Source organism: Dasypus novemcinctus, chromosome 15 (genome assembly GCF_030445035.2).
Source record: "Dasypus novemcinctus isolate mDasNov1 chromosome 15, mDasNov1.1.hap2, whole genome shotgun sequence".
NCBI lineage: Eukaryota > Metazoa > Chordata > Mammalia > Cingulata > Dasypodidae > Dasypus > Dasypus novemcinctus.
Genome location: NC_080687.1, coordinates 109205645 through 109349823, shown reverse-complemented (window position 1 = coordinate 109349823; position 144179 = coordinate 109205645). Strand labels below are relative to the sequence as shown.

The 144179-nt window shown below is 40.7% G+C and overlaps 2 long non-coding RNA genes and 2 pseudogenes across 2 annotated transcripts; 3 read left to right on the top strand and 1 right to left on the bottom strand.

Annotated features, from left to right (window-relative positions):
* Window positions 1-26648: 26648 nt before the first annotated feature.
* Window positions 26649-97475, bottom strand: LOC139436562 (uncharacterized). The gene is made up of 3 exons (XR_011645898.1): window positions 97417-97475; window positions 27169-27230; window positions 26649-26698 (listed from the first exon to the last, which is right to left on the bottom strand). It is a non-coding gene; the product is annotated as an uncharacterized lncRNA (long non-coding RNA).
* A 177-nt stretch (window positions 97476-97652) lies between these two features.
* LOC131273553 (uncharacterized) lies at window positions 97653-117169 on the top strand. Its single transcript, XR_009180803.2, has 3 exons — window positions 97653-97784; window positions 112382-112448; window positions 116501-117169. It is a non-coding gene; the product is annotated as an uncharacterized lncRNA (long non-coding RNA).
* A 1988-nt stretch (window positions 117170-119157) lies between these two features.
* LOC131273552 (large ribosomal subunit protein uL24 pseudogene) lies at window positions 119158-119595 on the top strand (annotated as a pseudogene).
* A 24483-nt stretch (window positions 119596-144078) lies between these two features.
* On the top strand, window positions 144079-144176 carry LOC131273579 (U6 spliceosomal RNA; annotated as a pseudogene).
* Window positions 144177-144179: the final 3 nt, after the last annotated feature.

Genomic DNA, 144179 nt, shown 5'->3' with positions numbered 1-144179 from the left:
TTCCCTTTAGACTTCTCTTCTAGACTCCTACATCTTTCTATTCTTTTGTGGACTGGTGGTATTTCAGACCTTCTGTATAGCTGTCATCCAGGGACTTTCTTTTGCTGCTCTCCCCTTTTGAAACCCCATTTCCTATACTTGTATTTTGCTTTTTCTTTTGATTTCCCCTCAAGTATACTGGTGCAAAAATCTTCCAGTAGCTTCCTGAGAAAGAGTGCATGGGAGGTAAATCTTTTGAGATTTCCTTGTCTGAAAATATTTTTGATCCTCTCTCACAATTGATAAATACTCTGTTATGGTAGAGAATCCTAGATTGGTTATAATTTTCTATTAGGATTTTGAAGGCATATTTCACTGTTTTTAGCTTCCAGTGATTAAGAAGTCCAGTGCCATTCTGATTTCCTCATTCTTCTTATATGTGTCATTTTTTTCTCTTGACACTTGAAGATTTTTCTTTTCATCCCTGATATTTTGAAATTTGCAATTGAAGTATTGTTATAGACCAGTGATATTGACCAGACTCAGACTTTGAATAAAGTTCCAGTTGATGGCTTTATTAGCTGTGTGGTGACTGTCTCATCCTACGCAGAGGAGAGAGCAGCCCCAAGTCTCAGGGAAGGGGTGGCTTTATAGCCTTTTAGGAAGGGGTGCGTTTGCAAGCAAGCAGGCACAGAAGTGGAACACTGCAGTTAGCTGAAGATAGCGTATCTATTGTTTTCTTTTTTTAAAAGCCCCTTCTTGTGAGCATCCCCATATTATTTATTGACCCTTTCCTTGGGGACAGTCCTAAGTTATTTATTGGCACTCTCCTTGGTGGCAGCCCTAAGTTATTTATTGGCACTCTCCTTGGAGACAGCCCTAAGTTACTTATTTATCTGAAGGCACTTGAAATTCCTGTTTCCTAATGTAGTTCTATTCCTATTTTCCCAATGTGGCCTTACCGTTACAGTATCTTACTATGTATCTTTCCATTCATTGTTCATGGCCCTTGGTGGGCCCTTTCAATTCAGACTCAGGCCTTCAGTTCTGAGCAACGTCATTGGCTATATTTTTAAAATATTTTCTCCTCCATTTCTTCTTTCTTTTTGGCAGATTGGATTCTTGGACCCCAAACCTCTAATTTTCTAAACATTTCTCTCCTTTTTACTCATTTTATTGAAAAGACACTTTCTTTTTTTCCTTGTTTCTATTTTCTTGGTGCTTTCTTCATCTTTATTTTCCAGTCATTCTTTTGGAGTTTTCAGTTTTGGAAAATAATTTTTCCCCATTTTTTTAAAATTAAGGTGAGTTTGCACAAAGTAAAATCCACCCTTTTAAATATACAGCTCTGTGAGTTTTGGCAAATGTCATCAGTCATGTAACCACCACCATAATCAAAATATAAAGCAGTTCCATCACCCTCTTTTGTAGCTAACTTCCATATTCTGTCAACCACTCATCTTTTTTCTGTATTTCCTTTGCAAGACTGTTACATAAATGAAATCATGCAGTAATATAATCTTGTGAGTATGACCTCTTTTACTTAGCATAATGCATTTAAAATTCATCCACATTGTTGCATGTTTAATAGCTCAATCATTTGTCTTGCCAAATGGCATTCCATTATATAAATGTTTCATGGTATATTCATATACCCATTGCACAGATTAGGGAATTGGGTTGTTTCCGATTTTAGGCAATTATGAACAAAGATGTTACACATATTTCTGTATAGGTTTTTGTGTGAACATAGGTTTCATTTTATTTGGATAAATACTTAGAAGTGGGCTTCCCCAGTCATATGATAAGTATATCTGTACTTTATAAGAAATTTTATTTTCTAAACTAACTTTATCAGTTTGCATCACTGCCAGCAGTGTTTCATATTTCCAGTTGCCTTACATCCTTACCAGTGCTTGGTATTGTTGGGCTGTTAGTTTGTTTGTTTGATTGTTTGCCATTCTCATAGGTGTATAATGGTATCTAATTTGCATTTCCATATTGAGCATCTTTTCATGTGCTTATTTGCCACCTGTATCTCTTCTTCAGTAAAGTGTCTTTTCAAAATTTTGTGATTTTTTTCTTTTTATTATTTACTGAGCTTTTTTTTTAGTTTCCAAAACAATTAAAATACATGCTTTATTTACCACTATGTACTTATTATTAATTTTAAAGATATTTAGGCTACATATATGTTCCATGAAAAAATATAGAGGATTCCCATACGCCCTGCTCCCCAAACCTAACATTTTCCCACATTAACAACATCCTTCGTTAGTGTCTACATTCACTGCAATTGATGAACACTTTTTGGAGCATTGCCACTAAGTGTGGATTAATGTTTTCATTGTCGTTTACATTCTCTCCCACTCAATTCTGTAGGTTATGGTAAGATATATAATGACCTTTATCTGTCATTGCAGTGTCACTCAGGACAATTCTCAAGTCCCCAAAATGCACCCATATGACACCTGTTTTTCCTTCTCTCTGCCCTCAGAACCTCCAGTGGCCACTGCCTCCACATCAACGATATAATTTCTTCCATTGTTCGAATCACAATAAGTCTATAGTAGAACACCAGTTAGTCTACTTTAGTCCGTAGTTCATCCCCCAATCCTGAAGATTCTGGAATGGTGATGCCTCTACCTCTAATTGAGAGGAGACTATGATCCCTTAGGGCTGATGGATAGGACTCTCTTGCTTACAACTGTAGACTCTCTTGGTTCCTTGGTGTGGTGGTTGTCCATCACCACCTCCTTTTTAGTTGTCCTGGGTGAGACCAATGAACTGGAGAGTAGGTGTTCCAACTCCGTTAAAATTCAGGGCAGAGCTGGCACAGGGACAACCCAAAGATTTAATTGTCTTAGATGTACACCTATCAACTCTAGTACTAATTATAGGTTCAAATAGAAGGGCAGAAGAGCCATGTGTAGGGAAACCACAACTGAGTGAAACTCTGTCACACAGGGGAGCATAGCACTGCCTATAGTATCTAGATGTCTCCAGAGTCCCTGGGAGCCCTGCTCTTTGGGGTAGTATTTTCCTTGGCAGTCAATGAGATCCTGCTGAGACGTGCATAAATGTAACCTCTGGAATGACCTCCCAACTCACTTTGAAGTCTCTTAGCCATATAAGCCATATATTGAGTTTTGAAAGTCCTTTATAAATTCCAGATGCCAATTGTTGAAAATATTTTCTCTGAGTCTGTGACTTATCTTTTCATTCTCTTAACATTGTCTTTTAAAGAGTTTATTAATTTTAAGAATTATTAATTTTAATGGTTCAGTTCATTTAATTTTTCATGGATCGTGCTTTTGGTGTTATATCTCTAGGAAATTTTTGCCCAATCCCAAGTTACAGATTTCTTCCATTGCTGTGAGCCTTCTTCCCTTCATGCACCATGTTGGGCACCAGTTGCTGCAATCAGCTCAGTGATAGGTTGGCTTGAAGGGAGGGCAATACAGAACTAAAGAAATAAAGGACAGAGAGAAAGACACGAGAGGCGATAAAGATGGGACCGGGACACTCACAGCTTCTGGAACTGAGAGCCTCGACCCTAGTTTCTGCATCATCTTTATTAGTAACTCCAAAGCAGCTGTTCTTCATCAGTATGGCAAAGTTCATCAGTATGGGGACAAGTGCAACAAATAGGGAATAGGTAAGGCAGCTTCCCACAACAGTCATGTTTTCTTCTAGAATTGTTATACTTTAAAAATTTACATATAGGTCTACAATCCATTTGATTTCATTTTGTTTTGGTACAAGTTATGAGTCAGGGTTCATTTATTTTACAGATTGATCTCTACTTAACCCAGCACCATTAATTGATTTTGATTTCCTTTCTCTATTGGATTGCTTTTGCACCTTTGTGCAAAATAAATTTTTTTGTTTAAATATGAAACCCACAATATATTTATATATTTATTTATTTTTGAAAATTGTCTCTTCCTTTGATCTATTCTTTTTCCAGTAGCAAGTCTGAAAACCAGATAGTATGAAAAAAACTGTCTTACTTTTTCAAAATTGTTTCATATATGCATTTTAGAATCAGTTTGTCAATTTCTATAGGACAGCCTATGATTTTGTTAGGAATTGCATTGAATTTGTAAAAAGGTTTAAGGAGAATTGATATCTCAACAATACAGTCTTCCAATCCATGAACATGATATGTCTCTCCATTTATTTAGATCTTGGATTACTTTCATTAATGTTTTGAAATTTTCAGCATGCAGATCTTGGAACTATTTGGTCCGCTTTATACCTAAGTATTTCATGGTTTTTTGGGAGTTATTATAAACAATCCATTAAAATTTCAATTTCCAATTTTTTCATTGTTAGTATATCGAAGTATGATTGATTCTTGTTGGGTTTGGGGTAAGTCACCAAGAACTTACCAATAGTGAATACCAGGAGCCATGCTCTCTAATTCAAAGTTACCTCACTCACAGAACTCTCCACACAGAGCACTTGCGTTAAAGTGCTCTGTCTTGCTGACTGGTCATTTATTCCCTTTATGCTCTTTTTACCAAAGAGATTGAGAGAGGTTAATACTGACTGGGAAGGGAATCACTGGTATCAACCCTGGATCCTGAGTTTGCTACCTTGTAAGAGGAAGGTGTCCATTATGATGATAATATCATCGCTAGGTGGGAAAGGAACCTTGTAGCCTGGATAAAAGAAGCCCATGGGGAAAAATCTGTTTAATTCAGGAAAGAGGACTAAAACCAAAATACGTTGTAAAGTTTCTAGTTCATGCTGCAAAAACAGAAGCTTCTCAAAGTATGATGGCCATAGGCCAGTCACATTTCTGTGCCTGGCTTATCTGGTACTTCATATCATTGTCCAAATGCAGACCTTAGGTTCATCTGGAGTTCTTGCCCATGAAACACATTGCTTAGTTTAACGCTGATGAGGACAACAGAATGCCTTACCAGTAGGGATGGATTTTCCCATTCTTATAGGGGCATGACTAATTTATCTGAAATCTGGGATTTAGATATATCATACCTGTGCCTCACTGTATTATCTTACTTATCCTCAATAGTTGAAGAGTCCCAGCGTTTACATTCACCTATAAGGTGAAGCTACGAGCTTTTCTGCTTCCTTGCAGCTCTTGCAAATCAAGAATAATTCCTAAGATGGTACCAAAGATGAAAGTTCTCCTTTCAGTGAATCTTTTATATTGGATGTGGATGGTGCTGAATTGATGATTAGATGAAAAAAGGGCTGTCCCCATTGTATTCTATTGTTTTCAAAACAAGAATTAAGACCTTGAACTTAATTGGTGCTGCAACTTAACTTGCCCTTTATCCAACACAGGGCATATACCATGTACTGCTAATTTTCTCTGAGAACTCCCTAACTTTAAAGGTTTTCTTAATAATTTTTTGGCTTATGGACTTTGTGCTTGAAAGGAATAAGAAGTGAGAGCCTCCTTACAAATCTAGGAAGATATGAAAAAGTCTACAACCTATAACTTTTAAAATTTTATATAAATGTATATATTGCCCATTTAAATAATAAAGAGCACATAAAACTCAAATCAATGATGATGAAGATAGAGCTAAAATGGCTAACAAGTCAAATGTGATGGTGTTAATATAAATCTATACCTGTCTTAAGGGTCATAGAACTAAACATATAAATATATTAAATGAGTGTATGCAAAAATTGCTAAAGTCCGAACAAAGTTTGTAGTGTAGTTAAATGCATTGGATAATATGAATTTCTTGGTTTTGATAATGTACTATAGTTATGTAAGTTGTTACCTTGGGAGAAGTGAGGGTGAGGAGTGCACAAAAGCATTTTTGCAACATCTTGTAAGTCTATAATTATTTCAAAATTAAAAAATTTAAAAAGTAAGAAAAAATTTCCAAGAAACCAATGAAGTTTTCCATGCCTTTTTAGTAATAAAATTAAGTCAGTTTAATATGGCATAACTATATATTGTCAAATGAATCTAAATATATGTTTTTCAATATTGCTAGTGATAATAGCATCAAGCAGTGAGGAATCAGCCATTCCCACATGGGCCAATTTTTAAATGTGTATATAGGTACAGTGTTTCTGTAGTGCAAGTTTTCTATACACAGGAGAAGATTTAAAATGTATGTTCTTACAATTTGAAAAATCCATTTATAAGACTTTATATTATGAGACTAAAAAATGTTTTAAAATGGGGAGCAGATATAGCTCAAGTTGTTGAGCACCTGCTTCCCATGTATGAAGTTCTTTGTTCAATCCCTGGTACCTACTAAAAATAAAATGTGTTTTAAAATATATAGGCTAGGTTCCATTTTTTCTTTTAATTTTTCTTTGAATAACATATCTATGACCTATATTGCTCTCTCTAAACCACATTCACACTCATAATTCAGTGCTATTAATTACACTTACAATGTTCTGTATGTCTGTCAGGTCCAGCTTATTTATCATATTGTTCAAATTCTCTGTTTCCTTGTTGATCTTCTGATTGTGTTATCTCTTGGTGTGAGTGGCGTGTTGAAGTCTCCAATGATTATTGTAGAGACGTCTGTTTCTCCTTTCAGTTTTACCAGAGTTTGCCTAATGTATCTTGGGGCACCCTGGTTAAAGGAACAGATATTTATGACTGTTACTCCTTCCTGGTGGAGTGTTCCTTTTATTGCTATAGAATGGCTTTCTGTATCTCTTATCACTTTCTTGCATTTAAAGCCTGTTTTGTCTGACACCAGTATAGCTACTACTCCTCTTTTTTGGTTACTGTTTGGGTGAAATACCTTTTTCCAACATGTCACGCGCAGTCTGTTTGCATCCTCAGGTCTAAGGTGAGTCTCCTGTAGACAGCATATGAATGGCTCATGTTTTCTTATCCATTTCATCAGCCTGTGCCTTTTGATTGGGAAGTTTAATCCATTAACATTCAGTGTTATTATTGTAAAGGCATTACTTACTTCATCCATTTTATCCTTTGGCTTTCATATGTCATATCTTATTTTTGTCTATCTTTTAAACTTTTTGGTTACCCTTTCTGATAATCTTCACTTCTACTCTCTCCTCCAATCCTCTCTGTCTTCTCTTTATTGGTTGCAGAACTCCCTTTAGTGTTTCCTGCAGGGCTGGATACTTGTTTATGAACTTTCTTAGTTTCTGTTAATCTGTGAATATTTTAAGCTCACCATCATATATGAAAAACTGTTTTGCTGGATAAAGAATTCTTGGCTGGCAGTTTTTCTCTTTTAGTACCTTCATTATATCATATCACTGCCTTCTTTCCTCCATGGTCTCTGAAGAGAAATTCACACTAAGTCTTATTGGACAGCCTTTGTATGTGATGTTTTGCTTTTCCCTTGCTGCTTTCAGAATTTTTTCTTTATCTTTGGCATTTGGTATTCTGCATATTATGTTCTTGGGGTAGGTCTATTTGGGTCTATGCTAATCGGAGTATGCTATGCCTCCTGGGCATGTATATTCATGTCTTACATAAGACTTAGGAAATTTTCAGCTATTATTTCCTCAAATAATCTTTCTGCCCTTTTTCTATTCTTGTCTCCTTCTAGAACTCCCCTAACACGTATGTTGACTTCACGTTACCATTCAATTCTCTGAGCCCCTGATCAATTTTTTCGCATTGTTTTCTCTCTTTGTCCTTCTCTCTCTTGATTTTCAATTGTTCATTCCTCTACATTGCTGACTCTTCTTCCATGATTTCAAGCCTGCTGTTTTGTGTGCCTCTGCTGTATTATTAATCTCACTTATTGTGTCTCATTCCCATAAGCTCTGTTGTTTTTCTGTCTGAGATTTTAAATTTTTCTTTGTGCTCACTCAGTTTCTTCTTGTTTTAATATAATAAACTTTATTTGTAAAGAGCCTTTCCCTCTGGGCTCTCTCTCTCAGGCTCAGCTGCTCTGCTTCTTCTTTCTTTCACCTGGAGGCTGTGTAGAGCTTGTCTCTCAGGGTTTCCTGTATCAGTTTCATCTCTCTTCCCAAGGTCAGCAGTAATGTATTAGGTAAAATGGTTCCTCTCTCCCTGGGGCTGTAGCTGTTTGAGCCTTCTTCTTTCTGTCACATGGCAGGACATGTGTGTGTCTTCTTGTGTGTCTGTCTGTGTCAGTGCCCGTTTATATCAGACCCATCAAGGAGGCAGAGACTCAACCTGAGTCACACCTTACTGATGTGGCCAAATCAAAAAGCCCTCAAATGAATCTTAACAGGTAATCTAATCAAAGGCCTCTTAACTGAATTTAATATAATAAAGAGGCATCACACCCTGAGGAATAGATTAGTTTACAAACATAATCTTTCCTTTTTGGGATTCATAAATAATCTTAAACGCCACAGTAACTCTTAGTTACTATTAGGCTGAGTTTTAAATTTAGAAGAGTAAGGTTCATAGTTACATGCATTAATATTGAGAGCTTGACATATTGGTCAGTTTTCTTTTATTAGGCACTGCCTATGTGCTTGAGAGATTCTTGCCCCTCTATTTGAGAATAGAGCAGGAACCCCCAGGATTGGAGTTAATATTTTGTTGTTTGTTGTGTGTGTTTCCACCCACTGAGAAAATACCCTAGGACAAGATGAACACATTCATGTACCATAGAAGCATACTCCAGGTGCATCTTTTCCCACACATCCCCCGCCCAGACACCCTGCAATTGTGACCCTCCCCTGCCATATTTGCCAAAAGAACATTCCCACAATTGTATTTTAAACCCCAGTCTTCCACCTCTCCAGAGTTCACCTGTTCCTTCTTCCAGCCCTCCGGTTTCACGGATAGTCCAAACAACCCTCCCCACCCTGCTCACCCTCCTACGCTGGCCCCATCAACCCTACTCTTCTGTGCACCACCATTACCCCCATTCACTGCCAAACCACCCCCTTCCACCTTATTGTGGAATCTGTCCAGGTTGAGCATCAGCTCATCACTCTCTACTCCCTTTCTGTCTCCTGGTAACCTATCTTCCAGACTCTTATTTCTGTGAGTCTTTTCAAAATCCTTAGGTCATATCAGTGAGGCCATGCAATATTTGTGCTTTAATGACTGACTTACTTCACTCAACATAAGAACTTTGAGATTAATTCATGGAATTGAGTGTGCCAAAATATCATTCCTTCTAAAAGCTGAGTAACATTCCGTTGTATGTATATTCCACATTCTGCTTACCCATTCTTCTATTTATTTAGGTCTTTGATTTCCTTTAACAATGTTGTGTAGATTTCTATGTACAAGTCCTTTGCATCCTAAGTTAAGTTTATTCCTAGATATTTGAATCTTTTAATTGCTATTGTAAATGGAAATTTTTCTTGATTTCCTTCTCAGATTGCTCTTTTTTTTTGCATGTGGATCTTATGTCCTTCCATTTTACTGAATTTGTTTATCAAAAGCTGTAGAAGCTTTGTTGTAGTTTTTCAGGGCTTTCTACATATAGGATCATGTCATGTGCATGTTATCTACAAATAGTGAAAGTTTTACTTCCTCCTTTACGATTTGGATTCCTTTTATTCTTTTTCTTGCCTAAGTGTTTGAATGATGCTTCTAAGACGATGTTAAATAAGAGCAGTGACAATGGGCATCCTTGTCTTGTTCCAGATCTGAGGGGGAAAGCCTTTAGCATTTCACCATTGAGTATGATATCAGCTTTGGGTTTTTCATCTATACCTTTTATCATGTTGAGGAAGTTTCCTTCTATTCCTGTCTTTCAAAGTGTTTTTATCAAGAAAGAATGCTGTATCTTGTCAAATAATTTTTTCTGCACCAGTGGAGATGATCATATGATTTTTTTCTTTTGATCTGTTAATGTGGTATATTACACAGATTGATTTTCTTATGTTGAACCATCGCTGCATACCTTGATCATGGCGTATAATTCATTTGATGTGTTGTTGCACACAAGTAGGAGTATTTCATTGAGGGTTTTAGCATCTAAGTTGATTAGAGAGATTGGTCTGTAGTTTTCTTTTCTTGTGGCATCTTTATGTGACTTTGGTATTAGGGATGTTGGCATCATGGAATGAGTCAGGTAATGTTCCTCCATGTGGCAGTTTGAGATTATTTATGAATCCTTAAAAAGAAAGATTATGTTTGTAAACTGGCCTGCTGCTCTTCGTGTGATAGTCTTTGTACTTAATTCAAAGGTTTTAAGTTTATGTAATAAAATCAATTTAGGGCCTTTGATTTGACTCAAGGTTGAGAGTTCCCTTCCCCTTGGTGGGCTGATATAAATAGACACTACTCAAGAAGACACACAGATAAAGGGAGAGCTCCATGGGCATGACAGAGGAGAGAACTTTGATCCTGCAGCCCTGGGAAGAGGATGAGCCAATCACTTGATAGTTTGCACTTGAGCAGCTGAGAAAGCCCAGAAAGAAACAAGCCCTATGCCAGCCTGTAGTTAAAAGAGAGAAAGGTTGAACCCTCACAAGATAGCAACCATCTTGCTTCAACAAGACTTTGACTTGCTTCAACTGACTTTGGTGAGAAAGTAGTCTTGAGTTGGACTCTTTTGGGCCTTGTAGCTGTAGACTTTTATCCCAAATAAATACCCTTTATAAAAGCCAACAGATTTCTAATACCTTGCATCAGCATCCCTTTGGCTGATTAATACACTTCACTTCTATTTTTTGGAAGAGTTTATGCAGGATTGGTGTTAGTTCTTTCTGGGATGATTGGTAGAATTCACCTATGAAGGCATCTTGTCCTGGGCTCTCTTGGTTGGGAGGTTTTTAATGACTAATTTGATCTCACTAGTTGTGATTGTTGAGTTCATCTCTTTCTTTTTTGTTAATATAGGTTGCTTGTGCATTTCTGGAAATTTGTCCATTTCATCTAAGTTATCCATCTTGTTGGCATACAGTTTTTCAAAGTATACTCTCATGATATTCTTTATTTCTGTGGGATCAGTGGTGATATCTCCTCTCTTGTTTTTTATTTTATTAATATGTATCGTTCTTTTTTCTTTGTTAGTCTAGCTAAGGGCTAGTCAATTTTATTAATCTCAATTGAATGGCTTTTTGTTAATTCTAGTGGTTTTTTTTATTCTCAATTTCATTTAGTTCTGCTCTAATCTTTTATTTTTAAAGATTTCTTTCCTTCTTTCTCTCTCCTTCCCCCCCCAACCCCAGTTGTCTGTTCTCTGTGTCTGTTTGCTGCATAGTCTTGTCTGCTTCTGTTGTTGTCAGCAGCATGGGAATCTGTGCCTCTTTTTGTTGCATCATCTTGTTGTGTCAGCTCTCCGTGAGTGCAGCGCCATTCCTGGGCAGGCTGCACTTTCTTTCGCACTGGGTGGCTCTCCTTACGGGGCGCACTCCATGCATGTGGGGCTCCCCTATATGGGGGACACCCCTGCATGGCAGGGCATTCCTTGTGTGCATCAACACTGCACATGGGCCAGCTCCACACGGGTCAAGGAGGCCCGGGGTTTGAATCTCGGACCTCCCATGTGGTAGACGGATGCCCTAACCACTGGGCCAAGTCCGCCACCTGCTCTAATCTTTATTTCCTTCTTTATGCTTACTTTGGAACTAGTTTGTTGTTCTTTTTCTAGTTCCTCTATGTGTGCACTTATGTCTTTGATTTTAGCACTTTCTTCCTTTTTAAAATAGGTACTTATGGCTATTGATTTCCTTCTCAGCACTGCTGCAGATGCATCGCTTAAGTTTTGATATATGTTCTCATTTTCATTCATTTCAAGGTAGTTACTGATTTCTTTTGCAAATTCCTACTTGACCCATGGGTTATTTTAGAGTGTGTTTTTAGCTTAAATATATTTGTGCCTATTCTGGTTCTCTGCTGCTTATTAATTTTCAGCTTCATTCCATTGTGGTCAGAGAATTACTTAGTAAAATTTTAGTCTTTCCAAGTTCAGTGAGACTTGTTTTGTGACCTAGCATGTGGTTTATCCTGGAGAGTGATCCATGTGCAATCGAGAAGAATGTATATCCCACTGTATTTGGGTGTAATGTTCTGTATATGTCTGTTTGGTCTAGTTCCTGTAACATATTATTCAAGTTCTCTGTTTTTTTATTAGCCATCTGTTGAGATGTTCTGTCTAATGATGATAATGGTGCATTAACGTACCACACTGTGTTTAGAGGCATCTGTTTCCCCTCTTAGTTTTTCCATTGTTTGACTCATGTATTTTGGTGAACCCTGGTTACGTGCATAAATATTCATGATTGTTCTTTCTTCTTGATAGATTGCCCCTTTTATTAATATAAAGTACCCTTCTTTGTCTCTTACAGTACTTCTGCATTTAAGGTTTATTTTGTGTGATATTAGTATAGCTACTCTTGTCCTTTTTTGGTTATTGTTCACATGGAAAATCATTTGCCAACCTTCCACTTGCAATCTCCTGGACTCACAGGGTCTAAGGTGAGTTTCTTTTAGTCAGCATATAGATAGGTAGTATTTCTTTATCCATTCTGTCAATCTTTTTTTTTTTTAATAAAGGAAAGATTTATTTTGCTATAAAACAACATTTCTGGGATGGTGCACCATCTAAGAATCCTCAGGATTGGGTAATGAATGATGGACTAGAGTAGACCTACTGGTACTCTACTAGAGACTTATTGTGATTCCAACAATGGAAGAACTTTTATCATTGATGTGGAGGCAGTGGCCACGGGCAATCTGAGCAGAGGGAGAGAGTAATAGGTGTAATATGAGGGCAATCCTGGGACATGGGAACTGCCCTGGATGATGCTGCAATGACAGACACAGGCCATTATATATCTTGTCATAACATATACTATTGTGTGGGAGAGGAATTAAAACTATTATCTATGAGTAGTGCTCCAAAATGTGTCCACTGAGTGCAGTGAGTGTGCCACAATGATGGAGGAGGTTGCTGGTGTGAGGAATGGGGTGGGGGGGGTGGGAGGCACACAGGAACCTCTTGTATTCTTTATTTTTCTTTTGTTTTTTTGTCTTTATTTTTAATATTACATTAAAAATATGAGGTCCCCATATACCCTCCAACCCCCCATAACAACAACCTCCTCCTTCATCATCAGATACCCACCTCACTTGGCGAACACATCTCTGAGCACCACTGCACCTCATGGTCAATGGTCCACATCATAGCCCACACTCTCCCACAGTCCACCCAGTGGGCCATGGGAGGACACACAATGTCTGGGAACTGTCCCCACAGCAACACCCAGGACAACTCCAACCCCTGAAAATGCCCCCACACTCACATCTCCTCCCACTCTCCACACCCAGAAGCCACCATGGCCACTTTCTCCACACCAATGCCACATTCTCTTCAATTACTAATCACAATAGTTCATGAATAGAATATCAGCAAGATCACTCCAATCCATACTACATTCCTCCATCCTGTGGGCCTCAGAATGATTGTGTCCACTCCACATCTATATCAAGAGGGGTCTTAGATTCCACATGAATGCTGGATGCAATTCTCCTGCTTTCAGTTGTAGGCCCTCTTGCAATCTGTATCTTTTGATTGGAGAGTTTAATCCATTAATGTTCAATGTTACTACTGTCAAGGCAGTACTTACATCAGCCATTTTTTCTTCAGGTTTATATATGTCATATTTTGTTTTGATTTCTCTTTTTATCCTTTTAGTTACTCTTACCAATAATCCTTTTTACACTCTTCTCCACCTCTCTATCCTGTTTTTCTGTTTCTACCTGCAGAACTCTCTTTAGTATTTCTTGAAGGGGAGGACTCATGTTAACAAACTCTCTCAGTTTCTGTTGATCTATAAATATTTTGAACTCTCCCTCATTTTTGAATGCCAGCTTTGCTGGATACAGAATTCTTGGTTGGCAGTTTTTTCTCTTAGCACCGTACTGTATAATACCACTGCTTTCTCATCTCTGTGGTTTCAGATGAGAAATCAGCACTTAATCTTACCAAGCTTCCCTTATACGTGATGGATGTCTTTCCTCTTGCTGCTTTCATAATTCTCCCTTTGTCTTGAATGTTTGACAATTTGATAAGTATCTATCTTGGGGCAGACCTGTTAGGACATGTACTCTTTGGAGTGGGCTGCACTTTCTGGACATGTACATTGATGTCCTTCATAAGAGGAAAGTTTCAGCCATTACTTCCTCTAACACTCCTCCTGTCCCCTTTCTCTTCCTTCTCCCTCTGGGATGCCTATAATGCATATGTTTATGCATTTCATATTGTCATTCAATTCCTAAAATCTTACTATTTAAAAAAATTCTATCTGTGTGATTTCAGGTGTTCTAGTAGGTTGGTGCAAAAGTAATTGTGGTTTTGCATTGTTGGAATTTCCCATTTGATATTGGCATACATTCCTAAATAAAAGTGGTTATGTTATACCTCATTTTAATGTGCATTTCTCACTTTGTTTTTTTGCTAATGACTTATTACTTGTTATTTATTTTAGGCTATGAATATGATGTTAGACAAAAAGCAAATCTAAGCGATTTTCTTATTTGAGTCAAAATGGGTTGTAAAACAGCAGATATAACTCACAACATTTGGCCCAGGAACTTCTAACAAATGCACAGTGCAGTGGTGGTTCAAGAAGTTTTGAAAAGGAGACAAGAGCCTTGAAAATGAGGAGTGTAGTGGCCAGCCATCGGAAGTTGACAACAACCAATTGAGAGCAATCATTGAAGCCAATCCTCTTACAAGTACAGGAGAAGTTGCTGAAGAACTCAGTATTGATGATTTTATGGTCATTTGGCATTTGAAGCAAATTGGAAAGGTGAAAAAGCTCAATAAGTGGGTTCCTCATGAGCTGACTGAAAATTTAAAAAAATGCCATTTTGAAGTCTTCTCTGTTGTCTTCTCTTATTCTACACAACAACAGCAAACCATTTCTTGATTGGATTGTGACATGTGACAAAAAGTGGATTTTGTACAATAACTGGTGATGACCAGCTCAGTGGTTGTACCGAGAAGAAGCTCCAAAGCACTTCCCAAAGCCAGACTTCCACCACAAAAAGGTCATGGTCACTGGTGGTCTGCTGATGGTCTGGTCTACTACAGCTTTCTGAATCCCAGCAAAACCATTACATCTGAGAAGTGTTGCTCAGCAAATTGACGAGATGCACCAAAACTGCAATGCCTGCAGCTGATACTGGCCAACAGAAAGGGCCCAATTTTTCTCTATGACAACATCTGACCACATGTCACACAAGCAATGCTTCAAAAGTTGAACGAATTGGGCTACAAAGTTTTGCCTAATCTGCCATATTCACTTCACCTCTTGCCAACCTACTATACCACTTCTCAAGCATCTTGACAACTTTTTGCAGGGAAAATGCTTCCATAACCAACAGAATGCAGAAAATCCTTTCTAAGAGTTCTTTGAATCACAAAGCATGGATTTTTATGCTATAGGAATAAACAAACCCATTTCTCATTGGCAAAGATATGTTGATTATAATGGTTCCTATTTTGATTAACGAAGATGTGTTTGAGCCTAGTTAAAATATTTAAAATTCATGGCCTGAAACTGCAATTCCTCTTGCACCAGACTTCTTCAACATCACTAATTCTTTCTTCTGCCTCTTCAAATCTGCTGGTATGTGCTTCCTGGGTACTTTTATTTTCTTGCATAGTGCCTTTTATCACTAACAGATCTGTTCTCTTTATGTATGTTTACAATTTCTTCTATATGTATTCCCAGTGTCTTTTTTTTTTAAGATTTATTTTTTATTTATTTCTCCCCCCCCCCAGTTGTCTGTTGTCTGTGTCCATTCACTGTGTGTTCTCTTGTGTCTGCTTCTATTCTTGTCAGCAGTCTGGGAATCTGTGTTTCTTTTTGTTGTGTCATCTTGCTGCATCAGCTCTGTGTCTGTGTGGCACCACTCCTGGGCAGGCTGGACTTTCATACTGGGCGGCTCTCCTTATGGGGTGCACTCCTTGTGCATGAGGCTCCCCTACACGGGGGACACCCCTGAATGGCATGGCACACCTTGTACACATCAGCACGTGCATGGGCCAGCTCCACATGGGTCAAGGAGGTCCTGGGTTTGAACCCCCATATGGTAGGCAGATGCTCTATCCATTGAGCCAAGTCCGCTTCCCCCCAGTGTCTTCTTAATATCCTTTATCTCTTCCTTCACTTCATTAAGTTAATTCATATTTGTTTGGACATCATTGATTAGTTGTTCTGTGTTCTGCATCTTCTGCTTTTTAGTTCGTTCATTAGTCTGGGCCATGTCTTCTTTTTTAGTCTGGCTTGCAATTTTTTACTGGTGTCTAGACATCTCTTTAGCCTGATGGTCTTATTCAGTTGGTTAGTTTCTCTTTCTACTCTAGGGTTTTATTTTATTTGGTTTTGTGCTGTGGGACCTCTTTGACAATTGATTCTACTTATTCCATATCCTTGTAGTTGTGTTTCCCCAAAGAAATATTAAGACCATAAAAAAGGAAAGAAAGAAGAGAAAAAGAATCTTAAAAAGGATATAAAAGGAACCATAAAAGAGTCAGGGAAAAAGTAATGAGTGACAAATCATAAAAAATAAAAAGGAATAAGAATAAAAGAGATGGAAGAAAAAAATAATAAATGGGAAAAATAAAGACCAGGAAGATGAGAAGAAAGAAAATGAAGACCAAATAAGAGAAAGTAGGATGAAAGAAAAGCCAAGGAAGAGGGGAAAATGAAAGAAAGAAAAGCAATGAAGAAAATAAGGAGAAAAAAGAAAAAAACAAAGGGAAAAAAACAAAAACAAGAAACAGGTCTTTCTTTCAGGCTACTAGAAATCATTTCAGTCTGCCAGTGCTCACCAATCAATCACACTGTAGCCTGTCCTCTGCAAGTACCCATATGTAGAGAAAAAAATAAGGAAAGAAGAAAAACTAAATTAAAAAAACCCCTGCAGTCTGATTTCCCTCTCTTGACCCATACTTCCTCTCCCCCAGGGTGCCTGACAATCTGCTGGATCGCTCTCTGGCTCCCTTCTCTTCTGGGCTGTTTGGGCAACTGACAGCCCACTATCTTCCTCTCTCCACTCTCCTTTCCCTCAGGTTGATTTGGGCATCTGAAGCTCACCTGATTCCTCTTCCAGCTACCCTTTCACCCAGACTGTTGGGTGCCTTTCATCTCACCCCCACACTCACCCAGTTCCTCTTTCTCCCAGGGTGGATAGGTGTGACAGCCTGCCTGGTCAGCTACCCCTCCCCTCTTCCCAGAGTCCATTCAGAGTTGGCTGGCATCTTTCCTTTTTCCGGAACCAGCTAAGATCCAGTCTACCTGCCCTATCTCCCCTCCCCCAACTCCTCTCTCCCCCTGAGCTGGCTGGGTGCCAATCCCCACACCTGTTTGCCCTGCAGCTCCCCCACCTCGATAACCTGCTGGGCACTGGTATGTACTCTTGGTCACCTGGTGGCTTTCCTCACTCTCAGAGCTCCCTGAGCACTGACCTTCCAGCCAAATCCCTCCCTCAGCCTCCCTCTCCCTCTGAGATGGCTGGGTGCTGGCTTCCTGCTCTGTCTTCCCTCTCTCCTGGCCAGCTAGGTCTCACTTCACAGGCTGCCCTTTCCATTGCCCCTGTAGTCCTTTGGCCCACCTTCTGCCAGGTAATCCTGCCTGCCTTCCTGCATTTTCTGGAGGAATGCAGCTGCTGTTCCCTACTCTGCCATCTTGGATCTCCCCACTCGGTGTCTTCTTCTTCTTCTTTTTTAAAGATTTATTTATTTATTTATTTCTCTGCCCTTCCCCTCCCCCCAGTTGTCTGTTCTCTGTGTCTATTTGCTGTGTGTTCTTCTTTGTCTGCTTCTGTTGTCAGCGGCATGGGAATCTGTGTCTCTTTTTGTTGTGTCATCTTGCTGCATCAGCTCTCCCTGTGTGTGTGATGCCATTCCTGGGCAGGTTGCACTTTCTTTCGCACTGGGTGGCTCTCCTTACACGGTGCACTCCTTGCCCATGGGGCTCCCCTACACGGGGGACACCCCTGTGTGACATGGCACTCCTCGTGTGCATCAGCACTGCACGTGGGACAGCTCCACATGGGTCAAGGAGGCCCAGGGTTTGAACCGAAGACCTCCCATGTGGTAGATGGATGCCCTAACCACTGGGCCAAGTCCACTTCCCTCAGTGTCTTAATGTTTTTTATTTCTGTAGCCATGCTGTCCTTCCACTCAGTGATTTGATTTCAGGGGTTGTGTGAATCTCATTTATTAGCTGTTTTATATCCTGCGTCTCATCTGGAGCTTTGATTTGTCCTTTTCCTGAGTCATAACTTCCTTTTACTTTGTATGGCTAGTAATTTTTTCTAGATGTCTAGGCATCCGATTCTTTTTAAAATATATATATATATATATTTTTATTAAATTGTCTTTTTTAAAAGATACATAAATCACAAAAAATGTTACATTAAAAATATAAGAGGGTCCCACATACCTCCCTACTCCTCACACATCAACAGCCTTCCTCATCATTGTGGCACATTCATTGCTACATTTTGGAGCACTGCTGAACTGCGTGGATTATAGTTTACATTGTAGTTTACACTCTCCCAAGTCCATCCAGTGGATTATGGCAGGATACATAATGTCCAGCATCTGTCCCTGCAATATCATTTAGGACAACTCCAAGTCCCCAAAATAGGCATCTGATTCTGATGCTGTATTTATTCTGAAGTTAAGTTTCTCTCTTTTACCTAGGAATTTACTGCAAAGTAGCTGTGTGCTGCCACTGTTCTTTAACTCTTGGTTCAGCTTGTTCTAGATATTTAGGATTGCCTCTGTTTAACTGCTCAAACCAGGGCTTGAGGACCCAGTAATGGGGTGCAGGCCATTTTCCAAGGGCCTCTTTTATTTATTATTTTTCTTTTTTCATGCATTTTTGTGGTCTGGTCAGCAGGTGGCACTCTTTGCCAAATCACTCGACTCCAGGTGTTAGTGGGGAGTGCATTCAGAGTAATTCCTCAGATGGGTGGTCAGTGCAGAAGCATTGTCCTCAGAGCTGGCCAAGTCTCACAAACAAACTTTCTCAGAGGCTGTTCTTCACCCCTGGTTCCCTCTGCCTCCTCAGCAACCAATCCAAGGCAGTAAGAAGGATGTTTGAGAAGGCAAATTATCTTTAGCTCCCTGCCAGCTCTCAGTGCAAAGTGTTTCCATATTTAGCAGTTGTGAATAATGTTGCTATGAACCTTACTGTGCAAATGTCAGTTAGCATCCTTATTTTTAGTTCTTCTGAATATATTCCTAGTAACGGTACTGCTGGATCATACAGCAGTTCTATATTCAGCATCTTGAGGTATCACCTCCACTACTAGGGATATGAACTCATACATGAACAGGATCATCAAGAATCTTATTAATGAAGGGAATGCCAATGTGCTACCCCTTAAGGGTGGCCTTAATTCAATATGCATGGAGGCCTCATAAAGAGAGGAAGTGTAGACAAATTCATGAGCCAGAACAGGAGACAGGTATAGACATATGATTAAATGAATGGTTGAGTAAGGGTTTGCTGGCAAGCTGCCACCAGCTTCAGGGAACATATCACCAGGCTAATACCTAGACTTTACTTCTAACCACCTAAACTTGAGACAATCAATTACTGCGTATGTACCAAGTAGCCAGTGGTATTATCAGCCCAGGCAAACTACCTCAATCTAACTCCCCCTTTTCTAAGAGACCTAAATTGGTGGCAGCCAAGGTCACTCAACAGTGTTCACTGAACTCAGTAACAAAGGAAGGTACTTGGTTGAGCTTAAGTGGATTGGAGGTCAAAATTTGGTCCTGAACAGGGCTAGAGCCCTCTCCTCCAAATTAAGGTGTCTTGGGGAGCTATAATTGAGCAGTCTTAGGGATTATGTGGAAAGGGTTTCTAGTCCCTGAGGAGAGGTTCTCAGGACACCCTTCATTTGCCTGAACTTATTTTTACCTTCCAGTTCTTATCTCCACCTCCATGTTCACACACAAGTGAAGCCACCCCACTAAACTCTTCAGGAATGCTGAATTTCCTGTAGTGTCAAAGAGAAAGTTAAGAGTCATCTGAGGGAAGCAGACTTGGCCCAGCAGTTAGGGTGTCCATCTACCATATGGGAGGTCCGTGGTTTAAACCCCAGGCCTCCTTGACCTGTGTGGAGCTGGCCCATGGGCAGTGCTGATGCGCACAAGGAGTGCCGTGCCATGCAGGGGTGTCCCCCGCATAGGGGAGTCCCACGCACAAGGAGTGCACCCTGTAAGGAGAGCCACCCAGTGTGAAAGAAAGTGCAGGCTGCCCAGGAATGGCACCACATGCACACAGAGAGCTGACACAACAAGATGATGCAACAAAAAGAAACACAGATTCCTGTGCTGCTGACAACAGAAGCAACCAAAGAAGATGCAGCAAATAGACACAGATAATAGATGAGGGGGGGGGGAGAGAAATAAATAAATAAATCTTTAAAAAAAGTCATCTGAGTGCATGTCAACTTGTTTTCCTTTCCCTCCTCATCCTACCACTCCACACTAACATTTCTTTTTCCTCCTCTTCCTCTTTTTTTTTTTTTTTTTTTTTACATTTTGAATTCCTTCTGTGTATTCCCAGGAAAAAAAAACAATTGATATAAATATGCTCCTCCTCCTAAAAGAGTGAAGCCAACTCCAGGGAAGAGAATACACTTGCATTTCCAGAGTGACATGTGCAGGAAAAAACCTGTGAGGGGAGAGCCCAGCCTAGAAACAATTTTACAGGAGCCCCTCCATATAGTGTGGTTCAAGGCTTCTGCCTTCCAGCACAGCTGCTTGCCTGGGCAATTCAGAGTTACATGAGTTAATTCAAGATGCATGGTAGATTTGGAAATCTGTGCAAAGTTAAAATACAGTGGGTGAGGAAGTTGGGGAAATTTTTTGTTTTTTTTTATAAAGAGGGGGAAAGGGAAGTGCTACAAAGAAATGCTTACAAATAGAAGGAGAGGGGAGGCGATACAAGATGGAGTCTGAATACATGCACCATCATCATCTCTCCTGCAGAGGACCAGCTAAGCGGTGACGGAATCCTGCCAGAGTGGGTTGTTTCAGGAACCTACAAAGCAGGAGGTGTCTGGACATCAATCTAGAGATACTGCAACAAAATTAGGGCTTCCTCAGGGTAAAGCTGTGGGTTTCTAACACTGAACTAGGAAGCTGTGGAAAGGTAAATCCCTTCCCCCTATGGCTAAGGGCCTCAGCGCTCCCTGAGAACTACCAGTCACACAGCAGCATTCCCAAGCCCCATGTTCCCCAAACACATGAACCCCAAGCCTGTGTTTCCTGAACCCCTGCAACCCACATTTCACACTTACATACCCCAAGTCCACATCCTCCTGGGCCTCTTTTTCTCAAGCCCAGCCCTCCCAGAAATCCAGCATTGCCCTAGTCCTCTTGTCATGGACTAACTCCAAGAGTGGGAGGGTTTAGGTGGGAGGTACAGAGGGGTCCAAGGAGTGTAGGTTCAATTGTCTGATCCCCCATTTTATTGAGTTTGGAGGAGCATATTAGCTGACTTGGGGAGAGGCTAGGAAGAGAGGAGAGGCAAATTCATTGAGAGAGCCTAATTTACCTAAATGCCCTGGGGAGATAGCAAACTTGGTCTGAGAGAAGGTAGAGTCAAAAAATTAACTAGTCCCCCTGTAGCACACCTGAGAGGGACAGTAAGATGGGCTTTGCAGGCTTCCAATAGTATATTTAAGGTCCCTGGCAAGAGGTGAGTGCTCTCAAGAAATTAAGAGACATTATTTTCTGAGGTGAATTGGTTCACCAGGGGCCCATTTGAACGTCCTACTGGAACCCTCACACAGCCTTCATATTACCCTGGGGGAGAGGGAAGTGAGGAAGGAAAAATCGGGGAAGGTCAGACTCCTAAGCAGTTTATTCAATTGCAAAGAGGATTCCTGGTCTTTTTTTTTTTTTTTTTTTTTTTTTTGGTTTGTTTACTGTTTTTCTTCCTCTTTATCCCACCATGGCCCTTTTTTCTTTCTTTTTTTCTTCTTTTTTTCTTGTTTGCTTTTTCCCCCTTTTTCACTTTTATTCATTATCTTCTTTTTCTTTTTAATATTAGGTGTTGCAGGCAACACTTCTTATTTGCTGTGCTTCCTCATCCTCAATTTCCTCTTTTCTGTGTGTACTGACTTTGGCTACCAATGCTATTCCCTTTCCTTCACATCTTTCTATCCTCCACATTTATTGTTCCTCTTACATTCCACCTCTCTTTGGTTAGCCCTCAATATTTCTGACTTTTTATCTCTAATACCTCTATTCTGTTTTCTATCTTTTATTCACTCTTTATATTATTGTCCTTTCTTTTCTCTATCCCTCTCTCCTGACCACATTGGCCTTTTAACTCATACTATATTCCTTCCCATATTCAGTTTACGATCTCATTATAGGTATATCCATTCTCCTAGATCTCACATGGTTCTTTTGCGAACACTCACTATCAATACTACTATTATATTTTTCTTTTCTTACTCCTTTTGTTTTCTCTGATACAAATATTTTCCTTCAAGGGAACTTAGCCAACGACAAGGATAAACCCTGGCCCAAATACACAAAACTGTTCTGTCTCAGATCCCATCTCATTAGGCCACCCAGTACGCCCACACTTACCTGGAGACCTAGTTTGGGTAAAAGACTGGAAAAAGGAGCCCCTCCAGCCCACCTGGATGAGCCCACATACTGTTATCCTTGTAACCCCACTGCTCTTAAAGTTTCAGGTATTGCCCCTTGGATTCATCATACTAGCACTGAAAGGGCACACTTCAATAAAAAAAAAAAAAAAAAAGATGACTGGATAGCTTACCCTGTACCTGACTCTTCCTTGAAAATCCAGAGCCACCGAGAATCACCATCACCAAACTAGATGTACTCCTGTTCCCTGTGGTTCCTACTACTCTTTGGACTGCTCAGCTTCCTGTTTTAGACTGGAAGCTACACCTCCCAGAGACTGGAGTGTAGCTGAAAGGATACTAATCTTAGTGTACTCGAGTCTTGTAGGATGCTTTGCTATTTTAAGTTGTTTTTCTTCACTTGGCTTGGGGCCACTGCCAATGCCTACCCCCACTGTACTGGGTGCTACAAGGCCATAGCATCCACTGCTCTACAGAGGGTAAAGCAGCTCAAGAAAGAATGGTCTCCTGTGCCTGCCTTTAACTATCACACTTACATGCCAGCAAAATGTTACAATATCCAAACTTTTACCCTATGTTCAGAAAATGGGCAAAAGTTCTGGATGGGTGTAATGAAACACTGGGCCAACTGCAAAACCTGGGGTAAACCAGGGGAAACTGTAGGCTGGACCTACATGTCAGATACATGTCTGATGGGGGAGGAGTGCACAACCAAGCCCAGGAAAAAGTCCTAAAACAGGTCTGCACCAAACTCATCTGACTAGCCAAAGGTCCCAAATATCTATATCAGTGGGTGAACCTCAAAGGCCTCCACCAACTTACTCAGCTCATAGCCCCCATTCAGCAGGTGGAGCAGCCAGTCAACACCACTAATACCCTCCTCCTTAACGCTCACCTGGACACCAACATCTGTTGACTGTGCCTGCCCCTCTCGAGAAAAACCTTGTAGGCACCCCATCTACTCCAGGGTGGACCCCCAAACAAACCTTAGCTAAAATGAAAAATGAAGTTGCCCCTATTGGCCCCATGGCCCTCAACGTCCAGCTAGTTCTCTCAGAAGGCAATCAAAACTATATAATCTGCTATCTGGGTAAAAACTCTGATTTAACATCAGAATTGGTTGGGACAATCCCTGCAAACTTATGTACTGCCAGTAAAACCCTAGCAAACAACTTGACCCAGTGTAATCTCCCAGGATTGTTCTTCCTATGTAGGAGCACTGCATATAGATGCTTAGAAGCCAATTGGACAGGGAATTGCATCATGGTGTTCTTAATACCAAAAGTGTCAGTATATACTGAAAATAAGGTAGAACAAGCCCTAAACCTGCACCAAGAGTGGGCCAAACAAACGCTGCTTGCCACCACTCTTATAGGAGCAGGTATAGTTGCAGAAATAGGAACTGGACTGGGAGGATTAGGTTCTTCCTTCAACTTTTATTACAAACTCTCCTGAGAATTAAATGAGGACATAGAACAGGTTGCTGACTCCATAGTCTCCTTCCAGAGCCAAGTCAACTCACCAGCTACAGTAGCCCACAAAACAGGAGAGCCTTAGACCTATTAACAGCAGAAAAAGGAGGAACATGCATCTTCCTCAGGTAAAAATGCTGTTACTATGTCAACCAATCAGGAATAGTTTATACCAAAGTAAAAGAGCTAAGAAACCGGATTCAGAGAAGTAAAAGGGAACTAGATGAGACATGGAGCTGGAATCTCAGACAATGGTCTTCTTGGTTCCTGCCCCTAGCAGATCTCCTAATCACTTTACTCACATTAGTCACATTTGGCCCCTGCACAGTCAATGCCCTTATCAGGTTCTTTGAAACAACAGAAACCTAGAGAGCAACAGCAAGAGTTCTGGCCACAAGAAAATATAAACCACTTAGCATGAGTGATGCCCTATTAAAAAAAACTTGTAGGGGCATCAAAGGGGGGGAAATGTTGAGAAATAAAAAGCCTAACAAAGACTACAAAAATATCTAGCAGATCACTTCTGCCCCTGCTTCTGTAAATCAGCCTGTGAAAATATGGCCTTGCAGGAAAATATCAAATGAATGACCCCTGCCCCCTGCTTCTGTAAATCAGTCTGTGAAAACATGGCCTAGCAGGAGAATATCTAACAAGTAATTTCTGCCCCTGCATCTGTAAACCAGCCTTTAAAAGTGCAGCCTTGCACCTGCATTCTGCTTCTGTAACCCTGCCTGCAAAATTTTGCCTAGCAGTGCATTAGCCAATGAGCAAAAGTTATGCCGATCCCACCTGAAATCCTATATAAACCTATAGAAAATGAAAAATGGGGCTTAGAATTTGGAGATCGACTCTACTCTGGGCTCACATGTAATAAATCTGTTCCTCCATGTCTGAGGGCTGAATTTGGGTTTCTCTCTTATTCAGTACTCCTGACTTTGCTGCAACAAAACAATGAAACATCTTAAATGTCTAATTTGTGTTATTATGGAAAACATCTAAAAAATTAATTTGTGATGTAAAACACAAAGAAAAAATTAGATCAAGTTGATCATTATTGATGTTTGATAACCAGAAAATATAAAATAAAATAAAAGATAGGTAAAGGAAAGGTTTAGGGAAAATATGAAAAAGTTTCCTTATATTTTCTAACTAAGGCATCTGAAGTGATTAGAAACATAATCTACAAATATGTAAATACTAAAATATGCATAATGACACTGTCCCATAACTCCATCTGGCTGCAAGCATAGCCTAACCTCCAATAGCTTCTTTACACCTTCCAAAACCACCTTACACAGATCCATTTATGCTGTCTCTGCTTTTGTCATCACTTAATGAAATTTTAAATTCAAGTGGAGGACCGGATTATTGAATTTTGGGCACAATATTTTATCATATTTAACCAGTAAACTATTACTATAAAGGTCATCAAATATTGAAAATTAAAATATTGAAATCCTAACATTTAAAAGTAACTGTTCTTCTTCATATACTATTTTCCTTCTTGGCTTCCTTTTTTATTACGTGTGTATGTTCATCAAATGATCTGGCACTCTTTCTACACTGGCAATAAGCACTCATTCAGGAGAGTAGGCGTAGGTTGAGCATAGAGGTTCTCTAATCCAGGTGAACAATACACTTCGAAAAGACTGACACAGGCAAAAAAAGAATTTTGGGGGACAAAATAACCCAGAGAGATTTTAATTTCTTACCTGCTGCTGTATATGAAGCACATGGCTTGTCAGATTGGAGCATTTCATCGGCTCATGAAAATAATGTTATGAAATATACTAAAGTATCCCTCCAATTATAATTAGATTCCAGTCAGGTAATAAAGAGTGACCCAACTCTAACAGATGTTGACTTTCTTAAGTGTTGACACTGAACTCTTAGATCTATGGATGGCCAAAAGCATGGGAAATTTATAGTGAGATGCTTTGAGAAGGGCCCTGGGTTATGTTATACTGGCAGTATCTTGTAACAGTGGGCATTGGTTGGGTACTCTGCAGGCTTGCAAAATTTCAAACACATGAACAGATGCTAATTTTGTCTAATATTCCCATATATGTTGTGTAATATTCCCATGTCTGAGTTTTAAGTGCATGTTTACAAGTTTTAACATTCAGGCCACCTGCCTGGGTACACATCTTGGCTCTAAGTCATAGAAGCTAGTAACATTGTTGACAGTTGTCTCTGTGCCTCTGTTTTCCATCTGATGTGTGTATATAGTAAACACAGACACCACATATGGCTTGATCAGAATTCAGTGAGTTACTATAGTAAATTTTGCTATGGTCAGAAGGAAGTATTTTGTTGTCAGAGTTGACAGTGACAATTTTCCTGTGTAAACACAACACAGTCTAGTATGAAGAAATACAAGCACACTCACATATATATACTCAGATATACAATAACATGATGTAGACTTGTTCATTGACATCCCTTAACTCCAATTCAAACAAGTCCATACCATGAAGTGGAACGCAGTTGCTTCCAGGGACTGCAGAAATGTTCAAATTCTTACACTTGAGATCAGTTTCTCTCACCACACCCCAATTCTTACTCTCACATGGAATCAGGAATTACACCAGTTCTCCCCACTAAAACCATCAAGGAAAAACCAATGGGATTCATTTAGATTTCCATCCTTTTCTATCCTCAGCCTGTGAGAGATCCCCAAATACACACCTTTTTCTCTTGTTCTTGAGGCCACCTGTAATGAAAGAGAGGAGAACATATGAGGATCATATCATGCTGTATACTGTTTACACAGGTCTTTTGCTTCCTTAATTACTCTAGAAAATCAGATGAGAAACCATGATTGAGTCAAAGAACACAAAAGCAAGAGTAGAGGACACCATTTGAAAAGATGCACAATTTCCTACAAGTTATTTCTTTCTCTTCCTTTTGGTAGGCAATTCCAAAATTATTAATCCAAAGAGGAAAATTTGTCACTGAGGAAAAGGTCTTCTATCTTTGAGTCTCCCACCTGAAGCCACCAAAACTGAAGCCTCTCTGTCACCAGGTATCTGTTGGTTAGAGAGTCTACCCATGCCCACTACCCCCAATCAGACAGTACCTGAATTCTATTACCTACATAATCAGGTTTTCAAATCTGAACTTGATTGAAAAAGAAACCTAGAAAGCAACACATCAATTTCAAACAAAGAAAGGAAGCCTTACCTTGGTCTTATATGGATTCTACACATCTGCCCTGGAATTAGGAAGTTCCTCCAATGGATCACCTGTGGAAGATGGGAAGATACAGAGTAACTATCAGTATATTAGAGATGCACCTTGTGAATTACTCAGGTAACAATGCTTGACTCTTACAATGTGTTTCTATTTATGGATGTTTATCAAACAAAAATTGACCTACTGGGCTATCCACTGTGCAAATTTTATTTCTCTTTTATCTATATATATTATGTTTTCTCATTGTGGAAACTGCCTAAGTACTTGGTTATCTATCAATTGCTATGAGTTAATTGAACTAATTTTCTGAATATCACTGTGTATTGAAAGACTATTCACTGCACAGTGGAGAAAATGTCCTCTATTTTCCCAATACTTACCATTATGGAGGACAATGGATAGGTGAAAGCATTGATATATAACTATATAAAAATGGAAATTTTAGATTAACCCACAAGGATAAAAGCAAATGTGCATGTTGGTTCATAAATTGATATTTAGAAATTCAAGTTTTTATAGTTTTGGAAAACTAATTATGTGAATGGAAGGAACAGACCCCACATATACTGAGTTATATACACATTTCAAGATGAATAGAAGTTGAAAAGTATGTTAAAAACAAACTTTCAGACGTCTCATCATGTGAAATATCTCCCTTTTGATCACTACAATTCCAGATTTACTACATAATCTGAAATAAATAATTGACTAGATCCTTCCTTGGTAAAAAAAATATTATCAGAATAGACATGGCCATGAGGTAGAGAGTGAAAGATACAGAAAATCATAAGAAATACTAAATTTCTCTAAAGGGAGATTCATTTTAAGGCAATAAGCTTGACAGAAGGACCTAATATATATATTCAAGAGTAAGAGAAAAGTATAAAACACATATAAAAGTCTGTAGAGCAAATTGGAGAAGATGAACTAAAAAAAGAAAAGAATATTTTGTGAAAAAAAATAACCATATTTAGGGGGATTGGGTTAATTAAGTAGGTCAATGATCATATCTCTCAAGCAGCAATTGAGATTTCCCATCTCTGTGAACCATAGGAATGAATGTGGGAGCTTTTCCACCTGCTACCAACTTCAAATCTCACTGGGCACAGAGTGACTGTTAGAACCATGAGCCATATATGTATCATAAGATAACCATGCCAACTGGTCATAGCAGAATTTTCAGAGTGAATGTATTCTCCATATTGCGAGGTCCAACTGCTGCTCTGTGACCATTTTCCTTGCCACCAGCAATGAATGTGTACTACTGTTTTTCCACATCCTCTCCAATACTTGCTATTTTCAGTTTTGTTTTTTATAACAGTCATTCTAGTAGGTGTTAAATGGTATCTTATTTTGGTTTTGAGTAACATATCCTAATATTAATGATGGTGAACCTCTTTTCACCTGCTTTCTGGAAATTTATATGTCCTCTTTGAAGGACATATAAGTCTTTCTCCAATTTTTTAATTGGGTTGTTTTTCACTGCTTGTTGAGCTTTAGGGTTCTTTATAAATTCTAGATATAAAACCCTTATTGGATATATGGTTTACAAATATTTTCTATCCTGGAATTAGTTGACTTTTTGTCTTTGTGATAAAGTCATTTTAGGCACAAAAGTTTTAAAACTTGATGAGGTCTCATTCATCTATTTTCTGTTGCTATGTGTGCTTTTGGTATAAATTCTAAGAAACCATTTCCTAACACAAGATGGTGAAGGCCATCTTTATGTTTTCTTCTACAAGTTTAATGTTTCTAGCTCTTCTAAGACTTTATAGATTTTCAGTTAATTTGTGTATATGATATGAGATAGGGGTCTTCCATCACTCTTTTGCATATGGATATCCAGTTTTCCAGCATCATTATTGAGGCTATTCTTTCCACCATTGAGTGGACTTGCAAGACTTGTCAAAAATCAATATGACATACATGTGAGGATCTATTTCTGAAATCATGCAGTCCAATTGAAGAACCACATGCTCATAGGCATGTATTAGTTTAATTACTTGATCTTCTGAGATTCACAAAAGAACATCAAGCTCTTACAGATTTTAAGAGCACACAATTGCATGCCAACAAATTAGAAAACTAGATGGAATAGATACATTCCTAGAAACACATGAGCAACCTACAGTGACTCTAAAAAAGGTAGTCTCGACAGAGCAGTTACAAGTAAAGAGGTGAAATCCACATCAAAAACCTCCAATCAGAGAATGATTTGAAAAAGCTCTCCACAGAAGACAAGCATAGTAGGGCCAGAAGGACCTTGAAAAGATGCTCAACACCATTTACCTTTAGGAAAATGTGAATTGAAACCACAGTGAGATACCTTTTCACATCCACTAAAATGGTTGCTATTAAAAACAGAAAATAACATGTAGAGAGGATGAGGATAAATAGGAACACTCAAGGCCAGTGTCAATGTCAAATCGTGTAGTGGCTATGGAAGAGAGACTGGGGATTCCTGAGAGATCTAAGTATAGAACTACCATATGACCTGGCAATTCCACCACTAGATATATACCCTAAAGAAATGAAAGCAGGGTCATGAAAAGATGTTTGTACACCAGTGTTCATAAGGCCATTATCCAGAATTGTGAAAAGAGGGAAGGAACTCAAAGTATCAATCAACTAATGAATAGATAAGCAAAACATGGTATACACACATACACACACACACACACGCATACAGACATACAATGCAATATTATTTAGTCATAAAAAGGAGTGGAATTATCCCCATTATGCAAGCGTGGTTCCAAAAAAAGAAAATCTGTTAATATAATACACCATACTGGCAAAAAGAAGGGAACAAAATGATCCTCTCAATTTATGTGGAAAAGGCATGTGACAAAATCCTGTTTCTTTTCCTCATAAAATCACTTAGAAAAGTAAGAATAAAAGGAAATGCCCTCTACATGAGAATGAACACTGTGGCAGTTTGAAATAATCAATGGACCTCCCAAGTGTCATTATGTTTGTAAACCCCCGAAAGACATTATTTTGTAAATGGGCCTGTTCCTCTGAGTGTAACCCATGTTGATTGCCTTAGATTCACCACAGAGGTCTTTAACTAAATTACCTGTTAAGATTTGGAGTTGTCCTGAATGACACTGCAACGACAGATACAGACCATTATATATCCTGCCAAAACCTACAGAATTGTGTGGGAGAGAATATAACTTACAATGTAAACTCTAATCCATGTTTAGTGGCAATGCTCCAAAGTGTGTTCACCAATTGCAATGAATGTACCACACTAATGAAAGAAGTTCATGAGAGGAAAAGTGGGAGGGGTGGGGAGTCAGGCATATGGGAATCCCTTCTATTTTTTTTAAGAAACATTTTATGTAATCTTACGTATCTTTTAAAAATAAATAAAAATATATTTTTAAAACTTACCTGTGAAATGTGGGCTTTGATTCAACCAAGTCAGGAGGATGTGACTCATGTTTGAGTACCCACCCCCTTGATATAAAAGGACTCTTACTCAAGACAACACACAGGAAGAGAGAAGAAGACAAGGAAGAGAGAACTTTGTCTGTTCTGGAGCCCTGAGGAGAGATGAGTCATTTGCCTGGTTGTTTGCCCAGAGAGACAAGGCCTATGCCAGCATAAAGCTGAGATTGGAAGAAACTGGGCTGGCAGTCTTAAGAGGAAGAAAGAAGGAGGCAGAGAACACCCACCATCTTGTCTCAGCACATGGCAATTGACTTTGGTTGGAAAGCAGCCATGAGCTGGAATCGGTATGGCCTTATAAGTGTAAGTTTTTACCACAAATAATTACTCTTTATAAAAGCCAAAAGATTTTTGGTACTTTGCTTCAGCACCCCTTTAGCTGACTAATATAGGCATACAGGAAACAAACCACTGCAAACATCATACTGAATGGTGAAAGATCGAAAGCTTTCCTTCTAAGATCTGGAGCAAAACAAGGATGCCTGCTGTCATCACTGCTCTTCAGCATTGTACTGGACATTCTAGCTAGAGCAAGAAGAGAAGACAAATAAATAAAAGTTATCCATATTGGAAAGGAAGAAGTAACATTTTCACTATTTGCAAACCGCAAGATTCCATGTATAGAAAGCCTCATAAATCTACAACAAAGATACTAACTAGAGCAAGAAAGAAATTGAGCAAAGTGATGTCCTATGAGATAAACACCCACAAATCTGTAATATTTATGAACGATTGTAATGAGCGTTTCAAGGAGGAAATGAAGAAAAATATCCATTTCCAATTACAATTAAATCAAATATCTCAGAATAAATAGAGCTGCGGTTGTAAAGAATTTATGTATGGGAACTACAAAACTGTGCAAACAGAAATCGAAGACCTAAAAAAGGGAAAGCCATTGCATGCTCACGGATTGGAAGGCTAAATATTGCCAAGATATCAACTCTACCAAAAATGAATGATAGATTCAATGCAATCCCAATGAAAATTGCAAAAAACAGCTTTGCAGAAATGGAAGACAATCATCAAATTTATTTGGAAGGATATGCTATCCTGAAAAGTCACAACCATCATGAAAGACTGAGTTGGAGGATACACCTTTCTTGACTTGAAACTTATTACAAAGCAGCAGTGGTCATAAAAATATGGTCCTGGCATAAGAATAAATATATAGATCAATGGAATCAAAGTGAGAGTTCAGAAATTGACCTTCACTTTTATGGCCAAATGATTTTTCCCAAGGATGCCAGGTACCCTAAATAGGGAAATAATGGTCTCTTCAGAACTGGGCATCCATATGTAAAAGTATGATAGAAGACAACTATCTCATATCATACACAAAAATTAACTGAAATGTATAAAGACTTAAAAGAACTAGGAACAATGGACACAACCAATCCAATGTCCACATAGAAGAGGTGGCATTATATTGGGAAAAGTGGACATGGTGGACGATGGGTATGGGGAAGGGCAGGAAGAGATGAGAGGTGGGGGCGTATTTGGGACGTGGAGCTGCCCTGGATGGCGCCTCGGGGGTGATCACCGGACATTGTGGATCCTCACAGGGCTCACTGAATGGAATGGAGGAGAGTATGGGCCATGATGTGGACCATTGTCTTTGTGGTGCAGACTTGCCCAAAGATGTACTTACCAAATCCAATGGATGTGTCATGATGATGGGAACGAGTGTTGTTGGGGGGGGAGAGGGGGGGTGGGGGGGTGGGGTTGAATGGGACCTCACATATATATTTTTAATGTAATATTATTACAAAGTCAATAAAAATAAATAAATAAAAAGAAATAAAAAAAAATTAAAAAAAAAAAAGAACTAGGAACATAAACTTTGTAGAAGAAAACTTAAGAAGATCTTCAGAACCATGTGTTGGGCAATATTTAGTTTTGTTTTTTAAAAATATTTTTTTATTATTATCATTCTTATTTTAAATATACATAGACCACACAAATTGTTGCATTAAAAAAATAAAGGTTCCCATATACTGCATTCCACACACACACACACCCCACTCCTTCCAATCGACAACTCCTTTCATTAGGGCGGTACATTCATTGCATTTGAAGAGCACATTCTGGAGCATTGCTACACTGCATGGATTATAGTTTATTTTGTAGTTTGCACTCACTCCCAGTCCATTCCGTGGGTTATGGCAGGTTATATTATGCCTGCATCTGTCCCTGCAATATTATTGAGGGGAACTCCCATGTCCTGAAAATGCCCCAATATCACACCACTTTTCCCCCCGCCCCTACCTTTGGCAACTCCCATGGCCACTGTCTTCACATCAATGAAATAATTTAATTCTTCCAATGCTAGAGTCATGACAATTCTGTAGGAGAATACCAGTAAATCCATTTTATTTTTTTCCTGCATCCTGAGGACCCTGGGATGGCCATGTCCACTCCAACTTAAGTCAAAAGGGGGCTTAGATCCCACATGGCTGATGGATGGAATTCTCCTGCTTGCATTTGTAGACTCTCTTGGTTCCCTGGTGCAGTGGTTGACTATCCTCACCTCCCTGTTAGTTGACACGGGCAAGTCCAATGAACAGGAGAGTAGGTGTTGCAACTCTTCTGAGGCTCATGACCCAGCTGGCATATAGACAGTCCAGAGATTCAAGTCTCCTGAGCATACACCAAACCCAGCACCTATCACAGGTAAGGGAAAAGTGACAGAAGAAGCATGCATAGAGAGGTCACATCTGAATCCAACTCCACATTCAGGAGCACAAATTCCACTGACAAGGCAGTGAACTCCAGAGCCATCTGTCATGATCAGAGGACCTGGGTGTGTCTGTATCCCTCAGAAAGACCCTTCCCTGGGGTTGTACCTACTTTGGCTGTCTCCAAGATCCTGCTGAGATGAGCATAAGTGCAACCCCTCTGAAGACCTCCCAACTCATTTTGAAGTCTCTTTGCCATATAAACGCATTTGTCTTTACCACTTACCCATTTTGTTCAAGGTTTTTTTCTAGGTGCATCACCAGCAGGTGTTGGTAGTAATACCTCAGCACCAGGGAGTCTCATGCCGAGAGTCATATCCCACACTGGGGGAAAGGTAATGCACTTACATGCTGAGTTTGGCTTAGAGAGTGGCCACATTTGAGCAATATGGAGGCTCTTGGGATGTAACTCTTAGGCCCCCTACAGTTTAGGCCTACTTGTAATTTAAAGCACTTAGGCCCATAAACATAGTCATCAGTTTCAAGGGCCTATCACTGGACCATCCTTCTTCACTGGTCTTTGCCCTTGTACTTGGGTTTTGTTGCTGCTCCAGTGGGGAGTGAGGCAGAGTTTCCCAGAATGAGAACTCAGCACTCCCTCAGTTGTTGGAAACTCTGAAGTGAGGTATCATTGATTGGGAATGCAAGGGTGGGAGGGAGTTCTCCAGGGCAATGTCTTCTTAGGATTTACACCCAAAGCAAAAGCAACAAAAGAAAAACAAATAAGTGAGACCTAAACAAAATTATAAACCTTTGTGCCTAAAATACCTTTATAATGAAAGCAAAAGCAATCTAATTCTATGGAAGACTCTATGGGGTACCATATATCCAATGAGGGTTTTCTATCTAGAAAATATAAAGAATCGTGAAGGTCAACATATATAGAATGAAAGACAACCCAATTAAAAAATGGACAAAGCTACTGTCAATTGCACAGTGGAGTGGGCATCGCCATGCCAGAGTCCTCAGGATTGGGAAATGAAATATGGCCTAGAGTGGACTTACTGGTATTCTACTACAGAATTATTGTGGCTCTAGCAATGGAAGAAATTATATCACTGATGTGGAGACAGTGGCCACTGGAGTTGCTGAAGGCAGTGACAGGGAAAAGGAGGCATATTATGGGGGCGTCTTGGAGACTTGGAGTTGACCTGAATGATATTGCAGGCACAGATGCAGGGCATTATATACCCTGCCATAACCCACTGAATGGACTGGGAGAGAGTGAAAACTACAATGTAAACTATAATCCATGCTGTGTAGCAATGCTCCAAAAGGTAGTCATCAAATGCAATGAATGTACACCACTAATGAAAGAAGTTGTTGATGTGGGAAAGTGGGGGTTGTGGGCAGTGGGGCATATGGGAATCTCCTTCATTTTTTAATGGAATGTTTTGTGTGATGTACATATCTTTGAAAAATAAACAAAATATTGCATCTGAGGCTGTGTGGAATCTCTCCTGAGTTATTTATGGTAGACTGAATCAAAATAAATGTTTCTAACAGTAAAAAAATGAAACTAAAAATACATTTTGAAACATGGGCAAAAGTCTTGGATATGTCTCCAAAGGGTAAAAAATGGCAAGAAAGCACATAAAAAGATGCTCACTGTCATTGCTATGATGGATATGCAATTCAAAACCAAAATGAGATATCATAACATACCCACTAGAATGGCTCTTATTAAGACATGGAAAATAACAAGTACTGGAGAGGATGTGGAGAAATAGAAACACCCAGTCATTGCTGGTGGCAAAGGAAAATGACCACACAGCAGCAGTTGGGCCTTGCAATATGGAGAAGGCATTCACTCTGAAAATTCTGTGATGACTGGTCACCATGGTTACTTCATGAGGCACATCTGCCTCACAGTTCTGTCACTCTGTGCCCAGAGAGATTTGAAGTTGGTGGCAGATGGAAAAGCTCCCAGCTTCATTCATACAGCTCATAGAGATGGGAAATCTCAATTGCTGCTCAAGGGGTGTGAACATACTGACCTACTTAATCTAGTTAGTACCCCTCAAATTGGCTAGTTATTTTTCAACAAAGTATTCTCCTCATTCGTTTCTAATTTCCCCTCTCTAATTCATCCTACAACATTTCAGATGAGCTTTATACTTGTCTCTTACTACTTCATTCATATTTTAGATCCTTCTATCAAGCTGGTTGCCTTAAAATGAATCTCCCATTAGAAAAATTTAGTATTTCTTTTAATGTTCTGTACCCTTCCATCTTCTTAGCTCCATGTCTGTTTTGATGCTTTTTTTACTCAGCAAGGGCCAAGTAAATTATTTATTTCAGAATTTGGAGTTAAAATGGATGGCTAGACATTAGAAGTGAGGCATTTCATAAGACCAAGTGTCCTAAAGTTGGTTTTTAACATGCTTTACCATTTCTATGCATCCTGAAATGCATACATAACAGTATGTTTAAGGAACCCATTGCTTCCATTCATATAACTAGTTTTCCAAAGCTAGTTATAAGAACTTGAGTTTCTACATGTCAGTTTATGAACCAATATGCACCTTTCCTTTTCTCCTTGGGGTTTATCCAAAATTTTCATTTGACAAACTTACTTATTGATGCTTTCACTTACCCACTGCCTTCCCTAATGGTAAGCATGGGGAAAATACTGTAATTTTTTTGTCCACCACCAATGAGCAGCATATCTTTCAACACACAGCAACAGATAGAAAAATAGGAAAATTAATTCATAGACATTGATAGATAAGCAAGTGCTTTGACACTTCCCCACACAGAGAAAAAAGATAATGTATATAGATGAGAAGAGAAATAATATTTATGTAGTCAGTGGCCCAGTAGCAGCCCAGTTCAGGTTTGGTATAACCAACATCCATAAAGAGAAGCATCAAGAGTCAAGCAATCTTCCCAGAATAATTCATGAGATGTATTCCTGATATACTGAGAGTTACTCTGTGTCTTCCCACCTCCCACAGGTGACCCATCAGAGGAACTCCCTAATGCCAGGGCAGATGAGGAGAACCCATCTAACACAAAGGTAGGGTTGACTTTCTTTATTTAAAATAAATGTGTTGGTTTCTTGGTTTCTTTCTTTTGCAATCAAATTCAAATTTGAAAAATTCATCATGTAGAGTATAGAATTTAGGTACTGTCTGCTTGGGGGTAAGCAGGAATGGGTAGACTCTCTTACCAACAGACAGCTGGTGCCAGAGGGCCTTCAACATTGGTGGTGTCAGTTGGGAGACTATGTATAAGACCCCCTGCCTTAGTGGCATTTTTTTTCTCCTTAGATCAATAATTTTGTAATTGTCTGCCAAAAAGGAATAGAAAGAAATACATTCTGGGAGGGTCCGCACCTTTTCTAATGGTGTCCTCTACTTTGCTTTTTTGTTCTTTGACTTAACAGTGGATTCCCATCTGGTTTTCTACAGCAACTAAGAGAGCAAAAGACCTGTGTAAACAATACCCAGCCTAATCCGATTCTCACATGCTTTCTTTTCCTTCATTACAGGTAGCCTCAAGAACAAGAGAACAAGGTGTGTATTCTGGAATCACTGAATGGTTGAGGATAGAAAATAATAGAAACCTAGATGAGTAGGTGGGCTTTCCATGATGGCTTAGGTGGGGATAATTGGGATAATTCCCAATTCCTTGTGGGAGTGAGAATCGGGGATGGCATGAGAGAAACCGATCTCAAGGGAAAGAACCTTGATCATGTTTCTTCAACTTTGATCATGTTTCTGGAAGCTGCTGGGTTGCCCTTGGGTAGTGTGGATCAGTATTGATTGTAGTTGAGGTATGTTGATGAGTAAGTCTGTGTTGTGTAACTGTGAATCTGAAGTGTGTATGTCTGTGTGCTTGTATTTATTCATACTAGACAGTGTTCCTGTTTACACAGGTAAATCAACATTGTCAACTCTACCAAGAAAATAATACCTTCTGAGCAGTGCACAGTTTACATACAGTAACTTATTAAATCCTCATCACAGCCATATGTCATGCATGTATTTAAAATACCAACACCTCAGCTGGAATACAGAGGCACAGAGACACATGTCAACAATCTCACTAGAGCCTAGGACTTATTGCCACGTTCTGTGCCCAGGCATGAGGCTCCAATATTGAAACTGACCCTGCATTTAAAGCTCAGACATGGGGATATCAATGTACATGGGAAATTTGGACAACATTAGCATCTATGCATGTACTTGAAAGTTTTCAAGCCACCGAGTTTTCAACCACTGCTCATCATTATAAGATTTTGCCAGTGTCACATAACCCAGATTACCTCTCAACTTACCGTACTGCTAATTTCACATGCATTTGTCCAGTCACATATCTGAGAGTTCAAAGTCACTATGTAGGGAAACAAAGTCAATATCTCTTAGATTTGGGTCACTCATCATTACCTGGCCAGTATCTGATTAAAATCGGGAGATTCTTTTAGTGTATTTGCTAACATTATTGCCAGTAGCCCAAGAAATGTGCCAGTCTTGCAAGCCATGAGTTGTATGTACAGCAGAAGGTAAGAACTCAAAATTTCCCTTGGTTGTTAGCCCAGGTCACCCTTATTGAACTGTCTTGTGTGCCTGGTTAGAGATCCTCTGTGCTCAACCCATGCCTATCTCCTTAATGAAATCTCCAGTGTGGGCTGCTTAGTGCCATTGTAGATCAGGCACCAGCTCATTCATGAATACACACATGGAATAAAAGAGGAACTTGTTATTATGTAGTATTTACATAATCTACAATTTCTATAAATATAAAAAAAATTTTAAGTTGAGAAGGAAAACACAATAGCAAAAGGAGTAGTTATCTTAAATGTTAGGATTTCAACATTTTAAATTTCAAAAGTGGACTTCCTATATATCAACAGATCACTGAATAAATACACAAAATACTGTGCCCAGAATTCAATAATCTAGACCCTAAATAAACTGTAAACTTCCATAAAAGGGACAACAAATGGAGAGGCAGCATAAATGGGTCTGCAGAAGGTGAAATGGTTTTAAAGGTAGTTAAGCTGTGCTTCAAAACAGATGGTATTATGGGCTGCAGGCTGTGTCAGAATGAACACATTACTATTTATGCATCTGTAGATTTACCATCTGTAAGACACTTTAGGAATCCTTAGCTGGAAATCCAAGGAATCTGCTTCTCATTTGTTCCTGAACCTTTCCATTATTTCCTTCCTTCCTTCCTCCCTCCCTCCCTCCCTCCCTCCCTTCCTTCCTGTCCCTCGCTCCCTCCTTCCCCCCTTCCCTCCTGTCCCTCGCTCCCTCCCTCCTTCTTTCATTCCCTCCTGTAATCAACGTTGTCACTAATGACTCACTATCTTCTTTCTGTTTTATATCAAATATTGATTTTCTTTGGTTTTTTTTTTTCATAGCAACTCACTTAAGACTTTTAAGGTACTTCAGTGGTTATGAAGCATGACTATATAAATAAAATAAATGCTTAACTTAAATGGAAGGATTCCTTTTAACAGCCTTTTGCATTAGTGAACTATCTTCACAGAAAACTTTTGCCAGGTTTTGAAGTACATCACAGAATTGATTTCTTTGCATGGTTTGTTTGTAGTATTACTTATAATACTATACCCTGTATGACAAAAATGTATTCAAAGTACAGATACATGTTATTTCATATTTTTGCCGGGAAACAAATGCAATGAAAACTTTAACTTGAATATCTCATTCTCCAAGATATTAAAAGGCAAAAAAAAAAAAAAAAAAAAGGGAGAACTAAAAGTTTTGATATTTGTCTCCTGTCAAATCATCCACAGTACAGATTCTTTTGCAGAAGGTGTCACCTATACAATATGTCAATTGCATTGATGTACAGAAGGGATAATTGTATCCTGGATGCTCTGGGTGCCTCTTAAATGTGACAGAATGACCTGGGTATAAAGATGAACACCAAGAATGGGTGCACACATGGAGAAACTCACCCATGATGCTGTGGGAAGGGCGCTGTTACAATTCACCTGGAAAACAGTGTTCTGGTATGGATTAGAGGCATGTGCACCTGTGACCCAGCAGTCCCTGTCCTTGCTCTACATAATCTAAGGGCCATGAGTGAGGCATGAATGTGATGTCCACACAAAGGCCTGCAAAGACTCATTTGCAACAGTTTGATCCTGAGTAGTCATTCAGGGAAGCAATACAGTGTATAAAATGTAGAAGGAATACACTTATTGTGCTATGTCCTAATGTGATATTAGTTGGCATTCCAAATAGTGAATGTTGATTCACACAGCAACAGCTTGGAATTCCCACAATATTCAGATATAACATTCAGCCATACTCAAAAGAGTCTATACTGTGTGCTTCCATTGATAGGGTGTGAAAAAGAGAGAACTCTAAATTATGGTGATCATGGTCAGAATAGTGGTAATTGCTGGGGGCTACTGACAGGAAGTAGCAAATGATAGGCTCCAGGGGCTGGACACGTTCTGAGTGTAGGTCAGGGTGTCCATAACACGTGTGTTTATATGAACCACCAAGCCCTGTGAAGTGCATTTGTGTACTTCACAATCATTACAATAAGCATTAATGTTTAGAAAAAAGAAATACAAAAAGTAAGCGTGCCCACAAAGTAATCTCTAGGTCCCAGTGGCTTCCTATGTTTACCACACAATATTCATAAAGACATAATGCCAAAGGGGAACACACTTGCAAAGAATAGATAGAGGGACACTCTTTCATGAAATCAAGAGAATCTCGATACCAAACTCCAGAAAGACAAAGATGGGAAAGGGAAATTACAGAGAACATTCTTCTGAATACATATAGTGCAATGCATGGAAAACATCTGCATTTTGGACCAGAGATTACAAAGGAAAGTACCTGGGATTTCCTGGCAGGATTTCTGTGGGACGATAGCAGAGGATGCAGGTTTCTGAGGGCAGCCTGGGAGAGCGAGTAGAAGGGAAATCCCTTAATTGATCAGAGTGTGGGACCCAAAGGAATCCAGGCCCGGGTTGCTGAGGAAATCCCTAGATGGGGATTCTAAGCTATGTCTAGGGATGGGACTCTCTCCTTCCTCACTGCTTATTCAGGCTTCACTGGTTGAAGGGAGCTAGTGCTTTGCAGAGCTGTCCTGGGCAGTTATTTGTGAAAATCCTGGGTTCTGAGCCACCATGGTAGCCAAGCTGATGACTGGTAATCAGGAGTGGTTAGCTGACCCCCAGGAAGTCTTGCACAAGGCAGCTGATGGTGTGAATAGTTTGGGGTAGGATGTCCACAAGAGTCCCTGGTCCTTCAGGGGAACTTCATTTGGGGGAATCTGAGTCATATTCTGCATCAGAGAATTAACTTTTAGGTAGACAGTAGGGTGAGGATTTGAGCCATTCTCTTCCCTGGAATCAAGTACTTGGCTGGCCTTTGTCCACAGCTCCTGGGAGGGAACTTGGAACCCCTGGAATTTGTCAAGTTGGGGTAGTGCTTACATTTCCTGACCCAAATCCTTCACTCAGCAATGTTGTGAACACACAGGACTGATTTGGGGGTGACAGGATATTGCACATATTCTCCAGGAGCTCTAAAGCATCACACCCATGTAGGGCTGAAAGTCAGTGTCACACCTCCTGAGCCATCAAGGCTCAGGACAAGCCACCCTCTCTGGAGGAAAGCACTAGTAGAATACTTGTTTATTCCTCCCAACTTTTAACAATTGAACTCTAAGTCTTTTATGACATATTGGGCATTTTTCTTAAGGATTTGCTTGCATTTACTCATTTTCAGTTTCACAATATGCACAATTAAGTAGATCTTATTAAAGTTTTCAAATGACAGTGCTGAAAACTGAACCCAGAAAATTTACAAGCTATAACCTGGCTTGGGTGGCCTCTAAATGGTATTTGAACCCAGTTGAGCTGACACTAGCACACATGCTTTGGTCACTGTGCTTTGCTGCTTTCCTATGCTGTCTCATCTACATAAAGGCATCCCACATCTGTCTATTGAGTGTCTAAAGTGAACAACACAAAACTACAACATCTTTTGAAACCAAAATTAGACCCAGTGGGATCTTCTGGGAAGCTCCTTAATAAGAGGATGATAGTTCAAACTCTAAATAATTCATTAAAGATTTCCTATGCTCAACTGTCAATAACATGTCAACTGATATTTCTGTTGTGAATGCGTTCCCAGGTTCATGTCTCAAGTATAAAAAAGGAAAATGTGCTACTCAATCCAAAAAGTCTACTACCTGCCATTCCCAGTCTGTCAGAGGTCGCAAAATCACCATGTGGCCAAGGAAGAGGAAGGGCCATCAAATACCCACAAGCAACTCTTCTTCTTTGGAAGGTACAGTGGAATTGCAATCATTGTATTGCCTCAGTAATGTTGCCTGTAGTTTATTTAGTGTCCCCTACTGAGGAAACACCTATACAAAGGCTAAGACACCATCTTTTTTTAAATTCATGTTTGACAACTTTATTAATCATGTTAGTAGACAGCAACACAACCACATAATGAAAGATGCACTGACAAATGTTGGTTTGTGTTTGCTGGTAAACCGCATTTCAAGGTAATGTTTGGTCATTAATCTATTTATGAACTTTAGCTGAAAGAGTTGACTTCAAAAAAGTGCTGTGAGATTGTTACAAAAATGATATAAATTGTTAGAGGAGTTTTAGATTCACATAAAAATTGTGCAGAGAGTACAAAAAGTTCCTACATGTTTCCCTGCCATCCTTCCAGTGCATACCCAGCACTGTTTCCCCTGTTGACCACTCTCATTATTATGGATGTGTGTACAATTAAAGGGACAGTACCAGTACATGGTTTTGGAGAATCATGCTTCTTATCTACCCCTCTGTGCATTTTCACAAAGGCATATTGTCATGTAACTCCCATGACAAAAATTCAGGTGTTTTATTGTGTCCCACAAATTACATTCAGAAATCCTTGGTAACTGTGTGTGGTGGACTCATTTGGAAATAATGTATTTGCAGATGTGATTAAGATGAGGTCTATTGAATTAAGGGTGGGTGTTAATATTCTATGACTAGAGCACTTTTAAGAAGGTAAGAGACAGAGGAGAAAGCTGTGTGAAGATGGATCAACACTGGGAGAAGGAGGCCACGTGAAGATGGAAGAAGAGACTGGAGTTGTGCTGCCATAAGCCAGGGCACCTGGAGCCACCTGAAGCTGGAAGAGTCAAGGAATGATTCCTGGCTAGGCTCCTCAGAGAGACAGAGAGTGGTGCTATGGATACAATAATTTTGGAGTTTTTGTCCCTAGATATCTGTGAGGGAATAAGTTTCTGTTCTCAGCCCACCCAATTTGTGGCAATTTACTATGGAAACACTAAGAAACTAACTAGATTTGGTACTGGGAAGTGGTGTGTTGCCTTAATAGATACATGGAGAGGTCTCATAGAGGCTTCACATCAAAATATTGCTTCTGAACACAGGCATGGGTGAAGTTGACCCACATGTTTCCAAGTTGTGTGCAGCCAGTGAGACTTCCCATTGAGGCCCCAGACATCAAAGATAACAAACAGAACTCAGCACTCTGCACTCCCCAGATTTCCAAATATGTAAAAAAAAAAAAGGAAATCGTTGTTGTATTCAATAATTTCGGAGAGTAGCCTTTTTGCATAAGATAACTACAAAAAATAATGTAGACAATTAAAAATATATGAAAAACTGTATATTGAAATTTGACTGACTTTCCCTCCATTTTCTGTACTCTTCTAGGTTCTGTCGTTAAGTACCAACTGTTAAACTTTTGCACATCCTTTCAGATTTACTAATTGAAAATTCATGTGAAAGTGACACTGTACCACAACTTTTCTAAGGGCTTTACCTGTAGTACTCACATGTTCTTCATTTTTAAAGAAGTTTTAGATTACATGAAAGTTATTTGTAAATATAAGGATTCCCATATACCCCACCTCATCTGCTCACATTTTACACATTTAACAACATATTTCATTATTGCGATATATTTTTACAATTGATGAACAAATATGGAAGCATTGTTACTAACCACGGTCTATAGTTTGCATTAGAGTTTACACTATGCCCTGCACAATTTTACAGGTTTTGACAAAATGTACACTGGCCTGTATCTGTCATCACAATGCCATGTGGAACAATTCCAATATGCCAAAAATGCCCCATGTTACACCTATTCTTCCCTGTGCTTCCACAGAAGCTGCGGTGATCACTGTCCTACATCAATGTGGAAAGGACTTCTAGTCCTAGAGTAATAATAAGTCTACTTTGGTCCATATTTACATTTTCCTCTTATGGGTGTTCATTTCTCAATCTTGAGGATTGTGGAATGCTTATGCCCATGCTAGTTCTGATTAAGATGGGTTTAAGGTCCTATGGGGTAGATGGAGGAAACACTTTTGCTTGCAGTGCTAGATACTCTCTGTCTTTGGGGATGGGTGTTGTCCATCATCCTTCTTTTGTTACTTATCCTGGGTGAATCTGAGGAACTGGAGAGTAGGTGTTGGCTGCAACTCTGCTGAGATTCAGGGCCCCACTGGCATATGAACACACTGCAGATTTAAGTCTCTGGGACATATATCTAATGGATATAGTGATAAGTATAGGTTCAAATATATGGGCAGAAAAACCGTGTGTAGGAAATGAGCCTAACTCTGATACACCGGGGAGATTGGCTATCATATATTCTATGGTAAGGCCCACCCATGTGGTGCCGATTTCCTGAGTTTGGCTGAAAGGCCTCAAGTGTCCAGATGTCCCTAGAGCCCACAGCAGCACCCCTGCTTGAAGCATTGTTTTCTATGGCAGTCATTGAGATCGTCCTGAGATGTGCAGAACACTCATGTCCTTGCATGTATCAATTATTCGTTGAAAGAAACTGGCTGTGAATCAGCAGTGATGGTCATTTGTATGGAGCCTTCCATATCATGAGGGGTACTATATTCATTTTCCAGGGCTGCCATACAAAGTACCAAAATCTTGACCACATAATAACAAACTAAAAGAATAAGACCTAGAAATGTATTCTTCTACAGCTCTGGAGTGCAGAAGTCTGGAGTCAATGTGTCACAGCACCATGCTCCCTCTGGAGGCCCTAGGGGAAGAGTTCTCCTTTGGTTTTCCCTCTCTTTTGGTGGAGGATGGCAATCTTTAGTGATCCATGGCATGTAGCTGCATGAGTTCAGCCTCTGCCTGCACATTCATATAGCCTTCTCCCTTTACTGTTTCTTTCTGTGTCCCTTCTCATTTTACAGGGACACAAGCCGACCAGATGAGAGCTTGGGAATGGTATTACATGCCTTTTTCTACATCAATGTGCTCTCTGGCCAGGGAAATGTTTCATGTTTCTGGGGAGGTCTAATTTTATTTCTTTCCCCCTTTTGAGTTCCTGAAAACTTTGTTGCAAATGCTTTGGTATTTACATTTTTTTCTGATACCTTTTCATTTTTCTTTCTTTGAGAATTACTCAAAGAATTGGAACTTTATGATAAACACTTAGTGTCTTACACATAAAATTATTTTCTCATTTACTTCAAGTGTCATTTGAAAATTACCCATTTCCTAGATGCCTTAATCACTGTTTCAGTCATCGTGTGGGCACTGCACAGGAGCACTCCCTGATAAAATATTGGTCAGTGTCTTATTATACCTCTCCTAAACAGTCCTCTCCCAGTCCTTTCTCCATCCCTCCTTTCTCCACTCCACCCCACACAAACATACACTCCACCCCACAGCAAAGAAATATATTCCCATTTAGATGCTGCCAACATTGGGGTCACTGTAAAGGTCTCCTAATTCTTCACTCAGAACTCTGTTCAAAGTTAAGTTATGGTTCATTCCATGACTTGGCAAATATATCAATTGAGACACTTAAGGTAAAAAATAATCCAAAGTGATGTTTTTATGCATTTTGGGACAAAGGACTTCATAATAAATAAGACCACTGTCATTTGTAATTGCTGTTCCTCTCACTTGACTGGGTCTCTGTTAACAGTCAGGAAACTCTTTCATTCGGAAGAACAGTCATTCAGAAGAACAGTCATTCAGAATGAACAGTTCTTCATTCAGAAGAACAGTCTGCCAGCTTTGTCAGATTCATTCAAAAGGGAGATGATACATAAATAACGTGGCTGTTGTTAAGCAAAGCAGGTAAACTTGGAGTGTGGACTCCTGGGTTGGAAAATAGCTGAGTCTTGAGTAGATGTATCTTGAAAGAATGTATGCAAATTGATAATAAGCACAAGAAGTGATACTCAATATAATTAATCCTCAATGAAATACCAATCAAAACCACAATGAGGTGCCCCTTATATCCAGTAGGATAGCTAATGTTTTTAAGAGAAAATAAAATGAAAAATAAATATAAGTGAGGCTGTGAATCAACTGGAAGGCCCATACAATGGTGGAAGGAATGTAAAATGGATCAGCCACATTAGGAAATAGTTTGGTGATCCCTCATTGAGATAAACACAGGATTACCATGGGATCAGCAATCTAACACCTAGGTCTATATATAAAAAGAGTTTAACTTAAAAAGAGGGACACAAATAGGTATTTGAAAACTCAGTGTTTGTTGCAGCATCATTCAGAATGGCCAAAAGTTTCAAACCACCCATGTGTCCATCAATATGGGAATCAGTAAAAAAAAAAAAAAGCATATCTACAGAATGGGCCACACAAAGTAAAGAAGTTCTGATGCACCTTACTATATGCATGATACTTAAAAACATTATACTGATGAAATAAGGAAGATATGAAAGAAAGATAGTGTATCGATGTACTTTTTTGAAATATAAGAAGAAAATTCAGAGAAAGAAAAGGAGATTAGACTTCATTACCAGGGGCTAGGGAGATAGGAGATTAGGCTTATTGGTTAATGGTTATAGAGTTTCTGTTTCAGGTAATGAGAAAATTTTGGAATTGAATGTTTGATGGGATGATAACACAACATTGGACATGTAAATAATTGATGACAGTAAATTAACTGTATAGATAAAAATGGGTAAACTGGCAAATTTTACGTTATATAGATGTTAACTTGTTGAAAAATTTTAAAAACCCAGTAGAACAGATGAGAAATTCAAAGTCAACAAAGATCTGTGAGGGTGAAGCAGTATCTCATGATGTCAATGAAATTCTGGCAATTTTGCTAGATTTCAGAATGGGTCAGATAAAAGTTGAAGCCATGTCACTGTATCATATTGTACATTTTAGTACCACTTGTTCATGAGCTATTTCACATTGATTTAGACTCTCTTTAGCTACAATACCAAGGACCCTATTTCTGATGCCCATGATTTCCTCTCTTTGGTCTCCTTCTTCCACGAAGTGTGTCTGGGTAACTCCACAGTCCATGTTTCCTGACCACCTGGACCTGCACTTTGTAAGCCCCTGTCTGAGTCAAGCAAAGATCCCTGAATAATATCAGCCATAGCCCACTGTACTGACTGTTACTCTGTGTCCCACTAGCTCCCCTGGAAGACCTGGTGGAGGACCCTCTTCATGACAGGGAGGATGAAGTGGTCCCACCTAATGTTGAGGTAAGGTCATCTGTTTTGGTCTAAGATAGAACTATTCCTTTCTCTTATTTGTCCTTTTCAACTGAGTAAATATCATAATATATGATGGTGTGAATTATAGATATCACCCACTGGTCAGGGGAAAGGATATTTGGAAGGGTTCTCTTACCAAAAGAGCCCTGATAAAGAAGGCATTAGAAATTGAAGCACCAGGTTATATAGCATATGGTAGTGGGCTTTTGCCTCCGCACCAGTATTCTACTTGGACTTAAACTTTTGTAACTCCCATCAAAATGGTCTGGAAAGTCATATCCATCAGGCAATACTTGAGCCATTCCTAATGTATTTTCCATGTTTATTTATGGGACCTTTGACTTTATGAATGCTTTCCATCAGGCAACACTTGAGCCATTCCTACTATATTTTCCATGTTTATTTATGGGGTCTTTGACTTTATGAATGCTTTCCATCAGTTTTCATAAAATCACCAATACCTGAGAAGATGCTACTCAAACATCATAGGATCCTCATAGTGTTTTCTTTTTTGCAATTGCAGGGGAACTCCAGAGAAAGTGAAAATGGTAGGTATTCTCTGCTAATCCCACATCTGAGGGTAAAGTAGAGGTGAAATAAGGAACTTCCAGAAAACTTTCAGCTGGGGACATCCTGGACAAAGCATCATGGTGATGATGAAATGGTTTCTGTGAAGGGAATCTGCCCTTGTTACTACAGTCTGTGGTTTTGTCTGTGGTCTCTTTAGGTTGTGCAGGCTTTGCATGCATGGGGGTTTGGGGAGTCTAGTGTGAGTTTCTCTGGTGTAATTTTGACTTTGTGTGTGTGCATATGGGGGAAACCATGAGCAGTTTCCCAGATGTTATATCCCATTTAGACTGGACAACAGGGACAGTTTTCTCAAATACACCCCATCACCACTGCATGTTCTATGTACATGAACTTGTTCCACACTCACGAAAGCTGGATCTGGGGTTTGCTTTCTATGACCACAACACAGATGGAAAACTGAGGGCAAAGGTGAACATCCCAAGTTCTTGCACTGCTAAAGGGAAGGTCCTAAATGGGAACCTAGTCACATGTCATAATACTTTGAGTTACAGACCTGAACTTGCCACTCAGCCATATGCTTACTAGAAACCATACAAGGGAGTTACAGCACCTGTATATATGCATACACCAGAATTACACGAGCCTACAGAGACCAAAACTGCCCATCATTATAAAGTAGCCTCAGTGGTCACATGACCTAGGCCAACTACCTGTGCTGACTACCACAGACTTTGATATAGTTAGTAGTGCTCAAAGGACACGGTAATCATACATGCTAATGAGCAGCTCCAAATTCTGAGAGTCATGAGGCATCACATAGGATGACATGATCCATGATAACTGGATTGAGGTCACAGCTCAGGAACTTACCCAAAGCAGATAGGCAATGGGAGGACAATTTAGTACATATGACAGCATCATCCCAAAGGACATGATAGGTACTCAAATCATGAGTCCTACAAGATGGTCTTTGAAAAATAAGAATGCAGATACATCTTGGTTCTTAACCTGGTGTCCAAACCCCTTGTGGAAATATTCCTAAAGAGCTGCATTTGTGGGTGTTGACACTCAATCTGTATGTCCCTACATAATGGCTATTCCATATTTGATGAATAATGGGTTAGTGAATAAATACAATAGAATGGATTACATGGAATGGAATCCAGACCACCAGAAAGATTTGCTTCTAATCAAGTGATAAATTTCTGTAGAACAAATGGTAAATGCAGTGTCTATATATGTGGTGTGGAGATTGAATTCATTTGGAGTTATCCAGAAGATACTGGCACTTAAGTTGAGATATACTATAAAGAGGAGGGATGGTGGGACTTAGGCATTGAATCATAGCATGTTTTTCAGTGCCATTTGTACACTGGGTATGGTCAGAAGGTTTAGGTGGATGTTAGTTTCAGAGCTAGGGATATATACTTTTGTTTCTTTCTGGCTGCTCTCTTTGCATCCTTCCTTCATGATGGAAGATGGTCCCACAGCAGTTCTCAGCATGCTTGATAAACTACCTCCTCTACACAGTTAAGAATCTTGTCCAAGGCTATAAATTTACTTTGAAATTTATAAGAAACACACCAATGTGATGAGTTATTCTGTGTCATCCTAGAAGACCAGGAACAACTGATGGGGACACTTCCAAGTGATCAAGAGGATGAAGAGGTCCCATTTAAAGCCAAGGTGAGCTTACTAGTCATTGATCTAAAGTTGATTTTTTGGTCTCTTTCATTGTAATTGATTTCAGATGAGGATACCTAATCATGAACATATTAGATGAAACATTCCATTTCCTTGGGGTAGAAAACATCATGTGGGGGCTCTTCTAACTGATCTAACATTGAAGAGATCAACCACAAAGGGGAGCAGAAGTTGATAAAGTAAGCTTTTGCTCAGCTACAATTTTTTTCTCCTTGGGTTAAGAATTTGTAATCACCACCCAAGTTGAATTTAACAAATGTGCGTCCAGGAAAAGCTCATGCCTTTCTTGGTGTGTCTCCTACACCTGCTCATCAGGTTTGCTTGACCCCTATTTCACATCTGAATTTCTAATGCTGCAAATCAAGCAAAAATCCTTTGCAAACAGCCAAAACATGATCTGATCCTCATAAGGTTATCTCTAATTGCAGGTGGCCCCAGGAGAAAGTCAAACTGGTACGTACCTAGAATTACCGAAGTGGGGTAATTTTGGATTAGACAAGCAGGGCATTGATCCTAGGTTTGCCTGGAAAGCCAAGGTGGTTCCAGTTACTGGTGGGACTTTTTGAGGTATGGTCAAACATTAAACATTAATTCCTCCTGATAAGGAATATGGTCCCGCTCTATTGTTCTCTCAGTAGATGTATTCACTTCACTTGTATGGATTTGTGTCTATGGCAGTCATGGAGTGTGTATGAGTGAGCCTATTGGAGGGATTGAGATGTGTGTTGGGGCATTGCTATGTGTTTCCCTAAGTGAAGGGTCCAACATACACAGGACAACTGTCATTGAAACCTTTCTAAAACATCATCACATCACCACAGCACATATTGCATATAATAACCTGTAAACATCTCACTAGAATCATTCCTAGAATTATGTAAACTCTCCCTGTCCCTTACTGCCAGGTTCTGAGGGGCATAAATTAATGACCTGAGATTTCAAATTCCTAAGTTGTAGAGACAAGATTTGGACTGAGGCATGTAACCCCTATACTATACTCTGAACTACTAATATTACCTAATCACAGGTATGGGTCACTGGTGACAATGAAGGAATTTCCACTGCCTATATATATGTATGTGCCCTAGGCATTTCTTAAACATGACACTCATGAGTTAGATATTCACAGGGGTCACATAACACAGGTTAGCAGGTGCATTTTACAAGATACTTATTCACAGTTAGTAGTGTGAAAAACACAGAGAGCCCCACATGTTACTGGTAAACTCACAGACTCTCAGACTTGTGAGGTTTCAGTAGGATAAGCTTGCCAATCGCTGCCAGTACTGGGTCACAGCTCAGCACATGGCCCAAGCAGACGGACAAGGATTGGAGAGATATTTTCATCTATTTAATAACGTTATCACCATAAGCCATTAAAAAAAAAAAAGATCATTCTGTGAGCTACTCTTTTGAGGAAGAGTAATGAGTAAGAACTCAAATTTCCTCTTAGCCATTAGGTTCATGTTCATCATTCTTATTTCAGGTTTCCCTTATAGCTAGCATAGAGATTCATGCTCACCCTCAATCGATCCTAACTAAGTCCCACTGTTGGATGGATCATATAAGCATGGAGAGTCACATCACACAATGAATACAAAAGCATGGTAATGAAAAGGAAGATGAAGGAAAAATATCATATGGTGAACATCGGGTACTTTTAAATGGTAGTCCATGAGTATTATGACAAACCCTATAATTATTATCTTTATGACACGTTAGTGACTCAATACAAAAGAATACCTTGTCTAGAATTAAATCCAGTCAACCAATAAATGAAAAAATAAAACACTATACAACCATTAGTATTGTAGTAGGAGCACTTTGCATTAGTGGAGATGGAAATGACCTTGGAAAGTTCAAAAGGGCATTGACAACTTGTCTAGATTCAAAACAGGAAGGGGGAAGCAGATTTTGTCTCAATGGACAGAGTGTCCACCTACCACATGGGAGTTCCAGGGTTCACATCCAGGGCCTCCTGACCCGTGTGATGACACGGCCTCCTGGCCCATGTACAGTGCTGATGCACATAAGGAGTGCAGTGCCATGCAGGGTTGTCCCCCGCATAGGGGAGCCACACACACAAGGAGTGTGTCCCATAAGGAGAGCCGCCCAGCATGAAAAAAGCACAGCCTGCCCAGGAGTGGTGCCACACACAGACAGCTGATGCAATAAGATGACGCAACAAAAACAGACACGGTTTCCTAGTGCTGCTGACAAGAATATAAGTGGACACAGAGGAACACACAGCGAATGGACACAGAAAGCAGACAACTGGGGGGGTGGGGTGGGGAGGAAGGGGAGAGAAATAAAAAGTAAATCTTAAAGAAAATAATAAAAACACATCTATTAAAAAACAGGAAGGAAAAGTGATGGAGTGATGGAGCTCTGTAAGTAATACCATCTGTTTAATACCATTTTTAGATTGAATATATCATGTTGAATTTGGATGCCTTTAGGTACACAGACAAAAAGTCTTCATTTCTCATTTTTTTCCTGTTCCTTCTCCTTTACCATCCTTCTTCCACCAAGGAGGACGGCCCAGCAATATATTTTTACAGACTTATTACCCCTCAGGTCCCTATTTTCTCACCCATTGCAGTGTCAGGGTAGGTCCCTGAGTAACCCATGAACACCACCCAATGTATTGACATTTACTGTGTCCTCCCAGGAACCCCTAAGGGCCTGCTGGGTGAGTCCCCCAGTGAGAGGGAAGATGAGGAGGTTCCATCAAATTCCAAGGTATGGTCACCCATTCTTTCTCTGCTGTCAAATTGCTGATTTTAAGTTTTTTGGTTTTTTTTCCTCTCTTTTATTTGCCAATTGAGTTCAGATATGAAAATCAGACCAAATAATTATAGATGTTGTCTACGATTTCCTTAGTCAGGAGAGTGTTCATTTGGAACCTTTTACTAACACCTCTGCTTCAAGCGGAACTTCAAGGAGTCCCCTCTACATTACAGGGCTAGGTTTCCTCCTCAATAGATGGGAGAGATGCATAAAACAGGAAATGCTGTGCCTTTCCACAAGTGTCTGTTACAATTACTTTTTGGGCCTTCATCTCAACCTGTTTCCCATCTAGTTTTCTAAAGGCAGCAATGGAGTAAACCAACTGTGCAAACACTATACAGCCTGCTCCAGTCCTCAGAGTGTTTTCATTTCTCTAATTGTAGGTGGCTTCAGGAGTAAGTGAAAATGGTATGTATTTTGGCATCACTTTACTTCTTTTTTAAAAACATCTAGATGATTTAAACTAGGGGTTTCATGCTTTCTTTACTGTGGAAAGCATCCTGATTTTACCTTCCATGTGGGCATAAGAAATAGAGGGGTCCTTCTGTTTTAGAGGAAGAAAAATGGCCACATTGTACAGTACTTCTAGCAGTTGTGTTCCCCTTGGGTGGATTGGGTTTTTGTTCATATCCCATGATAGTTGCACACTTTACATGTATTTAAATGTTCAAAGTTCAACAACAACATTGGGCTTTAAAATGGGCAGGAGTGGTAAACTGTCATTGAAAAACACCCTCCTTTTTACTAGCTTTGCCGGTTCCTTTTATGGTGCTTTGGGATGTCATTAGCTACAGTGCCAAGGACTGCTTCCCTTTGTATTGCTGCTCCTCCCTGTTGCCCTCCTTCCACTCCTTAGCAGCTCACTTAGGCTTGTACCTGCCTCCTTGTTATTCTAATCCCTCCTCCAAGTCAGGCAATGCTTCATGACTAAACCCAGAGCAACTACCCCAATGTACTGATGCTAACTGTCTTCCTAGCTCCCCCAGAGGGCCTCCTGGAGGAACTCCTAAGTGCCTAGGTCATAGAGCACACTCCATTTACTTACACCAAGGTAAGGCCAACTTTCTTTATCTGAGATAGAACCACTGCATTCTTGGTTTCTTTCATTTCTAATCCAATTCAGTTATGAAAATTTGACTATGTACAATATAGATGAGAGGTTCAAATGCTTGGTGCATCAGTGTTCAGTGGGCATGTATTAGGAGCTAATCCCAGTATGAAGGGGGCAATCATAAATAGCAGCATCAGGTTATAAACTATATGGCAGGAGGACATTCTTTAGCAGAAATTTTTTCATCTGGAATTAGAAGTTTGTACTTAGAATCAAAATGGACTTGAGAGATGCATCATTCAGGACTGTTCACGCTTTACACCTGCTTTTGGTTTTCCTTAACTTCATTCTTTCCCTCTTGTATTGTAAAGTCACCAAGAGGACACAAGCCTCTCATAGCACTATAGATTAAGTTCTGATCCTTACAGCATTATCTTCTCTGTAAAATTGCAGCCAGTCCCAAGAGCAAGCAACAATGGTAAAAGTATTCTGAAATCATACACTTGCTGAGAAAAAGTCCAGATATTAAAAAACATGAGTCTTCCTTGTCGATTGAGTTTAAAGAGGTTCCTGATGACAGCCTCCTTGAGGAAATAAGGATTTGGGTGTGGTGAATGAAATGGATATTCCAGGTAAGAACTACGGTTGTCTTTTTTAAGAAGTTGAGTACTGATTAGTTGGCATGTGTTTGTCTGCATGGAAGAGGTGTGTGTTTACATGTGTATGTTTGTGATGTGATTCTCAGAATACATGTTTTGATTCTCAATGGGCATGTGTACGAATGTGAGTCTTTAATGTGTTTTCTGGATTTTTCACACACCAAACAGCACAATGACTAGTGTCAACTTTCTTTGTAAAAAATCCCATCAATATCTCTTCTTGGATAAATATGTATGTCAAATATTATCAAATTGTGTACTAAATTAGCGTGGCTTACAATATGTCAAGTATACCTCAATAACTCAAGAATAATCCATCAACATCAAAGAAAATTTTTATGAAGCTCTACAGGGATGGAAATGTGGTACAGGACCCTTCTTTCTGGGATGTAATAATATGTCTTGGCTTTATAATAAATCTCTCCTCTTTATAAGGCTTTACTTATACCTCATAGCATTTTGAATGGTCAGGATGAAAGAAAGGTAGACATACATGTCCATTCATTAACATATTAGAAAGGGAAGTTTCGAGAAGGTGAAAAAAAGTCTTCAGAACTGGACATTTAATGAATACAGACCAAAGAACTTGAGATTTTAGGTGCTTTGACTCCTAATCCACACATTTTCTTCAAGTCTCTTCTGCCTGACAGAGTCTCTAAAGTTCTGCTATGAATTTATCAACATTTGTCATTTTAGTGCACACAGCCAGGGCATCTAGAGCAGATTCTAGTTTTTGCAGTTTTGCTAAAGCCCAATACCCATTTGTGCTGGTAGCTGTGGTAGTGATGATGCAGAAGGGAACATGTTCATCCTCACAAAATGCTCCCCAAGGCAGCAACCCAGAGTCTAGCACTAGGTTTGTGCTTTGAACTCATCTAAGACAGAGCATGTCCAAAGAGTCATAATTGCAGGGTGACAAGATTGGAGGTCAGTGCTCTATTTTCCAGCTAAATAAGGGAATGAGAAGTTGAGAGCTGATACCTCCCCCTCCTCTCCCTCACTTGCAAGCACTTTGCACTTCCTTGCTAAGGCCTCAGGCTCCAGAGGGGCCCAGGAAGGTCTTAGAACCCAGCAAAGAGAGCTGAGTTTTCCTATGGTACCCAATAAGGTCTCAAGGAAGAAGGGAGGGATGGGAGTGGCCCAATCCTTAATAACATTCCTGCGGATCTTTGTTTTCCTAAAGACTGGCTTGCAGACCGCAAGTATGACTCCACTAGCAGCGATGACGACGACAATCCAGGTAGGTTACAATTCTCAAGGAAGGATCCAATGGAGAAGATACCAAGATCAGTGGTTATACCTGGTGCCTTGGATTCTATGGAAGGGGGCATGATATTAGAAAGTATAGGAAATATTTATGAGGGCCTGCTTTCATCTTTTCATTTTCAATAACATAAAAGTAGGAGATATAATGAGTGTGAGCTTTGTGTGTGTTGTATGGTAAATGAAGTTTCCATGTATTTTTCTTTTAAATTAACTTCCCATGGATTAGTTTTTTCATGTCTTCTCAACAGTCTAACAACAAAACTTTGGTTTCCTTTGCTTAGCATCCCATAGTAACTGATACAAGAGATTGTGGTTTGTATTTAAGTGTTGAACTTCAATGGAGTGGGTCTGTTGGGACACAATCTCTCAGGTTTTCACCTGGACCTGGGACAAAGTGTTTTTAGCTAGTGCCAGATGGCACTTGAGAAGTAGAGCCTCATCCCGTGTACTTTTAGATCTAGTTTTACTTTCTTCATGTTCCATCCTTACTGTGGATTCTGTTTTAAAGGTTAACCATGGGTTGGAAGCCATGAAGAACATTTTCTCTGGGCTTAGTGTGTACCTGTGTCCTTGAGAGGCATGGCTAAAGCACATTCTTGAGCTCAGTACCATTTTGCACTTCCAACCCAAATTCAAAATACCAGTGTAGTTTGGAAACCTAAATTTAATTACATCTGAGAATAGTTTGATTCCAATTGCCCCAGAAGAGCTTTCAAAGCTCAGCAGGCTTTCTGAGGACTTGTGTGAATAGGCCACTGACTTGTTTCACACACTGGCTCTCAGAGTCCTACTGAGCTGATGAATTGAATATGCCCAAATCAGAGCCTCTTGGCAGCAGGGCCACAGGTTTCCTCCTGCTCTTTGAATTCAGTGCTATGGTCAGCAGTTCCCTGTTTCTCAAGCAGTATTCCTTTCTCTCCCTGTGCCTTTCCACAGGCTTCTCAAAGCACCCAAGGTACCCAGGCCTAAGAAGGCTTGATGAAACCTAGAAGGCTCAATTCATTTAAATGGCCACACATTCTACGCAAGGCTATTAACACACTTGCAAGATAAGGGAATGTGGACAAGTTACTTTACATCTAATTTCATGTTAATCCTCTCTAAATTGCTTTTTTGGAACCTATGGAGATGTTGAGAGGACAGAATGTTTGCTTCACACTTAAAGCCATACCAGACACTTCAAAAACCACTTGATTTTGGGGGTTGGTGGTAGCTCTCTTCCACAAGATCTGATTCAACTCCAGATCCTGAGCATTGCATCTGGAATTGGTTGAATTGGTAATTGGCCAATCCACTGATTGGAGAGGGTGGCATGATACACTTGATCATCCCTCTATGTTCTCATAAGGAAGAATAATGTTAATGGAAGACAAGAATAAAGGAAATAAGCAGTATTGAGAGAGAAGAGAGGCAGGGAGGTTCTGAGGCAAGATGATGGAAAGGAAATCAACATGCTTAGCAAGACATAAAGAATATGACTGCCTTCTTTGAGGACAAGGTGGAAATGGGCATTCCTCCCCAAAATTATAGTATGTGAGGTCTGGTAAATGGACCCTGTTGACATTAGGCCAACCACACAGGGCACAGGAGACACTATCGAGGCCCAAAGAAAGTTGGGAGTGATACAGACAGAATTGGGTGCCAAGCTCAGATCACGGTATGACAAAGACAATAGGGGCTCTAATTCTCCCCTGAACCCTAATTTTCCCCTTTCCTTTTTCAAGGTCACCCTATCACAGTCACCGCAATGATACACTCAGAGGCGTTTTTCTCAGACTCAGAAGAGTCAGACGTAGAGAATGGCAATATACATGTAATTTATTTCCTCTTCTTGCCTAATTTTAAAATCTTCCTGTTTCTTCTTTCTAAGCATTTCTTTGTAGCTCTTCTCTTTCCCTCTCCTTTTGAAATTGTCATCTCAAAGGTCCTGGTAGCCTCCAGGGAGGTGAGGTTATACAATTGACAATGTTTTAAAAATGTTCCTCCACCTTCTTCACCTACTGTATTTTAACATTTCATGGATTTCCAACCCTACTGTGCACCATAAATCAACTGGTGTGTCCCTGAATGGCCCAGGCAAGAAGTTGTGCTGAAGTCTGAAGCATTGGCCCACATCATGTGGGGTTGGCCCCTGGGAAGTTTGTTCTGGGATGAACTCTCCCTTCACTGCCGTGTCCCTCCACATATGGCTCTGGAAAAGTAAGTGTGTTCTCTACCTTGCAGCTGTCTACACTCTTTGAGGAGGAGGAGTCTGTTTACATCAACCTTCTTTTCTGGGAATGCACAGAAGAAATCAATGATGTAAAAAGAGAGGAAGAAGAGGAAGAAGAAATGTTAGTGTGGAGTGGGTGGGATGAAGAGGGAAGGGAAATGAGTTCACATGCACTAATTTCTTTGCCACTTCAGGAAGTTCAGCATTCATGAGGAGCTTGCTGGAGTGCCTGCAACTGTGTGTGAATATGGAGTTGGAGATAGGAATCTGATGGGGAAATGAGCACAGGCAAGTGAAGGGTGCCCTGAGAACCACTCCCCGTGAGTAGAAGTGCTTTCCATGTTAACCCTAAAGCTGATCAGCTATGCCATCCCTTGGCTCCTTAATTTGTAGGAGAGGACTCTAGCCCTCTTCAGGACCAAAGTTTGCCCTCCCAATCCACCTAAGGCCTGCCAAATCCTCCTGTCTTTCTTACTGAGTGTGGTGTACACTGTGGAGTAACCTAGAGTGCCACCAGTTTTCACAGGGAAAGGGTGAATTAGTCTGTGTTAGTTTGCCGGGGCTGCTTTATCTGATACCAGTAATTAACTGGGGTAAACACAGGAATTGACAATTAGTTTAGGAGATTAGAAGCAAAATCTAGGTGTCAGCATGATGATGCTTTCCCTGATGCTGCCAGCAACACATAACTCAACCTGTGCCTCCATCAACTGATCATCTGTCTTCATCTGTCTCCCGGTGCTCCTGCTCTGAATTTGTCTAGTCTTCCTCTCTTTGGAAGGACTCCAAGCATATAGGATTAAGGTCACCCAGATGCAGGTCGGCCTCCCCTTCACTAGTAAGATCTCTGACGACCCTATTCACAGTTGTGCAGGTGAGGATGAAAGCATGAGTTTATGGCTTCCCATTATTCAATCCAGAACCCAGAACAGTGGGGTCACTCTCAGGCAAACAGGGTAGCTATTGAGGCCCTGTTTTCTATCTCAGTGGGACCTGAGTCACAGCTGCCCAAGCCTTGGGGTTCTAAGCCTCTGTAGTTTCCTTCTGCATCCCACTTCAGCTCACATTCATTTTCTCATGCTGTACTTCTTTAGAATTTATTCATGTATGTAGAATTCAAACAAACACAAAGCACAAAGGAAATCTCCCTGCAGGGCTTGCTAGGAATGAGAAAATCAGAGAGGATTACATGTTACTTAAGTCCCCTTATTTATTTTATAGTATTTAAGTAATAACTCTTATTAGATTATGATGAGTGTTTTCTAATATTTACATGTTGGAATATCTTAATGTAAGAAAATATATGATTTTGGCATCACAGTCACTTTATATTAACATGGATTGCACAGTAAGCTCAGTGTTTGATTTAGAGTGAAACTGTTAATTAGGGAAAGAGGTCCAGGAATCTGCCCCTTTTTAATCTGAGGCTTTCACCACTGGGTGCTGTTGAGGACCAGGGTGGAGGGAGCAAGGTTATCACTTCCACGCCTCTCTCTTCAGAATTCCTGCCCCTCACCTGGCCCAGGGAGATGGGACTCTGCCTTTTCTTTCTAGAGGACTTGAGCCCTCCTTTTCCTCTGCATCAGTTTCATTTTCCAGAGGACATGCACTGGAAAGATGCCCAATCTGGCAATCAGGTCACAGCCCTTTACCTGGAAATTTAGAAACACTCTTAGTCATAGACAGCACCCTATGCAGACAGCAGCAGTAGGAATTCAGTCCCTTTGGATCTGGCTCCTTGGATATCATGGACCAAAGGTCACCTCTCCAGGGTTGGTCTGAGGTAACTTTTGAGTCCTGCAAACCACCTCAGGGAAACCTAAGCTCCTACCACCTCTGTGCCTCCCCAGTGATTCCAGATCCCGTATTTGTGTTGCAGATCCTACAACTGACTGCTACAAGGATGCTGAGCTGGAGGCCTCAGCCTGAAGCTGAGTAGACCTGGAGATCTTACGGTGCTTGGAGACACTTATGTGCTCACCATTCTACTCCACTGTGAATGAACAACTAAGTGGCACTTTAGTTTTTAATCCAAAGACTTAGATGAAGTCTTAGAAATAGGTTTTACTTTTAATTTTATATGTCATATTAAACAACTTTTGTACCTTTACTACTTATATTTCTTATTCTTTATGTAATAAGTAAAGAAATATAGTGATAAGTACCCTAAACAATGTTAGAGCTATATGAATTATAATATCTGGTCTCCGTATTGGCTCCCACCAAGGTGGTGCACTCACTCATGGAATCCTTATTTGTGGGAGGAAGGGCACCCGGCTTGCCACAGTAGCAAACAGTGTGGCAAGAAGTGACACCACCTCTGCCCACTGGGCCTAGATAAGGTGACCACGCCTGACTAGGCCTTTGCTGCTAAGGGCTGGCTGGCGCTGCCCTCCCCCTTTCTATCTCCCCCGCCTAGCCCAACATCCAGCCAGCTCTCACTTCCCCTTTCCCCTCCCCTATTCCAAACCTCTCAGCCAGCCCTCTGCCTAGCAACTGCTTACAATCACCTATCAGGAAGCAATACCCGCCCGCACCTATCAAATCCCTCCATGCAGGCCCTAACCCTATAAAGCTGTATCCCCTTCTGCAATAAACCAGACTTGTGCCATCAGCCTGTCTCCGCCTCTCGCTCTTCTGCTCTGCGCGCCCTCCACACCTTCAGAGCCCCCGAGGGAAGCCTCCGCGGCCACACGAGGCTTTCTTACCCCGTCAGGGACCCCCGCGTCCCGCACTTATTGAGTGTTAGTTGAAAAAATAACTGGAAACTGACAGCTTATCATAAGTCCTCCTGTCAATGGGTTTTTGAAATTTCATTTACTGAACTATGTTCAGTCACCTGGAATGGGTCATGCCAAAAATACTCATCTTGGTCCAGCAGGACAACTTGAAGTTCAGGGCCTTTTTCACTTACATTTCAGTGTTGCTGTGTATAAAACCATGATTCACATTTCATTCCACAAATGTTACCCTATTTGCATCTGGCACAAAATCTTGTTCTCCAAAACACTGATGAGATTCTAATTCCTTCACATAATATGAGTGTAAATGTTTTCACATTTTTGTTAACCTGGTTAATTTTCCTAGAATATCCCTAGCTTTTAGTCCTTCCGAGTCAATACACAGCATGCACTTCTGACACGCAGCTTCGATGAATTTCCTTCCAGAGAAAAAAAAATTGTAATTTTTAGCATTTCTTTCAAGTCTTTGCTTTGGATTTCTGGTTCAGACACTCCAGTGTTCAGATATTAGACCAACTATGCCATTCTTCATTCTTTTACTTTTTTCCCCCAGATCTTTCACATTCTCCACAAAATTTCTTTTCAACACTATCTGCTTTTCCTTTTGCTTTCTACTTAACAATTTCTGGTCATTCTATTTATTATGCATTACATTTCAATTTTGCCCTGATATTTTTCTTATTTTCTGATGTCATCCCAATTGTTTTTTGATTTTCTATTTTTATTATTTTATATTTATTTTTAATATTTTTATTATCATGTATTGTCTCATTTTCTAAATGCCTTTTATCTACTTTTGAGAAAGCATTTTTCAGGACATAATATAAATAATGAAGCAGGCCTTTCATGCATTTGTTGTGGGTACTCTGTATTCTGTTTCTCCCTAAATTACTTTGTTACATGAAAATAATGTGATTTTTCTTCATATTCATATAATTAGAAAAAATTATAGAAGTGCAGTTCAAATTAGCTTTCCCAGGAACAGAGATAAGTGTGTCTTCCTAGATTTTTTATGAAATTTTTCAAAGTACAAAATCTTTCTTCCTGGTATTTCCAGATGCTTCAATTCTACCACTCTTAAACATGGGACTTTACTTTCATCACCTCTATTGCACCTATCTTTTTCTTCTTCATCTCACTAGTGAATATTGCTTTTCATATATACTCTTTCCTTGAAGTGAAACATCTTTTACCACATTGCCAAAATCTAGTCATTTTCTATAAATGTCCATATAGGTTGAAAATTAATTATCTGTAAGAGATTTTCCATTAGATACCTTGCATTGTATTTCATTTCTGAATTATATTTGCCTATTTATCTGTGTTTTGTTTCTATAATATTTAGAGTTTAGCTACTTATATTTATTTTACATGGAAATTTCTTTGTTTTTATACTTCATATTTGAGTCATTTGAATTCAGAATTATTAATTTCCTTCCCAGTTTTAAATTGGTATTCATATATATTTGGTGTTAGCAATGGCAGTTCATATTCAGTGAATTTTTTAAAAATTCTGTTGCTTTAGAGTCACAATGACATAGGTTCACTGTCATTCATATCAGGTCTGCAATATTACCACCATATGTCTGTATACTTATCATCAGACACATACATCAGCATCCCCCAATGTAATCGTTCTATTTCCCATGGTCTCCAAGGATGTCCTTAATACTTGTCTCTCCTCCATTAAAACTAATGTTTTAGAAATAACTTCTGGAAAGAAAAAATTCACTTATTATGGTTTACTGAATTTTAAAATTTAAGAATACATAAAAGACATTTCAGACATATTCTACCATGATCTTATTATGAAAGTTGGACACTTGTACATTAGTAAGAATTACGTTCTTCAAAACCATAAAAATGTAGGTCTCCTACAATTAACTCACATTCCAGGATGTCTGAAGTGCACTCACAGCCTTCCTATAAACTGGGGACTTTCTGCTGCTCACTGAGTGGAGGGTCATTTGTGGAAGTTATTCCATTCTCTGCACAGTTGCGTCTATATAATCCACTGTGAACATTATATTCAATTGTGAAATACTGAACGTGTTTGTCATGACAACAAGGTAAATGTGCTCACTTTCATCACTGCTATGCAGCATTGTACTGGAAGTTCTAGCCAGAGGAATTGGGCAAGAAAAATGGAACTGAAGAAGGAAGCTATCCTAATACACAGATGACATAATCTTTAAATAGATATTCCCAAAGAACCCACAAAAATACTACTGGAACAAATACAGACATTAAGAAAACTTGCATTGTATGAGATATACACACAAATGTCAGTTATGTTTATATAGTATGGTAAAAAAAGTCTGAGATGGAATTTTTTAAAAAATCCATTCAATTACCCTCTAACAAATAAAATATCTAGGAAGGAATTTATTGAAAGCGTAAAGCACTTGAACAAGAGCAGTCATACCTGAATGAAACTGAAGAAGACTTAAAACAAAAGGCAAGACATCCATTGTTCATGGGTGGTAAGACTAAATATTGTTCTAATACCAATACTACCCACAGGTATTATAAACATCCCAAACGACTTTTTTTTTTTTTTTTACAGAAATGGAAAAACAGATGCTCCAATTTATATGGCATCAGCAAGTGGCTAGACCATGCAAAACAACTTTGTCTATGGTGAGATTGGGATTGATTAATTTATAGAACAGGAGGAGGGCTTTGTTATGATCTGGCTGCTTTCAATATGTAGGAAGTTCTGGGATACTCTGAGGAATATTGGGGTTCACAGAAAAAGGGGTTCTAATTCTCCCTCTTAATGGACTGTCATCATTTTCCTGAAATTCTCATGGGAACTCAGAGGCAAAGATGTAGAATATCTCTGAGAACAGTACTGTGTCTTTCCTTTGGGCAATTTTCATTTAGGCTGGGTGCAGTCTTGGGTTCCCAGAAGGAAATAGAACTCTCTGGAAGAATAAATAACTCACCGTGTCCCCTCCTCTATATACCCTAAATCATAAGATCTACATTGAGTTAAGCATGAACAAGGGTATGACAATTTACTCAACATAACTAGTGACCAGTAAAATTCACAAGAAAAAGAGAAAGTCTCATTGACACATCGTAAAGAATGGACACAACTTAGTTGAAGAAGGATTGGGGAAGGTGTATATACCAGGCTGCTCAAAGAGTGGTTCAGGTCTTCAGTCAGGCAGACAAATGTTGTCAACCTCTAGAGAAGTTCTCATATTGGTGACTGTACTTTTCAGTCCCAGAATTTCTATTTCAGTTGATTTTACACTTTTACCTCTTTACTGATATTCTGTTTACTGAGACATCATTCTCATATTCTCCTTTTATTCATTGAGCATATTAAAAATCTGTAATTTATAACTGTTTTATAATAAAGGATATTTTCAATTGAAGGATATTTTCTATTAATTGTCTTTTCTCTTGTGTGTGGGACATTCATTCTTGGTACACTCCATGCTCATAAAACTGGATCTTTTGAATATTTTAAGGTGGCCAGTCTGGAAATTAGATTTTCCTGAATCCAGGGTTTGTTGTGACTGCTTGTTGTTTTTCTTTGTTTGGTCACATCTTGGCACTAATTGTGTGAAGTCAGTACAATTTGTCATGGATAGTCACTAAAATTTCTTGTCCCAGTAGCTTACTGGCCAGACAGTGAATGGACAGAAAATTCCACATATGCTTAAAACCAACAATAAATTTAAAAGTCCTTGCAGATATGTTGTATGTATACACTGGAACATGGCTTCAACACTCAGTTTATGACTCCACAACTCCACATGTCCTGTTTGTACAAATCTTAATAGTAAACCAGAAATGAGTGCTTAGGTCATTCTCAGGTCCTTTTCATACATGCGCCCAGTCCTTCTATATACACAGTTTGTACATAACCAGGAATATATTGCAGCTTTTCAAAGATCTTATTAGCCAAAGCACCTCATTCCTCAGCCTTCCTCCAAAACATTCGTCTTAGTGTTTTGCTGCCCCAATGTATTCCTGTGAGCCATGTGGCATCACCTAGTCTATCTGTCTTAAATGTTTTGGGTGAACCTCCCGGGTAACCACCTGAGCACTGAGAGTTCCCTTAGGAGAAATATATGCAGGTCCTTGAGAAGGACCTCCATGGATCTGCCATCCAAGTAAAACAGTCAACCAGAAGCCTCTGTGAATAAGGTCCTTTCTGCTCCCTCTGGTATAGATTATTGTAACAGAAATGCAGGCTGTTGTCTTCAAAGCCATACCAAGGTGGTGAGCAGAATGGGACCAGGGTAAAGGAAAATAACCCAAACCTCTCTGACAAGTTTCACCTGTTTTATTTATTTTTTCTTTCCCTCACCTGATTCAAAGTTCCCCTTCTTGATGTAGGATTTTGGTTAGATTGCAGAGTTCATAACAATTTTATTCTGTGATTTTTGTCATTTTCTTTGTTGCTTTTGTGGGTGGCTTGACTCCAGGACTCCCCAAATCCACTACTTTTGCTGTTGACATTCTGTTCCTTTATAACTAACCAGCCCTTAAAATTTGTACATAGTGTGAAATACTTTCCCAATAATCCATGATGTGAAATTCCAGATACATATTTTATTATTTCACTCTGCTCGGGGTTATTCTTTAAGCAGAAGCATTAGAACATCCTAATGGCTGTTTACCATCTTCCTTCTTCCTTTTCTCCCACAGTTATTCTCAAATTGCCTTTGCTTGCCACACATCTTGAACTAGTATGGGGATAGCAGGAATGGTGAGAGTGCCTCTATGGGTATTTTTTGTTTTTCCATTTTAAAAAAATTATATATATATATATATATATATATATATACATTTAAAGAAGCTTTAGAATACAAAAATGGTACATCCAAGGGATTCTCATATGCCCCACTCCCTATCCCTCTGACACTTTCACACAGTATCAACATCCTTCATTACTATGTTACATTTGTTAAAATTGACAAACCCATGTTGAAGCACAGCTATTAACCATGGACTACATTTTACAATATAGTCTATATTCTGTCCTGCACAATTTTGTAGATTATGCCAAACTATCCAATGGCCTGTATCTGTCATTGCAATGTAATGCAAGACAACTCCAATGTCCTGAAAATGCCCTTACATTACTCCTATTCATTCCTCTCCCATCCCTCAGTACCTCTTGTGGTCACTGCCTTTACATCAATGATGAGTTCTGCCAGTACTAGAGTAATAATAAGTCTATTATGTCTACTTTAATAATGTCCACTTTAATAATGTCTACTTTAGTCCATTGTTCATGCCCCAATCTTGAGGATTTTGGGATGGTGATGCCCCAAAAATATACAAATTTTAAAAATAAACACAATTTAAAATTTGATGGGGCTGAGGGGTGGGGAGTGGGGTATATGGGAACCTCTTATGTTTTTTAAGGTAACATTTTGTGTGATCTATTAACTTTAAAAAAGATAATAAAAAATAAAAATAAAAATTGAAAAACTAATAATAATGTCTACATTAGTCCATTTTTCATGCCCCAATATTGAGGATTTGGGAATGGTGATGCCCACTCTACTTCTAACTGAGAGGTAGCTTAGATCCCATGGAGCAGATGGATGGAACTTTCTTGCTTGCAATTGCAGGCACTCCCTGTTACTTGTAATGGGTGTCCTCAATCATCATCTCCCTGTTAGTTGTCCTGGGCTCATCCAAAGAAGTGGAGTGTAGGTGTAGGAACTCTGCTGAAATTCAGGGCTCAAATGGCCCATGGATGGACCAATGATTTAAGTCTCTGGGACATATATTTAACAAGTATATTGCTAAGTAGAGGATCAAATAAAAGGGGCAGGATAGCCATGTGTAGACAACCTAATGAATGAGTATAACTCTGTTACATGGGGGGGCATATATACCAAAGTAAGGCAGGGAATGGAATTCCTGAGCTGTCCGCCCTCCTTATAGTGTCTAGATGTCTCCAGAGCCCTCAGAAGCCCCACTATTTGAGGCACTGTTTACTGTGGCAGTCAAAGAGATCCTGGTAATACTTGCAAAAACATAAGTTCAGGAATGGCCTCCCAACTCACTTTGAAATGTCTTAATATAAAAACTCATTTGTATTTAATATGTCCCCCTTTTGATCAAGCTGTTTTTCTAGATGCATTGCTAGTTGGTGCTTGGTAACAATCCCCTAGTGCCAGGGAGGATCATCCCTGTGAGTCATGTTCCATGGAGAGGGGGAGGTAGTGTATTTATATCCTTAGGGAGAAGACACATTTAAGCAATAAGGAGGCTTTCAGGAGGTAACACTTAGGCAATATATAATACTAGGATAAGTTTCAATTTCACAAGGAAAGGCTCATAAGCACAGTCATCAATATCAAGGGTCTGGCTTAATATTCTGCCTTTCTTCAATAGGCACTGCAGCACTCTGGGATTCTTGCTGTTCTATTAGAGAATGTAGCAGAACTCCCCAGAATGGGAGTTCAATATCCTTTTCATTATTGTGTGATTTGTGAATGGAACTGGCCCTTCCATAGACAATTTACTGCGCGAGTCCTTGGTCTATTTCCTTCTATTCAGGATTGCACTCACTGTTCTCTGCTGCTGTCCTCTCTGCTAATAATGGGTGAAGCCTTTCTCTTTTGTGAGACTGTGATGGTTTAAAATGTATCACATAGTGTGGTCTTTGGTTGCAATCTGGCTGACCTAGATATATAGTTATTGGAGGGATTTCTTGAGGGAAATATGTGCTCACTGAGTATGGGCATGTAATTCTCCCACTTCACAGGAGGACAAAATTCCCCCATATGTCTTGTTGGGACTCTCAGGGAAGGACAAAATCTATCTCTAGGAAAAGGACTGGCTGTCTCCCTTGGGGTTTAGGGATCAGGCTGCAAGCAGGCTAGAGTTATCAACAGGATATGGAGGACTGTGACAGAACAAATAATCCACTAAGTCTCTATTCAGTGTACAATAAATCATAGGATCTGTAGTGAGTTCCTGAACTGAAAAAGGGTGTAGAGAGGCATTTAATATCTCTTGTGATCAGTAAAATTGATATGAACTGCCAGATTTCAGAGCAATAGCTTCCTGAATCAACTTGATTTGGTGAACTGCCAGATTTCAGAGCAATAGCTTCCTGAATTGACTCGATTTGGTGAGAAAGGGTCCAAGCAGGGAAGATACATACTCAGTGCTTGTGTACTCACTACCCACTCTCAGTCTAGACTCCTCAGGAAGGTGTGCAGATGGTAGTCAGGGAGATAATTGGGGCCTGCAGACTTTATACATAAAACAAACAATCCCCAATGCAGCAGGTGACTTTTGCAGTTGATGATCATCAACTGGTCATCTAGGGTTGGTCAATGGAAGGTGACTCTAATCCTTTGATGATCTGTTACATGGTAGTTGGTCTGGAATGCCTACAGTTTAGAGACAGCTTGTGAGCCATGCAGACCACTAGTCATTCAAGATAGTCACTTGACTCAGAGAAGGTCTCACAGCAGGAAAGAAAAGCACTGATGATGCAGGGAAGGAAGGCCACAAGTTTGGAGTTTATCTAGACCATCAGTGGACTTTACGTAAGGGAAATAACACTGTCATTTGGGTCAGGGTTTGTAATGTAGTATTAGGAGGTTGAGTCAGCATTTGGGCCCTCTTGTGGCTCAGGAATATCCTCGGGGGCTTTGATTCTCACCCCCAGTAACTTTGCAGCAGGAACGTTTTTAAAAGGGAGGGTCCTAATATGCCACGGCTCATCTGGCAAAACAACAAGTAAAAAAAATATGCAGAAAAGAAATTAGGAAATATTTTGAGATGAATGAAAACAAATACACTACAATCAAACTTTTGGGATGCAGCAAAGGCAGTACTGAGAGGGATATTTATACCCCTAAATGATTATCCTACAAAAGAAGAAAAGAGGAAAAATCAAAGACCTAACTGCACACCAGGAGAAACTAGCAGAACTGCAGACTAAATCCAAAACTAGCAGAAAGAAATTACAAACATTACATAATAAATAATGAGATAGAGAATAAAAAGCAAAAACAATAGAGAAGTATTGAGAAAACCAGATGTTGATTCTTTGGAAAGATCAATAAAGTTGACAAACCTTTAGCTAGACAGACAAAGGAAGAAAGGGAGAGGATCCAAATAAATAACTTCAGAAATGAGCAGGGAACATTACTACTGATCCCAAAGGAGTAAAAAAGATCTTGTTCTTCTTTGTCAAAGATAGCCAATGCAGCATACCAGAAATGCATCAGCTTTTTATAAAGGGAATTTATTAGGGTAAAAGCTTACAGTTCTGAGGCTGCAAAAATGTCCAGACTGAGACATCATCAGAGATGCTTTCTCATCAAAGGTTGGCTGCTAGCAGACCTGTAGCCCTGCCACATGGCAAGGCAAACCGGTGGCCTGTGTGTGCCCTCTCCTCCAGGCTGCATTACCCTTAAGCTAGCTGTGGGCAATGAAGCATATGGCAGGGCTGGTCTCTTCATCTTGGAGCTACATTCTGTGCTTAGCCTGTTAGGTATCACATTTCTTCAGCTATGGCAGCTAAAGATCCTCAGGTCTCTCTCACATGGCAGCTTAAAAATGACACCTATCTTTGTGTTTTGATTCACTTCTTGCTATATAGTATAAAAGACACCAGCAAGAGGGTGGAGGCCCAACCCGTGTCACCCCTCACTGATACAGTCCAGTCAAAGGATCACACACTCACAGGCATGTATGAGTTTAAGTACTTGATCTTCTGGGATTCACAAAAAAACTTTAAACTGTTACAGATCTTAAGAGCACACTAAGAACAACTGTATGCCAACAATGTAGACACCTAGATGAAATAGAAACATTCCTAGAAACTCTAAAGCAACCTCTGCGACTCTAGAAAATATAGAAAATCTCAACAGAGCAGTTAAATATAAAGGGATGAAATCAACATCAAAAACCTACAAACAATCAGAGAAAGACTTGAAAAGATGACTCTCCAAAGAAGATATACAAAGGGCCAGAAGGACCTTAAAAAGATGCTGAACACCATTAGCCTTTAGGAAAATGCAAATTGAAACCACAATGAGGAAAGAGGATTTGGCTCAACTGATAGAGCATCTGCCTACTATATAGGATGTTCAGGTTTCAAATCCAGGGCCTCCTGACCTGTGGTGAGTTGGCCCACGCAGAGTGCTGACACGCTTAAGGAGTGCTGTGCCACACAGGGTTGTCCCCCACATAGGGGAACCCCAAGCACAAGGTGTGCACCCCAAGAGGAGAGCTGCACCATGTGAAAAAAGCACAGCCTGCCCAGGAGTGGAACCACACACACAGAGAGCTGATACAACAAGATGATGCAACAAAAAGACACAGATCCTGGTGCCACTGACAAGAATGCAAGCGGACACAGAAGAACACAAAGTGAATGGACACAGAGAGCAGACAATGGGGAGGGGGTAGGGGATGTGGAGAGGAATAAATAAAAAATAAACCTTAAAAAAAAAAGGAAACCGCAAGGAGATACCTTTTCACATCCACTAAAATGGTTGCTCTTAAAAACAGGAAATAACATGGGCTTCAAAATGGGCAGAAGTGTTGAATCATAGGCTATAAATTTCTATCATTTATAGATGAAATATTTCACATTAATTTAGATTGCCTTTAGCTACAAAGCCAAGGACTCTATTTCTGTTTGCTTTCCTATTCCTCACCTTAGTCTTTCTTCTGCCAAGGAAGGCCAAATAGTGCAAGTCCACGCTTGCTAACCAACCAGCTCTATATATTGGAGCCCGTTGTCCTTATAAAGCAAATGTCCCTGAATAATGCATGAGCTGCTCCCCCAATGTATTAGTTGTTATTCTATATCCCACTAGAGCTCCTGGAAGACATGGTGGAGGAGGCTCCTAGTGACAGGACGGATGAGGAGGCCCCATCTAATGCCGAGGTAGTCACATTTTCACTTAAGATAGAAATGTTCCTTTCTCAGATTTATTCTTTTTCAACTAAGCACAGATCTTAATATATGATGATGTACATTACAGATAATGGGTGCTGTTTGGGGGAAGGAATATTTGCAGAGGGATTTCTACTAATAGATCACTGATAAAAGAAGGCATTAAAAATGGCAACACCAGGTCATAACCCATAGAGTTGGAGGTTTTTGCCTCAGCACCTCTTTTCTTACTTGGATTAAGACTTTTGTAATTCCTGCCAAAATGGACTTGAGAGACAAAGCCCCCAGTTAAAGTTTGAGCCTTTCCCACAGGAGCCCACCATATGTATTCATGGGGTCTTTGAGTTTATCAGTGTCCCATTCATTTTTATAAAATCACAAAGATCTTAGAAAAAACAACAGAGCATAGCCTGATTCTCATTACTTTCTGCAATTGCAGATGAACTCAAGAGACAACAAAAATGGTAGTTATTCTGGTTCATGCAACTGTTGTGGGAAAAATCAAAATAAAATAGGGGGTTTCCTCTAAGCTTTAGGCTGTGGACCCAGGCTGATCCTAGTTTCATTGGGAAATGAGGGTTGGGGTGTGATGAAAGGCTTCCATTAGGGTGTTCTGTCCTTGTTTCTACAGTTCCAAGTAGCAGCTGTGTTCTCTCGAGGTGGTAGAGATTTTAGTGTACAGGGGCTAATGGGAGTTCATGTGTGAGTCTCTGGGGTCTGATTTTGAGTCTGTGTGCTTCTAACCAGGTGATATGTACCATTTACAAAGGAAAATTGCTAGGGCCAACTTTCTCAAATAAACCCTATCACCACTGAACATTTTATGCACATTTACTTCATCCAGCTGCACCTAGGGTGTGCTTTTTATCCCCACAACATAGGTGGAGAAACTGAGTTGGAGAAATGAACAACAGCCTGAACTGTCTGCTCCTCAGGGGAAGGGCCTCAATGTGAACCTAGGCTTTTGGCCCCAATGCTGATGCTCTGATCTACAGACCTGCGCTTTATACTCAGCCATGGGAGTTTCACAGGATTGGGGGTATGAGGAAAGGTTTTTTGTTAAGGTATTCTGTCCTTGTTTCTAAAGTCCCCAGTAGAAGCTGTGTTCCCTTTAGGTAACTTTAGGATTATCATGTGAAATTCCCCGAGGTGTTATGTCCCACTTACACAGGAGAATTGCCAGTGTCAACTTTTTCAAATACATTGCATCATTCAGCCATTGGATCATTAGACATCAGACAAAGGAGTTCTAGCATCTGCCTATGTCTTGGAATTACCTGAGTCTACAGAGAAACCAAACTGCCCACCAATTTAAGATAGCCTCAGTAATCACACAGCCTAGGGCAGCAGAATGTGCAGATTATCACAGACTTTGGTATAGTTATTAGTGTCAAAAATGCATAGAAAGCCCACATGCTTCTGATCACCCCAAAATTCTGTTGTGATGGTGACTTGGTCAACCCTGCCAGGGTTGAGGTGTCAGCTCAGCAGGTTGTTCAAAGCAGATAGACATTGGAAGACAATTTAGTGCATTTGGTACCATCACCATAATGGACCCTATAGATGCTCAAGTTCTATGAGTCCTTGATAAAATAGAACCCAAAGACACTTGGCATTCAAAACATTCTTAACCTGGTGTTCAACACCCTTGTTGAAATGCTCTTAGAGATTTGGCTTAGAGGTAGTCAACACTAAATCCATGTGTCCCTCATAATGACTGTCAGAGTGTTGAAAGGGTAATGATGGGAAGCCACTAATGCAATGAATACACACACGTGGCATAGAAAAGGAAGACTGGAAGGAAAATTGTATGATTAATAAGTAATGATTATTAAATGATCTCAGTATATTCAAATCTACAACTACCTTTACAACAAAGCACTAGTGAATAGATGCAATAGAATGACTTGCCCAGGATTCAATGTAGTCCACCAAAAGGTTGCTTCTAATCAAGTGGAAATTCCTAAGAACATATAGTAAATGCTTTGTCAGTTTATGTATATCCATGGAGGTTGAATTGTCTGGAGATGTCCCATGCTACTGGCAACTTAGGCTAAATATGGAATAATCAGGAGGCATTTTGGGAATATCAATGAATAATAATATATTTTAGTATTATTTATAGACTATGGTCAGTTGTTATAGACTGATAATAGCTACAAAGCTAAGGATTTTGATTCCTGCTTCTTCCCTGCTACACTCCTGGCCAACCTGCTTTCAATACAGAAGATAGCCCCTACAGCAGGTCATACTGGGCTTGTTACACTACAAACTCTACACCTTTAGTATCTTTCCCAAGACTAGAATCCTCCCTGAGAAATTTACATGTAATACACCAATATACTGAGAATTCCTCTGTATCCTTCTGGCTCCCCAGGAACAACTGAAGGTGGTGCTTCCAGGACTGAGAGGATGAGGAAGCCTCACCCAATGCCAAGGTGAGGATGCTATTCTTTGTCTAAGGGAGAGAGGTTGCTTTTTGTATTCTATCTTTTGCAACTGATTTCAGGTAAGGACGCCTAATAGTATGCATTATAGAAGGTATATACAGTTTTTTAGGAATGCAGAGTGTTTCATGGGAGCATGATCCAACGGATCCATGATTCAGCAGAGTATCCAGAAATGGCAGGAGTAGATTATAAACTATGTGGTAAAGGTCCTTCTCCTCAGCTGCAATTTTTATTGCTTGGAATAAGAATTTGTAATCACATACCAAAATGGACCTGAAAGATTTTCTAGGAAAACTTGTGCCTTAATAGATGTGTCCTACTATACTTTCTTATGGGGCTTTGCCTTCACCACTGTTTCCTATCTGCTTTCTTAATGGTATCAAGCAAGCAAAAGTCCTGTTCAAACATATGTAATATGTTGTATATGTATATGATGTATATATGTATACGATGTAATACTCATAGATTTTTCTCTAATTGCAGGTGGCTCTAGGAATAAGTGAAATGGTTATGTATCTAGAATTACTGACATCTGGAAAAACATGGAAGATAAGATAACCAGGGTATTGTTAGTATGTTTGTCTGCAGTGATAGTGGTTCCAATTATTGGGAGAAATGAGGATTGGGGGTGTGGTTAAAAAAGTGATTTTCAAAGGGAAGCATTATGGGGCATGCTCTAAAGTCCTGAAAGCAGCTGTGTTCCCTTTAGGTGGCACAGATTTGTGCATATAGGGGTTAGTGAGTGTCTACAAGTGAGCCTATGTGGCATGATTGTGAATGTGTGACTGTGGGGATGTTAGTGTTTGCTTTCCCAAGAGATGTGTCCAACTCACCCTGTACAATTGCCATTGCAAACTTGCTAAAAAACCAAACCATTAATATTGCACATGTAGCATATATTCACTCATAAAATCTTCATCACAAAATTCTGGTTATGTTTACTCTCCCCACCTCTTACATACAGACTGAGAGGCACAGATTAATAACCTAAGATATTGAGTTTCTAAGAGGTAGAGTCAAAATGTGAACACAGACATGAGGCCCATATGCTGATACTCAGAATAACGCACTCTCACTTATCTCACAGACATGGTTCATTAGTGGCCATGCAAAGGATTTCCATCATCCATGTATAGACATTTTCCTAGAGGGCTCCTAAACACTGATCTTATATATTAGGAAGCCTGAGGGTCACATAACCCAGGCTACCATTAGGGGCATTTTACTAGATACTTAGACATAGCTGTTTGTGTCAAAAGCAACAGAAGTCCTCATGTTTCTGTCAAGCTCACAGATTCTCAGAATTGTGAGGCATCTGAGGACAAGCCTGACAATCCTTGCCAGTGCTGGGTCACTGCTAAGTGCCTGGCCCAACCAGATAATAATCAGGGACTTGTTTTCATCTATTTGATAACTTTATCACCTTGAGCCCTTCAAATGATCAAATCTAAGCTACACACTCAAGGGACAATAACCAATAAGATCATAAAGTCCCACTTAGTCATTAGCCTACTTTCCATCACCCTTCTTGCAACTCTCTTGTAGAGTTAGTATAGAGCCTCTGTGCTCAACCTGTGCCTCCCTCCTCATGAACTGGCCCACTGTGGCTGGTTAGTGTGAGCACGGAGAGTCACATCACTCAACAAATGTGCATAAGTGATAAAGAAAAGGAAGATGGAGGAAAAATATTATGTAGTCACAATTGCTTATTTTCAAATGGTAGGGTATCAGTATTATCAAAACCACTGTAATTATCTTTATAAGAAAGAACTAATGATTCAATACAATAGAATACCTTGCCTAGAATTAAATCCAGTCCATCAATAAAAGTTTGCTTATTATAAAGAGAAAAATACTTCATAAGAGATGAGAATTCTATCAGGAGCACTTTGAATGTGTGGAATTTGAAATGATCTTGGAAAGTTCAACAGGACAGTGACAATTAGTTTAGCTTCAAAATGGTCAGGAGGAGTGGTGGGACTCTGTCAATGAATCATAGTGTCTGTTTTAGTATCATTTATAAATTATTTCACGTTACAACGGGATGACTTTACATACACAACCAAAGAAACTGATTTCTCATTTGTTTTCTGCTCCTCCTCTTTACAATCCTTCCACCCAGGAGGTTGGTCCAGCAACAGATAATTCCAGGCTTATTTTCCATCTACCCCCTTGCTCTCTTGCCTGCTACCACATCATGTGCAGCTCCCTTAATAACCCATGAGGAACATCCCAATGTACTGACAGTTACTCTATCCTTCTAGCTCTCCCTGAGGACCTGGTAGAGGAGATTCCTAGTGATAGGACAGAGGAGGAGGTCCCATCTAATTCCAAGGTAAGGTTGTCTTTCTTTGTGTGAGGTAAAATTGTAACTTTATTATTTTTTAAATGAGTTCAGATATGAAAATCTGACCATGTCATTATAGATGATGTATGAGTCCTTTGTTTGGGGGAGGCATCAATGGGAACCTATAATTAACTGACCCTGGATTCAAGAGGGTGGCAGCAACCAAGTGTTCAGTACAGTGATTTTTCCTCACTGGCAGTTTTTCCTCCTAGGATTAAAAATATTTTAACACCCAACCTAAATTCTCAACCTAAATATACTTGAGAGAAGCATCGTTCAGGAAAAGCTTGTGCCATTGCACACATCTGCTGCAATTATTTATGGAGACTGACTTGACCTGATTCCCATTTGCTTTTCTGAAGGTACACAGAGAACAAACACTATACAGCGTGGTCGAACCCTCAGAGTACTGTGGGTTTTTTGCTTGTTTTTTGCCTAATTGTAGGTGGCCTCAGGAACAAGAAAAAATGGTATGTATTGTGGAATCACTCACTTATTGAGAATGAAGCTAAGATTAAAACCCTGGCTTTTGTGCTTCCTGTGGTGTGGGAACCCTAAAACCACTTTCCAGATGGGAATGAGTTATGGGGACTGTTTATGTTCTAGGTAAAAAAAAAATGGCTATGTTCTACAGTCCTTGTAAACAGCTGTGTTCCCTTTAGGTGGTGTGGGTTTGCATATGGCAGTTGAGTGGGAACTGCATTTAAGAATAGGTTGTGATTGTGAAGGTTAGGTGAAGGTGAGTGTGTTTCCCTATCAGGTATGTCCCTACTATGCAGGACAAATATTGTTGTCAACTTTCTCAAGTTTATCCCTTCATGACTGCACACTTTACATATATTTATTCAATCAATCCACAAAACTACAATACTAGGGCTTTGTTTAATATTTCCACACCTTGGGTGGTAAAACTGTGGTGCAGAGATGAATAGTCTAGGATTTCAAGCTCCTACATATAGAAGCCTCTTTGTGAAATCAGGCACGCACCCCCAATGCTGATGCCCCAAGCCACTATCTTCATTCACTGCTCAGCCATGGGGTCAGTGTACACCATGAAAGGGAGGCTGAACTTCCATTTGTATTCCTGGAAGTATCCAAACTGCAGAGACCCCAATCTCTATTCCTCATTGTAAGTAGTCTCAGTGGTGTCATGAGACAAAGAGGTGACAGATGCCTTTACCCACTACGGCCTTGACACAATACCTCACAGAGAAAGCCCCCATTCTTGTGGTCAGTTCAGAGATTCTGAGAGGTGTTTACTGTAGTAAACCTGGCCCCAACCAGATAAGTATGAGGGATATGTTTTAGTGTATTTGGTAACATCATCAACATGAGCTTTAGAAGTGTTCAAATCCTGTAGCTCCACAACTAAGGGACAGTGACCATAAGAACTCAAGTTACCACTTCATGACCAGCCTGGTGCACATAGTCCTTATTTCAAGTTTTACAGCTGAGTTGGAGTCTAAATGCTAACCCCACACTTCCCCTTAGCCATGGGGAGTGTAAACATGGACAAAAAACCCAGTCAATGAACACACATGGGGTATAGAAAAGGAAGACTGGAAGAAAAAATATTACATGATATATAACTGTCAATTTTAAATGGTAGTATTTAGTAGTTTCCAACCTTGTTTAATTGATTATATTTGTGACAAATGATTAGTGAATAAATGCAATAGAATGTTCTCTCTAGAACTGAATACAGTCCCACAACAAAGGTTATGAATAAAAATGTCTTTAAAATAATTATTCTATTGTTACATTTTGGGAAGAAAATACATTGTTGGCATTCAATCAAGTGCAAAATCCTATACAACAGCTAATAAATGCAGTGTAGTATAGGTGTAACTGTGGAGGCTAAAACGTTTTTAGAATATGTCAAGAAGATAGTCGCTTTTGAGTTTGGCTTCAAAATGGCAGGAGGAGTAATGGATTGCACAAGATATGGAGCAGTTTAAAAGTGAACCCTATGGTGGATGATGGAATTTTGTTAACAGTACGAATATGAGGACATTCTTAATGTGAATTATAGCAAATATATAATACAAACACATGGTGCTGATAATAGGGTGGTTTATGGGGAAATTTTTCTCCATAAATTATACCTAATACAAGCTTTAGACCATACTTTGTAGTAATATTTGGATGTTATTTTATCAATTATAACAAACATTTGACAACAATGAAGGATGTTTGTGGTAGGGTAGTATTACCCAAAGGGGTGCTGATGCAAAGTACCAGAAATATTCTGGTTTTTGTAAAGGGTATTTATTTGGGGTAGAAGCTTATAGTTACAAGGCCCTAAAGAGTCCAACTCAAGGTACCCGAAGTAGTATTTTCTCACCAAATGTCTGTTACTACATGTTGAACAAGATGGCTGCTGATTTCTTCAGGGTTCAGCCTTCCTCTTTCCTCTTAAGACTCCATGGGTCTAGCTTCTTCTGATCTTAGCATAGGCTGGCATAAGGCTCATCTCTCTTCAGGGCTCATTTCTTTCCAGGTTCAGTTCTAGTCTCTTCACAAGGTCAGCTGTTTACTATCAGGGCAACAGCTCTTCTCTCTTCCCAGGGCCTCTGCCAAGTCTATGGAGCTGTCTCTCTCCCTCTGTGAATATTCTCTGTGTCCCTGCCTTTGTCTGAGAGTCTGTTTTATCAGCCCACCAAGGGAGTGGGGAACTCAACTCTGCACACCCTAATGATGTAGTCGAATCAAAGCCCTAATCTTGATTTAACCAAGTAAATGCAAAGTCTTTGAATTTAAGTCAGTCAAAGGGTATCACGCCCAGAGGAACAGGCCAGTTTACAAATGTAATCAATATCCCTTTCTGGAATTTATAAATAATATCAAACTGCCCCAGGTGTTGTATGGGAATTCTGTATGTTACACATGATTCTCTTGTAAACTCCCAACTTCTTTTAAAAAATACAAATGAGAGAAACTATATTATCAATTATTATTAACTACTTTCTATTATTGTTTTAGTATTATTCTTTTGTTAAAGATGGTGATGAGCTAATAAATGTCAAGCTAAACAAATTTTTCTTTCTTATACATTAAATATATTTGTTTTAATGATCTGAATATTTGTTTCTGCTACTTTATCATCACAATAAATAATGAAGCTTTTTTATTATTGCTACTTTACATTATAATCAGTAATGAAGCTGTCATTTCTTAGAGTTACTAAAAGAGGCAGTAGAGCATTATGATTAAGATTCCATACCCTGGAACTAAACCACATAAACTGAAATCCCACCTCTGCCACTTAATTAGTTGCATGACATTGGGTAACATACTTAACCCTCTCCTCAGTAAATTAAGACCCAATGTTATTGCCCATTTATCTTACTCATTGGCTCTTTTGCAGTTGTTTTAGCATCTGGCCTTTATATGCTTACTTACTCCAGGAAGGGATGGCATAGTCAAAAGAGAAAAAAAGGACCAAAACAGTGCTTTTGAATTTCAAAACAGGTTTTTAAAGCAAATGACAGAATAGTATTGAAAGAAAAGGGTTTTGAGTTAACATAGACTGTTCATTTTTTGTTTTGCTTTGTTTAGAAGTCTAAACTCTAAAGGTCTCAGGGCTTCAAGAATTTTCTTCCCTTTGAACAAGATATTGAGAATAGAAAAGAGGCAGGCTGGCACACTTCCAGACTTGATGGAGTACCCATGTTTGTTTATGTGGAGGGAGAAAGAGAAAAAGAAGACAATTTGGGCAATATGTCCTATGTACCAGCCACTTGCCTCCCAGGATAAGAGCTGGTAGGAGAGATAGAATGTCCAGTTACTGAAAACTCAGAGCCCTATTCCTGTCTTAGGAGGAAGAATCATGCTTTTCTTGGCATCCAGCATGGTGTTTGAGCATCAGGAAACATGTGACTGCAGCAGTCACAGGGGACCCTGTGCATGGTTTAATCCTTGTTGCCATCTTGAGATTCTTAATACATTTTAAACAAGGGACCTCACATTTTCATATTGAACGAGGCCCCACAAATTACGTATCTGATCCTGTCTATGCAAAGGGGCCTGAAACAATTCTCAGTGCCCAGCATATAATAGGAGACTAAAATATTATGATGATTTCCTCTACCCAGCAATGAGAGGAATGAAGTGGTTGACAGATATCTGACAGACCTGATGAATCTTTATACTGGGGACAAGTATGCAGAACTGGCCTCCACAGACTGAAAAGTAAAGATCAAGTAAAACAGGCAGATGCTCCAGCCTGATGCTTTGATATCCTGTAAGTCTCCTGGAACTCCTGGTCCCCCAGGGAAACATAGAAGGAGACCTGCAGTAGCCTGAGACTCTGTTTCCCATATGCTACCAAATAGGGGCTCAAAATAGAAATAGAAATATTTTTAAAATATGACATATTTGCATGCATGAGGTATGAGCTGTGATTTTACCCTACAAATCCATAAATAAAAGTTTGACTTATTTTTTAAAAGGCAGAAGCGATAAGAATTCATCGGTGAACAATAGTATGTATTTTCCTACCCTTTGTAAATTGACTATTTCATGTTGCTTTGGAATGTCTTTAATGACAAAGCCAAGGACTGCTTCCTTTTATTCTCCTGCTCCTCCCTTTTGCTTCTTCCACTCCTGAGCAGCTCACTCTATACTAGTTGAAAACTGCCTCCATAATACTCTAATCCCTTGCCCAAGATAAACAAAGCAGCATTAGTAATCCAGGAGAAACAGCCCCAAGCTACTGACTGTTATTCTCAGTCCTCCTAGTTCCCTGAGGGCCTGTTGGAGGAGCCTCTGAATGCCAGAGCAATATAGTAAGCTCCATCTGATTCCAAAGTAAGGTCACCTTTCTTTGTCTGAGATCAAGCTGTTGCTTTCTTGGTTTCCTTCTTTTTCAATCCAATTTGGATAATCTGACCATGTACATTATAGGTGATATACACAAAATTATTGGGGAATGTCCTCAGTGGGAGTCTATTACCAGCTGATTTCCTGTTTCAAGAGTAAAATCACAAAGGCAGCATCAACTTAAAAACTACATGGTATTAGGTCCATGCTAAGGAACAATATTTTTACCTTGGATTAAGAATTTTGTAACTGGCAACCAAAATGGATTTGAGAGATGCATCAATGAGGAAAAACTCATTTCTTTTCCACAGGTGTTGGTGTCCCCTCACGGGTTTTGACTTTCCTTTGTTTGACCATTCTTTCCTATCTGGTATTCTAAAGTCACCAAGAGGACAAAATCCTTCTGCTAGCATTACATAATAATTTATAATTCTTACAGTGTTTTCGTTTCTGTAATTGCAGCTGGCCCAAAAAGAAAGTGTCAATGATAGGTGTGCTGAGGAAAAAATCTACATGATAAGAAATGTGGATCTTTCTTGCTGGCTTCAGTCAAGAGCCCCCTGATTAAAACTCCCAGGTAGGAACAAGGATTTGGGTATGGGGAAGCAAATGGATATTTCAGGTAAGAACTAGAGTGATGTTTCTTGAATAGTTGGATTCTGTTTAGATGGCATGGCTTTGTGTTCATGTGAGTGTTGTGTGTGTATATGAGTATGTGCTGTGATTCTCAGTGTAATGAATGTGATTGCCAATGTGCATGTGTGAGATCCTAGATGTCTGCTGTGTGCCTTCCTAGATTTCTCTCCTATAACCAGCACAATTACCTGTGCAATCCCATAATAATTTCCTCAAGGACATATACATATGTCCATATTATCAAATTATATACTTCAAATAATATAGTTCATTGTAAGTCAAGTATGCCTCAATAAACCTGGAAAATATCCCATAATGCCCCGGCCCGCGGGACAGCAACGAGGGCTCGAAACCTGCCAAGAAAGAATGGTGGGACAAGAGACATGAAGAATGACAGCAAGACAGGGTTCTGATCAAGCTGCAACTTTATTAAAGGGGGCAAAGTATATATACCCTCAGGTGGGGGAGGAGCGGGGAGTGAGGTAGTAGAGGCTAAGGATTGGTTGTTGCTGTCCCAGGGGTGGGAGGCAGACCTTAGTTTTGAGCCTTGCCCCTGCACACTATATCAGTCTGGGCAGTGGCGGGAAACGGAGAAAAAAGGAGCAGGGAGGGAGAAGAACAAGGAAGTGGGCTCTGCTCTGGTGGCCATGTTGCCGGCATTGCTGAACTCAGTGTATACTCATATTGACCGCTCCCAACACCATAACAATCCAGGAAAATGTTCAAAGGACTCCAAGTGAAAATACTATGTTACAAAATCACTGTCATTAGGATTTAATGAGAAGAATTCATTTAATAGTGAATAGTATAGCCTATGTAGAGCACTTTACTTGTCCCTAATGGCACTTTCATTGATGATGATAAAAGAAAAGCAGCCATATCTGTCCTTTTTAACATAGGCGAAAAGAGAGGCTTAGAAGCTGAATTAATTTTGCAGAGACGCAAAGTACCAAACAGGAAACTAGGCACTGAGATATTAGGTGATTTGATACCAAAGCACAATTTCATCATGCCTCTTCTGCCTGGCAATCTCTAATCTTCTACTATGAATTTGGCAACATTTGTCATTTTCAATTCTTGTTACAGAGCACCACACCACCAGGGCATCTGCAGCACATGTACATGTCATCCATTTGTCAAAAGCCCAATTGCCATGTGTGTTAGTAACTACGATGTAGACAATGCAGAGTGAACATGTTCATTCTCACAAAACATCTCCTGGGAGGCTGCTCAGAGTCCGCCGCTGAACTCTTCTAACCCATTGGACTCTTCTAACATAGACCACATCCACAATAGCCTCTGGCAAAAGAGTGAATTAGGCTGTCTTAGTTTGCCAGGGCTGCTTTAATCAATACTGGTAACCAGCTGGCTCAAACAGAGGAATTGATTGTCTCACAGTTTGAGAGGTTAGAAGTCCAAAATCATGGTTTGGGCTGCACTGTGCTTTCTCTGAAGGTGGTGGCAGCTTGCCAGCAATCCATAACTGAACCTCTGCCTCCATCTCTTGGCCACCTGCCTCCTATCTCCTGTGCCTGAATGTGCCTAATTTTCTTCTTATAAGGTCTCCAGTCGTATTAGATTAAGGCCCCCCTGATTAAAGTTGGACTCACATTCATTAGTATGATCTTTGATGTTCTTAGAAATGAGTTCACATTTGTTAAGAGCAGAGGTTAGGACAAAAACATGACTTTATGGGTGGACCTGACTCAATCTATAATAAGGACAATGGCACTCTGGGGTCTCTTGCAGGTAGGTAGGGTAGGTATTCTAGGCCAGTTTCCATCTTAGGGGGATATTTAAGTCCTGACTGGCAGTTGCCCAAGCCCTGAGGGTTCGCAGCCTCTGTAGGGTTCTGTTCAGATCCCTGGTCAGCCCATGCCACCTTTCTTCAAGCTATGGTTCTTGAGAATTTTTTTATGTATGTATAATTCAAAGAAAACTGAAAGAACGGTCAATGCAGAACTCACTTGGGATGAGTGAAATGGGTAGAATGGCAAGTTACTTATGTTCCTTTTATTTATTTTTTATGTTCATAATTAATTAAAGATAAACATAATGCTTATAGTATCTTGTTAAAAGGAGTGTCTTCTGTAATGTTTTCATGTTGAAATATACTAATGTAAGAAAACTTATGTTTTTAGTACTAGAGCCTCGCTGTTTTTTAACTGAGAAGCACAGGTAAGTTTTGGTGTGTTTTAAAATGAAACTAGTCTTTAGAGTGAAAAAAGAACCTGTCCAATAGTAATGTGATGATGCAGTCATGACTTGGACTGTGTAGGGGGCAGGGGTTGGGGAAGCAGGGTTATCACTTCCACACCTATCCTTCAGATGTCCTGCTTCTCACTGGTCAGATATATAGGACTCTGCCTTTTCTTTCTGGAGTCCTACAATCAGACTTACTCTTCAGGGAAGAGTTACTTCAAGGGTGCCTATCCAAGCAAACAGATTAAATCCCTTCAGTTGGACATTTACAGACACTGTGACACAAACGGTACCTTAAGCCAAGAGTAGCAATAGGAATTCAGTGTCATTTGGATCTGGTTCCTAGGTATTGGGGGCCAACCTTGCTTCTATAGGGTCTATTGTACCTTCTGAGTCCTGCAACCTTCACCAGCAAAACCCCTCCTCCATCCATCTCTATGTATCTGGTGATTCTATACCCTGTGCTTTTATTGCAGATCCCACGATTGACAGCTACAAAGGCCTTAAGCTGGAGGCCCTAGCCTGAGCTTAGAAGAGCTGTAGATCATATGGTGTTTAGAGATGCCTCTGTGCTTATCCTCTTCTACCCATACCCAAATAAATCAATTTCATGACAATTTAGAATTTAGTTAGATAAATTTAGATTGAGTTTTAGAGAAACATTTTACATTTAATGTTAGATATTACTATATTAATCAATATTTTCTCCTACTACTTATGTTTCTTAATTTGTCAAAAAAAATTAAACACATATTTAGATCAGCATGTTAAAGTTAGAGCCAAGTTAATTATAAAATTTGGTCTCCCTCCTGGCTCCCACCAAGGTCACTACTCTCTCATAGAATCCTCAATGTTTGAGAGTTGAACAAGTAACTGAAATTTAGTGCTTAACTTCCATCCTCAGGACAATGTCTTCCAGACATTTCATTTATTGAAATCTGTTTACTCACCTGGAAGGGATTATGACAATAATATCACCCTTTGGTCTAGCAGGATAACTTTGAATTCACTATTTTTTACTTTCTTTTCAGTCTTGCTGGGGATAAAACCATGATTCACATTTCCTTCCACAAAGATATTACCCCATTTTCACATAGCACAAAATATTGTTCCAAAAATGTTGAAGGATTCTAATATTCTTTCCATAATGCCACATGCTTTCCTCTAATAAATGGTTTTATGTTTTCTTTAAACCATAGTAATTTCACTAAAATTTCCCTTATCTTTAGACCTTCTGTATCAATGCTCAGTGTGTAATTTTAATATGGAGCTTCAAATAATTCTTTCCAGAAAAAATGGAGTAATAATTTTTAATAATTGCTACAAGTATTTGCTTTTAGTTTCTCATTCAAACACTGCAGTATTCATATACTGGCCTTTCTATGCTGATCTTAAACTTTTGACATTTTTTTCTCAAATCTTTTACATTATATGAAATTTCTTCTTTTTAACTTCCCTTTCTATTTAGGTATTACCTTTTCACTGTTTCTTCTAGCTTATATGTAAATCATGAAATGATTTTTTCCCATTTTTTCTTATTCTTCCCTGATTTCTGTCGCTTCATTTTTGAGGTTTTTTTTCCTATCTCATTGATGATGTTCTCTCATATACTGTTTCCTTTCATAAATGCTTTTACCTTCTTTTTGAGATAGTACATTTCAGTACATAATGTACATCAAAATGAAGAGCATTCTTTCATGTGGTAGTGTTACTCTGCCTTTATACCTGTATTGGAAATAACATCAATATTTTTTCTGTTGGTATTTCACATGATTTTTAAAAAATTTTTAGATAGAAACAAGATTCAAAATAGCTCTCCCAACAACACAGATCTGTCTCTGTCCAAATTTTCTTTGAAATTAAAAATATATATAACAGCTTTCTTCCTGATATTTCTGGGTTCTGTACTTCTACCACTCTTAAATATGGGTCTTCAATATCATTACCTCTATTGCACCTGTTATTGTCTATTTGTTTCTGCATCTGATTAGTGAATATCTCCTTTGAATGTATGCTCCTGTCTCGATGTGGAACAGCTAAAACCACTTTGCCAAAATCTAGTCATTCACTAAAAGATAATGGTCTATGTATTTCCAGAATCAATTATCTTTAAGGGTATTTTTAATTGTATGTCTTGAAATGTATTTCATTTCTGAATCACTTTGTTCATATATATTTATATGCATTTTATTTCCACAATTATTAGATTTTGGTTTCTTATACTTATTCTATATTGAATTTTCTTTGTTCTGTATACATTATAGTTGAGTCATTAATTTCAGTATTTTCTTTTTATTTTGTTTTAAATTAATCTATTTTCAAACATATTTGGCTTTAGCAATGGTGATTCATTTTTAAATAATATTTTAATTTATATTGTTTTGATTCCTAATCACATAAGAAAAATGTTATGTATATCTGGACTACATATATAGCACCAAGTAGCTTTATAACTATCCTCAGGCACATACACCAACAACCCCCAAAGCAATCTATATATTTTCCATGGTCCCCAAGGACCCAAGTCCTTAATACCTGTCCTTGCTACATTAAAAGCACTATTTTAGAAATAACCTCTACAAACAAAAAAAAAGTCATTTAAAATGGTTTACAGAATATTAAAATTTAGGACCACATAAAAATATTTCAGCAATATCATATCATGATCTCATTATGAACACCTGAATACATACACATTAACAAGAAAGATGCCATTCAAAATGATTAGAATGTTGGCCTCCTAAAATTAGCTGAAACTCCAGGTCTTCAGAAATGCACTCCCAGACTTCCTGTACCCTGGGGATGTTCTACTGCTCACTGAGTGGATGGTCATTGGTGGAAGTCATTCAACTCCATTAGCAGCTGCACTGCATCTACATAAATTATAGCAATATGTCTTTCCCTGAGATCAGGAACAAGATAAAGTAGTGAACTTTCATCACTGCTATTCCACATTGTACTGAAGTTCTTGTTAGAGCAATCAGGCCAGAAAAAGAAATGAAAGGCATCCAAACTGGAAAGGAAGAAGTAAAGCTATCTCTATAAACACAGATGGCCTAATCCTTTACAAGCAAAATCCCAAAGAATCCACAAGAATAGTAATGGCACTAATAAAGGCATTCAGCAAAATTGAAAGATACAAGATATACAATGCAAAAGTCATTTTTGTTTCTATAATCCAGCATAGAACAACCTTAAATGGAACTTTTAAAAATTCCAATCAAATAGCCTCTAATGAATAAAATATCTAAGAATTTAACCAAAGGTGAAGCATTTATGTACTGAAATTAGAAAACACTGAGTGACACTGAAAACCTAATCAAATAGCAAGAAGTCCATTGCTCATTGACTAAATATTGTTCTGATATCAATACCATGCAAAGGAAACTACGGATTAAATTCAAAATCAAAATTGAGTAGACTATTTTACAGAAATGGAAAAGCTGGTCCTCAAATTCCCATGGAATCATTAAGTGGCTAAGCTAACCAAGACAGTCTTGAAATAGTTTCACAATGTAAACACACTTATCAAAATATCACTCAAATTTACCCTGTGTAATATACAGAAAACTAGGAAAACCTGACCTATTCTTAAGGGAAAACTCAATCAGTAGACACTGTCCTAAATTAACCACAGAAGGATTTATCAGACAAAATGGTTGTTCTGTCTATGCTCAATGAGATTAAGGTACATTCTCTTTAATTTTTTTGTCCTTTTTGTTTTTAAAGATACATAGATCAGACAAAGTGTTACATTAAAAAATATAAGAGGCTCCCAAATACACTACTCCCCACCACCCCTACTCCTCCCATATCGACAACCTCTTTCATCAGCATGGAACATTCACTGCATTTGCTGTAAACATTTTGGAGCACTGCTATGCCACAACAGCTGCATTTTACACTGTACAGTCTACAATCTCCCCCAGTCCATCCAGTGGGCCATGGCAGGACATGCAATGTCCTCCATCTGTCCCCATAATACCATTCAGGTCAACCCAAAATCCCAAAAATATCTGCATATCACAACTCTTCTTCCATCTCCCTGCCCTCAGCAACCCATGTTGCCACTATATTGACATAAAGGATACAATTTCTTCCAATGCTAGAATTACAATAGTTCTATAGTAGAATACCAGCAAATCCACTCCATTCCATACTCTCTTCCTCCATCTTTTGGACCCCGGGAGGGTAAATGTCCACTCTAAGTATAAATTAAGAGGGGGCTTACAGCCCACATGGCTGATGGGTTGTATTATCCCATTTGCAGTTGTAGATTCTCTTGGTACCCTGGCATGGTGGTTGGCTATCCTCACCTCCCTCTTAGCTGACCTGGGTAAGTCCAATGAACTGGAAAGTAGGTATTGCTACTCTGCTGAGGCTCAGGGCCCAGCTGGCACATGGTCCAGAGATCCAAGCCTCCTGAGCACACACCAACCCCAGCCCCAACCACAGGTTCAGTGAAATTGACAGAAAAGGCATGTATAGAGAGGTCACATCTCCATCCAACTCCATCAAAAGGCATTCTCTTTAATTGAATGGAAAGATAGGAGTTCTCAGCAGAGAAAAAGAAACAAAGAAAAGATGTAAATGACAACTTTTGATCTAAACATAAAGTTATAGAAAATAAAAAAAATTCACTGAACAATCTCAATTAGAGAAGACAAATAAGGGATGAATGAATTGGTGAGATGGAATGTAGATGAGTAGAAATGATATAATCTGAGAATAGAGAGCGAGTAAGAAGGAGAGAATTGATCCCAAACTGAGCCTCATGATCTGTGGGGCAATACTAAAACTTTTAATATTCATTCAAAAGACTGGGTTGAGCAGAAAGAGGCCAGTGCCAATAAAAAGGGAAAGGGGAAAAATGACTGGACACTACTCTATGAAATAGAGATCCAAGTGGCTCAAAATCTCACCCTGATACATTATAATCAAACTGCTGAAAACTAAAGATGAAGAAAAAGTCTTAAAAGGAGTCAGAAAATTTAACAATTTATTTGTAGAAGAATAACAATTTGAAGGTCTTTGATTTCTCTTCAGAAAATATAGAGGCCATAAGAGAGTGAAAAAACATCATTAAAGGGCTAAAAGAAAAAAATCCACAACCAAGAATACTGCATTCATCAAAAGTTGCTTAAGGTTTAAAGGCAAAATAAAGACAGAAGAGGATGAAAAAACAAGTGAATTCATCACCTGATGACTTGCTCTACAAAAGGAACTTCAGGCTAACTGGAAATAATTTAAGAAGGAAACTTTCAACTTCAGGAATAAAAGATGTGGATCAGGAATTGTGGGAAACAAAGGTATGCTATTTCCATGGTAGCAAGTTACTTTCTGACCACTGGTTCATGCTGTCCCTAAAGATATACATGCAGGTGGCTAATCTCTCAGGGAAATATAACATTCCAGCAGAACCCAGACTTGATAGTACGAGTAACCTGGGCAGCAAGATTTATGAGTAACATCTTGAGCTTTAGTTACTATCTTATCCACTCTGCACTGTGTTTTCAAGAATGAGGTAATGGGAATAGTTAGCAAGAATAGTTGCTGGTTCTCATGACTGCTTGGGGTATATAAAGAAGCCCCTGATATTAATAAACTTGTCTGTGAGCTTGAGGCTTCAATGCTCTCAGATCCCCTGATCCCAATCTCTGTTTATCTTTCATTCCTGATATCCTTTGGGTCCACAACTCCAACATCTGGCGCCCAGCATGGGGCCCAAAGAAGTTAGTGAGGCTTCCAAATCAGTATGGGGAACCATGGAAGAGACCTCATCGAGGGTCGCGTGTGAAGTCCAAAGCAGAGTGACTCGAGTCTTCAAGATTAAGAAAGTAAGTAACATTTCTGCAAAGTCATCAGGGTAATGGGTAATCAAATGGGACATGTGGAAGCATATTTGCAAGTGTTAAAAACTTTATTGAAAGCTAGTGGGGTGCCTGTAAAAAGTTGTGTTAATAGAATTGTTTGCTTTAATACAAAAGTATTGTGGTTGGTTTCAGCCTCAGGGGTGTAATGTTTTAAATTTAAAACAGTGGAAACTTGTAATGAAAGCTTTATGAAGAGCCTATCAAAAAAGAGAATTCATTCCATTATCAGTATGGGCCTTATGCCACCAGATAGTGGCAGCCTTAGATCCTTTACAGTCTGAAGAAGGAGAGAAAGATGAAATTATTATATTTTCTAAGCCCATAAGTAAATTTGAAATGAAAGAAAGTATATTTGAACAAGAACAGGAACTTAAGGCCAATGGGGAACCATCAGGTTTTTTCCGTCATCCTGATATTAACCCTTTCATCAATAAAAGCTCAGTGAAGTGTCCTAATGAAATATCTTCTGTGTATCCAGTACAACCCTCTGCACCTACTGAATTGCCTTCTGTTACTAAGCCTAAATTCAAAATGTTTTCAGATGTTGCTGTTGCTTTGTCTTGTGTTAAACAATTATTATCTGCTTTCCCAGTAACATTACATGCGATACCACCAGATACAAATAATCTGCAAGGGGGTGTCAAGTTTCATCCTGAGCCAAAAACTTTTAAACTACTGAAAGATTTAAAACAGGTAAAAATACTAAAGTCCTTGTTAGTGAAATCAGGCTTGTAAGAAAACTCTCTGTTAAAGTGTTCACTAAGATAAGGAAACTATTCTGGCAGCAACTCTGCAAACCCCCTGCTGTCTACATGACAATGTAGCTGTGGGTTAGTGGGGGTTAATAGAGTTAAGCCATGTTTCCATGCTAATTCTGATTGGGCCTAGTTAACCAAGATAATAAAATTAGTACAAAATTTTTATCAAGGTTTAAAAAGGAATTTTCAGTTTTAAATCAATAGTTTACTCCTGAATTTCAAGTCTCAGTATAGTCTTACAGAATAATAATACAAAAATGTGTGTTAACAGTCTGTCTAAACTGCTAAATTAGAGCTTAACTACATTTATGCTGCTCAAGTTATCTTAACTGATTGCTGATAACTAATAAAAATGTTTCCAAGTACAAGCTTGTATGTTACAGGCAACATGGATTCCAGAAGAAATCTTAAAAAGTAAACTCTAAAATGTGATATAATGGAGAACTTAAAAACAGTTATACCAAGAAAGTAAGAATTATGGGTTAATTGTAACCTGTATGTTTCTGTTAATGTGTTGTGATTGTTCTGTTTGTCTGTTCATTCAATGTCAGTGTATATTTTGATAACTCTGGATGGTAATATAAATTAATAAAAATTTTAAAAAGAGCTCTATTCAAATGGTCAAAAATTAAATAAGTGCTTATATTAATACTTAAGTTTAAATGTTAATAAGATCTTTACAATGATAAAAATTGTAAGTCTTGATTAACAAAATTATGTCTTTTTATAAAAGGTTGTTCTTGCCTAGATTGAAATGAATAGCTTATTTTTCTTCAGAAGATAATATAAAGGATGTAAAACTTAAATGAATATTAAAGAAGGTTAAAAGTTTGTGGGAATGCTGACTGAAATTTAACAAGTTTTTTCTTAAAAATGTGTTTTGTCCTAAAGTAGGACGGCTAATTTTCATAAACTCTTGGAACTTAAATGCATGTGGCAAGTTATAGAAAGTATTGTGGTAACTTTAAATAAGAAAATGTGTTCTGTGAAGGTAAAATTTGTCTTAAAATAATATAATTATAGCCTATATGGTTATAAATAATTATAAGAAATTTAATGAAGCATTGTTTAAATTAAAGTATTTAAATGGCTAATTCTAAAAAGTCATTTTTAAACAAACCTGAATTAATAATAATAATAATAAAAGGTAATTTTATAACAGGAAAACTTGGCAGCAGCCAGCCTCCCCTGACAACTTGCTCTAGGAGACTGTTTCTGATATTGCATGCTACTAAGTATTTAAAGTAAAAAAAAGTTCATTATTTTAACAAGCTTGTTTAGTGTTGGTGGTATTATGTTGTAAGAAGTTTGCTTAATAACTTCGTATGTGGGCTATATGGAATGTGTTTTTATTTATTAAGGAAACAGGAGATGATTTTGTCCTAAGATAAAATGATTGATTATTGGGAAAGAGTTGAGGGTGGAACAAAACCTAGGTGAATACTAAAGTGTAGAAGGTTCATAGAAAAGAAATTTTTATGATTAAAGTTAAATAAAATTTAATGAGTCTATCTATAAAATTTTAAAAGGTTTAGTATCAAGTAGTATACTAATGCAAAGTTAAAATTTTGTTCTTTCTCAAAGCCTCTCAAGTCATTAATCTGTTTTGGTAAAAGTTTTTATCCTGAATAATCAGTATACAAAGAAAGTCTGTTTTATCAAAATAGCTTCTTGTGCTTTAACCTTATTATTTCCTCAGTGTTCAAAAAAGAAAATGTCTTACCTCTTTTAAAGGAACATAATGTTCAAAACTGCTTTCTCAAAACCAAATCCTGAAAAGTAGCCTTTTATTCCAAACTAATTATAAGAGATTTGTTCTTTTACCTTAAAAGAAAAATTAATGTAATAGCTAAATTCATTTAATATGTTATAAGTCGATTAGAAGGTGTTTAAAAGTGTTATAAAATTAACAAGTTTTTTCTTTCCTTTAACCCTCTGTTAATTAAAGTTGTATGAGTAAAAGGTTTCTACAAATGCTTACGAGTGTATAAATTTACCAATATTTCAGCATAATATTTAAAAAAAAGCAATTATTATTCATTATATGGATAATATATTGTTTGCTCATGCTTCAAATGACAAATTGCAACAGTTATTTCAGTACGCTGAACAAATTCTTCCTGAGTATGGCTTGCTAATTGCCCCTGAAAAAATTCAAAGGACTGTTCCATATTGTTGAAATTGGCTAATGGACGTATTATACCACAAAAGGTGAAAATACACTGAGACAAGTTAAACACCTTGAATGATTTTCAAAAATTGCCAGGAGATATTAATTTGATTCGACCAACATTAGGAATTCCTAATTATATGTTAACTCATTTGTTTCAAACATTAACAGGAGATTCTGATCTATCTAGCCCTAGAATCTTGTCTAAAGAGGCTGAAAAAGAATTGACATTAATAAAAAATCGAATCTCTCAATGGCAATTAACACAAATAAACCCTGATAAAAATGTTGATTTAATTGTTTTTTCAACCCCTCAATCTCCTATGGCTTTATTTTGGCAAGAAGGCATATTGGAATGGATTCTTTTACCTAATAATAAATGAAAGAGATTGCAAACATATCTCCAAAAAATTATTTCCATACTAGCAAAATGTCATGTGAGGTTGCTACAATTAAAGTGGTCTGATCCAGATAGAAGTATTTATAATCTTTCTCATGAAGAAATTCAACATTTATATATAACGAATCCTCAATGGCAAATAGCTATTAGTAATTTTCAAAGCATTATTGATAATCATTATCCTACTTCCAAACTGTTAACATTTTTTACATAGAACCACTTGGATTTTACCAAAAATTGTGAAAACTGTTCCTATTGAAAATGCATGTACAGTATTTACTGATGGTAGTAGTAATGGAAAAGCAGCATATGTTACCTCTCAAAAGGAACAGGTTTGGCAGACTCCTTATTCATCTGCTCAATGCACAGAGCTTTCAGCCATCATTAAGGTTTTACAAACGTTTCAAGAGCCCTTGAATATTGTCTCTGACTCCGAATATGTAAGTTTAACTGTAGGCCATATTGAAACAGCTCATATTTTTATTACTGATAAATTGTCTGAACTTTTTGCTAACCTTCAAGCCCTCATTCAGCAAAGAAATCAGCCCATATATATTACTCATATCCAGTCTCATTCTTCCCTTCCTGGTCCTCTAGCTATCCAAAATGCAAGAGCTGATTTATTAATAGGATGTTTGCAAGATGCCAATAAATATCATGCATTAACTCATATTAATACTAAGAGACTTGGACATAAATTTCCTCAATTAACAAAACATCAAGCTCAAAAAATTATTCACACACCTGTCCTGCCTGTGGACCCTTAATTACAGTGCCTTTTCAGGCTAAAACTAATCTCAGAGGCCTGGCTCCTAATCAACTGTGGCAGATGGATGTTACTCACATACCATCATTTGGTAAATTATGATATGTCCATGTCCGTATACTTACTCTCATTTTTTGTGGGCTACTGCACAAAGTGGTGAATGTTTTCATCATGTTCATTCACAGTTATGGTCTGCTTTTGCTGTGATGGGATGCCCCTTGAAAATTAAAACTGATAATGGCCCTTCTTACACTAGTAAGTCTTTTACTTCTTTTTGTTCTGCATATGCTATTGAGCATATTACTGGTATTCCTTATAATCCTACAAGTCAAGCCATAGTTTAACGCAGCCATCATACCCTAAAAACTATGCTATTAAAACAAAAAGGGGGAGATGATGGTATTATAACACCAAAAGATTAATTGGCAAAAGCTTTATTTACTTTAAATTTTCTTAATGTTTATAATTCATTGACACCTGCGGAATGTCACTTTAGAAAATGTCAAACATCTACAGTGGACATTAGAAATAAAGACCAACCAATATTCTAGAAAGATATTTTAAGTAATGAATGGAAAAAAGGCAGGATTAAAGTATGGGGGCGAGGCTATGCTCTTGCCATTTCAGAAAATGGAGAACAAATTTAGTTATCTGCAAAGAGGATTAAACCTCAGAATGAAGAGATGGGGTCTCCTACAACTTCTGATGATGGTGATCATAAGTAATGAGGAAGCTGCCAGTAATTACACTTATTGGGCCTATATACCTGCCCCCCATTACTTAGAGTGTTAACCTAGAAAGATCCATTCTTTCATATATATCTGAATAAGATCCATATATTCCCTGGACCAATTGATGATCAATTGCCAATTAAACCCTATGAGGAAGGACAAAGAATCTATAATCTCGTATTACCATTTGATTATCGACCCTTATGCATTGGTAACCATCCTTCCTATATGTTTGCTAAAAATCGGGCCATAATTATCTTCAAAAATAATACTGTTTATTGTTACTTTATTTCCCTCTTACAATTTAATCATGACCAAAAAACCTACTTATAACTGTCCGCAAAAAGACAGTAGGGATAAAGAAGGATGGCAAGAGTGCCATATAGGAAGAAGATCTGTCATTTTTAATGATTCCTATGGAATAGTGTGGGAAAGTGCCCCTATGGGGAGTCCCATTGAATATAATAACAGATTTATTTCACATGGTCTAAATAGTAAAGGACAACAAAAGAATAATTTTTAATAAAAATAATAGTGTTTAGAAACAGAAAGGAAATGGATCCCTTTTCCATGGTGTAATATTGCATCTATACACAAGCAGAAGAATCTGTGGAAAGTTTTTCTAGAAATAGCTCCTACTATAGAATGGATTGGGAATAATAGTAAGAAGGGTCAATATTTGCATTTAAATTCATCATCTTCAGGTGTGTATAAGAGATCCTTATGTGTTTATAGTTGAAAAATTAACCATAACTGAGAATGCTCCATTTTATAAAAGTGGGGCCTTGCATACCTGTTTGTCTGAGAACATTATACAGAATGTAGATTTCATTACAATACCTCGAAGGCAGTGGGGAGTGTGGATCCCAGTGCGACTGAACCAAATTTGGCAATCATCACCTGAGAGTCAACTGCTGTTCCATATGACTCAAAAAATCCTGAAACGGTTGAAGCAATTTGTGGGACTAATAATAGCTGGCATATTAGGACTGATTGGTGTCATTGCAGCCACTACTACAGCTACAGTGGACTTGCATGAGATGGTGAAGACTCAACAATATGTGCATGATTGGCATAAGAATGCCAGTGACTTATGGCATAGTCAAGAACATATTGATGGAGAATTAATACAGTCAATGATTTAGAATCAGTGGTTTTACATCTTGGAGATCAAGTATATAACTTAAACTTACTTAGGGGATTGAAATGTGATTGGAATGAAAGTAACTTTTGCTTTACTCCACTTGTTTGTAATAATTCAATGTTTGATTGGAAAAAGATTAAAAATCATTTCATAGGTCATAAAGGTAATATGTCATTAGAAATAGAATTACAAAAAATATTAGAAATGTCTCATAATCAAATTGATGTAGCTGATGATAAAGATATCTTTAATGATTTAATTTTTCATTTTAATAAGTTTAATCCAGTAGATTGGTGGAAGTCTCAACACTTTTTATCAGCATTAGCAATAGAATTTTGTGTATTAATCTTGTTGCTCATTGTTGCTTGCTTGGGATGAGAAGTCTGTCAAAGACTGCACCATGTTGATGCGATGGGGCAAGCTAATAATTTGGTACTCGCTAAAACCCTGATATAATTCCCCATGGTCAGAGTGCTTGGCTGGTAGCCAATGATGGGTAAGACTCTCAGAGGAGGGCAACCTAAGACAGGCACAGCCACCCTGACTAAAACAAAAAGGGGGAAATGTGGGAAACAAAGGCATGTTGTTTCCATGGTAGCAAGTTACTTTCTGACCACTGGGTCATGCTGTCCCTAGAGATATATGTGCAGGTGGCTAATCTCTCGGGGAAACATAACATTCCAGCAGAACCCAGACTTGATAGTACGATTAACCTGAGCAGCAAGATTTATGAGTAACATCATGAGCTTTAGTTACTGTCTTATCCACTCTGCACTGTGTTTTCAAGAATGAGGTAATGGGAATAGTTAGCTAGAATAGTCGCTGGTTCTCACGACTGCTTGGGGTGTATAAAGAAGCCCCTGATATTAATAAACTTGTCTGATGAGCTTAAGGCTTCAATGCTCTCAGATCCCCTGATCCCAATCTTTCTTTATCTTTCATTCCCAATACCCTTCAGGTCCGCAACTCTGACAAGGAATGGTGAGTATCTGGGGAGAAAGAATAACTTTTTTTCAACTGTTAAATTGTTAAATATGTGAATGAATTTTGAAAAATTATAAAAATACAAAATGTTTGCAGAAGTTATACCCTAGACTGGGAACTCAGAAGACCACTTCAGCAAAGAAGGGATTAAATGATTCCTATGGCAGTAAGGTGTCCACATTTTACTTGGATGGGTAAAACATTAATTCTTTTAGACTGTGATACCTGTATTATGCTCAGGGAAACCACTAAAAAAGAATTCCAAAGGAACTCCAGAAAAATTGTATAACCTAAATGGTCCTTTTTCTAAGAGAAAGGAATAAAGTAGCTAAACCAGTATACAAGTTATTAAGTGAAAAATAACTCTCTTGGACAAATACCTACAAGCAGGATTGCTGGGTCCGATGGTAACTCCATTTCTCCTAGCCTGTCCTTCCTCCCACCATAGTCACCTCTACCACAACAGGACTGGTGGCTTCTGCTCTTTAGATCTTAGTGGCTCTCCCCAGTCCCCCAGGGGATAAGGTAGGGGGTTCACAGGCCCTAACCCCAATGATGTAACCTTCAGCAGGCTCCAAAGCATCTGAGCCCAATGGTTCACTTGTTTCTGCTGTCAGTTCGAGGGAGCCCTGTCCCATGTGGATGCCAACTTTGCTGATGCCAGAGTAGAGGATGGTGGCTCTGTCTCCCAATAAGTCCTGTCTCCCTTGTGACAAACTCCATCTTCCAGCATCAGAAAGTTCAGACTTGCCAGAGGAGCCAGGGGGCTGAACCACAGCTTTTGATATGCCTGCATCCTGCACATATTGGGCTAAGGAGCAGCTAAGGAGCAGTCAGAAGAGTCAGAGACAGGTTCCTGTGGCACTGGGAGTGCATATACTCTGGGGGTCAGTGGATGACTCTCTTCCCTTCCTCCCCAGGCCTGGGTTCTGATGGGAAACCTCCATTCTAAAAGCTCAGAAGCACCTCCATCCTTCCAGAACTTCCAGACCACTCCTGTGACCTCATGCACCAAAGCAAGCACCAGCATAAGTTCATACACCTGTTTTCCACAGCTGCAGAGGAAGTCGTGTTCAGCCCCCACCCTCTCTAGGCTGCCCCAGAGGTCCACAAGGAAGGTAAGTCAGAATGGCCATTGGCCTAGTTTGTCAGCTTTTGTGGTACCCCAAAGGAAGATCCAGAGAGAAAAGGGTTTAGATGTGAACTCTGGGATAAAATAAATTCAAGGAATTCAAGGAATTGCTTAATCAAATCCAGTCACCATAAAGGCAATATTCCTCAGCTGCCACATAAGCAAGGGAACCCTCTCATGTTCCACCCTCAGGCAATGAAGTCACTATTCTGATTCTAGACTCGGAAAAGAAAGCAGCACTTCACAGAGTCAACAATGCATTGGGGGTGGAGGAAGACTGAGTCCATCTTAGGCAACACCATGCAAACTTCCAGTCTTAACTGCCTTGTAGTTAATACTGTATCTATTTATGGAATCAACATCATTAAGTCACACCAAAATATCCATTTCGTCCGCCAGCCCACTTCAAAGGGGTTCACTGCAAATCTTGCAGTTTCACATCCCTAACTCTATCTTTTGAATACACAGAAGGTAGATAGGGTGAGATACAAAAAAGGACTGGATGGTCAGTTGAATCCCAAGGCTGTGGCGAGTTTACTGAATAGAACTGGTCATCTTTTGCATTTTATGTAGTGGGCTCTTGATGTGTTCATTTCGGAAAGTTCACTATTGTCCTCATTGTCTACATACCTGCTGTTGTCATTTCTCCTAAAAGGAGATAAAGCCTTGTGAAAACTAAAGGTGAGAACATCATTCTCTCTTTTGAGACTGGGTTGGGTTAATTGATACAACATGAAGAGGGCTTTGGTTGAGATCTGGCTGACCTAGATATGTAAGAATTTCTGGGGTCCTCTGAGGGATACTGGCCTTCATGGAGTATGGGGGTGAAAACCCCCTCTTCATGGAAGGCCATCTTTCTTCTCTAAGTCTAGTGGGGACTCTTGATGCAGGAACATGCAGCATTTCTGAGAACAGGACAGTGTGTTTGTCTCCCTTGGGGATTTGAGATTACTCTGAGCAGGATTGGGTTCTCAAAGGATGTGGACATCTCAAAGAAAAAATGATTCACCATGTCCCCTCTTCTATAAGCCATAAATCATAATTTCTGCAGAGTTCAGAATGAGCAGGAGTATGAAAATGCATTCAACATCACTAGTGATCAGCAAAATACATGTTAGAACCACAAAGTCTCACGCCCATATGTTTCAGAAATGGTACTCTTAGGATGAGAAAGACTTCAGCAGGGAAGGTACAGACTCCACACTAAGAGAGTTGTTCAAATATTTAGTCAGGGAGATAATTGGGAACAGGGAGACTTAATTCATTAACTCACCAAACCTCAGTCAGGTGGGTGACTTTGCCAGTTGATGAGCATTAACTGTTCTTCCAGAGTAGTTTAGTTAAAGGTGAAGCTAATTCTTTGCATAGCTGTTATCTGGCAGTTGGTCTGGAATGTCTTAGGTTCTGAGCCAGTAGAGTAGCCAAGCAGACCACTGGTCACTTGGGGGTGGTAGTCCAACCCCCAGGAAGACTCACATGAGGCAGATGGTATTGTGAAGATGCTGGGGGAGGAGGGCCAAAAATGTGGACATCCTTGGTACTTCAGAAGGCCTTTATGTGGGGGAAACTACCTCATATTTTGCATCAAGGATGGAAATGTAGAGGCAGGAGGCTGGGTCAGGATATATACTCTTCTCGTGGGTGAGTCACTTTCTCCAGGGCATCAATTCTTCCTCAGGAACTTTGGGGCAAGAGGATTTTTCAAAGGAACTCTTTCAGTACACCATGGTTGACATGGCATATAACACATACTTGTTGGCTTAAAGGAGTTTATTGTCTCACAGTTTTGGAGGCAGTGATGCCAAGATTAGACTCAGTAAGGTCTATGCCCTCAGTGCTTGCTTCTGCCTTTCCTCCCCACCATCCAGGGCAACATTGGGGATATGGAGGTGAGGATTTCTGGCCCCCCCTTTCCCCAGAATAGTCACACTAATATACAGACTCAGGCTCCAGGATAGGCCACCGTCTAGAATGCCTATCCTTTACTTCCTTGCTTTGACAACTTGAGGCCATCTGGCTCTCTAGCAGGCCTGTTTTCAAGTGTTTCAAGGTTTGGTTTCCTCATTATTTCTAATGCCCTCCTAAGGGGTTGGTAATAAGCTTTCCTAAAAACAGTAACAACAACAACAACACAACAACAACAACAAAAGACACCTTGGCTGCCTTTACTTCACAACTATTGTGAAATAGTTTCCAATATTCCATGCTCTGGTCTTCCAGACAGATTGTAGTATTTCACACTCAGTTTGGGCCTAGACCTTTGGCAGAAGTTTTAGCACAACATAAGAACAGTATGCCAACTTCACTATTATTTTGCCCCCAGTTTATCCAGTCTGCCTTTGTTGTCCATAAATATCTGTCAATGGGAGGGTAGCAAAAGGTCATAACTCCACGGTGGGTATTGCACTTGGAATGGGTATTGCACTTGGAATGCCTTTTGTCTCACAATACTTATATATTACATTTATGAATTACCATATGAAGAAAAGCAACTGAGTAAACAGGTGAATAATAAGAAAAAGAACACTAGATAGATCAATAAATTAATACAGTTTGTGTCTCTAATTTGAGCCAGGACTATTACCCTAATTCTGAGGGCAGCCTATGAGGCCAATGGTACTAGCTCTGTATTTCATATCTGGAAATGAGATACAGACAATTTAGTGAATTTTCCAGGTGACATGAAGCAGAGTCAGGAATCAGCCCTGAACATGTAATTCCAATGTCCATGTTCCCAACCACATTCATCTTCTGGCCTTGAATGTAACAGTTGCTGTCAAAAACATGCTGGATAAGGCATTAGAAAAGCATTTCAAGACAAGTGTTCAGAAGCACATTTGACCTTTTGAATTTTACAGGTGTCATTAGCACTCAAAATAGTTATTTCTCTAATGCAACTTATACATTTTTTAAAAATTTTATTTTATTTAATCAATTTTTAAAAATATTACATTAAAAAAAATGAGGTCCCCATTCAGCCCCAACACCCCCACCCCACCACTCCCCACACAGTAACACTCTCTGCCATCATCATGACACATCCATTGCATCTGGTGAGTACATCTCTGGACATCACTGCACCCCATGGCCTGTGGTCCACACCATAGCCCATACTCTCCCACGTTCCATCCAGTGGGCCATGGGAGGACCTACAATGTCCGGCAATTGTCCCTGCAGCACCACTCAGGACAATTCCAAGTCCCAAAAATGCCTCCACATCTCATCTCTTCCTCCCATTCCCCGCACCCAGCAGCCACCATGGCCACTTTTTCCACATCAATGCCACATTTTCTCGATTATTAACCACAATAGTTCATGAATAGAATATCATTAAGTCCACTCTAATCCTTACTTATTCCTCCTTCCTGTGGACCTTGGCTTGGTTGTGTCCATTCCACATCTGTGTCAAGAGGGGGCTTAGATTCCACATGGATACTGGATGCAATCCTCCTGCTTTCAGTTGTAGGCACTCTAGGCTCCATGGTGTAGTGGTTGACATTCTTCAACTCCATATTAGCTGACTTGGGTAAGTCCAATAAATCAGAGTGTAGGAGCTGAAGTCTGTTGAGGTTCAGGGCCTGGCTATCATATTGTCAGTCCAGAGATTCAAATCCCCTAGATATATCTTAAACCCCAGCACCAACTACAATTCCAGTAAAGTAGCATGAAAGGCTTGTGAAAAGAGATCACATCTAAGTCCAGCCCCATCATGCAGAAACAGCAGCTCCAAAGAAGGGCCAACGGACATGGCAGTGAACTCCATCTGCCATGACCATAGAACCTGTGGGTCTCTTTAGCCCTCAAAAGAACCAATACCTGGGGTTGTATCTACTTTATCTATCTCTGAGACTCTGCTCAGGTGTGCATAAGGGCAATCCTTCTGACAACCTCCAGACTCTTTTTTAGAGACTCATAGTTATATAAACTCATTTGTCCTTTCCATTTCCCCCTTACTTTAGGTCAAACAGCATTTTTAACTCCTGTTATTATATGTAGACAGGGATATTCTGCTGGTCCGCATTGAACCTTTAATTCAAGGTCATTTTCTAGTTATGTCATCAGCTGGTACTTGGTAGTGATCCCTCAGTGACAGGGAGGCTCATCCCTGGGTGTCATGTCCCACGCTGCGGGGAAGGCAGTGCATTTACATGCTGAGTTTTGCTTTGAGACTGGCCACATTTGAGTAACACGGAGGCTGTCGGGAGGGAACTCTTAGGCACAGTGCTGCTCTAGGCCTTGTTCTTATTTCAGGTGTATAGGCTCACAAGCATAGTCATTAGTATCAGGGGCTCACTGTTGGACCCTCATTCCTTCCTGGTCCTTCCCGTTGCACCTGGGGGACTGCCGCTGTTCCCCTAGGGTCCATGACAGAGCACCCCCCCCCCCGGGCCAGGAACCCACTACCCCCCCAGCTCTTGTTTTTAATTGCTTCCACTATGAGTATATCCAAACATTTCCATGCACCCTGGATATATGCCCTGTATAACTCCCTGTCAACCATATGTCCCCTGTCAATAACATCCCATACCAGTATTCCTCCGCTGCCATTGTTGAACCACTCTGTAATCCAAAACTTCCTGAAAAGTGAAGCCCACTATAATGTCAGGTTCCCTTAAGAGTAAAATGGAATATAGCAATGAGTTTAAAGGTTAAATATAGAATACATATTGATTTGGAAAAATTCTACATCCTATGTTTTTTTTTCTTTTCTTTTTTCCTAATTATTGAGCTTCTCTTCACAAGAGCCTTAGATCACAGTAATTCATATATACAATATACAGTATTCCTGCATATCCATTATAAAACCTTTTCCTTTCCACAGCAATAATCTTTTAACTTATTCATATCATATTTACTGAAACTGATGTACAGATATTGAGACAATAGCTTTCAAGCAAGGTAACATTTGTGTTTACATTGTGGTTTATACTTTAGGCTATACAGTTTTCTAAATTTTTTAGTTATCCTATGTTTTACATTATCGTTTACATTATTAGTCTGTCATCCACTATATGTTTTTGGTGTAAAGTACATGTTTTATATCCATCCTTGTGTACTCTTGTGAAACACTTCTTTTGCCCTCACATTTACTTTGGTTCCATCTATTCAATATCTATTTCCCCTCCCCTTGGGGCCCACAGTGACAGTCAATCTTCATTTCTTGAGGAGCCATGTTCAGAGATACTTGCAACAGTGTTGACAGCTTGACTTGCACAGCTGCCCTAATGCCCTGGGAGCGACCATTTCTCTTGAGAGATACAGTTCCCTCTATTTGATGGCATTAGTCCTCCCCAGGATGTGGGTCTACCTTCACTCTCATTATAAAGGTCTCTACCCAATGGTATAACCACTCTGGAAAAATGAGCATTCAGATATTCCCTAGGAGTCTGTCCTGTGTCAGATTATCCCCTTTGAGTATCTTAAACAGGTAACTTTCCTAATTATATTTTGAAAAGGTTTTCTCAGCATTATACTCTCAACCAACACCTGACAATATCGTATGTTTCTGTGTTGCCCCACCCTCACCCCATTTCTTGGGCAATATTACCCAGCTGCCCATCCCTAGCCCCCCTCAAACCCCCAAAGCCCCACCCAAAGGTAACCCTATGCCCCCATTTTATCCCTTCCTTGTACACATACTTACCTCCAGCTTATCATAGATTTCACCCATGTAGATGTCAGCTTACATCCTTCCTCTACCTCCCGATTTCCTGTAAGCCTATCTTCCAGTCTCTAGCTCTCTATGGCAGCTTGCTTATTTCATATCATTGAGGTCATGTAGTATTTGTCCTTCAATGCCAGAGTTGCTTCACTCAACATAACGTTCTCAAGATTCATCCATGTTATCACGTGTGTTTGTAGTGTATTTGTTCTTAAAGTTCAGTAGTATTCCATTGTATGTATATACCACATTTTATTGATCCACTCATCTGTTGATGGGTATTTGGGTCGATTCCAACTTTTGGCGATAGTGAACAATGCTGCTATGAACATTGGTGTGCATGTATCAGTTTGTGTCCCTGCCCTCAGTTCTGCTGGGTATATACTCAACAGTGGAATTGCTGGGAAATATGGCAAATCTATGGTTAGTTTTTTGAGAAACTGCCAAACTGTCCTCCAGAATGGTTGGATCCTTCTGCATTCCCATCAGCAGTGGATGAGTGTTCCCATTTCTTCACATCCTCTCCAGCATTTGTATTCTTCTGTTTTTTTCATAGCTGCCAATCTTGTGGGAGTAAGATGGTATCTCATTGTAGTTTTGATTTGCATTTCCCTGATAGCTAGAGATTTGGAGCATTTTTTCATGTGCTTTTTAGCCATTTGTATTTCTTCTTTGGAGAAGTGTCTGTTTAAATCTTTTTCCCATTTTTTTAAATGGGCTGTTTATCTTTTTATTTTCGAGATATAGGAGTTCTTTATATATGCAAGTTATAAGTCTCTTATCAGATATATGGTTGCCAAATATTTTCTCCCATTGTATAGGCTCCCTTTTTACTTACTTACACTTCCATTGGTCTGTGTGTCTCTCCTTATGCCAATACCATGCTGTTTTCACTACTGTAGCTTTGTAGTATGTTTTGAACTCAGGTAGTGTGATTCCTCCAATTTCGTTTTTCTTTTTCAATATGTCTTTGGCTATTCGGGGCCTCTTTCCTTTCCTAATAAATTTCATAGTTAGTTTTTCTAGTTCCTTAAAGAAGGCTGTGTTGATTTTTATTGGGATTGCATTGAATGTGTAGATCAGTTTTGGTAGGATAGACATCTTAATATTTAGTCTTCCTATCCATGAACAGGGAATATTCTTCTATTTATTTAGGTCTTTGATTTCCTTGAGCAGTCTTGTATAGTTCTCGGTGTATAAGTTTTTTACATCTTCATTTAAATTTATTCCTAAATATTTGATTTTTTAATTTACTATTGTGAATGGTACTTGTTTCTTGATTTCCTCCTGATCTTGCTCATTATTGGTGTACAGAAATGCTACTGATTTTTGCGCATTGATCTTATAACCTGCAACTTTACTAAACTCATTTATGAGTTCTAGAAGCTTTGTTGTAGACCTCTCAGGGTTTTCTATGTATAGGATCATGTCATCTGCAAATAATGAAATTTTGACTTCTTCCTTTCCAATTTGAATGCCTTTTATATCTGGATCTTGCCTCAGTGCTCAAGCAAGTACTTCTAAGACAATGTCAAATAGAAGGGAAGAGAGTGGGCATCCTTGTCTTGTTCCTGACTTTAGAGGGAAGGATTTTAGGATTTCTCCATTGTAAACGAGGTTGGCTGTGGGTTTTTCATATATACTCTTTATCATGGTCAAAAAATTTCCTTGTATTCTGATCTTTTGGAGTGTTTTTATCAAGAAAAGGTGCTGTATTTTGTCAAATGCTTTTTCTGCATCTATAGATATAATCATGTGATTTTTTTCCTTCAATCTGTTTATATGGTGTATTACATTGATTAATTTTCTTATGTTGAACCATCCTTGCATACCTTGAATGAATCCCACTTGGTCATGGTGTATAATTTGTTTAAAGTGTTGTTGAATTCGATTAGCAAGTATTTTGTTAAGTATTTTTGTGTCTAGGTTCATTAGAGAAATTGGTCTGTAATTTTCCTTTCTTGTGGTGTCTTTGTTTGACTTTGGTACTAGGGTAATGTTGGCATCATGGAATGAGTTAGGCAACGTTCCTTCTCTTTCAATTTTTTGGAAGAGTTTCTGCAGGATTGGTGTTAGTTCTTTCTGGAGTGTTTTGTAGAATTCACCTGTGAACCTGTTTGGCCCTGGGCTCTTCTTAGTTGGGAGATTTTTAATGACTGATTCTATCTCTTTACTTGTGATTGGTTTGTTAAGATCATCAATTTCTTCTTTTGTCAATATAGGCTGCTTATGTGTTTCTAGGAATTTGTTCATTTCCTCTGAATTGTTGTTTTTGTTGGAATATAGTTTTTCCAAGTATCCTCTTATGATAGTCTTTATTTCTGTGGGGTCAGTGGTGATGTCTCCTTTCTCATTTCTTATTTTGTGTATTTGCATCTTCTCTCTTTTTTTCTTTGTTAGTATTGCTAAAGGTTTGTCAATTTTGTTGATCTTCTCAAAAAATCAGCTCTTGGTCTTGTTTATCTTTTCAAGTGCTTTCTTATTTTCTATTTCACTTAGTTCTGCTCTTATCTTTGTTATTTCCTTCCTTCTTCCTGTTGGATTACTTTGTGGTTGTTATCTAATTCCTCCAAATATGCAGTTAGTTCTTCAATTTTTGCTCTTTCTTCTTTTTTGATGTATGAATTTACGGGTATAAATTTCCCTTTCAGTAATGCTTTTGCTGCATCCCATAAAATTTGGTATGTTGTGTTATCATTATCATTTGTTTCAAGGTAGTCATTGATTTCTTTTGAGATGTCCTCTTTGACCCACTATTTTTCTAAGAGTGTGCTGTTTAATTTCCAAATCTTGGTGTGAAATCTGGGCGTCTGGCCCTTGCAGATTTCCAGCTTCACTCCACTGTGGTCAGAGATATTATTTTGTATGATTTCGATCCTTCTAGATTCATTAAGCCTTTCTTTGTGGCCTAGCATATGGGCTATCTTGGAGAATGATCCATGTGCACTTGAGAAAAATGTATATCTGCTGTGTTTGGGTGTAATGATCTGTATATGTCTATTAGATCCATCTCCTCTAATAAAGTGTAAAAATATTTTGTTTCTTTAGTGATTCTCTTTTGAGATGTTCTGTCCAGAGTTGATAGTGGTGTATTAAAATCCCCCACTACAATTTAGATGCATCTATTTGTTCACTTAGTTTTTCCAGCGTTTGCCTCATGTATTTAGAGGCGCCCTTTTTAGGAGCATAAATATTTATGATTGTTCGTTCTTCTTGGGAGATTGTCCCTTTCACTAATATATAGTATCCTTCTTTGTCTCTCACAATTGTTTTGCATTTAAAGTCTATTTTGCCTGTTATTAATATAGCTACTCCTGCCTTTTTTTGCTTATTGTTTGCTTGTAAGATTGTTTTCCAACCATTCACTTTCAGCCTCCATGAGTCTCTGGGTCTAAGATGTGTCTCTTGTAGACAGCATATAGATGGGTCATATTTCCTTATTCAATGTCCCAGGCTGAATATTTTGATAGGTGAGTTTAATCCATTGACATTCAGTGTTATTACTTTCAAGGAATTACTTATGTTAGCCATATTTTGATTGGATTTGTGTTTGTCAAATTTTGTTTGTTTGTTTTTCTTCTCTTTTTGTCTTTTTTGTTGCTCTTACACTCTCCTCCAACTTGCCTGTCCTGTTTTTTCCTTTCTTCCTGCAGAACTCCCTTTACAATTTCTTGAAGGAGAGGTTTCTTGTTGGCATACTCTTTCAATTTCTGTTTATCTGTGAATATTTTGAACTCTCCATCATTTTTGAATGCTAGTTTAGCTGGGTAGAGTATTCTTGGTTGGAAATTTTTTTCTTTTAGTACCTTGACTATATCATACCACTGCCTTCTCGCCTCCATGGTTTCTGATGAGAAATCAGCACTTAATCTTATGGAGCTTCCCTTGTACGTGATGGTTTTCTTTTCTTTTGCTGCTTTTAGAATTTTCTCTTTGTCTTGAGCATTGGATAATTTGACAAGTATATGTCTTGGGGTGGGCCTGTTAAGGTTTATGTTTGGGGTGTGTTGTGCTTCTTGGATATGTACATCTGTCTCTTTCAGTAGATTTTGGAAGTTTTCAGCCATTATTTCCTGCAACACTCCTTCTGATCCCTTTCCCTTCTCTTCTCCTTCTGGGATGCCTATAATATGTATGTTTGTGCGTTTTGCATTGTCATTCAGGTCCCTAAGTCTTAGCTGGATTTTTTCTATCTTTCTATCGATCAATTCTACTATCTGTTTGATTTCTGATGTACTGTCTTCTACATCGCTAATTCTCTCCTCTGCCTCTTCTAATCTGCTGCTATTTGCTGCGAGTGTATTTTTTATTTCTTGAACTGTGGTGTTCATTCCCATCATATCTGTTATCTTTTTGCATATGTCTGCAGTTTCCCCTCCAAGTTTTGTCTTCATATTGTTAACCTCTTCCTTTACTTCATTAAATTTGTCTGTGATATATGTTCTGAAATCTTTAATTACTTGTGCAAAGTTCTCCTCCTCGTCCTGCTTTTTAGTTTGTTCATTGGATTCAGCCATGTTTTCCTGATTACTGGTTTGTTTTGTAGATATTTGTGCTGTCTGGTCATCATGTTATCTTGACAGGTTTAATCAATTCCTTAGATTCTTTGTCTTACTCTTGGGGATTAATTAGATGTTGTTTTTGCTTAAGTGTTATATCTTCTCTTTGTCACTTTGTTCTTCCTATTTTAATTTCTTATTGCTGGCTGAGTTCACTTTGAGGGAAAGTTTAGGGCCAGGGAAAGACAATTGTGTAAGAAAGGAAAATGTGTAAAGTAGTATTGGTAATAAATGTCAACAGAGCAACAATATGAGATCTGGGAGGATGGATATTAGTTTCATGTAAGTTGTGTAGAGTTATAGCATTAGGTAGAGTACCTATAATGAGGTAGTCAACTGAATATGGGAGGAATATGGTATGAATTAAGAAGCTATTATTTTTGTGAGAGAGGGAAAGAGAAAAGAAAGGCAATAGTTTCAAGAGTGGATAAAAGACAGAAAACAAAACAAAGGTGTTAAAAATTAAGAGTTAGACAATTTGGGGATCAAAAAGGGAGGTGGAATATAGGAGAGACAGTAGATGATGGAGGATATCAAGATGTGGGGGAAAGGGGATAGTGTAGGTAGCCAAAATCAATTCACAAAGAAATGAGGCAACGGAGGATGAGAAAACCCAGCAAATGTGAGGTGTTCCCTGCTGCACCTACTGTATAATTAAGATAAAATAAAATATGAAGAAAATGAGGGATGAGAGAAAAGAGAGAAAAAAAGAGAGAGAGAAGAAAGAAAGAAAAAGGGGGGTGGGTAAAGAAAAGGGAAGGGAACAAGTAAGGAAAAGAAGATATAGAACACCAGCAAAAGGAACAACAAAAAACCCCTAAATAAATGAAAAAAGAAAAAAGACCTTGGGGGATGCAATGGGAGAAAAGACTAGGAAATAATGCAATATTAGCAACCAGGACAATGAAAAATAAAAAATAAAAAATTATAATTTAAAAAAACACAAATGTTGAGGGCTAGGACAAGGACCTCAGAAGGGCCTCAGGGCTTGGTGGATTCAGGGATGGAAAGTCTGTGATATTGCAGCCTCAGGTGTGAGTCTCTGGGGTGTGGACCACCAGGGTTTAGGGGACACAGACCTGGCAACCTCAAATCCAGTTAACAGGGAGCCTGGGAGCACCGCAGTGCAACACAGCCTTCAGGGATTCCCACAGCTGGGTGCCAGCCCTATGGGAGAGGTCACATCCACAAACTCTGACCTATGTGTCTGAAACCCGCAATTCCCCTCTCTCTGGGGTCTCTTCTGTGGCTGTATCACCAATTCGACTTCAGGACACCTCCTACCCTGCAAGCCCCCGAAACAGCCAGTTGGGGGCACCTCTATATTGCAGCCAATTTAAGGATGCTGCAGATCCGCAGCCAGGCCTAGGGGGCGGAGCTCTAGCCAGAAGCGCTGTATCAGTGTCCAAAACCAAAAATCCCACGCCTCACAAAAGATTCCCTTAATCGGCTTCCAGACACCCCCCACCCTATAATCCCCCGAAATAGTCTCCTGGTGATGTCTATTTACTGTCAGTGATTTAAGGCCACTGCAGATCAGCAGCTGGCCTTGGGGGTGGGGCTCTAGCTGGAAGTGCTATTATGCGTGTCAGAAATAAAAAATTCCCTGCCTCACAAAAAACTCCTGTCTGTCTCTCCAAATCGATTTGCAAAGGCCTCCTGCCCTGTTAGCCCCTTAATAGCCCACTCAGGGCTTATGAATTCCCCAGTACCACAGAGCCTCCAGGAATCGCCACCGCAGTGCCGGTGCCATGGTTCTGTCCACCCCAGGGGGGAGCGTCCTGCACACAGCCCCTAACTCTGGGTAAGAGAACCTCAATTTTATCTTTTACACGAATTTTCTCTGTTACCTTCCCACGAAATCGATGTCCAGACACCTCCTGCCCTGCAAAATGCTGAAACAGCCTGGTCCTGAAGAATTTCTAATGTTGCCCAACCGCTTCTTTGCAGGAGAGACTATCAGGTGCACTCACTCAACCACCATATTGCCCTGCCCTCCTATACATACTATTTAAGAAACTTCAGATGGCAAGCAAAGGGAATCAAAATCACAAGCTCACCACTGAAAAAAATACCAATGCTAATTATTTTTTTTAACGTACCAGGATTGGGGATTAAACCTGAGACCTCATATGTGGGAAGCCAGTGCTTAAACACTGAACCATATCGGTTCCCCTGAGTTGGTTTCTTTTGTTTGATTGTTGGTTGGTTGGTTTCGTTTTTTTTTTAGGAGGCACCGGGAACCAAACCTAGGACCTCCCATGTGGGAAGCAGGTGCTCCACTGCATGAGCCACATTCATACTCCAATGCTAATATTTGAAAGTATTTCTTCTCTGATCTTTGACCATTAAAACACACACACACAAGATAAAGAACTCAGTTAACTATCTAACCTGAAGGACAATATAGAATACTGAATACCCCAAATACAGTATAACTACAAACAACTTGTCAAATCTTCTTTAAAGCCCCTTGCCTGGAAATACAAATTGGGACATGATTTGGATTGCTACCTGAATCTGTGCTCCCCTAATTGCAACTCTAAAACCCTAAATAAATGCTTTTGTTGCCTTGCAGCTTAGTTTATTTCTTAATTGACATTACATAGTGTTAGAAACAGGATTCTAAGTACCTACCAACCTGACCCTGGAGTTACTGTTGGGTTTAAGCATGGTAAAGGCATGCTTCAGCGCTGCCATTTCCCCAAAAGCCCTGAGTTCCTGTCTGTGAGTCCTCTTGGTTCTGAACATCCCTCTTTTTGGTTGAGGTTCTAGACCTTTTAGGGGTGACTTTTGAACTTTGGCATTTTGAACTTTGGTTCTTATGGTTTAAGCTGCTAATAGCAGTCCTGTTTGTATACTTGAACCTTTTTTCTTCTGGTTTGGCCTGGTGACATAAGTCCTTTCTGTTGGCCTTCTTTGTTGGTATATAGGGAAAATTTGTTTGGCAAGTACTTGAATGAGACTTTTAAAATTCAACTTTTGTAATGAGCTCTTTTAAGTGGGGGATGCCTCCCTAACAATGAATTTGGCTTTTGTGAGCAAGCAAATTATTTTTGGTCAGCACAGGATGGGCACTTAAACACGATTAGAATGTGTACCACCTTTTAAAGAGAGGCCTTGGCCTGATGGAGGAATCACCTAGTGACAGGGCAGATGAGGAGACCCCATCTAATTCCAAGGTAAGGTTGCCTTTCTTTGTCTGAGAAAATGGTCACTTTGCTTATTCCTTTCATTTTCAATTGAGTTCAGATATGAAAATTCTGACCATGTACATTATAGATGACATATATAATTTCCTTATTTAAGGAGTATTCTATTACTGCTTCAAGTTGTTATTTACAAATAGCAACAGCAGGGAATCAAGTATAAGGGCTTTTTAATTGGCAGCAGTTTTTCCTTCTAAGAGTAAGAATTTTTTGTGCCAACCAAAATAGACATCAGAGATGCATTATCTAGGAAAAGCTTGTGTCTTTCCATGTGTGTCTGCTACAATTATTTATGGGATCTTTGACTCAACCACTGTTTCCCATCTGTACCAAAAGTGCAAAAGACCTGTGTCAACACTACACAGCATGATCTGATCCTGAGTGTTTCCTTTAATATAATTACAGCTGGCCTCAGGTACAAGAGAAAATGGTATGCATTTTTGAACTTCAGAAAAAAATCTAGATAATTAAAAAACCAGGATGGAGCAGATGTAGCTCAGTGGTTGAGCACCTGCTTTCCATGTATGAGGTCCTGGGTTCAATCCCCAGGAACTTTGTGCTTGCTTTACTATGAAGAACCACCCTGATTCCAGCTTCCAGGTGAGAATGAGAAATGGGGATGTGATTATTTTCTAGTTAAGTGATGGCCATGTTCTACAGCCCTTGTAGGCAGCTGTGTTCCCTTTAGGTGGTGAGGGTTTGTGTCCCGGGGCTGGAGATATCTATGTTAAGAGTCTTTGAGATGAGATTGTGAAGGTGGGGGTGGAGAAGCTATTTCCCACCTATATAGCACAATTGCCAGTGTCAACTTCTCTAAAAAACTACTACTACACCCTTTACATATATTTACTCATTCAACCTTCAACACCACCATACTATGACTGTTTATTCCCACTCTTCTGATGAAGAACTGAGGTGCAGAGACAATTAGCCTACAATTTCAAACATGAGTGTCCCTGACCCTGATGCAATAGCCATAACCTAGCCCCATCACTTGGCCATGGGATGATTCTACACCATGCCAGCAAGGGAAACTGATCATTTGTGTGTATTCCTGGACATATCAGACCTGCACAGACCCCACATCCTGTCCATTATTATAAGTCAACTCAGTGATGACATGACCCAGATCTGTAATTATTGCCGTTACTGCAGACTATGAATTGACATAGTGTGAAATGCACATAGAAAGGCCACATGCCTGTTCAGCTCAGATTCTGAACAACTGCAAGCACAATCTGGTTTAACTAAGTCAGTCCTCCACACTACAGCCCAAACAGATAGGAATTGGGAGATATTCACGTATTTCATAACATCGGCATCTTGAGTCCTAGAAATGCTTGGCACTGTTTGCTGCATGCCTTAGGGAAAGTGACCAATAAGAACTCAAGTTATCATTTGGCTATTGATCTGGTGTATATCATCCTTGCTGCAACTTTTATAACTGCTTCAGAGCCTTAGCGCTCAACTCATGTTTCCCCTTAGTAATGAACTATCAAATTGGTGCCTGGATAGTGTAAAGATGGACATCCAACACATTCAATGAATAAGCATTCACAGTATAGAAAAGGAAGACTGGAAGGAAAAATACTACATGGTTTATAGTGGTCAATTTTTAAATGGCAGTAGTTAAATATCTTCAAATCTTCTATAACTGAGTATCTTTATGATAAAGGATTAAAAAAAAATAAAACAGAATGTTTTGCCTAGACTTGAAACCAGTCCCACAATAAAAAGTTATAAATAAAATGTCTTTAAAACAATTACACTATTATTAATCTTTAGAAAGCTAATAAAATGCTCATGTACAAATAACAGCAAAATCCTGCAGAAACAGGTGCTGGACATTGTATGTCCTGCCATGGCCCACTGAGTGGAATGGGGGAGAATATAAACTACAATGTAAACTATTATCCATGTGGTGCAGCAGTGCTCCAAAATGTATTCACCAAATGCAATGAATGTCCCATGATGATGAAAGAGGTTGTTGATGTGGGAGGAGTGGGGTGAGGGGAGTGGGGGTAAATGGGGACCTCATATTTTTGGAATGTAACATTTTTTAAAAATAGAGAAAAAAAATTCTATACAAAAGACAAAAAAATGGGAAGCAGGTATAGCTCATTTGTTGAGTCCCTGCCTCCCACGAATGAGGTCCAGAGTTAAATCCCTGGTACCTCCTTAAAAAAAAAAAAAAGAGATGACATATGTGGAACCATAGATACTGATGATTTTGTAACAGGACAAGGTGATAGTAGCATGTATTTTTTATTTTTTAATTGATTTTGTAAAAATATTACATTAAAAAAATATATGAGGACACCTTCAACCCCACCCCCCCACCCCACCACTCTCCCCCCCCCCAGCAACACTCATTCCCATCATCATGACACATCCATTGCATTTGGTAAGTACGTCTCTGGGCACCTCTGCACCTCATGGTCAATGGTCCACATCATGGCCCATACTCTCCCCCATTCCATCCAGTGGTCCCTGTGAGGATTTTAGTTGGACTTCAAAATGGCAGGAGGAATGTAATCCATCATTGAACAATGGCATGTATTTTTTAACTTTTTTGGATTATTTCACATTGCTTTGGGATGTCATTAGCTACAAAGTCAAGGACTGCATCCCATTTTATTCCTGCACCTCCATTTTGCTATCCTTTTTTCACTCATCAGCAGCTCACACTATCCTTGTTAAATACCTGCCTCCATATTACTCTAATCCTTTGTCCATGTCAAGCAAAACTTCAGAGTACTCCAAGGGCAACACCTCCAATGTACTGACTATTACTATTCATCCTCCTAGCTCCCCAGAGGGCCTGTTGAAAGATCTGAGTGCCAGGGCAGTAGAGGAAGCCCCATCTAATTCCAAGGTAAGTTTCCCTTTAGAACCATTGCTTTCTGCATTTTTCTTTTTCCATTCAATTAAATCTGACCATTACCTTATAGATGATATGTACAATTTCCTTGGTGGGGACTGTGTTCACTTGGCATCTGTTTTGACCTGCCAATCTCTGTTTCAAAAGGACAATCACAAATGGAAGCATTAGATTATAAAAGGAAGTTTTTCCTTAGCAGCCATATTTTCTTCTTGGATTAAGAATTTTTTAAATGCCAACCAAAATGGAGAGATACATCATACAGGAAAGGCTCATGCCTTCTCCTCAGGTGTCCCCTCACTTGCTTTTTGGTTTCCTTGACTTGGCCCTCTTTCCCATCTGGTTTTCTAAAGCCTTCTACAAACACAACACAACAAGTTCTGATCATTATAGTGTTTTCTTTTCTGCAACTGCAGGTGGCTCCAAAAGCAAGCAACAACAGTATGTATTCTCTCATCACACACTTGCTGAGGAAAAATCTAGAGCTGAGCAATGAATATTTCTTTTTGGCTTTGTGTAGAGAGAACCTCTCCACAGAAAGAAGCTTCCTAATGTGTATGATTCTCAATGTGCATGTGTGAGAATGTGTGTCCATTTCTGTGTTTTCCTAGATTTCTCTAACACTAAAAAGTTGCTAATGTCAGCTTTCTGTGTAAAAAAATGCCAGCTTCATTTCTTCATGGGTATATGTCAAAATTTTATCAAATTATATCCTTTAAATATGTTCAGTTTATTGTATGTCAAGTATACCTGAGTAAACCAGGAAAATACCCCATTACCCTTCAGGAAAATGTTCACAGGACTCTAAATGATAAAATTGTATTAGAGAACACCTCTTACTAAAATTTAATAAGTCTTCATTTAGTAATAAATCTCACCTCTTAGTAAGACTTTATAGTCTGATCATGGCATTTTGATTGGTCATGATAAAAGAAAAGCAGCCATATCTGACTTTTTCAAAACATATGAGATATGGAAGGATTGAGAGGTGAATGAATTTTCCAGTTTCACATCTAGAGAATAGGAAACCATATCCTGGAGATATTAAGTGCTTTGACTCCAAATTCTATACACTTTGTTCACATCTCTTTGGCCTGGCGGGATCTCGAATTGTCTATGAGTTTGGAACATTCATGATTTCAATTCTTATTACTGAGCACCATACCTTCAGGGCATCTGCAGCACAATGTAGTATTATCCATTTTTCAAAAGCCCAACAGCCATTTGTGCTAGTAGCGATGGCGTGGACAATGCAGAAAGAACATTTCCATCCTCACAATACACTTTCCTGGGCAGCTGCTCTGAGTCTGCCATTGGTCTTTTCATTGAACTCATCTAATAGAGTATTTCCAGAACAGTCAGAATTTCAGGGTGATAAGTTTGGAGGTAAGAGCTTTAATGATCCATCAAAATGGGGAAAGTAAATAGTTAAAAGGGGATTTTTTTCTCCACCTCACTCATTTGCAAACCATTTATAATGTCTTATTGAAGGCCTCTGACTCCACAGAGTCCAGGGATGGTCTAAGAACCTGTGGTGATCTTGGGTAGCCAGCAAGCCATCAAGTGGAGAAGGGATGGGTGTGCCACATTCTCCAAAAATTTTCTTAGAGATGTTTGTGTTCCTAAAGATTGGCTTGTGGATCAGAGGTATGACTCCACCAGCAGTGATGAAAATGACACTCCAGGTAGGTAATATCACTCAAGATAGGATCCAATGAGAGTAGATTATCAGGAACAGTCTGGTAACACTGCTCCTTTAGTAACTGAAGAAGGGACTGTGAAATCAGAAAGTAATGGAAATATACATGGCGGTCTGCCTTATTCTTTCCATATTTAATAACAACAGTAAGAAGTATTATGATCATGTTCTTTGAGTATACTGTGTTTGCAATCATCTTTCCTTGCTATGCTATTTAAGATTCACTTTCCCATAAGACCAATCGTCAAAGCCTTTGTTTTTCCTTGGTTAGCAGCTCTTGGGAATAAAGCACAAGAGAGTGTAGATGAGGTTTTGGTGTTGACCTACAATGGAGGGGATCTGGTAGGACACAAGCTCTCCCAGACTATCAACTAGACTTGGGACAAAGTTCTTCTACTGGGTGCCAGGTGGCGGTTGAGAATTAGGGCTTCTCCCTCTGTACTTACAGGTCTGGTAGCACTTCATTAATGTTTTATCCTTTCTGACATAAAGAACATGTGTCTGGGCTTACTACACATGCACCCGGGTGCTGGAAATGTATCAAAGGAAACATATCCTTGAACAACCTTCTATTCTCTAGTTCTCACATGAATCCAAAATCCTGGGATTAGATTAAAACCCGAAATTGCTTCCATTTGAGAGGTTCATGTACAACTCTTTCTCCAACACATTCCAAAGCATGGCTGGGTTTCTGGAGGCCTTGTGTGAATGGCCTGCCAGGCTTGCTTCACATATTGGCTCTTGCTGTCTTGGAGAGTCTCTGGGAAGCAGGGCCAAGGGTTCCCTGCTCCTCTCATATTATTCCCATATTACACTGCCACCCTCTTCAATAAATCAATTGATCAATTAACTAATCCATTTTAAACCAGGGAGCAACTCTCAGAGGCATGGAGTTGAATCATGTCCTGTGGGTGATAGTGACCACTAATCCTATAAGTCAAGTGACTGTCCTGAGACTGGTATGACCTTAGGTTCATGGAAGACACTTTGTCCTTACAGCATCCCTATAGGTTTCTGAACTGATTGGAGGGGTTGAATGTAAGATTAGAGGCAAAGTAACTTGTCTGTATTCACTTAGTCTGAAAGTGTGAAAGTGACATAATAGGGGATCTACAGGCCACTTAAATAAGTGGAATCTTTTGGGAATTTGTCAAACCACTGAAGTACTAGCACTGATGGGTGCCTGGTTAAGACTGAGGAAAGGTACATGGAGGGGCATGACTGTTGAGTGGGGAACAGGGCAGAGTTGACTGGCTAGAACACAAGACCTGATTCAACTCCATGCTTCTGATAGTTGCTCCCTGGTTAAAGTGGTTTGGTTAATTGACTAACTGATATTTTGGAAAGGATGGCAGCATAATATGGGAATAATATGGGAACAATGATTGTTCTCCAGTGTTCCTGTATCATAGAACAATATGATTGGTGGAAGCTGACAAGGAGAAAACAAATGGGCAGTAATACAGAGAGAGAAAAGAGGCAGGGAGGTAGTGAAGGTGGTAAAAAGAAGACAACATCATGTATAGAAAGACATGGAGAGTATCTGCCTTCTTAGAGGAATAAGAGGATACAGGCATTCCTTACTGGCCATAGTTATAGTATTTGAGAGCTGGGAAAGGGACTCTGGAATCTTAGACCCACTCCTTCACAGCCGAGGTGAAGTGACTGAGGCCCTAGGAGAGGAGTGTGGTGGTGAGGACAGAATTGTGTCCTGGGATCAGACCACACCCTGTCATAACCAACAGGAACTTGAGTTCTGCCCTCAACCCTAACTTTCCCATTTCCTTTCACAAGGTTGATAGATCACCATTACTTCCCTGGTTACCAGGAGGCTTACTTCACAGCTTCTGAAGCATCAGATACAGAGAACAACAATTTGCATGTAATTTCCTTCCTCTTTCTGTCTTTTTTGTAATCTCTCCCTTTCTTATTCATAAGCTCCTTTTTATAGCTTTTCTCCATTCTATCTGTTCCTTATTTTATGATTCTTATCCTGAAGGAAGTGGTCTCATCCAGGAAGTTGAGGTCATGGGAACAACAATGTCTATAAATTTCTTCCATCCTCTTTAACTATTTTCTTAGCATTGCCCTGGTTTTAACATACGTACATCACTGACTCAGCTTGCATAAGCCTGAATGGTCCAGGCAGGGAATTGGGCTGGTTGTCAGAAGCTTTGGGCCACACCCAGTGGAAGGAGCACCTGTGAAGTTAGTTCTGGGGTGGCCTCTACCCTTGCAGGTGTGTTCCTGCACATGTGCACATGGTCATCAAGTGGGTTCCTCTCCTTGCAGCTGTCTACACTGTTCAAGGAAGAGGAGTGTCTTTTCATAAATTCTCTTTTCCTAGAATACACTGAAGACACTGAAGAAATGAATGAAAAGACAGGAGGAGGAAGAGGAAATGTGAGTGTGGAGTTGATAGGATAAAGAGAGGAAGGGAAACAAGTTCAAGTGTGTTCCATTGCTTTCCTAACCTTTTGGCACTTTAGGAAAATCAGCAAAACTGAGGAGAAACTGAGGAGAAACTGAGGTTTCCAGTATTCTATGTGAACATGGAGGTGGAAATATGAACTGGCTGGTCAAAGTAAATGCAGACAATTAATGATCCGAGGTGTCTTCTGGCTCCTGTTACCCACTCCAGAAAAATTCCTCCCTCCATCTCTATGCCTCCCCAGTGATCTCTATTACTGACAGCACAAAGACCTTAAGCCAGGAGGCCTCAGCCTGAGTCTCAGAGGATCTGGAGATTATATGATGTTTGGAGACTGAAAGGGGATATAATACCAAAGAAATGGAGATGCCTCAGTGCTAGCCCCTTTTACCCAATTCCCTAATCAGCCAATTGAGGGAAAATTTATTTTTCATTTTAAAAGACTTACACTGAATTTTAGAAATAGGTTTGACATTTAATTTTAGATGTTAATACATTAAACAATATCTCTCCAACTACTTGTTTTCCTTCATCCTTATCAATAAAATAAACAGATAGATAAGCACCCTAAACAAACTTAGAGTGAATGAATGGACAAATAACTATAAATTTAAGACTTAACATCTGTCCTCCTACCAATGTCTTCTAGACATTTAATTTCCTGAAATCTGTTCACTCACTTGAAAGGGATCATAGGAACAATATTACCCAACTTCAAGCCAGTGAAGTTGGATTTCAGTGCTATTTTCACTTTCATGTCAGTTTTGCTGTTTATAACACCATGATTCACATTTCTTTCCACAAATATATTACCCCATTTTCTTCTGGCACAAAGTATTATCAAAACTGATGATGAGATGCTAATGTTCTTTTCATAATGCCACTTGCTCTACTCTAATGCTGAAAAGACTTCATTCTTCCTTTACACCCTAGTAATTTTAGCTAGAATATGTCTTGCTATTAGTCATTCTGTGTCAATACTCACTGTAAGGTTTTATAATGCAGATTCAAAGAATTTCTTTCCACAAAAAGAAGGAATTATAATTTTTAACATTTTTTTCATGTCTTTGCTTTGGTTTTCTCATTCAGGCACTCCAGTTATTCATAGATCATACTTTGTATGCCTGTCTTCAACTTCTGACATTTTTTCCCTCAAATTTGTCAAATACTCACTAATACTTGGCCATCCTACATTTAAAAGCACTATTTTAGAAATAACCTGGAGAAAAAAATTCCTTTAATTTGGTTTGCTGATTTTTAAAATGCCTATACACATAAAAACCTGTCAGCCACATTATGCCATGATCTTATTACCCAGCATCTTGCCAACATGTGAACTGAAACCATAAAAATGTTGGACTCCTACAAATGGGCTTACACTGAGATTTCACAAATGTATTCCCAGGCTTCCAGTGTATGGGACGTTATGCTGCTCACTGAGTAGACAGCCATCTGTGGAAGTCATTGAGCCCTGATCACAGCTACATCTATAACACATTCTTGTGGTGTCTCTCTTAAACAAATAACAAGAGCTACATCATCTAAGCCTCCTTCTTGCACTTTACCACCCCTGCTCTGTACAAGTGACTTGTTCCAGTATCTTCCAGTAAAGTTTGGCTGAATTTATGAATTACATAGAGTCTGACATGGCAGAGGAATACTGGGCAAGAAATGAGATTCTGTCCCAGCTGTACCTTGCTTCCATGGCTGAGAATGTGAGAAAATCTTTGAATCTCTGGACCAAACAGAGATCATGAGTAAAAAAAAAAAAACACCATTGATCTAAATCAATTCATGAACTAACAAAAACTAAGAAAATTAAGCTAAGTTCTTGTTCTGCACTAGCTTTCCAAATGATGGCAAAGGCCTTGATTGCCTCTAGGAAACACAGAACCTAAGACAAGGATATCAAATTCTTGGCTTTTCTGAGGAGAAAGAGAATATATTAGAGATCTTATGTGAGCAAGGGAGTTGAGCCAAGCAATCAGGTGGTATATATTAGGGTAGAGAGGCAGTGATGGGTGATGTCACCTGCCTACCACTCATTCGGGTATTATCTTCGGTGTGACAGACCCACTCCCTTTCCTTGTCTGACATTTAGTCCCATGGAACTTACCACTTGGCTAGAAGAGGGGACAATGAAGGTTCCATCATCAGTATCTCAAGATAGTCATTAGTATAAGCATATTTACAGAATAAAGGCAAACTCTTAAGCAAAATGATATAATCACCTAAAATCAGGTACTAGAGGAGAGGGTGGGGAAAGAGAAGGAAGAGAAAATACACTAATTTCATCACTGCTCACAATGAGGATTAATACACACTAAAGAAATGGATGATTAAGAGAAAATTAAAAAAAACAATTACTAGAACAAAATCACAAACCAGAAAACATACACATGTACACAGAAGAATACAGGTGCAAGAAGTGTACTTTTGAGTACTCTTGCCCTTTAATAATATGATAATGAATTTAAGTAGTTTCCAGTGTTAAATACAGTTAAAATCAGCATCAAAAATAGAGAGCAGCTCTTTTTCCTTTTGCAGCCATTGCTGAAGCAGCAGCAGCCAAAATGAAGTTCAATCCCTTTGTGACCTCTGGCCAGAGCAAGAACCATAAAAGGCATTTCAACGCATCTTCCCACATTCAGAGGAAGATTATGTCTTCCCCTCTTTCCAAGGAGCTGAGACAGAAATATAATGTTCGATCCATGCCTATCCAAAAAGATGATGAAATTCAGGTTGTGAAAGGACACTACAAAGGTCAGCAAATTGGCAAAGTAGTCCAGGTTTACAGGAAGGAATATGTCATCAACATCGAATGGGGGCAGTGGGAGAAGGCTAATGGCACCACTGTCCATGTGGGCATTCACCCCAGCAAGGTAGTTATCACTAGGCTAAAACTGGATAAAGACCGCAAAAAGACCCTTGAACTTAAAGCCAAATCTCGCCGAGTAGGAAAGGAAAAGGGCAAATATAAGGAAAAAACAACTGAGAAGATGCAGGGATAAAAGAATCTTATGTACAACTTCCATTAAAAACTGCTAAAATGAAAAAAAATAGAGAGCAATTAAGAATTCCAGTTTATATTTTATATTTATTAAACAGCTTAAAATCAATTAAGCAATGGCCTTTTCCACATAGAACACAGATGAAAGTGCTTAGATGGCTTAGGCACCCCTCTCACTTGATGAGTATGGAAAGAATTAGAGAGCTGTATTGTTTGGGAATGATGGGGAGATAGCTCTATCTCTTTGCAAAGGGAGAGATAGGCCATGCTTCACACACAGAGAAATTCAGTTAAATCATATGAAAAGGAATTTCAAGTTTTGGTTGCATTATTGCGATAAGTGACTTTGCAGAATTGAAGATCTATCTGGTTTAAGGTTTTATGAAGGAAACAATTTGGTTGAAAGACAAGAATATTCTGGTATGGGAGGAGTGGAGTGGGGGATTGGGGGATATATGGGAGCCTCTTATGTTTTTCATAACATAACCTTTTCTGTGATGTATGTATCTTAAAAAAAAAACACAATTTATAAAAATGATGGGGGGGGAGGTGGGTTATATGGGAACCTCTTATTTTTTTTAATGTAACATTCTATGTGATCTATTAACTTTAATAAAAACATTTAAAAATAAAATAAAATGCTTTCAAATTATAATGATAAACACCTTGATTTTTAGCCCTATGTATTAAGAACTGTTGCAAAGTACCCAGTAATATGTTATTTCATTTAACCTTTACAACCACCCTATTAAGAAGGGACTCTTTTACAGATGAAAAAACTGAGGCTTACAGAGATGAAGTCACTTGTCCAAGGTTAACAAGGGTCTGCTTGCCACGCCGTCTATGTTCACAATCATTCCACCCAGACTGTCTCCCTACAGTTGGTGCAGCTGATACCATGAGGGCAACCCGCCTTTCCCCTTCTGAAGTGTTTCCAATCATGGCATGTTGTAATACCTATCCTACATCTATACCACTTATCCCTTTGTTGGCCCTCATATCGATACACAGTCCTGCACAGTCACCCACTCTAATGGGTTCTTGTGTTGAGCTACATTATTGGGTGGCTGTGAGGACTAAATGCTTTAATACATTCACTAGTGCCTGGCACATGGAAAGCACCTAATAAATGTTATTACTATTACAGTCATCCTAATTACCCAGTTCATACCTGGGGCCCCTGAGGTTTTCCTGAACCAAAATCTTCTCTGGTTACAGTGCCTTTCTCTGTTCCAGATAAACAATGACTCCGATCCTTGGGATTCACATAGTGTTATTTCCTTTACTGGCCTAAGTATCCCATCAACAAAACCACTTATTTGGGTCAGACTGAGTGAGTCTCTGTTCCCTGTAACCCAAACAGTAAAAAAATATATAGATGGATTGTTTTGATAGGTGAATTTTTAAAAAGTCTCTAAAGTTACATTATTTTTTCAGGAATGAAAACATTTAGAATGAAAGTGTATTAATAAAAAAAATACATAGTTTCAAATGCAGGTTTTATTATGTTACTAAGAGGGAGAAATTTTATCATCACTAGAAGTATAGAGATGGGTCCTTTTTGTTTCCAGGTAGCTTACTCAAGAAAATTATGAAGAAAACAACAATGAATTAGAATTAATCTGTGAAAACAATTCTTGATGTCCTGACACTTGAAACTTTGCTCAAAAACTCTCCTCCTTTCTGAGAACTTTGTGCTTTCCATGACAACTATTTCATTTGCTTCCTCCTTCCTTATTAGTTATGCATGCAGTTTTTATGATATATTTTCTATATTTGATCTTAAATTGGGTTATAATTGTTTTCCTTGAATTTTTTTATGTGTTTGTCCTATCTCACCTAGCAGAGTATGAACTCCAGGGAAAAGTGATTTCTCTCTTCATTTCTTTTAAAATGGCAGTGGTGTACAATATAACAAGCAGGAGATATGAAATAAGATGAAACAGATGCTAGAGAGTCAAGTCCCAATTCTCTCACACATTGATAGATCACTAAACCTGTCTCAGTCTCCATGGCATTTCTATAAAGAGGAGATGCTCTCTATCTGATTTCAAAGTCCACTGGGATTTTTACTTTGCTTCTCTGACTCTGGTAGACCAAATTCATGACAAGAATCCTGAATATTTAAATCCTCAGGTATATGTGGTACCGCTCATATTCAAAACAAATTACTACATGGAAAGTGATGAAATGACAGGTAGTGTCAAATGGCAAAGGCCACCTGATCTGAATTTCTGGAGGGCATTTACCTTCTGACAGTTTATCTTTAAAGCACTGCTTAGAATCAGATTCCAAGCCATGGTATTTCAGCACATATCATAAGCTAACACACTCTGCCCCCCAGCCTGTCCCCCTAGCGAGTCCACTAGTCTAAAGTTAACTTGTCACCACTCACCGGTTGCAGACTCTGAGCTTTTACCTAGCTATAGAAAATCATAACTTGGTATTTATAGCTCTGACATTCATATAATTTAATGCAAAAATCTCATCTGACTGCACTTACAGATTACAGCTTAAATTGTCTTCTCTTTCTCCCCTCCTCCAATAATTTGACTAAATAAGAATAAATTAAACAGAAACACTTTCAGTTCACATTTCACCTCTCTTCTGCAGAATCATCTCAACAAAATAATAATAATAATGGTAGAAGTACTAATTTGTTTTCTATAAATTGTCCAAGTAAAATATTCAGGATTCCAACTAGTACATCTGAACAGTAGGCTAGGATCCTAAAGGAATGTGTTTTGTAAAGATGCAGAGGCCAGCCACCTTAACCAGCATATTAAAGTGGAAGATCATAAAATAAGAAAGTAGTTTTTTTGTGCTGCTGAAGTAAAATACCTGGGGTATTTTACAGTGGGGTTGTAGAAGTAAGAAGCAAGGTAAGTGTGCTTGATGTGTTATGCATTGCATTGGAAATATTTAGTAAGTATATGAAAATTAAGAGATCCCTCAGCAGGTTGCAGGATCAGACTCCTGCAGCAGCTGGCAATTGCTGGAGAGTGGATGGAGAATATGTTGCAGTTTTGGACTCCTAGAGCAGCTGGCAATTGCTGGATAGAGGATGGAGACTATGTTGCAGTTTTGGACTCCTGCAGTGGCCAGCAATGACTAGATATGGCCAGATGTACAAGGGAACATTCAAGTTTTCCATTGGTTTCATTAGTTTATAATAATAACCTGTTGTTACCTATGTCTCAGAGGATACACACTAGGAAAAATGAGGCCAGTTTCCACTAAGCCAGGGGTTGAAGGTTTCTTTACCTCTGGGAGGAAGCAGCTGCTGCAATGACACAAAGATACTTGTTCAGGGTCTGTGCCAGGCTACAGGGGACACAGCTGCTGAGTCCCTAGCAGTGAGCATAGGGCCTAGTCCCCCAGGCAAGTCCCACTTCAGGAAACGGCCCTCCTGAGCCAAGCTCAGGAACCACAGGCAGACCCACATTGCCCCCTGCTTGTAAAATGGCAGAGCTCCACCAATGCTGAAAGGAGTGCACAGCAGCTTATTCTGTCCTCAATTTAAGGCTGTCTTGAGTTTGTGCATCAGTTAGAATATCAACAGAATAATAATAATGGTAGAGGTCATCATTTGTTTTCTATAAATTGTTCAGGTAAAATATTCAGGATTCCAACTGGTGCATCTGAACAACAGGCTAGGATTCTAAAAGTATCATAGGATCAAAATCACTTACTTGATATTTCTGATGCAACAGTAGAGTTCTCATAATTGGGGCTAAATCAGACTTCTTTAAAGATACCAGTGGATTCAGTTTTCTCACCTGTCATTTAAGCAAAAAGCATGACACCTTAAAAAAATTCAAAAGAAGGAAAACACTACATGCATAAAGATATGTATTACAGTGCTATACACTAAAAAATATAAATTACCTCAATGCTAAACAACTGGGAAGTGAATTAGTAAATCTTGATTCTTTAATAAGATGAAGTACTGGGAGCTGTTGTGGCTCAAGCAGTTGAGCAACTGCTTTCCACAGGGAAGGTCCTAGTTTTGATCCCTGGTGCCTCCTGAAAATGAAAAAAAGGAAACAACAAGCAAATCAACAAAACAAATTAACTCAGGGAGCCACTGTGGTTCAGTGGTTAAGCGCCAGCTTCCCATTTACAAGTTCCCAGGTTCAATCCCTGGCCCCATACCCCAAATAAAACAAAACAGAACAAGAAATAAATAAGATCAAGTAACATTTAACCCTTCGAAATAGTCATTATCAAGACTGTAAACCAGTAGAGGAAAACATTTGTAATATAACATTGAATGAATAAAACAAATTATAAGGGTGACTGTATATAGCTACAAATACGTTGTATTAGGTTAATGCATATATATACTCTATTAGTAAAAGAAGAGCTGATGCAAAATAGCAGAAATGGGTTGTTTTTTATAAAGGATATTTATTTGGGGTAGAAGCTTACAGTTCCCAGGCCATAAAGAGTAAGCTACCTCCCTCACCAAAGTCTATTGCCATGTGCTGGAGCAAGATGGCTGCCGACGCCAGCAAGGGGTCAGGCTTCTGGGGCTCCTCTCTTCCTGAGGCTTGCTTCTCTCCAGGTTCAGCTGCTTTGCTCTTTCCACAAGGCCAGCTGTAGATTACAAGGCAAATGGCACATCTCTCTTCCCAGGGCCTCTGTCGTATCTGCTTCTCTGTGTGTTTACTTCCCAGGCTCCAGCTCAAAAACTCTCAGCTCTGTCCTTTGCCATGTCTTTTCTCTGTAAGTCTCTGTATGTGCAGGGATGCAATGTCCTACTGACAAGCCTCAATCAAAGCCTTAATCATTATTTAATCAAGTAAAAGTGAAACCTCTCAATCCAATACAATCTAACATGCCTGGAGGAGCAGACCAGGTTACAAACATAAGCCAATATCTATTTTGGAACACATAAACAATATCAAATTGCTACATAGTCTGTGAAAAAGATATATGTAGGGAGGAAAGTAAGAACAAAAGGGGCCCCCTCTGGAGGCAGCTGTTTAATAAGAATTGTTCCAATAGTCACAACACCCCTGGGGTTGGGGACTGGACCCTTGGTGTGTAGAAGGAAGAGACAGAGTCCCTCCAGGAAGGGCCATGTGGTCCCTGAAGGTGGCTGCCTGGGCCTGTTAAGCCAGGATCTGTGATTCTGAAATGAGGCCCCCTCATGTCCTGCCAATCACGCATCCCCATCCACGGCCTTGTAAATGGGATGGGCCATGCCATAAAAGGTTGAATAAAGCTGCCCAGTACTTTGGAGGACAGGGGTCTCCACGTAAGAAAAGTTTCCATGACTCAGTGTCAAAGGAGGCCTCCTCAGGTTGGAGATGAATTTTGAGTCTCTTGTCTGCATGCTCAAAAATGCTATGTCCATCGCATCATCCCAATCTTTCTAAGTAAAATTGGACTTCATCAGTTGTTTGCCAGTGGGCATCTGCCTAGGCAGTAATACCTACCGTAGACAAATGGACCTTTTCTTACTGTCATAAATACCTAAGTTGATAGGAGAGGGGCATGGAGTCTTCAAAAGACTCTCAGTTGTCAATTGGCCCCTTTCTCCTTATCACCCTGAACAAAATCTTCAAGTATGGTTTGACTCTCCAATCAACTAAAATTTGGAACTTTGGTTTTAATTTGGGGTCCTCTTTGGAAGGAACCCTGTACATGCCAGACTCATAGGCAATTGCCTCTTTCTCTAGGGACTCCCATCCATGTTGGGGTAGGTTTCCTCTAGCAGGATGGTGGCAGGATCATTCAGAAGAACCCCTGGCCTGCACAGTTCACTAATAGGGTATTGCCCCATGATAGGTATCAGGGTTTAATAGGGCCTGAGCACATGGTATGGGCATTTTACCTTTTTTTCTAATTTTGAGACAACCTCTGTAGTTGTAGGAAGAAGCTGGCACCCTGGCTTGGAACTTTGTCTTGCCCATAACCCTTTAACTACCTTGCCAGGGATTGGATCCACAGTAATCCATGGAGTCAGGGTTCAGAGAGTGACAGTAGCAGAGAGCAATAGCCACAAAGGGACCACAGGCCCCTGGAACACCACTGCCTGTGGGCTGCCACATTATACTGCCAGTGAAGGGGGTGCCCCTATTGCACAGTGGAACCCCTGCATTTGGCCTCTGGGGCACAGTACACAGATACAGTGTTTCTCCCCATATAGTCTCCCAGTTACTGTCAGGCAAAGCCTCATAATTCCCATACACTACCTGCCCCAGCAGCCCTAGCACCAGGGCAGGGATTGCCCATCTCTTGTCCCTATACCAATTCCATTAGGTCAATGACTTTTGGATAAAATTAGCTAATTTGACTCAGACTAAATCATGCCCATTCTGGAGAAAACTGGAAACCAAGGTTTCCCCTCTTGACATACAAGGGCTAGCAGTCTATAAAACCCATGGACAACTCAGATTTGCAAAAGCCACAATTTAGGGAGTTTTGGCAAAACCCAACATAAACAACAAGCATCAGCACAAAGTAGAACACACATTAAGTCACCAAGCCATGGAACCTCCCAGATATTATTAGTTTTCTGAAAGAACCAGTTAGTAAGCTAAGAGCAATCAAAAGGCACTATGTCTCACATCCAATGGTTGTGACCAACACACCCTCCCTACTGCACCACTTACTTTTAATATATATTTTGTTAGAGGAGTTGTGAGCTTACAAAACAATCATACATAACATGCAGACTTCCCATACAGCACCCCTTCAGCAAAACCATGCATTGCTGTGGAACTGCACCACTTATTTTGAATGAATCAAGTTGGGGATTTAAATTTGGGTCTGGGTGGAAGTCAGGTGTGACTCAACTGGAATCTGAGACCTTAGTGCATGATAAACGTTACTGTAGGTGCTAGGGTGACAGGGTTGCCAGGAGGATAGACAGGAAGTATACTTAGGTGGCTCAACCAGAAGGTGTGGAGCACACAAGCAGAACAAGAGGAAACTGAGCCTGTGTTAGTCAGCCAAAGGGGTGCTGACATAAAATACCAGAAGATGGTTGACTTTTATAAAGGGTATTTATTTGGGGTAGGAGCTTACAGATACCAGGCGATAAAGCATAATTTACTTCCCTCACCAAAGTCTATTTTCACATGTTGGAGCAAGACAGCTGCTGACAGCTGTGAGTGTTCAGGCTTCCTGGTACCTTTCTCCCAGGGCCTAGCTTCTCTCTGAGTTCAAGTTTCCTTTCTTCCCAGGGCCTGCTTCTTCCTGGGCTCAGCGTTCTTTTTTTCCTGAGGCTGGCTTCTCTTTCCTCTTTATGGAGCTCCAGCATCAAACTCCAACATAAAAAAGCCTTCATCTCTGTCCTTTGCTGTGCCTTTTATCTGTGAGTCCCCACCACCAAGGGGACTCACACCAAGGGGTGGGGACTCAATGCCCTAATGATGTAGCCCAGTCAAAGCCCTAATCATAACTTAATCGTGTCCAGGTACAGACCAGATGACAAACATAATCCAATATCTATTTTTGGAATTCATAACCATATCAAACTGCTACAGTGCCCTTTTAAAAAATTTTTGCTTGAATCTATTTCAATACTTTTTATTGCCTCCTGTAGTGCACTTACATTCACAGTCACTACCCTCAATGATTCCCTTTGCAAAACACCTTTGCAGCAGCCCTAAGAAGAAGGTGTCAGAAGAGGATGTGGCTTAAGCAGCTAGGTACCCACCTACCACATGGGAGGTCCCGGGATCAGTTCCTTATGCCTCCTGAAGATGATGAGTGAGGTATGCATGTGATGTGAGAGCCAGGTGTGGTGAGCTCATGCAACAAGATGCAGGGACTTGATGCAATGAAGAGACACAGCAAGGACACAAAATGAGAGACACAATGAAAGACACAAGCAGGGACCGGAGGTGGCTCAAGTGACTGGGTGCCTCCCTCCCACATGGGATGTCTGGGTTCTGTTCCCACTGCCTCCTAAAAAGAAGATGAACAGAGAGCAGACAGCAAGCACAAACAAAAAATGGGGGTGGGGGTTGGGGGAGGGGAATAAAAGCAAATAAAGGTGTACTTCAAACCCTGCTAAAATCTCATTTCTCAAACCAGGTCTCGGATGTTTTGAAGGGGAAGGGAGGCAGAGCAGGTGGGCCAGGTAGTATGTCAATGGAGGCTCGACTCACAGAAATGCCTTGGCCACCACACACTCACCTCCCAGAGGAGGATGCTTGTTTACAAGACACTTGCACTCTTTGTGACTTTGCTGTGCATTCCTGCAGGACAGGGGTCCTGCTCCTTGCTTGGCTCTCCTAGAGGCCCAGAATATGGTAGGTGCACAGTAAATACTTGTGGGGAGAATGGCGTGTCTTCATTCCTTGATTTGATCTTCTCCCACACCACCGTTAGGCAGCAAATTAGGAAATATGACTGTTGCCAGTGTTAGTGATCTGCTTAGTGGGGGAGATGGAGTCCCTGGTTCCCTGCCCTGGCCTTTCCAACCCAGGTGAGACTTTGGCCACTGCTGGTAAGGACAAAGATATTAATTAGGAGGAAGAACTCTTTGAGTCATTCCTGAAGCAATAATAATTACAATCATCCTCATCATCATCTCTAACTCACGTAGTCCTCACACCAGTGGCACCAGTGGGGAAGGAGCTGTTATTATCTTTTAACAGCAAAGCACAGAGCAGTTAAGTAACTTTCCCAACATCAAAGCCAAGAGGCAGCCCTGCTGGGACATGGACTCCATCAGGCTTAAAGCCCAGACCCGGATGCTGCTAAAACCTCAGGACAAGGAGCATCCCCAGCTGGACCCAGAGAGGCTGCCAGCACAGGTGGGGTGAGTTTGGGTGAGGGATCAAGGCTAAGTGAAATGTGGAGGTCAGTCAGGGAGTCTTCGCCAAGACACACCTGAGAGCTCTGGCCCTGAGGCCACAGCCTGAGCAAGATGCGCCCTGGCAGGAGAGGCAGGCACGGAGCTCCCTAATGACAGGGTTAATTGTTTCATGGGTGCGATGCGAGGGTCAGAGGCTCTGCCAGCCTCTCAGGCACCAGCCTGGGCTGGGAGCCAGGGAGCCTGACCCACAGGACTGACCTTGCAGCAGAAGCCTGAGGAGTGGGTGGGAGTGAGGCAAGCAGAGTGGGAGAGCACCCCAAGGAGAGGACACGGCCTGGGTAGGACCTGGGGCTACCGCGCTTCCCTCTTACCTTAGAAAGCAAGAGCAAAAGGGAATTATCCTTAGAGAACAAGTGCAAAAGGGAGTTTTTTTAAATTCCCATAACCCTGCCCCACCCCCCAGATGGCCTTAGATCCGCCCTCCATCAAGCAGAGATTCTGCCCCGCCATTCCAGCAGCTGTTTGCACTTGACAAAATGCCCAGTGGTCTTGTTTGATCCTTACAACCACCTGGAGGGAGCAGGTGTCCGGCCCCTGTACAGAGGGGGAAACTGAGGCAGGGGGTGTCGTGCCTTCCTGGGCCACACAGCAGGTGTGCCTCTCCTCGTCCGGGCGGCCTCCCCCACCCCCGTGCAAGATGCGCTTCCTGGCGCCTTGGCTCTGGGGGGCTGGGGTGTCACGTGACACATTCAGGTAAAGGGCTGAGCAGGTGGAGCTCAAGGCCGGGGCTGCCTCGTGACGACGACGAAGCGCCTTCCCGGGGGGCCCGAACGGGGTTTCTGAGTCCTCCCTCCCCCGAGAACCTGCAGCCCCGCGGAGAAGGGGCGTCCTGCGGGCAGGGGCCCCGGGAGTGGGGACGGGGCTGCGCCTGGACAGCAGCTGGAACCCCGGCGACAGGCAGCGGTGAGCCCGGGGACGGGGTGAGGAGCTCTGCGGAGGGACGTGGTGGGCGCGGGGCAGGAGGAGCCGGGGAGCCCGGGATGAGGTCCAGAGGGCCCAGGCGGCCCAGCGTGAGACGCCGCCGGCGCGGGGAGCAGGCGCTTCAGATTGTTTCCATTCTAACACCTTTTTTAAAATGTACTGGATGCATATAATTTCTTAAACACTTTATTTTTTAAATAATTTCAAACTTACGTACTGTGGCAAAAACAATACAACCCCACACACACACACACACAGAGGACTCCAACATACCCCCACCCAGGCCCACCACCCGCTTTCAGCATTTCCCGCCTTTGCCGCAGCAGCCTCCTCCTTACAGCAGCGTTTACCTGGAATTCTCTTCCAGCTAACTTTAATGACGCGCCGTGCAGGAAAGGTGGGGACACACGCGCGGTGGGAAATGAAAGCCCCATCATCTGTAACTCACCACCCCAGGCAGCCTGGTCATCCTGTGGGGTCTCTTCTTCCAGTCCTGAAAAGAAAAGAAAAAAATTCACCCCCTAAGGGGCAAAAAAAATTCCAAGTGCCTAAGAGATGACTGCACGGGGACGTCCCGTGGCTGGGGAGGTCCAGGCAGGCTTCTGGAGAGGAGGTGGGGGTCAGGATGGCCCTCAGGGAGTGTGGGAACGGGTGACGTTTAATTTCCTCAAAGCGGAAGCCGGAGCCGCTCTGCGCTGGGGAGGGAGGGAAAGGGCTTCCGGAGGCTTTGGTGCGCAGGGAATTTGAAGAGTGGCGCCAAAATGAGAGGGGCCAATGGTGCGTGTTGGGGGCGGGGCCAGTGGTGAGAACGGCCAATGGTGAGTGTCGGGGGCGGGGCCAATGGCGCGTGTTGGGGGCCGGGCCAATGGTGAGAAGGGCCAAACGGTGAGAAGGGGCGGGGCCAAAATGAAAACGGCGCCAAATTGGAAAAGCCGCCAGGGGTGAAGGCGGCGCCCAGGCCCACCCCGCGGGTGTGCGGAGGCGGGAGCAGGGACTGAGCGCAGGCCGTGGAGCTCAGACGACGTGGGGACCAGGGAGGGCCCTGGTGCTAGGTGGGGGGTGTAAGCCTCAGCATTCCTGCTGTTTGGGCGTCGGTCATTTTATCCAGGTCTGCGCCCGTTCTTGCAAGATGGTTAATAAAGTCTTTTCTCCTCCACACTCGGGGGAGCCTTAGTTTTGTTACAGGTGCGGCTTTCTCTTTAACAGGAGGGGCAGGGGTTGGAAAGAGCACAGGAACAGAGATGGGATTCCGGCCAAGGGGGCCACGCCAAGCTGGGAAAGGAGCTAATAAAATGGGGCTCCCGCGCCCACCGCCCAAGCTTCATCCCCCAACGACCCGCGGGCGAATAAGGAGTGGCCTCATTCAGCACGGGTCCCCGCGGGGGAACACGGAGTGGCCTCATCCAGCACGGGTCCCGAGCCCACCCACCCCGCGCTGCTGAGGGGGCCGGGGGTCGGCGGGTCCCCGGAAACGCCAGCTGGTTGTGGGGGGTGCCAGCCGCGCCCAGCGCCCACCCGAGGGTCCTCGCGGGGCAGAAGGCGCTTCGAAGCCGCGCACAGCGGGGGAAAGGGAAGAGGAAGGGGCGGGCGGGCGCCTCGCAGGCGGGCCCCGAGCTGCGCGGGCCTCACCAGGGCGCCCCGGGCCTGACACCCGCCGCGCCTCTGAGGGGGCCTCGGGCACGCGCCCGCCAGCCTCGAGGAGGTCACCAGGCCCTGACTGCTGATGGCCCAGCCCAAGCCCCTCCCCTGCTACCCGGTTAGGGAGGTGGGGAAGGGCAAAGCCAGGCAGGTGGGGAAGGGCACAGCCAGGCGAGGAAACCAGCGAGGACGATGTATTTAAACCTCTCCCGTGGGTGCGCGCCTGCCGGCTCCTGGAGCGCTCGCGCTCCCGTCCGCAGTGGGGAGCAAGCCCACCTGGGCTTCCCGTCCCCAGACCACTCATTCCTCGAAGTGCTCAAGCCTGGGCTTCCTCATCTGTAAAATGAAAGCAGGCGAGCGGATGTGGCTTGAGCGGTTGGGCGCCTGCCTCCCATGTACGAGGTCCTGAGTTCAATCTCAGATACCTCCTAAAAACAAAAACAAAATCAACTCAGGGAGCCGGTGTAGCTCAGTGGCTGAGCGCCGGCTTCCCACATTCGAGGTCCGAGGTCAATTCCTGACCCCGGTACCTCAAAAAAAAAAAAAAAAAGCAGTAACCCCAACCTTCCTTGTCCAAATCTACTGTCCCACCAACCTGTTGCCACCTTCCTGCTGGCCCCTTCCTTCCCCGTGCCTCCCCACCCCCTTCTCCAGGGGGTACCACCTCTGTGCTGCGCCAGGCACCCCAGCCTCTGCCAGCCGGGGGTTGAGTCAGACCTGGGCCCACCACTGCACCGCCGCCCGCTGAGCTCAGATAGCCAGAGGCTCCTTGTCTCGGCTCCCACCCAGTGTGCACCAGGCCCAGGGGACAGCCGGGGGAGGGGCAGGAGGAGGGCGGGGGGGACACCCCTAGGCGAAGGCTCCGACTGTGCCGGCCAGGCTGCTGTGCCCTGGAATGCCAGGCCAGGGCAGGGGCTCTGCCAGCAGAAGACTGACCTCCAACAATGACGTTTCTCCCTGGGTGTTCCAGAAGGCATCGGCCGCCTTCTAATTCAAACCAGCAGGAGGAGGCGCCATAGGCTGAGTCTCAAAAAGGAGACAAGTGTCCCCTGGAAGGGCCTCTGGCGAGGGCCCCCCTCCCCGCCTCCTGAGCCAGGCCCGGGCGCATCCCCCATGGGGCACAGCACCCCCGCCCCCTCGATCCCTGGCCCTGCGCGGGGCTTCCACAGCGGTCACCGTGGGAGCTCTGGTTTTAGCTGCGCTTATGAGCACCCTCTGAATGCCAGCGTCTGTGCTAAGAACTGCATGTTCACCACCTCTCAAAACCACTCACTCTTTTTTTTCCTCACTTAAACTTTTTATTTTGACATAATTTCAAATTAACAAGACAGTTGCAAAAATAATACAAAATCAACCCAGAGAACTCCAGTATACCTCTTCTCCCCACCCCATATCCAGAGCCACGATTTTAACATTTTGTTTCATTTGCTTCATTGGTCTATTTAACTATCTATCATCAGTCCAACTATCTGTTTATTTTCTAAATATTTGAGAGGTTGTTACATCGTATTTCCTGAACACATAACACTCCTATGTACCTTTCCTAGGAACAGGATTACGTAGCCACTTTAAGTACAGATTTATCAAGTTCAAGAACTTCACCATCAATACAAAACTTCCAATCTACATTTCAATATTTTCATATGTCCTTTAGGGCCTTTTCTCCTCCATTATTTCAACCCCTACTCTTTTTTTAAAAACTCTAGTTTCATTAGAGAAGTTGGACACTTACAAAGCAATCATGCACATGTGTGGAATTCCCATACAACACCCCTCCACCAACACACTACATTGTTGTGGAATATTTGTTACAGATTATGAGATAATACCAGACTATTACCTCCAACTATGGTCTATGGCATACATTTGGCATATTTTTTCCATACCCCCTTATTGTTAACTCAGTACATCTTTGACATTGATGCAAGAATATTACAGAATTGCTGTTAACTATAGTCCATAGGTTACATTAATTGTATTTTCCCACTGCTTCTCCACATTCCCACCATCTTGCAATAGTGGTGTATATTTGCTCTAGTTCATAAAAGGATATTCTTTATTTGTATTACTCACCCCTATCAGCCACCTCTGTGTTCAATATATTATTCAGATCCTGGATTATTCTCTAGCTTTCTTTCAATTGACATTTACATCCCCAGATTACCCTTTTCAGCCACAACCCCATTTATAAACCAGCTGTGTTATTAGTTCTACTCACTATAATGTGTTACCATCAACTCTATCCATTTCCACACTTTTACAGTCAAGTTAATTAAAACTTCTACATATATTAAACATCAGTACACCTTCTCAGCCTTCCTCTTATCTCCTAATAACCTATACTCTAGGTTTTAACTCCATGCATTTGTTCTTCATATTTAGTTCATATTAGCAAGACCACACGATATTTGTCCTTTTGTGTCTGGCTTATTTCACTCAGCATAATGTCTTCAAGGTTCCCCCATGTTATCACATGTGTCCCAATTTCGTTTCTTCTTACAGCAGCATAGTATTCCATTGTATGTATATACCACATTTTGTTTATCTATTCATCAGTTGGACACTTGTCAACCACCTACTCTTTCTTGTTTTTATTTGTTATTGTTTTTGTTTTTCTTAAACCACCTACCCTTACTGCATGCCCAGGAGAGAACGACGGGGCTGAGCAGTGTGATAAGACCTTGCCCCAAGTCTCCCGAGCAGGGCTGGAAGAACTTGGCTTTCAGCCCTGTGTCTGCCTCGGGACTCGAGCTCCCCCCACCAGGTTTCACTTTCCAGTAAACGGAAAGTTTAAGGCTCGCCACACGCCACCCACTAGGATGACTACAATGAAGACTGATGATGAGTATTGGCAAGGAAGGGGAGAACCTGGAAGCCTGATGCACTGCTGGTGGGAATGTAAAGTGGTGCAGCTGCTTTGGAAGACAGTTTGGTGGTTCCTCAAACAATTCAGCACAGAGTTACCACACACGCCAGCAATTCACTCCTCGGTATCTACCCAAGAGAAATGAGACTAGTTGTCCATACAAAACAAATGCTCCTAGTAGCCTCAGTCACAATAGTCAAGAGGTAGAAACAGCACAAATGTACATCAACCAATGATGGATAAACAAAATGTGATATAGGCATATGATGGAATATTATTTGACCATAAAAAGGAATAAAGAAGAGGTCGATATATGCTGTGACATGGGTGGAAAACATTACATTGGGTGAAAGGAATTAGAAACAAAAGGGCAAATATTCTATGATTCCATTGTTATGAAAATCCAGAATAGGGAAATCTATAGAAACAAAAAGTAGATTTGTGGCTGCCAGGGGCTAGGGGAAGTTGGGAGAGTAAGGGGGTGATAGCTAATGGGCACAGAGTTTCTTTCTGAGGTGATGAAAATGTGATAAATATATGAAAACTGTTAAATTGTACACTTTAAATGGAAGAATTGTATGGTAGGTGAATTATAGCTCAATAAGGCTATTAAAAATTAAATGGTTTAAGATTCAGCCTTTACAAAGACAAATGAGTTTATATATATTTATATATATATATAAAGAGTCAGGAGGTCATCAGAGGGTGGCACTTATGTGTGCCTCAGCAGGACACCAGAGACAACCAAAGCAGATACAACTCCAGGTACTGGTTTGCCCAAGGGCTGTGGAGACCCACAGGTTCTATGGTCATGGCAGATGGCTCTGGAGTTCAGTGCCGTATCAGTGGGCCCTACTTTGGAGTTTGTGTTCCTGAGTGTGATGGAGTTGGACTCAGATGTGAACTTTCTACACATGCCTCTTCTGTTACTTTTACTGAACCTGTGGTTGGTGCTGGGGTTGGTGTATACTCAGGAGATCTGAATCTCTGGACTGGCCATGTGACAGCTGGGCCCTGAGCCTCAGCAGAGTTGCAACTCCTGTTCTCTGGTTTGTTGGACTTGTCGAGGTCAGCTAAAATGGAGGTGAAAATGGTCAACCACCACACCAGGGAATCGAGAGTGCCTACAACTGCAAGCAGGAGAATTGCATCTACCATCCATGTGGAATCTAAGGCCCCTCTCAATATGGAGGTGGAGTGAACATCACCATCCCAGGGTCCACAGGATGGAGGAATAAAATATTCCTCATTAGAGTAGACTCACTGATATTCTACTATAGAACTATTGTGATTAGTAATGGAAGAAATTGTAGCATCGATGTGGAGACAGTGGCCATGGAAGTTGCTGAGGACAGAGAGAGGGAGGAAGAGATGTGATGTGGGGGCATTTTCGGGACTTGGAGTTGTCTTAAATGATATTGAAGGGACAGATGCTGGACATTATATTTCCTGCCGTAACCCTCTGAATGGACTGGGGGAGAGTGTAAACTACAATGTAAACTATTATCCATGTGGTGCAGCAGTGCTCCAAAATATAGTCACCAAATTAAATGAGTGTGCCACAATGATAAAAGAGGTTGTAGATATGGGAGGAGTAGGGTGAGGGGGTGGGGGTATATGGGAACCTCATATATTTTAATGTAACATTTTTTTGTGATCTATATATCCTCAAAAAATACAATTAGAAAAATGATGGGGTGGGGGTGGGGAGTGGAGTATATGGGAACCTCTTGTGTTTTTTAATGTAACATTTTGTGTGATATATTAACATTTTAAAAAGATGATTAAAAAATAAAATAAAAAATTTTAAAAAGGCTCAGCCTTTAAGGAGCTCACAAGTCAGAGAGGGCCAAGAAGCAGATATGTCCCAGCAGAGTGATGAGGGCCACAGCTCCAGGAAGCATAGGTGGGGGCAAGAGGTGGCCTGGGGGATTAGGGCTGGCCAAGGACAAGTGCCTGAGTCCTGGTGTGAAAATAACAAGTTTTCCACCAGAGGCCACACTGGTCTAATAATTTAGGAAGAGAGGGGTGCATCTCTCAGCTTAGGGAGTGAGGCCGAATGGGGAGGCAATCCTGGAAGGCTTCCTGGAGCAGGTGATACTGGGCCAAGTGCTGAAGAATGAATCAGGCAGAAAAGTGAGGGGCAGAAAAAGACACCACAGAGGGGGCAAAGGCACACTCGGGGAATGTGCTGAGGGGCTGAGGGGCTGAGTGCTGGGTAGGAGCTGGTGGGAGGCTGAGAGGGAACTTTGGAGGGGTGGGGGGGTCTTACCCCTTCCGGTCTGGCACTACCCCTCCTCTTTTCCCCAATGTGGGCCTTGGTTTCAACAGCAACAGCAAAAGCCTTCCATCTCAGAGGCTGCAAGTCTCTGAGTTAGCCACTGATATTGAGTTAAGAGGACAAACAAGTGACAGGGAGCAAGTCCCGGGGTGCCCACGGCAGGAAACGAGACCTCTCAGACACTAGGTACCCACGGGCCACATCCCACCACCCCAGGAAACATCAGCGCCTGAGAGAAATTCAAACAGGAACCCAGGTGACTTCCCCTGGGCAGATTCCAAGGAAGAAGCGAAAGTGGCATCGAGAGGGGCCACCCCACCAGCTTTGCACCCACCAGCCACCAATCAAAAGAGCAGGCAGGTGAGAGAAGCAGGTGCCCGGGCATGGGCCCCGTCGCCCTGCTCCACGTGCCCTCGCCCACCCACCAGTCAGCTTCGAGTCAGCTGAACTGCGGGCCTCGGGCCCCCCGCGGCCCTCGGACTTCCCAGCACAGCCGCTTTCCTCGCCCTTCCCGCTGCTGCCTCCCTGGGTCGCTGAGGCCCTGGCATTTACACATCCTGAATTTGGAGCCAGACGATCCGGGTTCAGCTTCTGGCCTTGTGGTGATTTAACTGTGGGCTCGGAGCCTCAGTTTGCTCCCCTGTGAAATGGGCATCGGGCTTGCTGCTCTCTCTTTCTATTCCCAGCAAATTGGAAGACAATGTGTCATAGGTGACAATGAGGATCAATGCAGAATTGCTTTAGTGTGGAAACCCTTGGTGGCAAAGCAGATCTGAGGGAAGGGCGAAAGTGGGCATGATGAGGTCAATCCCTCTACTGTTGTTTTTTTACATTTTTATTGCAGTGACATATACACATCACTCAATTTCCCATTTTAACCACTTTCCTGTGTATAATTCAGTGGCATTAATTACCCTCTCAACACTGTGTTCTCATCCCCAGCATCCATCACCAGCACTTTCCCATTCCCCAAGTGGAATCTCTGTGCCCATTCACAATCACTCCCCATTCCCCCTTCCCAGTCCCTGGCAACCCCTGATAGCTTTCTGTTTCTAGGAATTTGCTCATTTCTTATAAGTGAAGTCACACGATATTTGTCCTTTGTGTCTGGCCTATTTCACTCAGCATAACGTCTTCCAGGTTCTTCATCTTGTTCTGTGCATCAGAACTGCATTCCTTTTCGTGGCAGGCTACTATTCCATTGTATGTCTAGACATACCACATGGTCTTTGTCCGCTCCTTCATCTACTGACACTGGTGCTGGTTCCCCCATGCTCTTTTGTGCAGCATTTTCACCTTTAAAAGCATCTTCCCATCTGTCTTTACCCCCATCTGACAGGAGACAAAGCTGAGGTAAAGCAGTGGTGTGACTGAGAGCACCCCACACAGGGGATGTCGGGTGCCTCTGGGCCTGGGCCTCTGACGCTGAGCTGGGGTGACAGGACCCTGGCGCTTTTCACACAGCAGCCCCTACCCAAGGCAGGAGGCCACACCACCACCCAACTCCAACTTCTGGGTCCCTGGAGGGTGCGCAGCCTGCAGTGGGGGAGATTCACAAGCACGTCCTCAGGTAGCTTAAGGCCCCTCATGTGGAAGAGGAGTTAGGCGAGTTCTAGGTAGTCCCAAGGCAGAAGCAGGACAAGTGCTGGGAGTTATAGGAACAGAGAAGAGATTTCAGCTCACTGTGAAAAGAAGCATTCCAAATACACTGAACTGGATACAGACGGAGAAGGCCACCTGAGGGGTAGTGAGCTCCCTGCTGCTGGAGGTGATCAAGTGCAGGCCAGACAACCAGCTGGCTGAAGCAGTTCAGAGTGGAGCAAATTCTGTGGTAGCATTTCACCTAGAGCAGGGCTCCTCAATCTTGATACTGTTGACCTTGGAGCAGATAATTCTTTGATTTTTAAAAATAGTGATAACATCCATGTAATATAAAATTGGCCATTTTAACATTTTAAGCATACTATTCAGTGCATTGATTACATTCAGTGAGCTGCCATCACCGCCCTCCCTTACCAAAACTTTTTCATCCTGCAACCAGTAACTCTGCGCCATTGAATAATAACCCCAATTCCCCTGCCCTCTGTTTCTATATCTTTGCTTATTCTAGATATTTCACATAAGTGGGACCATACAGTATTTGTCCCTCTGTGTCTGGCTTGTTTCACTCAACATGACGTCTCCAGGGCTCATCCATGTTGTCACAGGTGTCAGGACTTCACCCTCTTTACGGCTGCCCAATATCCCATTGTGTGCCTGTGCCACATTTCTTCATCCACTCACCTGTCGATGGACGTGTTTGGCGCTGTGCATACTCCGCTGTGAGCCCTGGTGCACACGTGTGGCTGGGTGATAGCTTGCTGTGGGCTCTCCTGAGCATTGTAGCATATTAGCAGCATCCCTGACCTCTACCCACTAGGCACCAGCAGCAGGCCCCACCATCCCATCTGTGACAACCAGAGTCCCCAGACCCTGCTCCATGTGCCCAGGAAAGCAAAGCAGGCCTCGTTGGAAAACTGGCCTAAAAGACCTTAATGACTTTTAGGTAAGATTCCATCATACTCCACGTGTAACCACAAGAACCATGATCGGGAAGCAGATGTGGCTAAAGCAAGCAACTGGGCTCCTGCCTACCACATGGGAGGGCCCGGGTTCAGTTCCTACGCCTCCCAAAGAAATCGAGCAAGAGAGCGAGCTGACAGGACAGGCTGGTGCAGTGAAGTGATGCAAGGAGGAAAATAAGTGAGAGACACAACAAAGCAGGCACTGAGGTAGCTCAAGCAATTAGGTGCCTCCCTCCACATGGGAGGTCCGTGTTCAGTTCCAATGCCTCAAAAAGAAGATGAACACACAACAAATAGACACAGAAAGTGCAAACAACCCAGGCGGTGGGAGGTTGTGGAGTAAAGAAATAAATAATAAATCTTAAAAATAAAAAGAACCACTGTCATTTTTGGAGCCCCTCGTGGCCTGTGCCATGCCAGGAGTCTTATACATCACCTCGTGGAATGTCGCAGCTGCCTCAGTGGTCCCTCCCTTGCACCGTTCTTCCCCACCCCCTGCCTGGCTTACTCTGTCCTCTTATGTCCCAATGGTGAATCAACCCCCTCCTCCTGGAGGCCCACCTGTCCCCATCATGTTCACAACCCCCTTCTTTCATTGCATCCCAACACCCCACTTCTTCCCTGAAGAGCGCGGCACTCTGTGAGTCTCCATCTGACACCGTCTTCCCACCGACAGCGACTCCTGGAGGCACCTGGCTGGCTCATCTCTGGTCCCCAGGAGCAGGGCCTCAGTGGAGTGAGGCGGAGACATGGCTCGGTGGCACTGACGGACCAGCCACGGCGCCCAGGCAGCCTGCTCCTGCAGCCTGAGCAGAGCCGCTGCCCTGCCAGCCAGCCCCTCGGACCACCCCTTCTGCAGACAAGGCCCGCCGGGCCCCTGCTCCCCAGCTCCTCCACGCAGAAGCCAGCCATGTCCAGAGAGCAGGAGGGAAGGGCCTGGAGAGCACAGGCCCCTCCCCAGGCCCCAGAGCCCACACCAGGCCCTCTCGTCCAAGCTGGAGGACGTCACTCCGGAGCCCAGTCAGGGCCTGGTGGGGACGTGGTCAGGGCTGAGGGTGTCCTGGGCAAGTGGGTGTCATGGCACAGCATGGGGAGACCCCCATGCCTGGTGGTCTACCCCCATCCTGGGGGTGCCTCTGCCCCCCCCTCCTCCTCTCAGGGCCTCAAAGCTTTCCTTTGTAAAGTGAGGAATATTTGAAAGTGAACATCAGTGATTTTCACGCTTTCACTTGCATTGTAATTTTGATTTTAACGAAAGTACCTCACCCCCTTATTAAAGGAAAATTGCACACGCTATCCCAACATGCAAGACTCCAATACGAAAAAACTTCTAGGCACCCCCATGTCCCACCCTGCCCCACACTGGCCCTGGGTAACTTCCCAGCTCTGCAGGCTCCGGGGAGCCCTTCAGGTCCGGGCGTCTGTGAGTCCCGATTGGCCCCACTGGACACGGCGCAGATATGGGGTGAGTCCAGGCCCTCCAGGGTCCTCAAGGCCCTGGGTGGTGGCGGTGACTCATGTCATCCTTGAACACGCTGAGATTCTTGATATCTGAGTATCCTGTTTATTTCTGTGGGTCTCTGGGAAACAGGAACCACAGTACCCAGCAAAGAAAACTTACGGAACTCATTACCCCAGAAAGGGTTGGGCAGTGCTCACTGTGTTTGAATGATGGGGCCTCAAATCGAGACACCCAGGCCTGATCCCAGCCTGAGAGCAGCAGCCCCGGCCCAAGGGAGCAGTGGTGGTGACAGCAGCTCCAGCATTTTCCCTCTTTTTTTTAAGGAGGTACCGGGGATTGAAGCCAGAACCTCATATTTGGGAAGCAGGCACTCAACCACTGAGCAACAACCACTCCCCAAAATATTATTTTTTCAGGTGGTACCAGGGCTTGAACCCAGGACCTCATACATGTGTGAAGCAGGTGCTCAACCATTGAGCTACAACCGCTCCCATTTTCTCATGTTTACAAATTGATAAACTGAGACTCACCACAGAGGAAAGTAACTGGCAGTTCCTCAGAAAGTTATCTAAGAATCATCATATGACCTAGCAGTCCCATTCCTAAGTATAAACCCAAAATAACTGAAACTGAGGACTTAATTTCTACCCCCGTGTTCATCACGGCACTATTCACAAGAGACAACAGGTGAAAGCAACTCAGGTGTCTATCAACAGATGAATAAACAAAATGTGGTATATGCACGCAATGGAATATTATTCAGCCATTAAAAGGAATGAAGTTCTGATGCATGCTATAACATGGATGAACTTTTTTGAGTAAAATGGGCTAGACACAAAAGGAGAGATATCGTATGATTCCATTTAAATGAAATAACTAGAATATGCAAATCCATAGACAAAGTAGATTAAAGGTTCCTAGGGGCTGTGGAGAGGGAAATGGGGCTTTATGGCTACATGGGTGCAGGATCTTGCGGGTGATGAAAAAGTTCTGGAAATGGATGTGGTGATGGTAGAACAAATGTAAATGCAATTAATGCCACAGAATTGTACACACAAGGGTAGTTAAAATGCTAAATTTTCTGCTATATATGTTACCACAATAAAAAATGATTAAATAATAATCAAAAAAGAAAGTAACAGGCTCAGAGCCCTGGAGTTGCCAGCAAGTGGCTGAACCAGAATCATTGCCTTCCCCATTGGAGGCCTCGAGTGGCCGTGAGCAAACCAATTTGTTCTGGGAGCTTGGTCCTGAATCTGGAAACAGCAGGTGTGTGGCTGGAGCATGCCTTCATGCCGACACACATGTGCTGACCCCACATGGGCACGGGGTCAGGTTAGACACCGGAAATAGAGAAATGAATAAGGCCCTGCTTGTCTGGGAACCTGCTGTCATGGGCCCAGAACAGTGTGACAAGTGCCATGTCAGAGCTAACTCTGCCAGGCCGTGGGTGGGGAGCCATTGGAGAAGGCTTCACCTAGAAAAGGAGGCCTGAGCCAATTGGGAGATTGCATAGTCAAGTGGTAGAGAGAGGTGGAGGGAAAAGCATTTCCTCCAGAGAGAACAGTCTATGCTAAGGAGAAGAGGCATGAGGCCAATCTTGAAGAATTCCTCCAACTCTAACTCTTCAGTACTGAAGGGTCACCATTAAGAGATGAAGAGGGGAGAAAGGGTGGGTATCTGGGGGTCAATATCTCAGGTTCCAGGCTTCAGGGAGCTTGGGGCTGCCCATAGGAACCTTTCTAATACTTATGAGAGTTTCGGAGTCAGTTCTTATTAGATCCAGGAGAGCCCTTTAGGGATCTACCATCCAACAGGCTCATTCTATAGTTGAGAACACTGAGGCAGGACCAGCCTCTTGCCCAAAGCCAGTCAGGCAGTGTCAGAGCTGGACTGGGACCTGGTCTCCCCGGAGGTCCCAGGAGCCTGGCCCTGAGGCCACCGTCAGGGCATGAAGCATATTTTTTAGATTGTGCTGGACATTGTTCTGAGTTTCATATCGCTCATCTCAGGGTAACCCTGTTCTACAGATGAGGCAGAGAGGCAGAGAGAGGTTCAGGAACTTGCCCAAGGTCACACAGCCAGTCCCTGGGGACTCTGTGTCCTCTAGAATCCAGAACAGCCCTGAGTGCCCATTGTGGACACCGACAGGGGATGGTCTTCTTCGGGGCTCAAGGCCGACTGGATGGAGCAGGGATTTACAGTCCAGCTGGGGAGACAGACACAGAAAAGATCATTCCCTTGAGTGTGGGGGAGAGGTCAGCCTGGGGCTGTAGGGAGAATTCCCACAGGGAAGCTTCTTGAGCTGAACCTCAAAGGAGAAATAAAATTATCCAAGGAAGAAGAAAGGGAAGGACACTTAGGCATGCTGCCTGAGTGCACAGAACTGAGGGAACAGAAAGGAGCCTGGTGTACTGGGAACTGCACACGGGTCAGTCTTTGTCAGAACAGACAGCAGGAAGTGGGGGGTGTGAGGCTGAGAGGGGCGCAGGGGCCAGACTGAGGCTTTGGACCCTCTCCTGTGGGTACGGGGAGCCATGGAGGGTTTCAAGCAGGAGCTTCATGAGTAGATTTTTGTTTTAAAAATGTCCCCCTGGCCCCAGCCTCGACTCGGGCCTTGGGCCAGGCTTGGTGAGGCTGGGATAGGAGCGGGCCTCTCTGCAGAGCTCTCCTTCTGAGGGCTCCCTTGCTGTGTCCAGGTCCCAGCCTTTGCTTGGCAGTTGTGAGATGAAGCTGAGATTCGGAACAGGAAGAGCTGTGCTTGGTTGATCCCCTCCCTGCCCCTTCTGTTCAAGTCTCACATGGAAGAGAAAAGGTCTTCAACAGAATTTAGCCCAGAGCAAGCCTTTGTGTGGATGAGAGAAGTAGTTGCCTGTGGGAAAGAGAACTAATGGAACACTAAGGGAAGTTTTGTCAGTGTTTCCCCAGAACGCAGCCCTGGAAGAGTCTGCTGGAGAAGGATCCATGACACCTTATGAACTGCATCCCCACCAAACTATATTAAAGGCTCTGGGAAGTCCTGCAATGGAAAACATCTTTTATGTTTTGTTTCACCCAGTGTTCTCCAAACCTTTTTATTTTTTGGGAGGTACCAGGGATTAAACCCATAACCTTGTACATGGGAAGCAGGCGTTCAACTGCTGAGCTACATCTGTTTTCCTCTCCTCTCCAAGCCTTTTTTTTTTTTTTAAGATTTATTTATTTCTGCCCGCCTTGTTTGTGGTCACTATTCATTGTGTGCTCTCTTTGTCTGCTCATCTTCTTTTAAGGAGGCACTGGGAACCGAACCCAGGAACTCCCATGTAGAAGGAAGGTGCCCAATTGCTTGAGCTCCCTCCCCTTCCTGCTTGCTATGTCTCTTGTTGCATTTCCTTGTTGTCTAATTTTGTCATTGTTGAATCATCTTGTCATGTCAGCTCACTCTGCCACCCTGTCATGTCAGCTTGCTGTCTTGCTTGTCATCTTTAGGAGACACCAGAACTAAACACAGGAACTCCCATGTGGTAGGCAGGGGCCCAACTACTTGAGCCACATCCGCTTCCCTCTCCAAATCTTTTTGATGTGAAGTGCTTTTTTCCTCTGAACACCAATGAACTTCCCTAGAAACTGGAGAGCAGCAGAACCCACTTTGGTCAGCGATGGTATAGAAGAAAGAGCAACAGACCAGGAGTCAGAGGCTGGGGCAGATAAAGGTCCTGACAGGGGCACTCACTACTTCTCTGAGCCTCAGTTTCCTCCTGCTACCTCCTGTTTGGCCATTGTCTTGTTGTACATAATGTATGAACACACTGCCTCCTGGGGAGCTTGTGTTTCCATCTGGGGGTAGCTAGTATGGGGCACAGGGCCTGGTACTGAATGATTGAATGAATAAATGAATATATGAATGAGTGAGAGCCTAAAATGAGACTCAGCATTGCTTCAGCAGCACACATACTAAAATTGGAATGACACAGGTTAGTGTGGCCCCTGCGCAAGGATGATACACAAATTCATGAAGCGTTCCATATTTTTTTT